Source organism: Phoca vitulina, unplaced genomic scaffold, assembly GCF_004348235.1.
Source record: "Phoca vitulina isolate PV1807 unplaced genomic scaffold, GSC_HSeal_1.0 scaffold41, whole genome shotgun sequence".
Taxonomy (NCBI): domain Eukaryota; kingdom Metazoa; phylum Chordata; class Mammalia; order Carnivora; family Phocidae; genus Phoca; species Phoca vitulina.
The window spans coordinates 1618525-1749708 of NW_022589744.1; the positions used below are offsets into that span (position 1 = coordinate 1618525).

Genomic DNA, 131184 nt, shown 5'->3' on the forward strand with positions numbered 1-131184 from the left:
GGTCTCGGAGGAGCCGCTGAGCTACGTGAGCTGGCAGGACGGGGAGCCCCAGCAGCCAGGGGGCTGCGCCTACGTGGACGTGGACGGGGCCTGGCGCACCACCAGCTGCGACACCAAGCTGCAGGGGGCTGTCTGCGGCGCGAACGGCGGTGAGTGGGGTCGGGGGGTGGGCAGGGTGTAGGCTGTCCCGGGGAGCACTCGGGGCCACTTCCTCAATCCTGCACCCCTCCCCTCCCCACAGGGCCCCCTCCTCCCCGAAGAATAAGCTACCACGGCAGCTGTCCCCAAGGGCTGGCCGACTCGGCGTGGATCCCCTTCCGGGAGCACTGCTACTCCTTCCACATGGAGCTGCTGCTGGGCCACAAGGAGGCGCTGCAGCGCTGCCAGAGAGGTGGGCCAGTGCAGGCCAGAGCCCCCACGGGGTCATTTCAGGCGGTGACCCCTGTCGTGGGCGCTTAGAGGCTCCCGGAACGCAGTCCCCGTGCTGCACCCCACCCACAGGCAGCTGTCACACGGAAGCGCCCCATCAGTTTACAATACACAGAGCCCACGTGTGGCATCACACGTCAGTAACCCCGGACCTACGGGCACCCACACACAGATGTGCACTCCGCACCACCCTCCACTCAGGCTGGGGCCTCTCTCGGGGGGGGGGTCCTCTGCTACCCCAGGGGGACCACTGTCATCCTGATGTGGGCCTCCCTTGTGTCCAGCGGGTGGGGCGGTCCTGTCCATTCTGGACGAGATGGAGAACGTGTTTGTCTGGGAGCACCTGCAGAGCTCTGAGGGCCAGAGTCGGGGTGCCTGGCTGGGCATGAACTTCAACCCCAAAGGTGGGTACCCCGTGTGTGGCATTGGGAGGGAGGGTGAAGCCTCAGGGGCGTGGGGGGAACGCCTTCCACCAGGGCTTGGTGGGGGTGGGGACTCGCGGGAGGTGCAAATCAGTTGGAGAACAGTCCTGCTCTCTCCCCCCGGCACCTGCTCCTCCTCATCTCCTCTCCCCCACGCCCCCTCGATGTCTGCTTTCCCGTAGGAGGCACCCTGGTCTGGCAGGACAACACAGCTGTGAACTACTCCAACTGGGGGTCCCCTGGCCTGGGCCCCAGCATGCTGAGCCACAACAGCTGTTACTGGATCCAGAGCAGCAGCGGGCTTTGGCGCCCCGGCGCCTGCGCCAACGTCACCATGGGTGTCGTCTGCAAGCTCCCGCGAGGTGAGCGCCCGGTGCACGCGCCGCTCGGCCTGCTGCCGCCTCCGCGTGGCCGGTGCTGGGCCTGGGCCAGGGGCTGGCGCCTCATTCTGCCCGTGACCCAGCGGATGGGAGGGCACGAAGAGACGGGCCCCGGGGCCGCCGGGACCCTCCCCTGGGATAAACGGGTCTGTAGGAGGGACTGGCCCTTCCTACAAACTTCCAGACTAGACAGCAAACCCATCATTTTGTAGCGGTTAAGGGCATGGACAGGGTAAGCCACTTACCAACTCTGTGACCTTGGGCAAGTTCCTTAAAGTCGATGGCCTCAGTTTCTTCATATGCAAAATGAGGGTCATAACTGTACCTATGAGATCAAATGGGCTAATCAAGTGGCTGGCACTCCGGAAGTGCGCTCTGCTTGCTTATTATTACTGTCACGTCTTCAGTTATTAACGGGTCCCCCCTCTTCCTTGCAGCCGAGGAGAGCAGCTTCTCGCCATCAGGTGAGTCCCAGGCAGGGCTGAGATGAATCCTCTCCCGCCTTGGCCTTGGCCCAGCATGCCGGGCAGCGGGGGGGGCAGTGCGGGGGGGCAGCAGGGGTGCAGGCGGGGGGCGGCAGGGGGCAGTGGGGGAGTAGCTGGGGGGCAGCAGGGGGCAGCTGGGGGCGGGCGGGGGTGCAGCCAGGGGGCAGCGGGGGTGCAACCGGGGGGCGGGCGGGGGGCGCACCGGGGGGGCAGCCTCCCCACTGAGCGTTGGGCTTGCTGCAGCAGCGCTCCCCGAGAACCCGGCCGCCCTCGTGGTGGTGCTGATGGCGGTGTTGCTGCTCGGGGCCCTGCTGACCGCAGCCTTGATTCTCTACCGGCGGCGACAGAGCGCCGAGCGTGGGACCTTCGAGGGCGCCCGCTACAGCCGCAGCGCCTCCGGCCCCGGCGAGGCCACCGAGAAGAACATTCTGGTGTCTGACATGGAAATGAATGAGCAGCAGGAGTAGAGCCAAGGGCGGTGGGCAGGGTGGGCACAGGAGGAATGGGGAGGCCGGGCCCTGGGTCAGCCGGGCCCCCCACCAGCTGCCAGTCCAGGTGGCCTATGGAGGGGTGCCTTTGGGAGCCACTGTTGGGAGCTGGGGCTGATCAGGGCCTGGCTGGTGGGGTCCCTCCTCCCATGAGGGCTGGGCTGAGACCTGGCTGAGTGCAGGGTGGTGTTTCCCTTTGGGGGGGCGCTAAGGTCTTGTCACCTGGGCCTGTGTCCCCACAGTGACCAGAAGCAGGACGGGAGCCTCTTTCTGCCCCTTTCTCCCCAGGCCCCCCTGCCCAGGCCTGCTGACCCATGCCCCAGGACCCCCTCCTCATTGCAGAGCCCGAGGACCGTCCCCTGAGCCCTCAGCCAGCCTCTGTTGCTTCTGTCCTTCCTGGCAGCCTTGGCTCTGAGCCCCTCTCCCCCTTCCGTCCGCCTGCTTCTCATGCAGCCCTTCCTTCTGAGCCGGGGCCGCAGGGTTTGGGGAGCCTTGTGGCTCATGGTGGGTGTCAGCTGAGGCGGCCAAGCATCTGTCATTCCTGTGCTGGCTGCGGTGGCCCATGGGGCATGGAGGAGGGGCCTGGCTTGGGCCTGAGAACCAGGGCCCCACTGGGGTGTCAGCTGGGCTGGAAACAGGACTGGGAGAGACACCCTGACCCCCAGGGGGTAACCGGGCTAAGGCGTCATCTCCTGCTGGTTGGGGGAGGGCTCTGTCCCTAAAGAGTCCCCTGTGGGGACCAAAGTAAGTTCCCTAACGTTTCTAGCTCCTGCCTCTGGTTGGAAGAGAGAGGGGAGGGGGTTGCCAGAGTCCTGGGGGGCCCAGAAGCAGGAGACCGCCCTCTAGTGGGGCCCAGAGGAACAGTGCCCGAGCTCCTGGAGGGGCCCAGTCCCAGGGCGCTGACTCAGTGCCTTTCCAAGAGGCCGGGACCCCCGCCTAGGCTGGGGCGACGGCCAGTCCCTGTGCCATGGGGCGCGGGACAATGTGAACACGGACTCAAAGACATGGTCCTTTTCTGTAGTTCTTAATTTTTTTTAATGTGCCATTATTGTGAAAAAAAAAAGAAAAGCAAACAAATAAAACACCTTTAAGAGGCTTGAGAGAGAAGGGTTTCGGCTTTGTTCTGTTGTCAGCCTCGTTCCTCACACCGCCTCGGAGATAAGTGTCGTGTGTGGAGCTCAAGTCGTGTGTTCCTTCTGCAGTCCTCCATTTTGCTTCTGTCTCTGGGCCCCGCGGAGATGCTCTGCACTCTGGTCTCTTCTTCTGGGCCCTTGCCTTTCTGGGCCTGCTCACCATGTTCACTGTGACTGGGGATGAGTGTGTGGGTGACAGACAGCTGTGTGCGCTCGGGCAGCTTAGCTCACCTTTCACCATGTGCGAGATGGGGGGACGCACTTCCTGGGGTTGCTTTAAGGCTATTTGAGGATTAAATGAGATCATCTGTGCCAAGCAGTGAGCCCAGAGGCTCCGAGCTCATGCAGTAAGTGCTACTGTTATTTGGGGGCTGTGGCTCCCAGGGGAGCGTTCGAGGTGCCCAGGTCAGCCCTGGGCGGGGGCGGCGGGGGGGGGGCCTCTGAGCTGTGAGCAAGCGTGGATTTGTCCTTGCGGAGTTTGGGCTCGGGGCAGGGCCTCTCGGGACGTCCCTCCCAGCAGTATTCACGCAGGACCTCGGAGCTGGAGACCGAGCAGCCAGCAAAGAGAAGGCTCTGCTAGGAAGTGACGGACCGCTCTGCCAGTCCTGCGAGGTGCTGTGGGGAAGGCTGAAACGGGCCGCGGGGAGGGGCTGTTAGTTTGGGCTGGGCGGTGGGGCAGGGTCTCGGCAGAGGAATGAGACGAACCTGAAGAAGGCGAGGGAGTGATCAATGCAAACATCCAGGCAGGTGGCGGCAGGGGGGTGCGTGGCGGGGGCCCCCACCGTGGTGGTCCCTGGGCTGCCGAGGCCCAGCAAGGCCAGGCTGGCTGGACGGTGGGGAAGGGGAGCGAGGACAAGCCGGATTGCCCTAGTGCCCCAGGCCGTGAAGGCCGTGGTGGAGAGTATGGATGTTATTTCAAGTCTAGTAGGAAGTCCTAATCCAGCTGTCCCCTGAGGACGGTGGTGTGGACCTCGGCAGTGGTCACATTCTGGACACACACGTGTGTTGCACACGTGCTTTACCTCATTCGTGATTTTTTTAAAACAAGTTTCTATTGTTCTGAATAGGTAATACCACCACGTGGTTCAAGGCCTAAACCTAAACGGTACGAAAGGATACACATCGAGAAGTCCAGGGCTTTTGGCCTGGACAGCAGGGTAAATGGGGTGCCCGTTTTTGAGCCAGGGAGCCCCGGGGGGGGGGGGGGCTGGTGAATCCATGACTGAGGCGGAGCCGGAGGCCCTCCTCACGATCTCTGCCCCCTGCAGCCCCAGCAGCGGATTTCCTGACGGGCAGCAACAGGGCCCCGTGGACGGATCTGGTCACTTTGGGAGGGAGCCCCAATCCCATGGAGGGGGGGTTCCTTAATGATTAATCCACTTCACCCTGAAGTGATTTGCTCTCCAAATTGGGAAACGGCTCCCTTTGTGAGTTAAGTGCACTACCATTGTCTGCAGCTCAAAAGACAGCTCCACCAGGCCCAGGGAGCCCCCTGGGGCACAGGCCCTCTGGGAAGCGCGTCGCTGACCCTTGCCCTAGGAGAGGAGCGAAGCTGGGGGTGAAGGCAGGGGCAGGGATCCCTGGGGGTGGGAGGAGCAGCCGAGGAAGCCGAGGACGCAGATGCCCAGTGCTGCCTGGAGGTAGTGATGGTGAGTGTCCAGAGGTTTAAATCATTCCAGAAATACCTGTCCTGGCTCTCCTTCCCATCCCTCAGGTGGCTGTCGTTCCCACCAGAGCCCTGCTCCCCACCCAAAAGCATTTCAGACAGCTTCACAGGCACCTGGGGGCCCCCCATAAACCTTGTTCTGAGCCTTTCTGCTTGGGGGCTGCCCAGAGGAGGGTAAGGGGATGCTCTGGCAGCTGTCGGGGCAGGAGGAAGGCTCTGGGCCAGGGTGGGTGGGGGGGCTTGGGGGGGTTGCCATTTGCCTCTGATTCCAGGATAGTGCTGGTTCTAGTGGGGTACACAGCCTCCTGCCCTTCTGCTCATTTCAGTTCGGTAAACATTAAGCACTCCTCTGCGACCATCCTTGCTGGGGGTAAGATGCCCTGAGACCCAGCCCGGTGGGCTTGGCAGAGGGCACGGTATGCCCGGCACCAAGGCCAACCTTCACTTGCAGGGCTAAGCTGGCTCAGCTCTGGCCCCCAGGATGCTCAGTGACAGCTCACTGGAGCCATGAATGAACGGGAGAACAGTGTCAGGCCTGCTCACCACCTCTCCTTGTCAAGGCAGAGATGGCCTCCTCCCAGGTGTCCTGGCAGAGCCGGCCTGGCCCAGTGGGCAGCACTGTGAGGCGGCAGGGGTGAGGAGCCAGCCAGCCACACCACATGGCTTTCCTGGAATAGGGCCGGCTGAGCCCTGCCAAGCTGCCTTGAGCACCAGCGCTTGAGCGTGTTACAGGCACAAGGTAGAGCATTGTGTCTGGAGGGCAGACCAGGAGAAAGGGGGGCAGGCGGAGGAAAGGGGAAAAGGAGAGGAAATAGGGAGGGGCCTAGAGGGGGGACAAGGAGATGAAAGTGCCCAGACGTTCCGGCCTTTATCTTAGGGGCCAGGGCTGCCAAGAGGCCCCAGGAAAGGGCTGACTTGGATCCTGACTCCCACCAGGGTCGGCACCACTTGAGCTGTAGATTGCAGTCCCTCCTTGTCCAGAAAAGCAGGCAGGCTGCCAGCCCTCGAGGGAGGAGAGGAGCTAAGCGTGAGCAGGCGTCCCCCACCCCTTGAAATGGATTTGTCGCTGGCGCTCAATGCAAAAAAATGACTATCTTCTGATATAGCAGCAGATGGCATGAGTTTGGTTTTAGCTGTTTCCAGGAAATCCTGCTCTGCTAAGGCTTTCTGATCCAGTTGATGTTCTCCCCTTTCTTCCCCGGCACCTCTAAGTTCTGTGGCGTGTCCTGGGACCTGGTCCTTGGTCATTGAACGTCCCTGCTGGTTCATGCAGAGATGCCCTTCTTTTGCCCTTTTGTGTCTCCTCCCCAAGCCCTCCCCGCCAGGGGCTCTGGTGACCACCCATTCCCAACTTCTGGAGTTGGTTAAGGATGTTAACCATGTTAAGGATGGCCGGCCTCTCAGGCAGGCCAGGAGCGTGGCCTTGGCCACCAGACTGACTTCACCTTGTAAACTTGGGCACATCACATAACTTGCCTGAGGTTAGGTTTGTGATGGTTAATTTTATGGGTCCATTTGGATGCCCAGATAAGCTGGAAAAGCATTATTTCTGGGTGCATCCGTGAGGGTGTTTCCAGAAGAGATTAGCATTTGAATGGGTAGACTGAGTAAAGAGTATCTCCCTCCCCAGGGTGGGTGGGCATTCCCCCAATCTGTTGAGGGCCTGAGTACAACAAAAAGGCAGAGGAAGGGTGAATTTTTCTCTCTGCTGGAGTGGGGACATCCATCTTCTCCTGCCCTGGAGAATCAGCTCTCCTGGTTCTTGGGCCTTCAGACTTGGGCTGGGACTCAGAGTGTTGGCTCCCTGCTTCTCAGGCCTGCAGGTTTGAACTGGAACGACATCACAGGCTTACCTGGGACTTTAGCTCACAGATGGCAGGTGGTGGGGCTTCTCAGCCTCCATAACTGCGTGAGCCAATCCTTCATAATAAATCTCTTTCTACATATTTATAAATATATCCTACTGGTTCTGTTTCTCTGGAGAACCCTAATTCAGGTTTCCTCTCATGTAACACGGAGTTAATATGTGCCTCACAAGCTTATTGTGGGTCCCTAGGCCCAGCTTATAGAAAGTGGCATCTGTGGGTTCATATCACCTTGATTGGACTTTTTCTATATATGATCTGTTGCCCCAATAAGACTATGCTCCTCGGGGGTAGGCGTCATGCATTTGTCATGTGTCCTCACAACCTGGCATATGATGATGGTTGATACATGTTTGAGGGTCACGATGAAGCCAAAGACTTTTTTAAAAATACTCATGTTCCATCCACTGGGTCTCAACCTCTAATAGACTCTGGCAGTATTTACTCAGTTAGAAAGGGGCAAGGTAGTCCTTTTCCCCAGGGTCTTTTAATAAATGCGACTTGATTCTTTGGGCACCTCGGGCCATGAGAAGCCCCATCAGTGGGCCCCTGGGTCATCGCAATGTAGAATTAATGGTGTGGGTAGACATCAGTTCTGTGGTGTCTCTCTTTCCACCCCCAGATCTCTGAGGAGGCACTCCTGGTTTCCTGGGTCAACTGTTGAAATCGTTTTCAACAACCCAACATTGGCTGACGGGAACCTGGGTGGGTCTCAGGATAGCTGCCTCAAACACTGTCACATTTTATAGCAGACTTGGCTTGTCAGAACATTTCTAGGGCCACTTCGGATTCCATCAAGCTGTCTATACAACTTAGTTTTAAATATGCATTGTTCCTTCTTAGACATTTCTCAATGTTGGCTCCTGGACAAATCTTTCATCTTCAGTCAACCTTAGAATCCGGTTGAAAAATAAAGGCCCATTTTCGCATAGAATGATTAGGGCTTGGGGCTGCATTTGTGAATGGAAGAATTTAAGATTTTAGGGGGGTTTTTGTTGTTGTTGTTGTTGTTGTTTTTTACATCAGGGAGATATTTTCAACTGGATATGACTCTTGTAGGTTCTGTTAACATTCAAGAGCATCCCTTTGCTTTGCTCTTGGATCTTGGAGCTAGGCTGTCTGGCTATATCCACCAGTTTGCAGGAATGGAGTCACTTTAAATGTGGAGCATGTCAGGGATGGACAAGATTTTGAGGGACTTCAATCAAGTCCAGACTTCCTAAAACCCTGTTGGCAACACTGTTCATCTCAGGCGAAATCCTCTTTGCAGCAAAATCTGCAATGTCCCCTCCTGGTCTTGAAGGTGGGAGGGAGAAGCCCCTCTTTCTCTTCATTATCCCTTTCTGTCCCTCCTCTCTCTCATTCTCTGTCCCTTCCTCCATTTTTAAAGAAAATTTATTGAGGCACATCCTACAGTTACACCATAGAGCTCACCCACTGTGAGGGCACAGTTCAGTGAGCTTCAGTAAATTTATCTGGTCGGAGAAGCTTCCCCACGAACCAGTGGTACAGCAGCGTCATCAGCCAGATCCTCCTGAGCCCATGTGCAGGCAGTCTCTCCTCCTAGTCCCAACCCTGCAACCACTGATCTGTCTCTATAGTTTTGCCTTTTCTAGAAATTGCGTGTAAATCGAATCATACACTATGTTGATCTTTGTGTCTGGCTTCCTTCACTCAGCATCATGTTTTTGCATCTATCAGTACTTCATTCCCTCCATCCTTATTTTTTGACTTATCTTTGTCTCTCTCTCATATGCACACAAACACTCAGTTTTCTCACTAACCTTCCCGGATCTTTTTTTTTTTTTTAAAGTAGGCTCCAGGCCCAGCACGGAGCCCAATGCAGGGCTTGAACTCACGACCCTGAAATCAAGACCTGGGCTGAGATCAAGAGTCAGGACGCTTCACTGACTGAGCCACCCAGGCACCCCTGACCTTTTTTCTTTTTTTTCTTCTAACCTCACATCTTGATCTGGTCTTTGGGCCCTAGGGTGTAAATAGGAGAGTAGTGTGGAGACTAAAAAAAAAGCACAAAAGGAAGCTGGGTGAATAAAGTCATTTTATTGAAGATGCGGCCCGATTCCACTCAGGGTGGAGGGAGGCCTGAACAGGCGCCCCGTGCAAGGGGTCTCCAGGCTGCGGGGCAGCAGGGGCTGCCGGGCGCCTGGGGCTTCTGGCCATGGGGGGGGGGGCAGCAGGGCCACCAGCGGGGACTCAATGAGCCCCGGCTGCCTGGCTTGTGCCGTCGGGGACTGCGCGGGTCCCTGCTGCTGTCCCTAATGCTCAGGCCAGACCCCAAGGAGGGAGGGGCACACGGTGAAAATGGTAACTGTAAACACTGTGGTTTCAGTTTCAGTAAAGAGGAGGCAGGACGGAGGCACGTGGGGACATAGAAAAAGCAGCTGTGGGGAGATGTCTTCGCAGAGCTCCGGGGGCCAGCTGCCTTGCTAGACAACGGGGCTGTTGCTGTCATTTCCATCCCCCAGCTCAGAACCTGGAAAGCAAGGAGGTGTCTCAGGCTGGAGGGCCATGGTGGACGGTGAGCTCTGCCGATGAGGGCGTGCCCTCTCCTGCCCCCACTCCAGCCCTGGGCGTGCGCGCACGCGCACACACACGCACACACGCACGCACGCCACAGTGCCTAGAACAGTGTGAGTAACAGAGGCTGCTCTCTCTGGAATCCTGGAATGCCCCTCCGAGCTTCCAGCCAGGCCAGGACAGAGGGGCCATAAGCCCCTCAACAAAAGCGCCTAGGTCCACATCCTCACCCGACCTGGGGCAGCAAAGGTTTGCAGGCGGAATCCTTGGAGGAGCCCTGCCTCCTCTCAGGGTAATGCCCCCACATGCTCGCCCCTTTCCTTAACCTGGCACGGAAGTCGGGGGTGGGGGGGTTGACCTAGGTCTTTAAGAAATCTTTCAGACATCAAACGACTGGAGGTAGAGGGCCATGTGATGGGAGGAAGAGGAGCAAAGAGGCAGTCGGAAGGCAGTGGGGTCCGAGTGGAGGAGGTGGAGTCTGGGGGGGGCGGTTTTTATTCTTGGGGGAGACTCTTGTTTTCAATATACTTTTCCCACTGGCTTGAGTGAGTGCTCCCGGACTGTCTGGAAACCACTGAAGGGCAAAGAGCAGGAGCAATTGACATGCCCCCATTTGTACCAGGACCCTCTCAGCCTCTACCTCAGCTACAGGGAGGCCCCAGGCCCACGAACTGCCTCTGGGCCCTCGCCTATCCTGTTCTGTCCCCCAAAACTAGTTTCCTTGACCTGTGTGTATGGGGGTGAGGTGGTCCGGCCCAGCCTTTGGCCTGACGACCCTCAAGCCTGCTCCTGTCCACACCCGTGTGGATGGCCACAGGAGGTCTGTTCCCCTCCCAGGCCTTGGACTTGGCTGTGCCAGCTGGGGAGCGGCTGTGACGGGGGGGCTGGGTCACAGAGCCATGGGGCAAGTTGTCAGACTCGGGCACACCCGCGCAGGAGCTCGCCCTAGCTGCTTCCACCTCAGGGCTTCCCGTGGCATGTGTGGGCTCCAGGTGCCGGGGAGGGGGAGCCCCAGTGAGAACGTTGGCAGGGGCACCACGGAGCCACAAAGAGGCTGGCGTCTCCTTGGGCCACCTGGTGGGCCCTGATGTTTTGTCTTTTTCCTCCCTTTTCACCTGAGCTGAGCTAGGGCAGCAGGTCACAGCTGACTCGGCTCTGGCAACAACCCATCTTAACGAAGGGCTGCCAACCAGGTGAGTCATGCCAGGCTGCTGGGGACCAGAGAAGAGTGTGGCCAGGGGGAGGCCGGGAGGCGTGGGCATCTGGCTGCCCCGGCTTTTTCTCGATCACGGCCCTGGCGGGAAGCCAGGCCAGAGCTGCCCCTGACCAACGTGCCAAGACTGTCCCTCTGCGCCGGGCTCTCCTCCACCTCGGCGGCCTCCACCCGTGTCCGGGATGGTGCAGGGCTGGCGGCAGGTAGAGAGGGCCTAGACCTACAATTCCAGGGGAGATCTGGCCGCCCCCACTTTGGGGCGGATCCTACAGCCAGTCCCAGCTTCCTGAGGAGGGATGGTAAGTGACGATCAGCGGGACCATCTGCCTCTGAGCGACGCAGGCACTCACAGGGAGGGTCCTCGCGCCTCCTCCGCGGAGACTCGTTTTGAAGCAGCGCCCCAGGGATGCTCTTCTCCTGCCCTCCAGAGAGGGCAGTCTTCCCTGCGGCCGGGGCTCGGACGCCCCCCGGGGGAAAGGCTGGGTCCCCGGCACGGCAGGGCGACAGCGGCCCGCGCTGGGCACTAGGGGTCGCCCCTGCCCATGCGAACCGCCGGGCGCGCGGGCCGCAGGTTTCCCGGGACCGGGAAGAGCCGCCGGCGCCACCGGGGCGGGGGGCGGGGAGGGGGCGCCGCCGAGACCCTGCCCCGAGCCGCGGGGGCCTCCCAGCTGCTCCCCGAGGTCGGCTCGCGGCCGCGCCCTTTCGGCGCAGGGGCTCCCGCAGGAGGCCGCCACTGGGACCTGCGAGCGAGGCGCAGAGGCGCTGTTCCCCGAGACACAAAGGTCTTTTCTAGATCTCCCCGCTCCCTTCCCGCTCGCTCCCTTCCCGGCTGCCGGAGGGGGAGCAGCAGCCCCAGGTGCGCCCAGGCGACAGGGCCTGGCGGCGGGGTCCCCGAGGGGCCCCGGGACCGTCACCCGGCGGGGATGGACCCCGTGGTCGCGCCCAGGGCGGGCACTCCGGGCTCCTTTTGTGAACCGAGGGAAGCGTCCCCTCCCCGCGTCTCTGAGAACGGTCAGCCCGGGTTCTCAGCACTGCGTGCCCTGAATAATCAATTGGCTTCTCGAGGGTCGTCATCTGGGCCCCACTCTGTGGAGCTTTGAGCCGGTGCAGCTTCTCCGGGCGGGCCTGTTGGGGGTTCCGCCGGGATGACCAGGGGCCCACCCCAGGGTCTGAATTCAAATCTCCGGGAGGGGCCTCGGAATCTGCACTTTCGGTAAATTTCCCAGGTGATTCTGATGGCAAAGCCAGTGTGGGGATCACTCTTCACTTTAAACCTGCCTTAGGGCAGGCAGTTGTAAGATTTCTCCCCTGAAGAACTTCTGGAATTGGAATTGTCACACCCCCCTCAGTCCACTGTGATGTTTATTCTCCCTGCTGAGGGAGAAGCTCCTCCTGAGTCTGGTTGCAAGCCCTCCTGCTTTAATTAAGCACATTTTCTTCAGCTGGGTTTTCTATGGGATAACGAACCTGTTGGAAGACAGCTGTCCTGCCCTCCTTTGGGGGACCTTTCTCAGGAGACCTGTTTTCCTTGCTCAACCTGTGAATGCTGCGGCCCCACCTGACCTGGCCGCGTGGTGAGACGATCCATTGCAGCCACTGACTCCTGAATGAATGGGGTCCCTTCCTGTAGGGGCTAAACAGCACCCTTCCAGGGTTTGGAAGATAACCCAAGAGGCTCCCCAAATACTGGATGCTGGAAAAATCCCAGCAAAGGAAAAGGGGAAATAAACCTGCAGCAAGTCATCCTGTGCCCGCCTGACGATACCATCTTCCCTTTAGTTGGCCCTTGTCCTTGCTTTCAGGATGAATTAAAATCCTTATCTGCTCTGCATCTAGTGGACTTGGGACTCAACTCCCTGACGGCTGCCGCTAGACTTTCCCAAGCTTTGTGGGGTTATTTATGCCTCTGGGTGGTGGTCATTACTTCCTTCCACAGTATGAAGTTCCACACAGTCACAGAAAAACAGTAAATTAGCAAACACCCTCAAAATGGCAGGACTGACCCCCAAACCTACTTTCATTTTCTTCTGGTCTGGATTGTGGGTAATTTCTTGACAACTATGAGAAAGAAGACAAAGAAAAATGAATTGTTTTTCCAAAGCAATTGTGAACAGATGTATAATTCCCCGCTCTTGGGAATGTTCTGGGAATCTCTCACATCACCTTAAAGGGGCAGAGGTGCCAAGGGCAGTGTTGATATTCAGCACCTGCGGGGGCTTAGCCTCGTGCTAAAGGCAGGGCAGAGGGAACCCAGGTCACCTTCGTTGGCGGTTCAGGGCTTCTAAATTTGGCCGTGGGAGCAGACTTACTTCCTTTCGGCAATTGATGTGAACAGCAGAAGCCCATTCTGAGGGTTCGAGAATCACATTTACAAGCCATGGGGGTGAAGGCCGTGCTAATTGGCCACTTGCCTCACCCCTGGCTTTTAAACAATCAGTTGTGTTCTCTGCCTGGCAGGAAGCTGCAGGCCCATCAAGGCTCTGGGCTCTGTCTTTGTTGTGACTTTATGGCATTTTCTGCCACAATAAGAAACACTGTGTACTCCGTGGGAGCCCATTGTGCCAGGCTGCGAGGAGGTGGGCTCCTGTGCAGAGGGCTGGTGCTCCGCCCCCCGAGAGGGAGAAGAGGGGCTTTGTGACAGGCTGGAGGGCAAAACAAGGGGTGCTGGACACTGTTACTGGGGCAACTGCTGGCCAGTGTGGGGGCAGCTGTGGCTCCTGGGTCCCCGTCACCCGCAGGCCGGGGGGGGGAGGGCAGGAGAAGGATGGACTTTCTTCTAAGTCAATTCTACATCAGGACTGTGCCAACCGCGGCCCCCATCCCCTCCAGGCTGCTCAGCTGGCCTCATCCCGCCTCGAGACTCGAGACTCGAGACTCCGTGCCAGGTGACCGCCTCTGTATGTAAGCCAGCTCTCAGTCCTCGAGGAAACGCCATCTGGGTGAGTAGGGAAGTTTTCCCAAATGAGGGCCAAGCCTGGGCCTCCAATATTTTGGGTAGATTTGGTTCTTTGAGGCAAGAGTTTTGGGGTTTGTAGAAACGGTGTGAATGGAAGGGCCCGGAGAAAGTCTCACCCACAGATGGGCCAGTGGAGTTTCAGAGCTCCTTCAGGACCCTGCCTGTCCCCCCAGCCAGCCACTGCCCCCCGCCGTGCCCCTCCCCCGAGTGTTACACAGGTGGAAGTTTCCCGACAGGTGAAATGTTACTCCAGCATACCTGGGGCAGGAGAGCAAGGCAGTTCTCGCTCCGGGAGGTCACGGGCACTGTCATGATCCCTGGGAGGTCTGGGGTCCCACTGCCCTTTGCCTTTTAGCTCATGGACAGAGATTCTTTCTAGCATTTTACCTAGTTTATTGAAGTCGGCCCTTAAGAGGTACAGGGGAGCTGCCATGGGCGGGCAGGGAGAGAAATTCGGGGAACAGGTACATTTCATTGGGGAAACAGCATGGTGTAGAAGGCCCGGCTTTGCCTTCAGGGCGCTCACCACCTCACTAAGGAGACAAATTGTTTTTTTATGGGATCACTGGACACCCCTGGAAGTCCCAGCCAGGGAAGATCTTGTTTTGTCAATACATAGCCTCTGGAAATTCACTGGGTCCACTGGTTCTCTTGACCAAGGGCTACTTTCCAGTTATTTCCTGTCTTTATAAATATGTGAGTCTCATCTTCCAACTTGATCAGAAGTTCCTCAAAGAATGGGACAACATGGCATCATGTCCGGTAGCCACTTTCCCTGATCCCCATCTCAGCACCTGGTACAGGCCAGGGCATGAATGAATGAGTGAATGAATGATCATCACCATGGGCAAACATTCATCACTGGGTGTCCTAATGAGACACAACCAAGGAGCCCAACGTGAATGGGTTCTCCAGTTCTGATAGGTAAAGGAGAGAGAAGGGGTTGGTCCCCCCCCCAACATGGTGCCTCTTTTGTGCTAAATGTTACCCTCAGATTCTGAGTGTCTTCTCCAAGAAGATGCCAAGACTCAAATCCAGAAGACTGTGAATTTGACAAAAGCTATTTGGGTCCCACTTCACTGGCTATTTGTACTGGTCATTGCTTGGTGGTTTTAGTGGGTGAGGTCTATTTCAGGGTTTCTCAAATTAAATGTAAGCTTTAGGAGTGCTGCCCTGTCCTTCCTGCTTCCTCCCACCTTGGTTCCCAGATTGCTCCTGGTGTCACTGACTCCTTCTCTAGGATAGTTTTACCAGAAACTTCTTTAGACTCCATGCGTCAGGGCCTCGGTTCTCACCCATTGGGTTGTGCTGTGTGCTGTTTGCTGCGTGTCCCAGAGGCTAGCATTGCTTACATTAGCTGGCTGACGTCATGGCCATCTGTAACCTATATCAAACTCTGGGTGCTTTGAAGTTCAATGTGCAATAAAAAGTTCATTAAAAAAGATGGGGAATCATGAAAATGAGGTTATGGAAATGTTAACAAAGGATCATTTCCTGCTTCCTGTACATTTTTCCCTTTTTTTTTTTTTTTTTATTTTTTTTTTTTAGGAAATTTTTTTACCATTAAAACGATGGAAGAGTTAAAGGAAGGACAGGCCTGGGTCAAAAAGAGGGTGAGATTCCTGAGGAGATCTCTTGGCCAAGGCCCAGTCCGTTTTCTTCATTAAGAGCTTGGGAGTCTAAAGGGAGAATTTACGCCGGGAAAAAAGAAAAAAAAAAAGGGACAAATCTAGAATTCTCAGGACTAACGGTTGGAACCCAGCAGTTTTCACAGGGATGGCTCCAAATGGATGGCAACAGCCTGGTGTCATTGTGAGGTCTGCAACAGGGTCAAGAATCCTTGGAATCGCTGGATTCCAGCCTCCGGGCAGGGACTGGTGCCCCTTACCCACTTGAAGAAGAAGAGGAGAGAGACATGGAGAGAGATGGGAAGCAGGGGACAGAGAAGAGAAGGTCAAGAGAAAGGGAGGGACATGGGATAGGGTGGCAGAGGGTCACTAAAACTGCCTTGTGGCTTGCCAGTCATGACCTTCTAATGCAAGCAGAGGTCAAGTTTCAAGCCTCGAGGGGTGTTAAACGCTAAAAGCAGATCAGTCCCTGGCATGGCCTTAAGGGAGTGCTCTTTCCTCGCCTGGCCACAGCCAGGCATTTAGCCTAGAGGGAAGGCCCTTGGGAGCTCTGCGTTCTGACTTGACCGTGGCCAAATGGACATTCTGGGGGACTTTGCTAAGGCCAGGCTCCTCTCTCCAAACTACCTGGCCTCCTGGAAGGCTCCTGGTTCTCATATTAAAGGAAGGGCAGCCACAGATGATGATCCCTGGTAAATACACTGTCACTTCTCTAATGGCCAAATGGGACAGCACCTTTATTTCTTGGCATTCACACACCCAGAGATGCTGGAGTAACACACTCTGGGAACCAAAGCTAAAGAAACAGTTCTCCTTGGGGGAAGGTCTCCTGGTTTTCATGGACCCTCCATGCTTGGGCAGTGGGCATTGCCCAGACATAATGCACGCTCAGCCCCGGCAGCCTTGCTGACCTCTCTTTTGGGGGGGCAAATATGCCTAGAGACCCACTTGCTTCTATGACCATTAATGACCACTTAATTACTACTCCTGTTTAATAGTAAGCAATTATGCAATGATCGCTTACTTTTCGGCCCGAAGGCCACTGTGCGTACACTTACACAGAATCCGTGCCACATCTGCGTCCTGGCGATGACCGCACCATAGCCTCCCCACGTGACCACGAAGACCTCAACAGACTGCACATGTAATCGCCAACCCTGCAAGGTTTGGGGAAGTGTGGCCGGATGGGGCGGGTCAGAGCCAGACTCACCCTCTCCCTTGCAACTCGGTTGTAGTTGAGCCTCATGAGTTCTGCAAACCTCTGCTCGTAGAGGTGAAGCAGCAGCACCAGGTACAAGCCTGAATTCATCAGCTCATTCTGTGCCTAAATATGGAAAGGAGACTTTTAAGTTCGTCTATAAAATATTCATGATCTAAATCATGGGGCGGAGGGAGAAAAAAGAATAGAGGAAAGAACCACCCACGAAAAATAAAGAAATCACGGGGTGGAGGGTAGTAACAAGACACCAGGGCAAGGCCTGTCCTTGGGGATCAGAGAACAGAGCAAGAGGGGATTCAGTGTAGAGGCTGGCGGCTGTTCTGGAATTCTTTACTACTGAATGGAGGATGCCCTGGGAGGGCTCCACGCTCCAGGCTCAATCCCATGCTGTGAACATTTATGGGGCAGTTATATGTCAAAGCCTTGAGCTGGGTGTTGTGGGGAATGTGGGGCAAAAGGTCTCCGTGACCTGCTGGGAGCCCATCATCTGACATGGGAGAACCTTGTTCAGAAACAGTTCCAGTACCAGCTGGATGTGCCAGCTACAGTGGAGGTGCACAGGGGGAGAGAGACAGGTTTACTAGGACACGGGGAAGGCCTCTCAGATGGTCCTTAAAGGACGGGAGGGCCTTCGGTTGGCCCTGAGGGTTGGTGAGGTCGGATGGAGGCACTGAACGCCAGAAAAGGCCTGGGGGCGGAGAGAGCAGAGCACGTGCTGGGCAACACTCCCTACTCACGAGTGTGGCTGGAGTATTTGGGGAAGGTGTTTGTTCTGGATTGAAAACATTTTTTTGGTATGAGCTGGGGAGATGGGAAGGTGGGAACCCATCAGGTGGCACTGGGAGTTTGGATGTCATCCTGCGTGTGCAGCTCCTGGCCTCTGAGCAGAGGAGTAAACACAACGGGATGTGTGTCTTAGGAAGGCAAACGTTTCTGTGGGAGAATTGGGAACACAGATGCCACAGGGCAGTTTTATTTTCCTAGATCCCTCGTTTGTCCAGAGAAAAGGCCCCAGGCCTTAGGTCTGTATGTTTCTCTCTCTATAATTGGGCTTAATGATGGTCTCACCTGAGGCTCCCGCCCTGGCTGGTCTATTATTTAACTTCCAGACAATGCGTGTGCGCCCGGCAGAGTCCCAGATGGACTGTGAACCTCAGGGCCTTGGCTCATCTCTTCCTCTTTTGGTCAGTTGGCTTGTTTTGTGCTTCTGTTTTGATTGTCCCCCTCCCACTGTTCACAGGCTGTGTCCACAGCTTTTCCAGTTTTCACGATGTCCCCTCCTTGCAGAAGCCTTCCTGATGAACCTCCTTTGTTCCAATCATTCCTTTACTCCCTGATTACTAATTCTTGCTTTTATACACTGCATCTTGCCCCGGTTAATGTTTTTGCTTTTTCTCGGTAGGTGGGTTGTGTTTTATTTTTCCTCGCTGGTGCTCGGAGCATAGGGAGGTACCCAGGGAGGATCAGACTGTTTCTGGCTGATGACAGCTCCTCGGTCCTCAGCTCCTCGGAGCAGCCTCTGTTGCAAGGCCTCACCCTGGGGACCCTTCCTAGACCTTCAATAAATTAGGGGCCATTAGGAATGACTCCTCCCTCTCTGCTTCTTTGTTTCCCCACCTGGCGTCCTGTCAAATCCCCACGGGTGGGGGGTTGCGGATGGGCCAGCCGGTGCTCAGGAAGCCCCCAGCAGAGGACATAGCCCTCTGCCTCACCCTGGGGAGAGGTCAGAAGTGTGACCATTTCCTGGGATAACTGAAGCTCAGACCTGACACAGGGACCACCTCTGTGCCTTTCCCTTCCTTCCGGGCCCATCTCCTTGTCCCTGTTCCATCCAGGGCAGCTCAGGAAGCTGACCCAGGACACACCTCTTCCAGGACGAAACAGTTGCCAGAAAATGTGCCCAAATTGAGCAAGGATCGATGCGTTCTTCCTTCTGAGTCCGGTCCAAGTCTGGATTTTGCCCACTGGCCCCAAGGTCACGGCTCAAGGCCCCTCCGCTCTCCTATAGACCTGTCTTGAAAGGCTCCCGTCAACTGTCCTTAGCAGTTAGCCTCCTATTTTTAGACTTGGGTCATGTTTTCTGTGCTCTTCTGACCTTGGCCTAGAGCAGGCAGAGAGGAAGTTGCTTGTTTTCACTTTTTTCTCATCGCCTCCTCCCTCCTTCCCCCAGAGTCTGCACCTCCTTTGCAGCCTGTCTTAGAAGCTACCGCCCCTGGGAAGCCTTCCTAACCCACCCCTCAGCTGCTCCCCACACACCAAGCCTTGTCCCTTGTTTGCTTTTCTCGGGGGCTCCGGGGGCGCTGGCGTGGCCTCTCGCGAGCTGCCACTGATTTGCTCTCCAGCACTCTCTTCACCAGGAGGCCTTTATGCTCAGAGACACTCTGATGCATAATGGCAAATCAATCAGCTAGAAAATGGCTTGGAACTATCAGGTTTGTCAAAGCATTCAGGGAAATCATTTACTTTTTATGACTCAATAAGGCCCGGAGGCATGCAGATGGGAAAATATCCACTAATGTTTTCTGCAGATAATTTGAAAAGTCACTTCTAGCAGATTGTGTCTCTTCTCGGGTCTGTGGGAGGGAACCTGTCACGCGGCGCCATAAATCTCACTGGCCGGCCTCCTTGACGTGCGCCCTTTGCAGGGCTTGTGATGCTCCACAGAGGGGCTAGGCTGACCAATCCGAGGCTGCATTTGCTAGTGAACCCAGAGTCGTCTCATGCTCCGAGCCACAAGTGGGAGGGACTTGTTCTCAGAGAGAGTTCCAGGGCATGTGTTTGGCAAGGGCAAAATGAGCTAGGTTTTGGAGCGTTATTCTGTGGAGCTGCGCCTCACCCTCCCTCCCCACCCCATGTCACCCCATGACACCCCATGTGCAGTGTAGACAGGGGAGGGGGCAGGGAGCAGGCTTCAAAGGGAGGGGGCTTGTGAAACCACTGACAAGAGCCCTAGAGCACTCAGGCTGCCTGCCAGATGTTTTTCTTTCTTTTCTCTTGCCACCACGCCCCCACCCCTTCGTTTTGTTTAATATTCATTTTGGCCAAGAGATTTATTACCTATGGAAATTCTCAATATAATCCACTCAAAGAAGCAGACAGCCTGGCTGAATGTTCTATCAAGTCTTCAAACGTGTTCAAGAGATGCTCCCGGGTGTGAGGGTGATTAGGTGGCTGCGTGTGTCCAAGGACATCTGTCCGTGGCTGAGATGGAGGAAAGCCAGGCCTGTGCCTTAGAGTAATGACAGCCAGAGGCCCGCTGAGACCCTCCTCTGCTGACAGAAGCACATCTCCATCACGCAGTGGGCGTGGGCCCCCAGGATGGGCAGCCTGGGGCTGTCAAGTGCGAAGACTTTGGGCAGAGTTTTCACTGTGCATGGCCAAAGTGACTCCATTTATAAAAAGGGAGAAGTCACCGCCATCCTGCCTGTTTCCCCAGTGTGTTGGAGCAAAATGAGCTAATTCAAGGGGACGTGGTATTTTGCAAGACAAAAATATCCTGTAAGAGGCAAGAATGAAAGATAGGACTCAGGACAAGGACCCCATGGGCCTTGTTGGCGCCTGTGTTCCTCGTGCCTAGCCCAGCACCTGCTAGATAGTGTGTGCTCAATAAATATACGTACAGATGAAAGAATGACAAAAAATGTATTATTTTGGACCAGACAGTGGCCCATTCAGTCAGGACTTTTGACGCTAGTGACTCCCAATTTGAATATGCACCAGAATTAGAGAAAGGGCCTTTTAAAACATAACTGCTGGGCACCACCTCTCCCCCTCCCCCAGATTCTGATTCAGTGGGTCTGGGGGTGGGGCAGAGAATGTGTGTTTCTAACAAGTCCCCAAGGGATGCTGATGCTACTAGTCTGGGGACCACGCATGGTTGAGAACTACTGCTCTGAGCCAAGGATCAACAGTTCGTAGCCAATCAGCTGAATCTGGCCAGAGGATGTGCTCTGGTTGGCAGGCAGGAAGGAAAGGATGGATGAACACGACTTCTTCAGCTGGGGAGAGCCCTCTCTGTTTTGCCTCCGTTGCGACCACTCTGTTGTGATGACACTTGGCGGGATTCCGACCGTTTGCGACCTGCCTGGCCTCTGAGGCATTTGAGTGTACAATCTGTGATCTTGACTGTTCTTCCGCCTGCTCCCTCTGGGCCCATTTTGGAGTTTGGAACGTTACTTTGAGCAATTCCAGGAGTTCTTCCTTGCAACCAAAAACTGAGTGCCCCAACCAGAATCAAGGATGAGGCCACTTCCTGGGTAAGGAGCCTGCACCCAGGACGACTCCTTCCTGGGCAGCACTCACAGGGGGGACGGATGCCTGTGGGGCTTAATTTTTTAGGCCTCTTTGAGTCAGGAGGGAGGGAGGGTTGAGTGGCCACCGGCCCCGACAGGCCTACGATTGGGCCACCAGGTCCTGGGGCCTCATGGGGCCACTCTGTGGCACACAGCCTGTCAGAGCTCCTCATCTAGCCTCTAGAAGCCTAGTAACAAGCCTTGATCCTGTGGGGCCTACAGAAACCACCCGGTGTCTGAGAGATGGGGGGATAATCAGACTCCGATGCCCTGTGAGGGCCCACGGGCAGCAAGCACTCTTCCCCTACTCAGGTGCATCGAACCAAATCAGGGAAACTCTCTGGTCTGAGCCCCTCCACATCCCCAAAGCCATTGACAATGCTGCTACTTCTTGCTCCGTGGTTTAGAGCAGTGATCCCCAAAAGCACATGGATAGAGAGCTCACTCCTCTTTTTCCTTCCTGCTCTTAAATGTCTCTTCCTCAGGGAAGACTTCTCTGGTCCTGAGAGTGGGTCCGATCTCTTTGTGGCTGCACATCGTCCCTTGTTGTGATCCTCCCACGCTGGGGGTACCCTCACTATGCTTCTCCCGTCAGAAGGAAGTGACTGTGTTGATCTTGGGCACTGAGGTAACTCCAGCACAGGATCTGATTTACAACAGGCACTTTTATGTGTATTTTGCCACACTTAAAAAAAAAAAAATGATACCTGGCTCCATCCTAGATCAATTCATTCAGAATCTCTGGGGCCTGGCCTGGGCATGAGTATTTTAATAAAAAAAAAAAGACAGGCAGCTAAATGTTAATTTTAATTATAACAGATTTTTACGTGTTTGTGATTTTTTTTTTAATTTTTTTTTTAAGATTTTATTTATTTGAGAGAGAGAGAATGAGAGACAGAGAGCATGAGAGAGAGGAGGGTCAGAGGGAGAAGCAGACTCCTTGCTGAGCAGGGAGCCCGATGTGGGACTCGATCCCGGGAATCCAGGATCATGACCTGAGCCGAAGGCAGTCGCTTAACCAACTGAGCCACCCAGGCGCCCCTCGTGTTTGTGATTTTTATACTTGAGAAAAAGCAAAAACAAACCAACCAACCTAAATGAGAAAAATGCATAAGAGAATAAATTAGTAAGTTAGCAAGTTAGTTGAGGTTAGGTGAGACCCAGGCTGAACTGAAGTCAGTTCTAGACTTCTGGTTTTGTCCCTTTCTTTGAATATGTCTATTTTGGGCACCAGCTACCCAGCTTCTCAACAAAAGAACCTGTTTGCCAGGAGCGTTGGCTAAGATGGCCCAGAGGACCAAGGTTTGGGAGTCGGGAAGGACCTGGCCCTCAGAAGCCCAGGTAGACACATCAACTCCAAGGCCAAGCCAAGGGGCCCCCTCAGCTGGGGACGAGCCGAGGATGGATTACCTCATCCCTATCTTTGTTTTAAACAACAGTTACTTCCGCCATGGTCCATGGAGAGTTTCTGAACTTATCTAAATCTTGCTTCCCTACTGTCTCAAGTTTAACCCAGACTGTTAGCAAACAGACTCTAGTAAATTCACAACGGGCCATCGGAGCAGTCAGGGCCGCTGTGAAAGGGTGAGCCCTCCACTGTTTTCCATTGGCACGTAAATAGTGCATGTTGGTTCTTGGGACTATTGTCCTCTCACCAGGCTGGGCCTGTCAATCTCGTTTCTACCCATGATTATAATGAAGGGCATTTTCAAAAGGCTTTGATGGCCTGTCAGGTTCTTGCTGAAACTAATTTAAACTCTATTCTGCTTCCATGTAGAGTAATTACCGTGCTGGATATTTTCCACTTCCCCTTCAGATCCACTTTCCACCCTGCGCTGTGGCCTAGAGGCTGATCTCAATGGATCGCATTAACTAGGCCCCCTTGTACTCTGGCTTCTCATTGGGTTTGGCCAATGGGAGGTGCTGGTGGGAGACCAGAGGGTGGGAGGAGAGAGCGGCTGGGGTAATGACTCTCCTTGTTCTCTCTCTGCTGGGCGGTGGCGTGATAAGGGCTGCTTTCCTCTCCTGAAGGTTACAGGCTGTTGGAGACTCTCTCCTGTAACTACAGGTCTCCCGATCCTGGTGACTGCCCCCAGCCCTTGTCACTGCAGGCCTAGGACCTGTCACAGCACCCGACCGAGGATGCTTCATCACACCTTGTTGGCTTCTTTTCCTGCCCACGTCTGGCCTTCCTTCAGCTCTCCTCACTGACCCCCTTTGAGAGTGCCACCATCTCTCCTGCCTAGATTCTGGCTGCAAGGTTCCTTTCATGGTTCTTGTTCGAATGTGCAGCTGCAGGAAGCAGTGACGCCAAGGTTATTGGTCCGACCCCAGCGTGGGCTGGGTGGCTTTCTTCAGTGATGGACCCTAGCCCGGTCCTGGTGCACTTAGCTTCCTCCTTTGAGTCCAGAGAGGTTGGGCATCTCTGGGGCCGTCACATGGCGGTTCCCATTCCCTGAGCATCTTTCTCTCCACAGGCACTGGATTAGAGGATGTACTCAAGTTTTTTCCTGCATCCCATCCTGCCGGGGAGGAATGATCTCCTGCTTCCTTCAGACGAGAGAACGGAGGTCCGAAGAGTTTGTGTGGTTTCCCTGAGGTCACACAGCAACTTTGGGGAAGGGACCAAGATTTGGGTTCACACTGTAGTCAAAGCTGGTGTGCTTTGCGGTGGGGTACGCTGCCTCTGGCTAGAGGAGTGCAAACATTTTAGTACCACTGGAAAAATGTACCGTTAGTGAGTCGAGTCTACAAATACCGTTGGTAAGGCCAACAGTGCATGGCGGTAGCAGCTTCACAGAGGGTGAGCCAGGCAGAGGTGCTTGGAACCAGCAGGAGCCTTCACTAGCTGAGGCACTCCCCTGGGCTGGACCGTGTTCGTGATGTCTGCTGACCATTGTGGTAGCATGCCACATAACCTGGCCTTGTCTGGACGTGTCGTCCTCAGGAAGTCCTACAGGCTCCATTTCCTGAAATAGTCTCTGAGGGGACCACATGGAAGCTGCCTGCGCCCCGGCTGGCCCCCTGACTTCAGGTGCCCACACGGCCTGCTTCCTTTCACCAGTGGGACCCCAGAAGCACCTCACTTTCTCATCTCCGTGCCCGGGGGTGGTGACCGAGTGACTCAGGACCCTTGGGCCTCAAAATGGATGGAGTCAAAATACAATTTATTTCTCAGGAAATTCTTTCTTCCTTTCTTTTCCCCTCCCTCTCTTCCTCCTTTCCACCTCCTGATGCCCGATCTCTTCAATGCTGGTGTGGCATTATGTCCAATCTAGCGCACTTCTTGTTTGTGCTGTTCGGGTCTTTCATGCTCATCAATAGCTTATTCTTTTGTCCAGTAGCTTTCGGATTTTCAAAAGGTAACTAAACAATTGCCCAGACTCACACGCAGCATTTTGACTCAGCTGTGCTTTAGGTCTGGACACAGGCTAATGATCTGAAAGCCAAAGTGACTCCCCTTAAGAATGACATTTGATTGATTGGTTGATTGATTGGTTCCACACCCAGCGTGGAGCCCAATGTGGGGCTTGAACTCATGACTCTGAGATCAAGACTTGAGCTGAGATCAAGAGTTAGATGCTTAACTAACGGAGCCACCCAGGCGCCCAACACGCCACACCTTGAGTGGAAGCAGCTACTTTTTCAATAGCTACATGTGGCCTGTGGCTTCCATATTGGGCAGTGCAGTTCTAAATAAAGGATTGTTTTCCCGAGAACTGAACAATTAACTATTATCCTGAGCATGAATCACCTGTCCCCCTAGGGTTAACTAACTTTTTCACAGCATTAGAATTGTAATCCAGGGGCACCTGGGTGGCTCTGTCAGTTAAGCGTCTGCCTTCAGCTCAGGTCGTGATGCCAAGGTCCTGGGATCGAGCCCCACATTGGGCTCTGCTCAGCAGGGAGTCTGCTTGTGCTCTCTCTCTCTCTCAAATAAATAAATAAAATCTTAAAAAAAAAAAAAAGAATTACAATCCAAATGCTCCAGGAGAATTAATTCACAGGTACTAAAAAGCACACACTAGGTGCTTACAACCTGTTTATTAACTTTGAGTAAAGCAGTTTCTTTTATTTTTTATAGATTTTTTTTTATTTGTTAGAGAGAGAATGAGAGAGAGAGCACATAAGAGGGGGTAGGGTCAGAGGGAGAAGCAGACTCCCTGCTGAGCAGGGAGCCCGATGCAGGACTTGATCCCGGGACTCCAGGATCATGACCTGAGCCGAAGGCAGTCGCCCAACAAACTGAGCCACCCAAGCGCCCCAAGCAGTTTCTTATTACCCTAGAGTTACTTGATATATAATTTGGGGACCATTTCCTCCAAGACCCTGATTTTTTTTTTTTTTTTTTTTTTGCCTTGTTGCTATTAAACTTCTATTACTTCAGCAAACTTGGGTGTGGAGCTTGCCAGACTATTCCTATTTCTGTGTCCAGTCAGTTTCTGTGGCTTCCTACTTTTGTCCCTGACCATAGCGGGACCTCACCCAGGGTGGCAAAAACTTTTGAATCCCGCCCCCCATGCACCAGCATGCCCTTCTTGGAGAAGTGAGCTTAGGGGACGCTCCCAGCCTCATCCCTTGCACCGGCCTTCTACAGTCCTCTTATCAGAGAAAGCCTTTCTTCCCGCCGTGGCTTTCTAACCGACTTTGCTGCGGAGGCAGAGTGGTGTGAGCGTCTCTTACCCGGGATTGCTGGTGCTTCTGGTAGAAGTCGGTCACGTTAAAATCATCCAGATCGACCAGAAGGCCTTGCTTACACATCTCACAGGTCTTCACAGCGCCTAGATCCGCTCCTTAAATTAAAGAATTCTTTGTTACAAATAACCCTGGGTCTTTATGTGTTGACACTCTGGATCTCTTTGTGTTGACATTTTGGGAGTGAACTCGTGTGTATTATGAATTCTGAGTTTCAGTGACCCTTTTTTTTTTAAAGTCAGCTATCTTCTGTAGAAAAGGGCCTTGAATTTGAGATCTGGAACATTTCCTTCATAATCGTTTCCATTATTACGCAAGCTTCATATAAGTGAAATTCCCGTGACTTTTAAATAACAGGTCTTGCTTTCTGTTTAAATATAAATGCACTGGTTCATAAAATTGGAATTGCTACATGGAAGCTGAGAGTCTGTAACAGGTGTTTGCCAAAAAGAGTGAATATTGGCTGGTGGTGGTGGTGTTGTTGTTGTTGTTGTTGTTTTTCTGACAGACCTAACATAGGTCCAAGCAAATGAGTAGATGGGGACCAAACTGATGGCAGAAGCTATTCTCAGTCTGTGGTTCCAAAATCTGCCTTTACCCTCACCCAGGTGACGTCCCACCTGAGAAAGTGAGGGGGCCAGGGGCCATGTATGGGGACTAAGCACAAGCAGTACCTGAGACCAAGCTCAGCTTCATCTGGGAAAAGAAACTTGAGAAGCTTTCCTTTGTGGCAGTGGCTTTCTTTCTTTTTTTTTTTGTTTTTGTTTTAAACGTGCATGCTAGATCGGCACTTTTGCTCCGCTTATCCTAGTCCCCAAAGCAAAACTGGAAGATGCAGGACCTGCATCTGTGTTGACCATGCTGTGTTCACATCTGTGTAAATGCTGTGTCAAAGCAAACATCATGCTCTACGTCTTTCCCCCTCGCCTGGGTGGCTGCATTTTTGCTAATGATGTGCCGGTGTTTATTTTATGCATTAGCAAAATAGAGGACTGATTAGTCATCTGCATTGATTTGGTAAAGATAGGGTTTGTGCAGTTTTAGACCCCAGTTCTACGTTGCCTCAAGGGGACATAAATAGTAAATAATAGAGAATTTCAAAAGACAAGGATAAACGGTAATCCCATGTCTGCATTTTGTTTGCTTGATTTTTTTTTCTTTTTTAACACCGTTCTGTAATACTTTAGGCTTCTGAGTGTCCCTTGGGTCTTCCGATTCCTACTGAAATTGGCGTTTACAAGCATTTAGCAGGCTTCTGTTACACATTTCGTGAGTGATTTTTTTCCTGCGCTAAATGTTTAATTGGTCCAAATTTGTAGTAAGATAAGACATCGCATAGCAGTCACTAGCAGCCGAGATCCCCTTGTTTCCTCCCTGTCTGAAGGACAGAGTAGCCAGCTCACTATGGAGAGATGTGTTTAAGCAGCTTGGGTGGTGGGCCTAGGTTTCTCCTGCTTGGGAAGATGCTCAGGAGGGAAAAGGGATCAGGGAGGAGACAGCTAGTCTGATGGTCCCACTGTCCATTCCTCTTTCTCTCGAGGGGGCGTGGCCACACCCTGTGGGGACAGGATGAGGCTCTTAGGTGTCCCCCTGTCCCCACTGCCTGGAAGAAGGATAACCAAGGAGGAGAACGTGGAAAAGGAGAGAAAGAGGATCCTGGCTGTGGGGTAAAAGGTTTTCAGGGACACAGCGGCTATTTGTCATTGAGTTCTTGCATTGCTTTTCCCTGTTCTTTTTATTCAAGTTGTCCTCTTTCCCCAAAATCAAGTTTTAAAGAAATCCCCTGTTCTCTGCCAAGAAAACGCCAGCTGACCTACGCATGTGGCTGTATTTAGGTTATAACCTCCCCGGGGAGTTGAGAAGGGACTTCACACTCAGTTATAAGATCTGCAAAAGACAGAGCTGACAAAGCCAGCACATGGAGATCTCTTTATCTAATATGGTTCTAGAAAATTAGATCAGTGCTCTTTTCCTGCCCCTACTGCAAAATTGCAGCTTTGCTCGGTTTCTTAGGTGACACCCTCCTACCCCACAGATAAAAGGAAGCAGAACCATTTTTCCCAGGTGTCCATTAGCGGGCATGGCTTGCTGTGTGTTTGCTGAGGTTCAACCACGGACCTATTTTAGTTTCTTTCCTCCTGGGAGGGAAACTTAGCATCTCTGCTCAGGCTTGGGCGGGGTAGGATTCAAGAGCAGATTCCAGGATTCTTCTCTTGGACTTGGAAAAACAAATTCATGTCCCTCCCATCATTTAAAGGCAGCATTTAGTCTGGCTGCTGTCCGTGGGGCTGTGAACGAGAGCCCTGGGCTCGGGGGCCACGGCTCTCCCGGTGACTGCTCCCCGAGGAGAGGGAGCTGCCCTCAAGGCTCTGAGTCCCACACTGCAGCACCTCACTAATTATATGGCGAGGCACGCTTGCGGCTCTTCCTTCCCCACCTACCTGATGTTATTTTCACTTTCAGCCACTTTTTCAGGCACTCCTGATGAACAAATCGCAGGCTTCCCACACAGCCGCAAGGCTCCAGGAGGGGGTTGGTTGGGGAACCCCCGGCTATCTGACAGATTCGACACAGGTCTCCCTCCTCCTCCTCTGAGTCCTCCTCCAGGAGACTAAATGGAAAACAAGCCCTGGTGACCAGGGGTCTGCACAGTTTCTACAAACTACAACTACTAACACCACTTCCCAGGACGTTAAAGGGGGAGGGCTGCCTGGGCTCCCCCACGGCTCCTTCCGACCCTACTGAAAATTCTTCCCGGTGACTGATAGTAAGTGCACGGAGCCTTGTATCCAGCTCCTTGGCAGTTCCTGACACATGTGAGCCGACCACAAGAACCAGCCCTGCCACCAGTAATCTAGAGGAAACCATGGAAAAGGCTGGGAGCCCCACTCTTGTGGAAGGTAGTGGTCTGCCGTGTTGGTGAGTGTGGGGGATCTGGGGGCAGGGGGCCTGGGTCTGAGGCTTGCCTCTGAAACTTGTGAGTTTGATGACACTGGACAAGTTATTTCAGCTTCTCAGGTCTCTGTTTCCTCATGCATAAAGCCATGTGATGATAATACCACCAGTACCTAGCTGACAGGGTCGTGAGCAGACTGGATGCCATGATGGCGGGGCAATTGTTCTGCAGACTATAAAGTACATCTAGTGTCTGGTGAAGTATTTGCACACACAGATCACTCAATAGATGTTGGTCGGGATGATGATGAACCAATGAACCTGGACATGAACTCACCAATAGCACAACACTTGGCCAACAAATTCTGCCAACATTCCAGAATGTAAGCTGCTGGAATCTGATGCAAATGGAATTATGAAAATGGAAGCAAATATGTTTGTGTCTAATAAATGATGAGTGAAGACTAGCCGGTTGATGTTCATGTAGGGAGGCTCTAAGAAGCCTAAGACCTATTCTTTAGGATCCTCATGGACTGGGGACTGCCTGGGCAAGGAAAAGAAACTGGCTAGAGACTAAAATCAAAGAAAAGGAAGAAAGGGCATTGTTCTGGAGAGAGATGTATGTGCTCAGTTTCTTCAGAGACCTTCCTCCCCAGGAAAGGGAAGTCAATGAAAAGGAAGAGAATTATAGTGTTCCATGATGGGCACAAACAAAAGAAGAGATATACCATATTTTTCAAAGACTCAATATCTCCAAGATGTCAGTTCTCCCCAGAATAATCTATAGATGCAATGCAGTTTCAGTGAAAATCCCAACAAGCTGATTCTGAAATGTATATAGTTAAGGACTCTTAAGGAACAAAATGGGGAAGGAGGCTTTGCGCCATCGGCTACTGAAACTTATAAAAGCTACAGACATTAAGATGCTGTGGTATTGGATTAGGAAAAAAAGCCAGGCCAGAATAGAGAGCTCTGAAACAGACTCAGACATTTATAGTTATGTTATATGACAGACATGGCTCTTCAGTTTAGCAGGGAAAGATCTTGCGATAGTTGGGAGTTCATCAAGCATACCTCACACTGCATATTAAACCTCACCTCACATTTAAGTCCAAAACCCATTTCACATTAAGTCCTAAGTGTGCAGAGTAAAACTATAGAGATTTTAGAAGAAAATAGGAAGCATCTCATAATGACTCTAGGTTACAAAAGGACTTCTTCATCAAGACAAGAAGATACAAATCACAATCCATAAAGAAGACATATTTGACTTCATTAATATTAAGAATTTATTTTTTAAAAATATTTATTCATTTGACAGAGAGAGACATAGCGAGAGCAGAAACACAAGCAGGGGGAGTGGGAGAGGGAGAAGCAGGCTTCCCGCTGAGCAGGGAGCCCGATGCGGGGCTGGATCCCAGGACCCTGGGATCATGACCCAAGCCGAAGGCAGACGCTCAATGACTGAGCCACCCAGGCGCCCCTAAAATTAAGAATTTATTTTCATTAAAAGATATCAAGAAAGAGGAAAGACAAACTACAAATTGGGAAAAGATATTCCCAACACATAACTGTTAAAGGATTAGATCAGTGGCCAGAATGTATAAGGGACTCCTGAAATAAAAGAGAAATATTCTAAAGGAAAAATGGGCACAAGATATAAACAAGTGTTTTACAGAAGAGGAAACACAAATGGTCATTTGGCATTTAAAAGAGCACATAAAATGCCTAGCCTCATTAACAGTCAATGAAATTAAATGTAAATCAAAGCTACACTATCATTTTATTCCCATCAGAGAGGCAAAATTTTGAAAAGCCAATCAATGTAAGTGCTGGCAAGGATGTACAACCGTATACATTCCTAGTAAGACAGTAGACGGTCCTTATTTAGCATGGTGGAAGGTGCGCTAACCTCTAGCTCAGCAATTCCACCCCTAGATGAATATCCCAGAGAACTCTTCCCATGTGCACCAGGACACATTTGCAAGAACATTTATGCTGCCCTGTCTGCAGAAAACAGTAGAGAACCCCATGCCCATCTACAGAAAAATGGCCAAATTGTAGTATATTCATATAACGGACTACCTTGTAGTTGTGAAAGTGAACAAAGTAAAGCCAAAAATATCAACAAGGTTAGCCTCTCGCTAACGATGCTAGGGGAAAAAGCAAGTCACAGAGGAATAGATATTCCATTTCTACAGAGTTTAGAAATAATGGTAACATTTCTACAGAATTAAAAAATGTGTACAATATATTGTTTAGGTGTATATATATATATATATACATATTCCTATGGGAAAACCAGAAAGCAAAAAACTTCCAACAACAACAAAATTAAAAGCAAAGGAGGGGCGCCTGGATGGTTCAGTTGGAAGAGCAGGCGACTCTTAATCTCGGGGTTGTGAGTTCGAGCCCCATGTTGGGTGTAGAGATTACTTAAAATAAATAAATTAAAACATTTTTAAAAATTGAAAGCAAAACAATGATAAATGCAATGCAAGAATGGTTTCCTGGGGGCAGAAGGGGTTGGGAGGGCGTACATGAGGGAGGAAGATGAGATAGGGTGGGTGAACGGTTCAAGAGCTCCAGTAAAGTTCTATTAGCTGGAAAGTAGGCACAGGGATATTTGGGTTTTGTTTTATTTCAAATTCCCTAATTATTTGTATGCATTCAAGTAACTAACCGAGGGGAAATTTTTAAAGAGTATAAGTGGCATTGAGAAATGGCTTTGAAATATTAAAATGAGGCATATTATAAAATATGAGCCAATGTGTACTAAAAATCACATTTATATGCAAAGATAAAAGACTGGGAAGCATAGTTTTTTTGTAGTGCTTATCTCTGGATTGTAGGATTACAGGTGATTTTTCTTTGAAGTTTATATTTTTCCTATTTCCTAAAATGAACATTTTTAAGATAATAGGAAAAGCATAAGGTTTACTATATACAGAAAAAAGGAAGGTGTCCGATAAAGTACAAAACTCATAGCTGTTTAATGCATTGCCACACCGAGACGTGGATGCACTTTTAAAAGAAATCATTTTTAGCCCAAAGGCATCGCTTTGGGATGGTGGAAAGTCCAGACTCCCAACAAGTGGGTCTGAAGGGGTATTTCTTGGTAGGTGTAGATGGGTGCGTGTGAGGCCTTTTGGCCCTTAACCATGGGTCAGTGTGCTGGTAGCTTGCGTAATACGGAAAAGAAAAGGTCCCGCCAACAGGAAAGTTACTCATTCCTGCAGTTGGATAAAAGACCTAGAGGAGTAGTCGGGGTGCATCCTGTGTCCTGTCTTATCCTCCTGCACTCTCATTCACTGCCATGGAATTTTCCCACTCGCAAATGAATATCAATTGGATAATTAATGGCCTAAATGAGCCGTACCAACATACACAAAGGAGGCTTGCATTCAAAGAATCCATTTCCAGATCAGTAAGCCAACATTAGGGTGTGGTAACACCTGTCATAAAGGAAACGGTCGAATCCTGACATGGTGTCTAATGATGGCTTTAAAAAGTATCAAATTTCATAGTTGTGAAATATCCCCAAATCATCTTACAAGACAGTAAAGATCAAAGAAAAGGGCAATTCACAAAAAAGATCTTATTTCTCTCCCATGCATGAGAAACACACAGGAAATGGAAGCAGTGGTTACCCCAGCACTGCTCTGCAGAGAACCCAGGTAACCATGGTAACTGGTCGGGACTGGCCTTTTGGTTGGAAAGATTCAAATTCTAGAGCTGTTGGTTGGATTTGCACAAAGTTCCATGAGAGAGAGCTGGTGAACTTCCAAGTGAGGAGTGGTTCACTCTCTGGGGAGACAGCAACCTTTTCGTAAAAATCCTGGTTCCTAATTGCTGGTAAGAAGAGCTAGCCCTACGTAGCAGTCCAAACCCCCTCATGTCTAGCAAACTTGCCTTCCTTAAAGTTATGGTATTCAAGGAAAAAAACACTTTGAGAAGACTGAAGAGACTGAACTGGAACACCAAACTTTTCATCATAGATACATATATCTTAAGAGCAACAAAATAGACAATTCCCTCGATATAAGCAATTATTAAAATGCCAAAGAAAGGCCTATCTATGATTTAAAATTCCCATGACACTCTAATGAAGATACTGCTTATTTCTACCTGGGAAACATGGAATAAAAAAAGTATACACATTTAATTATGAAAATTCCTCACCTTTCTTGTAATTTCTTGAGTTTCTCGGGGTCTGCCTTTATCTTAGTGGCTTCCTTTTCATCCAGGAAAGCAGAGACTGCCGGTCTGTTTCCATTATCATTTTGATTTGGGAAATCAGAGACTGCAAAGAAAGTAAAAGGTATGTTTTCTTGCAGGGACCCAGGCACATGCAAATGGCCTTGTAAGTTCATTCTTGATGGAGAGGAGCTGGAAGACTCCACCAAGGACAAGTTGCTTTGAGGATGGAGTAAGAGGTGTTCTGTGTATAATGGAGCCCCCTGCGATGGGCTTATTAAAGTAACATCTTCTGCTCCCCTGACATCAAATTCATGTGCACTGTTTACTGGAAAATAACTATGGTTTTCAGCACTGACATATGGATTCCTATTTCTAATGGGGGACAGTGGTCGACGAACATTAAACCTTGAGTTTCCCTCTGAGCCTACACCGTGAACGAAGGTAGACAACATTGACAAATCTACTGGAATATCCTCTCTCATAGCAGAATGCATTAATGATCCAGGAGTGTTATAAGATGAATTCACTGGTGATCTTGGAGCCGCTGGTCTACTAGAAAGAAAATGGTCAAGAGAACTACTAGAACTGTTTAAATAGGCGTGCCAATCTCTTTCGTAATCGCGGGTACCAGGCCTATCTTCCATCGAAGTACAATCTCTAAATACATTTTCAGCATTGAGGTCACCATCTAGATTAGTGTCAGATTTTGTGTCCCATGAAGGAAAGGTGCCATTCTCATGTTCGCTGTCACCACTGTCATTGTCTTTAGGAGACCCCCTGTCAGATGGCTCGGGGTCTTGAAACACCCTTGGCCCAACAGGAGGTGGCTCTGTCACTGGCACCATTGTATTGCTTATTCCTAATGAGCCATGACTGGACTCATTTCTTCTTACAGAATTAGCTCTGCAATTTTCGGGATTTTCTTCAAAATTTTTATTTTTGACCTGAGAGACTGATGTCCCAAGAAATCGACTTCTCTTATGATTGGGAGGAGAACGAGGCGGGTGCATACCAGCCAATAAAATTTCTTCCTCTACTAGGGTCTCTTCTTCAGTGTCATCACCTTCTCCTCCAGGGTTTAATGACAAAATGGAATAAAAATCTTCGTCTCTGAACCTAAATGGTGCCCTTCTTGGTCCTCCCGTGGTGGTGGTTTGGAGTGGTGGCCCCAAGGACTCACTCAACACTTGAGGGCTGTTTATTCCTTGGAAGGCCTGACATAGGCCTGGATGTGGCTCATTCTGGGAAAGAGCACTTGGGTCTCCTTTTTTGGCTCTCTCAGGGGTATTCTCAGTCATGGTCATTAGCTGTGAGGATGAAACTAAGTTTCTTCTCTCTCGAGTTGGCCTCTTCGGCTTAGTGTCACTTGCACACATTGGGCCCTCTTGTTGAACTACTGGATCTGCATGGAGAAAAGACAAGTTTATCATTCTCCTATAGGTGCTCATGGATGAAAGACTTCTAACACCAAGAGGGAGAGTCCCTCAAGGCAACAAAGAAGCCTAAAGAAGAAAATATGCATGGTTAAAATGGCTGGAGGTACAAAAGGAGGACAGCAGAGTTAGTTTCATTTTACTACTTCTTGGATTCTCCTGTTGTACATTTGTGGAGCTCAGGCTGGTTCTGGGGAGACGGGGTGACCCTGAGGATACAAGTCTTTTCTGCAGAAGCTTTGGGAAGACTGTCCAGTCCAGGTCAGCCAGGGCTGATAATGGGTAAATCTCTCAAATGATGGTTTTCGTTCCAGTATTTATGGAGAAGGAAAACCAGACCTCTACAAAAACCAGCAGTGCCTCCTCATCTGGATTCATTCAGCATACATTTATGACACTCCTGCTTCACACACAGCTTTACAAAATCTTAAGGAAAGTATAATCTACCTTGGCAGATCAGCGGAAAGGCTCTAGAAGCTGGTGTCCAGTTACCCTGATGATTTTGGTTACATTTACTGCTTAGTGCAATAAAAATTATAACTCTCTCATGAGATCATTACCTTCTCTTTGTCACTAGCCCCCCAGTCGATCTGTAACCTCTGGCTATGATAGACTTCTTCCCCCCTACCTCCTGATTCTAAAGTATGAAGAGATGTACAGAGAGGAGGAGGCAAAGTGCCCAGATGGGTAGGAATTTCTAGCGGTGAAATCACATGGTCAAAACTTACCTCATAAAAATAACAAATAAGCACTACTTACTGAGGGCTTATACTGAACAGGCCAGGAACCATACTAACTGTATTACATACACCCAGTTGGGCCTCACAACCCTATGAAACAGGTACCACGATCACACCACACTATAACTGAGGGCACCAAGGCTTAGGGAGGTCCCATCAGTTACCCAAGATCGTATTTCTAGTAAGTGATGGGGCGATCATTCGAACTCAAGCCTGCCTGACGCTACAGGTCGTGTTCTTAATCCCTACCTTGTGTCCCCTTAAGAAACTGGCTGGCCTTCCCATTTCCTCGTGAAAATGAGAATCTGTTTAATCCATTGTGATGTTGTGTGGGCTGCTCAGGGTTTTTTACCCTCGCAATGTGGACCCTGAAAGTACTTCTCTGATTCCATTTCCCTTTCTTGTTCCTTCCTGCCCTGTCCCCCTTGTGCTGTCCTGCAGGATCTAATGAGGTGCTGCTGTCCTTATTGTTCAGTTTCTGAAGACACTCACCCCATAGAGGGCACGGGACTCCAAGGGTTCGGGAAGGCCTATGTGGGTACTAGCTCAGGCAAGGATTTGATTTGCAAATCCTCCGAGCATCTGGCCCAGCCAAGGGCCAAGTCAATACTGACTCACTTTAATTGAGGGCCTCCCGGGGAGCACCAGTTTCTAACGTCCTAATACTCTGTAAGCCTCTTTTATTGTTAACTGCATGGGACACTCAGCGACTACGCAGTGCGCATTTTTACTCATCAGCTCTTCCAGAAATCAGTTAAGCTCTACTCTCAGGCCCCTCGTGGGATTTAGAACCCCCAGTAAGGGATGTATCAGCAATTCCAGGAAGCTCTGAGCATCTGGCGGTGTGCGTATAGGAGTGGAGCTGGTTCGGATCGCGTTCTGAGGGACACATGCTTCTATGTGACCAACTGAATTCTCTTGATAATTTTTTTTTGCGGGGGAGGGGCGGAGGGAAGTGATAACAGGAGATTTGGAAATGCAGGCTCCGGTTGATTACTTTTCATTTTGAATTTGATGCAGGGCCTCGGAGATTAGCTAACCAGCGCTGGAACCGGAATGTTCTGGTCTGTCCCTGAACACATCGCTGCCCCTCTGCCCTGAGCCGATTTAATTTGGGCGTCAAGACACCTACACAAAATCAGCAGCTAGGGCAGCTTCTGAAACATGGGACTGGACGCTCAACAGGAACCACAGGCGTTCAGAAGCCAGTGTCGCTGCGGGGCGGCTCCTGTGGGTCCCAGCGCACCGCAGGGAATGCATCTTCACTCTTCTTTGTCCCCACCACTGCCTTCCTCTTTAAGGGTTCAATCAGCCTTCCCGGCGTGTTTCCCCTAAAGGTGGCAGACTGCACCATTCTATATTTATGCTATTTTAACCCCATTTCTTACATCTATCAGAGAGGGAGCAGATTTCATAGCTCTAGGGCTGGGACTAAATACCCCCTTTGGTATGCCGGGATGTGCTGTTCATAGACCAGGCCCTACAGAGTCTGCCGAATGCCTGTTGGGCCCCGTGTGGACTTCAGCTCAGAAGGGAGGGCCTCCCACATCCGGGAATTCAACTAGGTGTGACCGAATGTTCTAGAGGCAACAAGATGAAGCCAGAAAAAGCATCTATCTACCCTCAGGCTATGTCTTTGGCCTAGACTTCTTCATGTGCTTGACCAACCAATAGTCTTCCTACATTCCAACAGCCATAGACCTTTAACATTTTCCTGTGGTTATACAAGTAGTCGCTATTCATTTGGAGAAAATTTGGAGCTTTCAGAAGAAGATGAAAAAGAAGGAAAAAATCCAAAACTCAGATGGCTGTTGCTTATTTTCTGGAATTCAGAGGTGGGTTGCCAACTCAAGACCCCCAGGCTATTTTCATCCTGCGGTAGTGCTTTGGCTCAGCCTTTGCACTCTGAGGCAACCACCTGCAGGGGGAGGCTGTATGTTCTGGTTTACCTCAATCCCCACAGCCTTGGATATGTGTTTCTCCTGCCATATCTGCCTGTTCCCTGAAGGCATTTGAATTTACAACTCCGAGCTCTCTAGACATACTTTTTCAAAAAAAACCAAAATTGGAATATTTGGGTACATACAACATTATGTCCTGCTTTCTTTCCCTAAACTTTTTATTGTCACCATGATCTCCTGCCATAAATTCAATTATTCTTTAAGAACAGGATATTAAGGGGGCGCCTGGGTAGCTCAGTCGTTAAGCGTCTGCCTTCGGCTCAGGTCATGATCCCGGGGTCCTGGGATCGAGCCCCGCATCGGGCTCCCTGCTCGGCAGGAAGCATGCTTCTCCCTCTCCCACTCCCCCTGCTTGTGTTCCCTCTCTAGCTGTCTCTCTCTCTGTGTCAAATAAATAAATAAAAATAAATAAAATCTTAAAAAAAAAAAGAATAGGATATTAAGTACATTACATAAATGTATCATAATTTAACTCTTCTCCTATTCCTGGGTATGTAAGTTGTTTCATGGTTTTTGCTGTCACAAATTACCCCATGATAAATGTCCTTGCTCATACATCTTTGACTATGTGTCTCGTTAGACCAGATTCGTGGGCATGGAATTGCTACGTCAAAAGAGATGACCCTTCTAAAGACTTTTCACACATGTTGCCAAATTCTAGTTTGTACCAAATTTCCCTACAGGTAGGATATGAAGGCATCTCTCATAGCTGTGTCACCAGCAAGTGCTTGGCATAGAATCTGACACAACCAATGCCCAGGAAATGCTACTCATTTCACTACCAGTATTGAGTATTATTTTAAAAACCTTAGCCAATTTGGGAGGCCAAATAGATCTCGTGCAAATTTACATGTATTACTTAGATTCAACTTGTTTCGTTTTGTTTTTTTTCAAATGTTTATTTGCTACCTGCATTTCTTCTGGGAAATTGTCTGCTATGCTTCTTCCCATTTTTCTATTAGGTATTCGTGTTTTTCTTATTGATTTGTAAGAGCTTTCTATATATTACTTCTTTGTCACATTTGCTTCAAATCTCTCCCTGATACAATTCAAGCATCTGGCTCCTACTCTAATTTATGCAAACCACTTTAGAATGTGAGAGAAAGAATTGGAGACTAGTGAGGAAAAAATTGGGGGAAGACAAGGAGTCCTTATCCTTATATAAGAAAAAAACTGAATATATACCAGAAAATTAGGACAAATTCTCAGTGAATGTCAGGATAACAGAAAATGTCTTCTGGGAACAGGCGGAGGATTATATGAGCCTCATGGGTTCGGGAACGTTCCAGGCATGGGGAACCTCACCTTTCAGATAATATTCAGGGGCTTACTAGGGCCATTGGGGAGGTGGCAGGAGAGAAACTAACAATAGTTTGTACCCACTAGAGCTAGGTGCTCATCAATGTATTATTTCCTTTTGTTATTATAGCAATGCAGAGAGGTAGATTTTATTATCTTGATTTTTAGACAAGGGAACCATAACCCAGAATGTCTACATGACCAGCCCAGGCTCCAAGGCTGGGAGAAAGAAGACCTGGGAGGAATTAGAAGGGAGGTCTGCGCTTCTCAGCAGGAGGCGTTAGATCACTAGAAGCCTGTGACATCTGATCGCTGTAGATTCACATATGCTCTCATAGCCTCTAATCCAAGCCATCCAAGCCACTACCATGTTCTATATTTACAGGTGTCCACCAAAGCATAGATCACATGTTAAAATAAAGCCTACTGCATTCATTGGGTGGTGAGGAAGTGGGATGCTCAGTGGTTTCTCCAAGGGGAAGACTAGGTCCATGGCAAGGTTGGCTGTCAAGTGTCACTTTCTTTGGAGTCCCATGGAGGCTCCCTGGGTCCTATTCCTTCTGCCACCACAGGGGAGGGTAACGTGGTCAGTGGAGCGGCATGGCTTGGGCCTTTGGATGCTCAGGACTGAAAGAGGAGGTATCCACCAAACCAGTGTTTGGAAATAAAGCATATATTTATTTTGATGTTATTTCTTACACACCGAGATCTTGACACCCTGGGTCGGAGGCGAGAAGATCCCTGTGGGACGTGAGCAGTCTGTCACCCACAGACACCCATCCACCCACCCCTCCTGGGCCAGGTGAGATATCCCCAGAGTTGCACACTTCTTCTCCACCCCTCGTTCCCCACCCTGATCCCACCACCTGCCACCCAGATGCCCTCTCCAGAAGCCAGATTGCTGGCCTCCCCTCAAAACCATGCGCAATCACGCTTAATAGAATAAATGGGAGAAAAAAGAAAAAACTCTCCGCCTGCCCTACCTTTTCCTGCTAGCCTCTCTCAGAGAAGGAACTAGATCCAATGATTTGTTTTCAAAACCTTTTAAGCATTTCATTTTAAGGTACACTCTCCTCCACATAAAAGCACAAGTGTCTAAAAACCATACAGAATTCACCGGGTAACAGCGCAAGTCAGTTCTCTCTGAGGACCAAGATGCATGAGCCACGAGTCCTTACCTGGTCCCCTGAGGGCCTGCGCCTTCAGTCTGCTTCTGTCTCCTGGCACTCTTGGGCTCTGCGTTTCTGGGCTGACTGTCAGTCTCCCCAGGTTTGGCCTCCTCTTCCTTGATAAAATCTGTGGTGCCTGGGCTGCTGAAAGGTGCAAAAGCTTTTCAATAATTATTATTTTTTTTATAGGGGAACGGCTTCTGCATAAAGAATACTCAAAGGGCCCAGCAGTGGGGAAGGCAGTTAAGTGACTGGGCCCAGGTGGTCAGAGAAGAGGTGGATCTGGAACCTGGTTCTGGGACCTTGGAGCTGTGTGAGCTTGGGCAGATCACTTCACCTCTTGAAGCCTCAGTTTCCCTACCTGTTAAATGAAAATAATACCTACTTTGCAAGGTTGTTATCACCATGAATGAGCATGTGTGACACCTGCAATGCAGAGTCTATAAGGGGTGTGTCCTTTTGCTAAGAAGTGTCTAGCTTCCAGTTCATAGATGTTGGGATGGACATATTGGTAACACTGTCAAAACCTGCAGTTGGGACATACAAAGGCCCCCTCCCCAACTGCTCTTCCAAGGTTGAATCACAGCCTATTTTGTTCCTGCCTATCCTCAGGTGGTTTCTTAGCAGCTCGCATGGCCTTCCAGAAAGGTTCCAGGCATCTGGGCTATCAAGTATACCTGTTTTCTTGGTTATGTGTTACCCACCACTATGCCAGGATGATAAACTCACAGGAAGACGGTAGCTGGAATGCTAACACGGATTGAGTTCCCAATGAATTTTTTTTTAAATTCCCATTTTGAACTGGGTCGCTAATAGGGTTGAATAATCTCACATTTCTTCCTTGCGTGTATGAAGCGTCAGCGCCTGTGGAGTTTGGGGCAAGAGTTCCGGTATTTTCCACACCCCTCTGCAAGTTCTTGGGTTTAAAAGGCAGTTAAATTGTGAATATCTGAACTAAATCTTCCAAGAGAATTTGCCCAGCTCATCCCCTCTTGGACAGTTCAGATATTTCACAAATAACCATGGCCAGCAGGCAACATGGGTAAAACTGGGAAGGTCCTTGAGTCGTGTGCGAGAGAGCAGCCATTCTTGGCCCGTGAAGACAACTGGATTTATGTTCCAGAGTGTAAGTTGTGATTGCGTGAATAGTTTTCGTCCAGATTCAGGAAATGAATGAAAGTTCTCCATGGCGGCTCATGAAGCCGAGTTTAATACAACGATTAGGTACTACCTGCTTCTCCTGATGGGCCCCAGGAGGGGGAGGCACTAGGTTCTGTGCCCCCCAAGACAGAGGGGACTATGTTCTACTGGGGACGTGCTAGAAAGAGGGGGCTGCCGGTGGTGGAGGCTCATGTGGGGCGAGTTGGTGGAGCCTGGAGAGGTGACCAGGAAGGAGAGAAGGGAGTTCTCCAGAAAATGAGGACATATTCTTCAGAGGATGTAGGGTGGTGATGAGACACAGTTTCCTGACCTCAAGGAGAGTGGGAGGGGCTTTACGGTATAGGACCCAGCATGGAGGAGGTGAGGGAGGCATCTTCTCAGCACCAAGAGTTTCTCCCTAGTCACCTAGGACCTCATCCCTCCCAGCAACCAGCAGTCAGCAACTCCCTCGTGCCCCTCACCTGATGACAGGGCAGGAGGCAACAGAATTCTCACTGAGGAAGCAACAGAGGGGGGACCAGGGAAGGGGCAGGCTTGGGGCTCGGGCCCAAAGGTCCTAGGCACAAGGATTGCACTTTGATTCCTAGCAGGGATCCTATTAGAATATTCACATTTCCTTCACACTCCAGGCAGCAGAACTTCGCATGCCCAAAGCCCCATGCCCCCAGCCCCCTCCACACCCTCACACAGTCCAGGGGTGTTATCCTCCTCCCCAAGGACCTTTCTTCCCTAGCCTGTCCCAGCCAGCAGGTCCTCCTAGGTCTGTTTCCAGTTTTATGGCCCCTGTCTCTGCTCTGACTCTGCTTTGGCCAGAACTTTCAGGATTCCTAGGACCTTTAGCATTTGCATATTCTAACATTGCCTGAGGTGTGCATCTTTTCTCTCCTACTGGACAGTAAGCTCCTTAAGGATGAGGATCCTGTCTTAGCCAGCCTTATGTTGCCTTGTCTCCTGTAGGACAAATAGTCATATTGCTTAGTGTGATTTGCAGGACTTCCGAAGATGCATTCAGCTACCCAGCTACTACAGGGGATTCCAAAAGTAGAATAAACTTTTTCTCATGCTAAACATCCAACATGACTTAATTTAACAGGTTATTTTGTCTTCTTGTTAAAAAAAAATGCTTTCTTCAAAGCACCAGATCTTTTAAATGCTTTCCAAAAATTACCATATCGTCTCTGAGTTTTCAGCAAATTAAAGTCATAAAGCTGAAAACCTAGAGATTGTTTTTACTAGGTCTGGCGGTGAAGCTGGTAGTGTGGGCAGGAGCCTCTGACTTTGGGCAGTTTGAACCTCAGTATCTGCAGCTGTGAAATGGGAATATTCCTACCTTGCCGAATTATTGCCAAGTTTCGCAATAACGTACGTAAACAGCCTCACTCAGTGTCAGGTACTTATTAGTTGCTCTAAATGGTAGCTGCAGCTTCTACCATAAACAGTTTACTACTACTATCACAACTACTAACTGGGAATCTGAAGTCACTCCCATGAGAGAACTGGACTGGACCCGAAACTTGTTATGCAGGTTTCATAGGCTGAAAATAATCTATTCAGCAGCCTTCATTGCTGTGCTGTTCTGGCTGACTCCCTCCCTCAATCCTCTATAAAATCCAAAAGGCAAATAACAACTCCCTATTATAATCCATTCAACAAATACCTGTGTGCCTTTGCTATGTAATAATTTGAGGGTTCACAAAGATGAATAAGACATTTTGGTCATGACCTTAAAGATTGTAATCCAATTGGACTGCACCGTTGACTTGTTCCTTGTGATACCCTTTGGATTCTATGGAAAGCAAGCTCTTAACAAAATATTCTTTTTTCACGACCTGAAATTGCAGTCGCAAATGAGGCGACCTAGGCTGCATAGCTCGTATGGACCCTGATTCCGGTTCCTAATCACCTTACCCGTACCCAGATCGAACCAAACTTCAGACCTCTGGGGCCTTTCCAGGATGGTCCTCCCTGTGGCCTGGGACATACATTAACCTGCAGTAAGACCCAAGTTATATTTGTACATTTACACTCTTCAGGGAGTAGGACAGACCCTTTGCCTTCGAGAAAAAGGGAGAGATTTGTGCTCAGGAGTCTCATTTCCTTAACTCAACACCCTGAAGTCTGTCAGTGAATTTGGGGGAGATTTTGGTTTGCTTTACACCTTCTTCTAGTGTCTGAGCAAAGTGATGCCTCCAGTAGCAAAGAAACCCAATGGCTATTTAGATCAAAGGTGTCTGCCCTAGTTCTCTTGATGATGCTGGGACACTGTAATCGTTGACTGAATAGTTCTTAATTTGACCAGGAAAGGAAAGAGAAAGGTAGTCATCTTATATTTATACAAGGCCCTGCTGACTGAGAACCAAGTCCACTTAATGGTCCATGTTCTTTCCATGTGCCTGATCATCGGTCAGGTCTTGACGTCACTTGCATACACAGACACGGTTCTCGATAGACAAAGTCGAAAAGAAACAGAGAAAATTACAATTCCTAAACCTGCTCTCCCCCCCCCCCCCCATTTCCCCGCCTCTTGACTGGGAGGCGCCAAGATTCTAAGAGATGCCTTCTTTAAAACGTATCGCTTCCTTTAGACGGTGGGAAGAATTACAGCTTAATCGCAAGAGCCGGGGCTTCCTCGGTGTGATAGGCAGCTTGCCGTACAGTCACCAACAACGGGCCGCGTCGATTCGCCGCTTCGGGTGTGCTGCAGACGTGCGTCGTCTCGCATACCCTGAGCAGATCTTAATTAGAGCTTAATTATGTACCATAAATATGTTTTATTTTGGAGCCCAGGAGGTGGGATTTTTGATTTGGGGAAATGTGGTGCCTAATAAGTAGGCAGGAAAGGGAATGTAAACAGTGACTGAGCCCTTTAATTTGTCCCCTCTCAGCGCGGTTCTGAAGGGGTTTCCCGTTCCAGCACCTGTCCCCTCCCGGGACCTGCGCCGTGCGTCGCCTCGCGCCCGGTCACGTGGCCCCCGGGGCCACGCAAGAGCCCCCACGCGGGCGTGAAGCAATCAGGAGTCTCGCGAGATGACGGGATTTTATTGGTTGCTCACTCCTCGGCGCCACGAGGAGGTGGGGAGAAGGGGCGGCGGCTGTCTCGTCTTCCTGCTCCCCTGCACACCTCACCGCCCCTGAGTTGTTGGTGACCTCGCCCTCCGGCTCCCCCCCCTCCACCTGCCTTCTGGAAGCCTCGCGTCCCCCTCTCCCCGACGCCGCTGTGCTGTGTGCCTGGCCAAGGGCGACTTACCACACCAGGTAAATTTTACTGGGCCTCCTGGGGCCCGGCAGGCACAGCACAGGGGTCTCCGCCGGGGTGGGGCAGGAGACGGGGAAGTAGCACAGGGTGGCCGGGGACTCGGGCACGGGCCCCGGGGACCAGGAAGGCGGGCTCATGAAGGAGGGCACGGGCCCCGGGGGGAGGTGGGGGGAGGGGACCTGGGCCGCCGGGGAGGCAGGTGGCACGAGTGGCAGGAGGAGGCAGCAGTAATTGGAATTGGGCTGCCGGACGGGGGAGAAGGCAAAGACGGAGCAGTAAGGGGAATATTCAACACAGAACAGGGGGTGCTCGCTGCTGTCACCTGCACAAAAGAAAAAGAGCAGTCAGGAAGCAGCACTCACGGTGGGAAAGGACATAAAAAAGCCTGTGAATGAATCAGAACTCAAAAAGTGTTCTTCGGGGCTGGTGTGTCCAGGTGTCCTAGGGCAGCAGCAGTCTTGGATCTCAGAGTCACTGAAGAGTTAACTGAGGGACATGGCCTCATCATCACACCCTCTTCCAGCCAATAGTCTCTGGCGTCCCTGCCAGACACAAGAAAGTTCTTTCCCCACCATGTTCCTGCGTGGAAGCGCTGGGTCCCTTCTCCTCTCCCACAGCCAGTCTAATTAGCTGTGCTGGCAGCAACATACGGTGGCTGGCAGGGTCTCACCTAGGTAAGACTCTCCCCCCACCAGTCCTCCAGCTGTCCGCAGGAGGAGGTGGCGGTCATGCCCTAATCTGGCTTTTCTGCTACCGAGAGGAGGCTTGGGAAAAGAGAAAGAAGCCGAGAGATCCTGGTGGGATCGTGGAAAGGGAGAGGGACCAAGGCGGGGAAGAAGCAGGTGGACGAGGGAGGCGTCCAAGTGAAGTTAATGATTTGTTCGCTAACCTCACACTTAATCTGCCAACCTTGCTGGAGGCTGAGTGTGGGCACCTGATGGAGTCACGATCCAGAGAGACCCCCTCGTGCGTGACAAATCTCTCAGCTCTGCCACGAACCAGCTGGGTCACCTTGGATCAACTGCTTACCTTCTTGAAACCTGTTTCCTCATCTGCAAAATGAGACAGGTGTTTTCTCTAGCCTTGATCCTCCAAGGGTGGTCCTTCAACCACCAGCATGGATGTTCCCTGGGAGCTTCTCAAAATGCAGAATCTCGGCCCACCCAAACCTACCGAATCAGAACCTGCAGCTTATCAAAGTCCCCAGGTATCTCTCATCAACTTTAAAGTTCTAGAAGCAAGGCTCTGAGACGGTGTCCAAACCTCTGTGATGACAGTCACCTGTAGTACTTGTTAAAGACGTGGTTTTGCAGGCGGCTTTATTGGAGATTCTGAGAGATTCTGACGCTCTGGGTCAGGAATGGGAACCAGGAATGTGTATTTTAATCAGTTACCTCCCTGCTGATACTTCTCATCAGAGAAATTTGGGAAAGAGTGCAGCAGAAAATCAGTTCCAATTCTAAAATGCCATCATTCGAACCATCCAGTTGAAAACCATTACCTCCAGTATAATTGGGGGGGGGGGGTGTTTCAGTCCTTATTGTATCCTCTGTAGGATTTGACGTGATTATCTGTTCCTTCATTTCCAAATGTCTCCCTAGGCTCCTGGAACAGCTCCTACTTTTCACATCGTTTCTCTGTGGTTGTCTTGTCCTTCTGTCCTTTCTCCACATCTTATCTGCTTGCTCCACACACTCTCTCTGGGAAGACACTTTTCAGCCCCCTTGCACTCCAGGCCCTTGGATTCCTGCTGGCGGCCAGGAGCTCTCTGCTGAGCCACAGACCTGGATCCTTAGGTGCTTCCTGGCGTTTCCTTCTGGCCAGCGTGCCTGCCCCTCAGAGACAACACTCACGGAATGGGACCCACTCTCTTCTTGCTTTCTCAGCCTTGGCAAAGGCATCCTTCACTGGCCTAGTTTTCCGGGCCAGAACTCCAGCTTCTCTTTAGTTCCTCCTTTTTCCTTATCCTCACACCCAGGGGTCACCAAGTTCTGCCAGGTGTACTTCCTTGAACATCCTCAAGCCCAGTCCTTCCCCCGTCCCCTCTGCTGTTACTCCAGGCCCAGTCCTTCTTGTTTCTGGGTGCACTGCACCTACAGTTTGCCTGGTGTCTCAGCCTGTCAGACTGCCCTCACCCTCCACGAGCCCCCTTTCCATGCTACAGTCTGCTTTTTAAAATGCCAGTTGGATTGCATTGCTTCCCACTTAGATCCCCTCCCTGGCTGAGGCTTCAGTGCCTTCTGCTTGACATGCAAGGCCCTTGGGGACCTGGTCCTTGCCTACCTGTAGGGTGTCTGCTTTATACTCTATACTTCCTAAAGCAGAGTTTCTCAAACTCAAGTGTGCATACAAATATCCCAGAGATCTTATTAAAGGCAAGTTCAGGTTCAGTAAATCTGGGCTGGGACCTGAGGTTCTGCATTTCTAACAAGCTCTCAAGTGATGCCTCTGCTCTAGTCTGGGGACGCTGCAAGGCCCAAGGCCCTAGACGACTTGCCATTCTTCGATGTGTGTCTGTCTTTCCCCCTCTTCTTTGTCTCTCCTCCATGCTTCGCATACTTCGTACCTCCTGTGGGGCACATCATTCTTGCCTTTCCCCCTGGTTACATCTCCCGTGCTTTAGGAATTTCACCCCACTTGTCCCTGCCCACAAGCTCGTGGAACTTACCTTTGTAGGGACATGTTGGTGTCCTGCCCTCCCGCTAAGCTGTGAGCCCCTGGAGGGCAGGTCCTGTTTATTATTTCGGTGTCCCCAGTACCCATGCAGCACCTGGCAGGTAAGCATGTAGTGAGCAGAATGCTAAAGTGCAGAATGAATGGGTGATGGATGAGGAAATTAATGCATCCTGGTATCCTCCTCCTTGGGACAGCAGGGCCGATTGGATAGATTTGCTAACATCCCAGAAGTACCGGATAAGTGGATGACCTCATTGATAATCAGATAGTTAACATTTTTTAAGTTTATTATTTACTTATTTATGTAATCTCTACATCCAACTCATGGCCCCAAGATCAAGAGTTGCATGATCTTCTGACTGAGCCAGCCAGGCACCCCTAAAATTTTTTATAATAGTTATAACCTCTCGTATATCTCAAATTAAAATGGCTTTGGTTGAGCGGCTTATAAAAAGATGGCAACCCTGGAGCAGTGGGTGGTGGCGGGAGTAGGCTTCATAAGCAGAGGGAGGATTGGGGACTGAGCTTTACCTAAGGCTTAGGCTCTCCCCAAGATTTTAATCTTCCTGTCTACCTGGTGAGATAGGTAATAAACTCGATTTTACTGATAAGGAAACTGAGTTCAGAGAAGTTGCCAGCTCACATTTATAGGGCTATAAAGTGATAGACCAGGAGGATTCTGAACCAGGACTTCAAATTCTGGACTCTGTGACGTCCCTGAGCCCCACTGGTCTCAGAAGCATTACCATAAACGACTGAGAATTGATTCTCTCTATAGAAGTGGGAGCATTCACTTATGTTGCTTGTTTTCTTACTTGGGCAGATGGCTTGGAAAGTTGTTGGGACACCAGTGGACACGCCTGGAAATTCATTATTCTTGGCCTTTCGAGAAAATCTTCAACAGGATTTATTTGCAAGGTAAGTGATGAAGATTTGGGATTTGCCCCAAATTTCTCTTCCAGGCTACCCTTCAAATAAATATTTCCCAACTCAAAAAAGATCATAGTTATGTTAGATGTTTATCTTTTTAAATCTGAATTCACTGCTGTTTCTTAGCTTTACAAGAATACATCTTCACAATAAGCCATTATAAAGCTGAATAGGTTTTGCTACTCCTAAAAATGTGAATCTGGTAATGACTAACATTGAACTCAGTAATAAGTGAGGATAATTTCAGAACACTTGGCTTTGTTTTAAAGGGCAAGGTTTTGGAAGCAGGCTCCATGACTCCATCCAGATCCATTTTCCTGGCACATAACTAGGAGACGGTGCCCAAGCTCTAGGTGACAGGAGAGGGCACACTCATTTCCCGTGTGCCTGGCACTGAGGCAGAGAGGTCTGCAGGGCTCCAGGCGCCGGAACCCCACAGCACAATGGCCTTTGGATGCCTCTGTGGGTTCTGGAAAGGAGAGGTGGCTCCTTTACAAGTCAGGCTATGGCTGGGCGGAGTCTTGGATGCAGGCAGGAGTCCAGGAGTTGGAGGCCACGGTAGCTCCCTTCGCTTCTCTGTCCCCCAGCATTCCCTGGGCCTGCAGACTGCTCTGCTTCTCACGGATCCAGACAGAATTCTGAAGTAAAAATATGTAACTGCTTCTCTCCCGCCCTGTATCTGTGTTCACCTTGATCATGAAATAGGATTTCTGAATCCATCGCACATCAGACACAGCTGGGTCTTGACTCACTGCCTGAATTTTCCAAGTCTTTTTGGAGATAAAGCAAATCTCTGGCTTGGTGAATGCTTTCTGATTATTCATTTTTTTCCCCTTTTGTGTTTTGCTTTGGAAATTCAGGGTGTAGTAAAAGTGTCTGTACCTGCATTTATATCAGGATTTTAAAAATACAACTCTGATTTTTGGTAAAGGGGAAAAAGATTGTGGGGAGGGGGGACAACATTAAGACAAAGAAAACAAGGGTTTCTAGTTCATTCTCTCGTGAATACAGTTCTCCCATCCTAGAGATCATAATGCTGTAATTTACCAAGTGCTTATGGTATCGGGCACCATTCTAATGGCTGAGGATACGTTTTATCATTGAATCTTTACAGCAGTCCCAGCGGGTAGGATCTGTTTTCACCCCCCACTTTACAGATGAGGAAGCTGAGGCACAGAGAAGTCAGTTGCCCAAAAGCCACACAGCAAATAAGAAATGGGGCCCAGATGCTCATCCAAGCATTTTGACTCTAAAGCACTTGCTCAACACTACATGGAGGGAGACAGCATGGAGAACCACAAGCCAACTCACTTAGCAACAGTTCCGTGGAAGATATGAACTTAATTTAAAATGTGTGGATTCCTTCTAATAGAGTGTGAAGACCAGTGAAAATCTCACACCTTCTCAGTTATAAATCTATTTGTAGAGGGCACCATTGGTTCCTATATTGTAAATAGCCTAAATTCTAGATGGTAGTTCCCATAGATATAAGGAAAACCTCCTTTATATCATGGGTTATCATTACACAGATTTGCATGTAAGGCAGGCCACATTTCCCAGCTATATTATTGTATTCAGGAAAAGTCTAGCAAAGCTCAGTGGGGGAAGGTTAGCCTATCACACAGATGTTGCAAAGGGATTTCACTGGGTTTGATGCTTCAATTCTGCACAGAATCCCAGTTCTGAAATGGGAAGAGTTTTGGTGATTCACTGCCGACTTTGGATTACCCCCAGAAAGCTTTAGGAAACTATTTCTCTGCAGAGGTGAAGAAAAGCAAGAACCTGTGAATTTACCTGGTAGATTGGATCAATGTGTCCAGATAATTCAGGCCCCAAATCTTCTTTTTCTCCAACAGCAGGGTATTCGTTTTTTTTTGTTTTTTTTTTTTCCCCTGAGCTGCTAGCGCCACTCAACTAGACTTTTCCTGAAAAGACTCCGCTTAAATTCTCACCATGTCTCTGGGCTCTCATTTCACTGTGCTAATTAAGGAACTCTGAGGGTGCATCTACACATGTAAAATGAGTGGATCTCAACACACCAACGCTTTGCTTTTGGCCAGCTTCGCGAACACGGTTCGCTGCACAAGTGCTTCGGCTTCTGTGGCAACTGGCATCAATCACCAGGACTGCTAGCCTCGCTGGACAGCCGGGGCCCAGTCCAGCTCCTGCCTGCATGGATCTTGGACATGGTCTAGGGTCCTAGTAGGATGATAAAGCCGGTGCTTTTTAAAACCTTTTACTACAAGTAACATCCCTCATTTGATGAAATAGATATCTTTCTGCCAACTTGGCTCTCTTGCCTAAACCTTGGTGTTTTCCAGGCTAGTAACTCTTCAAACATGATGTTTTATAGAGTGTAAAGTGAATTAATTCTTCCTTTTGTCAGTGTTGTACGTTCCATACGAAGTTTGGTCAGTCAGAAAAGCATCTGTATTAATCACACAGACCAAAATCATCTCATGGCCCTCAACTGTACATCCTAATGATTTTTCTCCACAGATGACGAAGCAGCCCATGCGAATAGCTACCCAGTTTTAGTAAGAAGGCTAGAGATTATATTGAGTGAATGGAATTGCATTATTTGAATTTAAATACAATTTTTTTCTATTAAAAACATCCCCAATTCAATAAATTACAACATGTATTTTGAAATATTTAGGGAATGATCTTATCTGCTCTATTCCATTCTTAAACAGCTGAATTAAAAACATACTTCCTACTAAAAATTTTCAGAATGAGAAATTGTTAACTATTGACGATACTTTCCCCTAAGTAAATAAGGAAAGAGAGTTCGGGCTTTGCTTGGAAGGACGTCATTTCGGAAGTCAATTGGTTTTTTTTTTAACTTCATTAAAGCAACAAAATGTGGGTGGTTAATCTGAGGGAAAGCTGCCATTTTCTAAAAATGCATTAAGACTTCACTGGACGGGTGGTTGCATGACAAGAGCTATTTAGGATTAGAAAGTAGTTGTGATTTGTATTTAAATGAATTGCACACTATTTACAAATTCCTCGGCAGTTAATTTGGATTGTTTCCATTCTACTGCAAGCAGAAGGCAGACCTTTCTGCCTAGTTACCCCAACTTCGAAGTCCCATTCTGGAGGAATCCAGTTTGTCCTCCATATGTTGGCTTTGATGGGGATGAGCCCGAGGGACTCTACGCTTTCACTTGAATTTATCCTCTTTCTGGATACTATTAAATAACTCCTGCCTCAAGCAGAGGACTGGTCTCCGCTTCAAAGGCAGCTAAAGAGTGAATTATTTACCAAATTGCACAAAAGGGAGGATTTATCAAGCCCCTTTTCTCCCCGAGAGGACAACCCCAGAATTGGAGGACTTTATTACTCTTTCTTGGCTATAAATTATGGTGTTCAGATGCTTTTGGAAGCTTCTCTTCATGCTCTCACTTGAGTCATAAAATTTGATACCTGGGGCCAAATGCCTTTATCCCCCTCCCCCCAGAAGGGTGAAGAAGATGAAAAAATGCCAATTCTAGGCAAGTGCCACACAAAGCCAATGATTGGTCAGAAATATGGGCAGTGGGAACAGTTACTCTACATAATTCACACCTCCTTGACCTGCTCTTCTACCCCGAAATGAATTTTACCATTTGCATAAGATCATTGGACCCTCCAAAGCCTGAGTTCACCCTTTGGAGAACACTAGGTGTAACCAATACCACCAGTCTGACTGTTGTCATTACCTATAATACTGGGATTTTAGATTTTGTGAGTTTCAGTAACTCAGCCACTCACCTGAAGAGGGTTTGCTGGGGCCTGCTTTCTCCACCTTCCTTGGAGTCATGGTACTTTTATGTTTCTGTTTGACTGATGTTTGGTCAATTGCTGGAAGTTTGGAATCACATTTAACCGCAGAACTCTTGGTGGATGGTCTTGGTTCGGCTAGAGGATCCTCCTCACCAGAACTCTACGATAAATGAAAGGTGTCTGAGTATCAGTGGCCAAGTAGGTCATCTTAGCTATGCAGAGGAGAGACGAGCTGAATGCATGGGCCCCTTCAGCACTAACACTGGAGCTTCCTGCCACACTTAATATGCCCTTTTACCAGAGAGACTTTGATGGACTGTATCCATTTAGAAGTATCAGTTAGAAATAATAGCAAAGTTAATAAGTCTATTTTGTGGAACACTATAAAAAGAAGGCACTTCTATGAGTCTGTCTTGTAGAACATTATGAAAAGAATGCATTTCTGACCCTTGCGTAAACCCAAACAACTCATGTTAAAGGCTACATATGAAAGCAGGAGAAACAATGCCCTTAAACGTCTTGCTTTTGTTATTTGAACTGCTTTGGGGGTGGGTGAGGAAAAATGGTCTTTATGGTAATCATATACTTAACAATGAAAAGGAAATTTAGATAGTGTGTTGGGACTGAAAAAATGGGACCTCAGTTTAATATTCTGAATTATTGGGTGCAACCTAAGACAGACTAATCTTTTTAAAAGTCCCCTACTTGTCAGTCCTCTGTAAAGAAGTCAGTATAAATCTATGCACAGCCAAATCATGATTCCTGCAGTGTACGGCACAGCCTTGCCAACACAACCGAAATTATCCATACATTCAATAGTTTTATACTTTGCCACAACTACGCCCACCAAAGAAATAATAAAAGCAGTGTAAATGGCTATGGGAAACCTGATCATGAGAGGGGAGTTAAGTCTTGCATTATGATTTTTTAGGTTTTTTTTTTTTAAAGATTTATTTATTGTTGGGGGGAAGGGTGGAGGAGGGAGGAGAGAATCCTCAAGTAGAGTCCCCACTGAGTGCGGAGCCCCAGGCAGGGTTTGATCCCAGGACCCTGAGATCATGACCTGAGCTGAAATCAAGAGCCAGACGCTCAACCAACTGAACCACCCAGGTGCCCCCCTGCCTTAAGGTTTTAGGTCCTGGTGTTATGATTTGTGAAACACTTTGCAACAAACAAAACCCCAAGGTTCTCACCCCTCCCTCCAGGGGGAGAGGGTCACTCAGTTCTTCTACAGGCACATTAGTCCAGTATTGGAACGTCCTCTGAAGATGCAGTCTTTTGCAGACAAGAGTGCTACATTAACGCCCCTCCTCCCCTCCCCAACTGTGGCAGTTTGTATTGATCTCACTCATCGTTCTCGCTGACAGTTGTGGCATTTTCATTTCAAGGCTCCTGACTCAGGAAAATACTCTGAGTAGCTTTGAATTATTGGGCGCAATATAAGACAAACTTAATTCTAAAAAAGTCCCCTACTTGTCAGTCTTCTCCAAAGAAGTCTGTATAAATCTACAGGTGGACAGATCATTATCCTCTAAGATTATAAGTCCTGTTTTGTAATTTAGAGTCTGGATACAGCCTTCAAACAAATAATTATTATTTCTCTCTGTCGTTTCAGAAAACAAATCATATAAAGGGACAGGGAAAAGAAAGGACTTAATGAATCAGTTCTCCATTACCTTTTTGATTCTGGAATTTAATAGAAATCCTTGAAAATGATTGTGACATGTCACAGATGAAGCATTAGGTCATATCTGAGCATGAGACAGGCTGTTTTCAGAGAAGGAAATGTGGGCTTTAATTGTCCAACACAAACACCTGACATTAGTGTGTGGAGAAGCCTGCTCATACAGGGGTCTGTTCTTCAGCCCTTTCTTTCCTTTTTTTTTTTAAAGATTTTATTTATTTATTTCAGAGAGGGAAAGAGAGAGTGCAAGAGCACACAAGCTGGGGAGACAGGCAGAGGGAGAGGGAGAAGCAGACTCCCTGCTGAGGAGGGAGCCTGATGCAGAGCTCAACCCCAGGACCTTGAGATCAGGGCCTGAGCCGAAGGCAGACGCTTCACCGACTGAGCCACCCAGGCGCCCCCTTCAGCCCTTTATTTCTAACCAAAGCAAAGGCAATAAAGATTCTTTGGACTAAGACTACCAGTATCCACAGTGACAGTATCAGGAACAATAATAGTGTCCACCATTACTGTGGGTCCGTCACCCTCAGCCAGGGCTGGATTCTTTGCTTGTCCCAGACAGTGGTGAACTGGGAGGAGTGAGTTGGTAACAAGACTTTTTATTGGGTGGGTGTTAAGCCATATTTATCCTTCCTTCACCCACTCATTATACTTCAAGCCTTTAATAGCACCAAAGGTGAAAGAAAGTTTGGCCCCCTAGGCAGTGCCTATTACATATGGTATTGTGCACCTGCATTCTGAGTACATCCTCTTCTGGTTCCTGGTTCCATAAAACTTACTTCTGGTTGGTAATCATTTCAAAGAGTCTAGAAATTGCAGCTGAAAGAGGGTGTTTTGTCAGCAGGAAACTAAAGTCACAATGGCAGGAACTATAATACTTACTATAATACTTACGAATGTGCTTGCTTCACTGAGTCATTGTAAGCAGATCATTTCAACTTTCTGTGCCTTTATTCATGTCCTCTTATGTTCTCTGCCATTCTCATCTATCCTCTCTTATGAAAACCCATCATATTATCCAGGGAGGAGGATCCTTGGTGGGACAAGTCATAGTAACTCACTCTGGCACTAAAGCATAGTATTTAATAAAACTTCCTGGGAGTAAATCCTGGCCCTTTCACAGACTTATTGTGTGATATAGTTTAGTTCATCTCTCTGCATCTCAGATTCTTTTCATGCATGAACAATAGTGGTCTATCTTTTGGTGGCTCTGTGAGGATTAAATGAGTTAAGATGTGTTAATAGTGCTTAGAACAATGCCAGGCATGCAGTAGGTGCCATGCAAGTGTTGGCTTTTGCAATTAGCTGTCCATTCATGTTCATCCATTAAATTAACTCGCTAACTACTGAATATTAACTACGTATTGTTGAAAGCAAAACCAAAATCCCCAATGAAACATTCTATTGGATTTTCACCTAATCTGAATAAATGTGAACAGAGAAAGTGGATCAGTTCCTACATTGGACTCTTGGTTTCTTTCAAAAGCTATATAATTTATAATTGTCTTGTAAGTAGTCAGTTGAAATTTATTTCATCTTAAGAAAATGTGGTATGGGGGCTCCTGGGTGGCTCAGTCAGTTAAGCGTCTGCCTTCGGCTCAGGTCATGATCCCAGGGTCCTGGGATCGAGCCCTGCATCGGGCTCCCTGCTCCGCGGGAAGCCTGCTTCTCCCTCTCCCACTCCCCCTGCTTGTGTTCCCTCTCTCGCTGTGTCTCTCTCTGTCAAATAAATAAAAATAAAATCTTAAAAAAAAAAAAAGAAAATGTACAATTTCTTTTTCACACAGCAAATCTCTAATGGAAGATATTTAACAACGTTTAGAGATTATCAAACAATAATAATTAAATTATTTTGATTCAAAGTTGATTTTAAAACTGTCTTTTCCTCTTGTCATTTTGAACAGTAATGACAATTTTCATTTCTTCCCCCATATGTTCCTAAGTTGAAATGTCACATGGAGGGTGGAGGCAACAGCACATTGCTATTCCTTTGAGGAAAGAAAAGCAGCTCGATCTTTCAAAATCAAAGTCTAAAGCATTTAAAAAAAACGAACTAGAAAAAACTTTAAAAAATCAAGCTACATGGTATATGTGAGTATTCTAAGTTCTCTATTTGTAATTTGATGAGAAAGTCCTAATAAAGCTAAAGAAGAACTAAAAGAAGTTATTGTCAAAATTAGCCTTTTTTAGAGCATTATTATATTTGTACTTAACGTTTTCCAAAAATCCCCAACTTGCTCTTCTGGCCTAATAGAGATATTACCTTGCCCAGGGCTAGGTGCTCCCAAAAGTTCAGAGGAAGAATCACATGAGGAAGAGAAGGCACTTCCGTCAGAGAATGCAGTGGCCCTGGGCACTGGAATAACGGCTTAGTGACACTGTCATGGTTCTAGTTAGGCCTGGAAGATGGAGACCCAAGGATTGGGAGTGGAATACATTTCCTCAGGGATGTGAGAATGACGAGATTTTTTACCTGAGACCTAACAATGTTGAGTCTGGAATGGCCAGGTGACAGTGAACAGAGATGATTAGAAGAGCAAGGAGACTAAAGTAGTCAGAGACAGACAAGACCAACTTATTTTCCAACTCTTGCCTGATGGCTCTTTTCCAAGACCCAGGAAACTGGTTCTCAACTGGTATGCCACCTCCCACCCTCCCCCAGCGTGTGCTACTGAATTCTGATTGATGGAGACACTAAACCTATTTTGCCACATGTCATGGGATGGAAAGCTGGGCTGAACAGATCTTATGACATGTGTAGACCAGGGTACAACCTGCTGGGAATAAAAGGGAAGAGGCCAAAGGGTAGCGTCAGGCTGGTGCCAGAGAAAGACCGTGTGTTTACGACATTCAAAATGAATGCATTTTCATGAGAGTGTGAAAGACCGTGATCAAGATGGTGACTCTCGACATTCAAACAGTAACAACATGGGAAGGGTGACCAAGGGACTGTGGGTGCAAATGTGTATCTTCAAAATCTCCAAAGTCCACATTGACATTGTGCCTCAAACACAAAAACAGCATTAGAGAATTGAGGGTAGCTTATAGCATTAGGGGTAGGGTGGACTCCTTTGTGTATTCAAGAACCATAAAGTTAGCATGTTCTACACGGAATGCTGGCCATATCTCAAAGCAGACTATACTTATCTAGAAAAAACTAAGAGCAGCAAAGTCCTGCCCATGTTCAGGACAGTTTTGAGCTTACTGGAATTGTAAACTTCAACAACAATAAAGAACAAGGATCAGTAACCTTTTTTGGGTTTTGGGGTTTTTTGTTTTGTTTTTTTTTTTGGGTTTTTGTTTGTTCGTTTGGACTCACGTACCACCTGCCGGAATCAGATTGCTGCTTAACCCCATTTGTCTCTCCCACCTGAAGATGTGGCTACCATATGGGGCTGGGTAAGAGTGGGATCAGCCATAAACCTTTGCTCTCCATTTTGCCACAAGTTGCTTTTTGGAGTCAGATGGGCTGTCACATGTATAAATATCCTGCGCACCGGTCTGTACCATTGACTTCGGTAAAGGGCACCCCGCCCCCCGCCAACCGGCCACTGTCTGTGATTCTCATGCTAGCAAGTTGGAATGACTCAGCCTGAGACACTGATCTGAAAGCAGTAGTGGCCTTGATGATTAAATTAGTGTATGATGACCATTGGGTCTGCTCCCTGAAGGAGGGGCATGTGGGACTGTAGAGTTATCTTTGTGCTTACTCTCCATCTCACTATGGAATGGCCTCTGGGTGAAACTCAGAGCTGCAAGCGACTGAAATAGCAAACATGACAGATTTCCTGACACTTGCTAGGTATTTCTTATAATGCAAATTGATCCCTCGTGTGTTGTGGAAATCGCTGTCGGTTTACACGGGTGGGGACACATTTTCGTGCTTTTGGGGACAAGTATGTATGGTGTTCTCTGGGGTAGAGTTCTGTGTGGTGGGCAGTGGGTAAGGAAGTGGTATGTGGCCAGAAAATGTTGGATTTTAAAAATTTGAATGCTACAGTGTAGTGTTTATTTATTTATTAAAAGACTTACTTATTTGACAGCGCAAGCAGGGGGAGCAGCAGACAGAGGGAGAGGGAGAAGCAGGCCTCCCGCAGAGCAGGGAGCCCGAGGCGGGGCTCGATCCCAGGACCCTGGGATCATGACCTGAGTCGAAGGCAGACGTTTAACGACTGAGCCACCCAGGCGCCCCCAGTGTAGTGTTTAGTAGCACATTGAGACTGATCTCAGTTGGGTATTTCTCACATGTAGTGTGGCTACAATATATTTCTCCTCCATTCTTTACTTGAATTCATATTCCCCTTTTAGCTGAGAGGAGCATCTGAGGAACAAAAGATTTGGCCATCAAATGGAGATCACCTACAAAATTACCTCCTACTCAAAAGAATATGTCTAAAATGTGGGAATTGAGATGTATCATTTGCAACAACTATGTCTTCAACCCCATGCTAGACACCATGAAGGAATCTAAAGACAAAAACCTTGCAGTGGGAGAGAGAAGATTATATACCATACTAGCAAAATTCAAAACAACATTTAATTAAGCAATAAATTGGGTGGCACCAATTCTGAATTCTAAAGGAACTCACAGAAAAAGATGTGAAGTCAGGCAGGGTTCCTGAGGCAGGTAGTGGTTTCAGGAGCCAAGGTATGGATGGAGTAAGAAGTCGGGCATGATTCTCAGACAGCAGGGCCAGGGGCCAGAGCAGACAGTGTGAGAGGAGCGGAGAGAACAAAAGCTGGAGAGCAAGGTGGGGTCAGATGGTGGGGAAGTGGCTCTGAGATTCAAGCAAGGGATTGAGAGTCAATGTGATAGAGACTGTGGGTCTGAGTAGAAAATTCTTAACATGGTATTAAGATTAACACGTATGTTTCTTTCAGAATGGGAAAATAAAGCATTCTGCAGATTTGCCAGTGAAATAATCTTTTTGTAGTTTCAGTGGCTTATTTTTATAAAGTGTAATTCTTCATTACAAAAGAAACACATGTTCATAATGGAAAAATCAAGACAAGCCTAAGAAAGAAAATTCAAAACCTTCAAAACCCCATTAACCTTGAAATAAAAACTGCAAATAGCTTGGTCTGTATTCTTTAAGACTCCCTTTTCATGACTGTGATGGAGACAACTAGCTTTCCACCGAAATCCTTCTGGATATGGCCACCCACCTTGAACTGCAGGTTTCCGTCTCCCCAGCCACTAGATGTGAACTCAGGAGGAAAGTCTCACCAGCCGGTGGGAGTGGGAGTGATGTGTGCATTCTGCCTCAGTGTCTGGCTCTGCACTTCAACTTGCAAGGTAACAACTTTGAAAGTCGTGTGTCGAAGACAACTGAACCATTATCAGCCTGTCTCTGAAAGTCCCGGTGGAGGAGAGCTGCCTGCCTGCCGATCTGGTTCATCCTGAACTGTCACAGGCACAAGAACTGAACTTCCGTCTTGACAGAGTCATCGCGTTTTTGGTCCCTTTGTCACAGCTGACGTTACTCTAACACACATTTATGCATATGTCTGAATATGATTAAATAGAATTGTACCTTATATACTGTTTCACTTAATGATACATTGCATCAACAGATATCTTTTTAACGTTTTTTCAGTCTCATCGTGGGGAATGTCAAATCTACAGAGGAGTTGAAAAAATAGTACAAATAATACCCATTACTCTTTAGCTTGTCAGTTTGCACGCGTATGCTCTCATGCACGTGTGCTCTCTGCTCTCTCTCTATTTTCCTGAAGAATGATCCAATCAAAGTACATGCATTGCATGCAGTTTTTATGTCCCTTTAGTCTTTGGTTTTCTGCCTCTCTTGCCTTTTCATGTTTTTTACTGTTTTGAGGAGTCCCAGCCTCATAGGTCTTATGTTCTGAATTTGATTGTTTCCTCATAATAAAATTCAGGTTAACCATTTTTGGTATGCATATTCTATAGGTGGTGTGGTGTCCTTCTTCATAACATCACACATTAGCACCTCACAATGCTGCTTGATCTCTAGGGAAAGGTGGTGACTATCAGATTTCTTCAATGTAAAGTTACATTTTCCCCCCATTGCAATTAGTAGGTAATCTACAGATGATTCTTTGACACTGACTAGCCTATTCATAAACAACATTTTACCCAATGATTTTAGTGTCTTTTGATGTACTTTTCCTGATTGGTAATTATATAGGGGTAGCAAAACGATTTTTCTAATTCTGTCATTTCTTCTATAATTAATAGCTGGCATTCTTCTCTAAAGGAGAAATCCCCCCTTCTCTTTTATTTAAATATGTAATTTATTATCATTGTGGTCTCAAGAATATATTTTACTCAATTACCTCATCACATCCTTTGATACTCAAATTGTACCAAAAATGGTGAGTGGGAGTTCATTGAAGTTGACTTTTGACTTGAGTCTTTGAGCACTTCTTTGCTTTCTGGTACAATAAAATACCCTAGCTTCACCTTGTATTTTACCTGTCTCAGACCTGGAATGCAAGAAGCTCTGGTTCCTTTCAGTTAAAATGGTACTTAGGAATTAATACCTGTATGCGAGGTGCGTTCATTGCTAGTAGTGTGGCATTGTTCCTAAATCCTTTCAATAGAATTCATTAGAAATATATATTTAAAAAATCATGAGTTCACAGTGATATTTCTAATTAAAATGTAACACTATATGGAGCTTTCCCTTCCTTTAAAAAATTTTATATTTGTATTTTACATTTAATATCTTTTATTCCTTAATATTTTTGTGTTTTAGTCTGTAATAAACATGAAATAATGTCAGAATTACAATACAAATATTACTCTAAGAATAAACCCACTACATAAAGTTCATTCTTTTTTGGTAGTTCTCTTTGTCTTCAGAATATACTCTTCAATTACTGGATGGATCTATCATAATTCTTTCTGTTGGTCATATACTTTGCTTCCAGCTTTTTGCTAAAATAAATAGTGCTATGATGAATATTCTTATAGATTTATACACATCTTTAATTATCTCCTTAAGTTTCCCAAAGTGGGAATTTATATTAGTAGATTAAAAGCATCACAAAGATTTAAAGTTTTTTGTTCCCAAATTGTCCTCTAGAAATATTGGTATCAATTTACATTTCTGGATGTGTATGAGAATGCCAATTTCTACATAACTTTTCCAACTATTCTCTTTTTTTAAAAAGTCTTTGTCATTTTGGAAGAAGATTGTAATTTTGATTTGTAACTCATATGTAATTTTAATTTCATTATTACACAGGCTCATTTATCTCACCCGACTTAGAAAGTATATTCCACCTATTTCTAAAAAGGGTCTGAGATGACTTAAAAGTTGAACTCAAAACCATTTTAAAAAATGGAACAAGAGGGGTTCTGGGTGGTGTAGTCTGATAAGCATCTAACTCTTGGTTTTGGCTCAGGTCATGATCTCAGGGTCTTGAGATCAAGCCCCGAGTTGGGCTCTGCTCTTTGTGCAATCTGCTTAAGACCCTCTCTCCCTCCTCCCACTGCCTGCTCGCGCTCTCTCAAATAAATAAATAAATAAATAAATCTCTTTTAAAAAATGGAACAAGAAAAGGTAAAACTAATTTATGGGGAAAACAGAATAGCAGCCGCCTCTGAGAGGGGACAGGCACAAGAATTGGCTAGAAAGGGGCATAGGGGATCTTCATGGGGTGATGAAAACTTGTTTGGGGTTTGGGTTACATGGTTACATGCATTTGTCAAAACTCATTTACTGTTAAAATTTGTACAATTCACTGCGGGTAATTTCTACCTCTAAAACAAAAACTGGAAAAAAAATGAATAATCAAAACCACAGAAGCCATAAACAAATATTCGGTGTTAATGACGTACATGCTGAAGTGTTTCGGGAGGGGGGAGGGCAGAGGACTGATGTCTGCAGCTGGCTTTGAAATGCACCAAAACACAAGGTGGATCAGTGGATGGATAGATGGATAGATCGATGTTCGATAAAGCAAATATAGCAAAATGTCAACAACTGTAGACTCTGGGTGGTGGGTATATGGATATTCACTACACAATCCTGTCAACTCTTCTGTATGTTTTGAAGCTCTCAGAGTAAAACATTGGGAAGAAATGGAGCAGTAGTATAGATATATAGATATTGCCGGGCTGCCGGGATAAACTAGGTACCTGGTGGGAACACCGCCAGTTTTCTTTTTATGGCCCATAATAAACATTTCATTAGATCTAAAATGTTTCCTTCATGATATCATCTGGTAACAATGAGAGATCAATGATCAATAGAGGAAAGTCAATGTGCAATAAATTTTAAGAGAAATGTCTCTTAAAATTGGTGCTTTAGGATGAACATAAGTTTATAATAACAGGTGATTTTCCATGGAAATGGCAGTATAGCACATACGTTGGGATACGGGAGTGATGAGTAAAACAAAGACTTGGCTCTTGCAGAGCTTACAGTCCAGGTAGGAAGGTAGGTCATTTAATCAAATAATCATTAAAGAAATGTAAAATTACATGTTCTAAATAAAAAAAAAAAAGGAAGCATTTGGACAGCCATAGAATATAGGGCAGAAGGGTCCGAATCTAGTTTGGGGGGACAGGGCAGTTTGGAAGAACCTCCCTGAGGAAGTGACCTGGGCTGACATCTGAGGCATAGTGGGAAGGCAGGGTGCATGTTGTAAGAAGAGGGAACAGCACGTACAAAGACTCCTTAGCAAGAGGTGGCCTGGCACGTAGGAGGATCCAAAGCCAGTGTGGATGGAGGAGCACAGAGGACCAGAACCAGCAGGGCCTTGCTGGCTCCATCATGGATTTTGGTTTCCATTCTGAAATTCACAGAAAGCCACAGAAGGGGTTTAAGTGGGCCAGGGTTCCCCTCATCACTATCATTCCACCTGTGGTAGGGAAAGAGGGATTTAGGGGCAGGAGTAGAAGTAAAGACTGGCTAGGAGGTCTCCGCAGTAACCTAACTAGGCAATAGAAGAGAAGCACACAGATTAAAAAACTATTGGGGAAGTAAAATGGGAAGGACTCGGAGATTGAATTGAATATGAGTGTAAGGAGGAGAGAGAGTGCCAGATTCTGATGATGCCGCACAAAAGGAAGCATGAAGGGCTGGGTTGGGGACTCTAGCATTAGGCCTGTGGAGGCTTCCAAGTAGATGTAATGAGTAAACAGTTGAATATTCAGACCTGGAGATTTCAAGTGAGTTCTGGGTTGGATATGGAGATCTGGGAGTCATTGGCAGTTAACATCTTGACTTTGGCAGTTAAAATCTTGAGGTGACCTAAGGAGAATTTATAGAGCAGGACTTCTTGGGGGCAGGTCATGAACTTGAATGGGAAAATTATATGTTTATTCCACTAGCCTCCAACTGAAATCTAAGCATGGCTTTCATTTCTGAACGCAGGCAACGATGCACGGTAGTATCGGCAGTGCCTGTCACTTTGTCACCAATAGCAATCACAGATATTTTCACATTGCATTAAATTTGTTACAGATGTCTCAAAATCCCCTTCACGCCCATCACTTGTTATTTAACGTGTTAATAAAGAAGCACATATATTACTGAATCACAGATTTCTAAAAATACTTTGATGACTAATTCGACAAACGTGGTTTCCTTTGAAGCCCCATGTATTATTATTTTACGCATTTGGTGAAAATGTTCTGAGAAGAGGATCTAGAGAGTTCACCCTACTGTCCCAGAGGTGTGTGATACAAAACAAGGATAAACCCCCCCAGGTATGGAGTGAGAAGAGAACTGAGCCTCAAGGAATCCCAGGCTGAGAGCCTGGGTGGAGGAGGAGGAGACAGGGAGGAGCCCTGGAGGAGAAGGTGGCTTTGCAGGAGCTCAGGGACGCAGCGTTTCAAGAGGGACCGAGTCAGGCAGGAGGCCAGTCAACACTGCCGAGAGGGCAAGTCAAGCATGGCGAGGACTGAAAGACCTGCCACGTTCAGAGACGTGGAAGTCATTTGACAAAGTGCCATTTCGGTGGAATGACGGGCATGGAAGCCAGATTGGAGTGGGTTGAGGAGTGAGTGGGAGGTGGGGAAATGGAGTCAGTCAGTGTAAATAATTCTTTTGAGAACTTTGTGAAAGAGAAGAAACAAGTGGAGGGGATGTGGGACCAAGGAAGAACTGGTTTTTTTTTTTTGTATTTTTGGGTTTTTTTGGTAGGAGACCTTGGATCACGATTAGATGCTGATGGGAAGGCTCAGGGACAGCTGGAGATGCAGGCAGGGAAGGGAGCCGGAGGACAGCAAGGAGCAGGGATCTTGAGTGGAGGCGGAGAGGCTTGTAACTGGTGGGACTGAGGGGAGGGTGGCGCACAAGGAAGGGAATGGGTGGGCAGGGCAGCAGAGAGCTGAGGAAGCTTCCATCTGAGGACCACTAAGGTGTGGGGTGGAAGAGAGGAGGGACTGAAGACTGGGCAAAGGGAAGAAGGTTCAAAAGAGGGAGAGAGAGTTGAGCAGGGAAACTGGGCAGCACTGAGAAGTTCCAGGAGGTTGGTGGCTGTGATCTTTCAGTGGTCACCATGCCTCACATTTGAGTGATTTTTCTCCAGCAGTTGCCAGGGACCTGGATAGAGACCCAGAGACCACGGATGGCTGGGATTTTGCCAGAGAGATGAGAAAAAAAGACAAAGGGCAAGGGAATTATTAAGAGGATTTTTGTTAAAAAGTAGGCTCCATGCACAGCATGGAGCCCAAAGCAGGGCTTAAACTCACGACCGTGAGATCAAGACCTGAGCTGAGATCAAGAGTTGGATGCTCAACCAACTGAGCCACCCAGGTGCCCCTTATTAAGAGGATTAAGCACAGAATCTAGGCTGCTTAGGAAGGAAAAGGCAGTAAGGGGGCCCACGAGAGAGCTAAGGGCCAGTGGACCGGAGGTTCCCAAGAGCTGGAAGAGATGTCATAGTAAAAAGGGATGAGCAGGAGAGCTGGAAGTCTGGTGTGATCAGTGGATTTTGGAGATGGAGAACTTTTGGTTGATGTCGCAATCCAGGATGTGCTGTTGGTGGGGGGGATGGGGGGGGAGGTGGTGGCAGAGTGGCATGGAGGGGGACACTTAAGATGCATCCGGAACTGAGAAGACAGGGTGTGATCTGATTGTCCAGGTGGGTGCCAAAGTCATCCAGGATTATGGCGGGAGACCAGAAGATGGGTGAACAGAGAGCCAGCCACTGCCAGAGTCCTCACTGAGTAAGAGAGAGTGGTCAGGAGACAATAGGGATGTTGGGGGGCGGGGAGGGATGGTGGAATAAAACAGCGCAAGCCTTAGTGTACCCGTGTTTCCATCAGAGCCTGAGGAGCAGTGGTCTGGGAGCGAGAAGGGCACCCTCCTGTCTCCTGATCCTAAAGAAAGGGTGTGGGAGGGATATGATTGGTGCCCTCCAGGGAGGGGAGCTCTGAAAAGAGGTCTGATGTACATGCCCCGTGCCACAGGAAGACCGGACAGCTCACCCTTGCCCAAGAGTGCCCGTATCTCTTTGACTTCGGCTGTTCCTTCCACCTGCCTCAGCTCCCCACCCCCACTTCCAGCTCCCCGAATCCTGTCGTGCCTTAAAGATCCAGGGAAAATCTGCATCCTCTGAAGCTTCTCCAGGGTTCCTTTTGCCTTTTTCTTACGCTCATCCGATGCTGTCTTGAACTGCACGCGTTTGTGCGACATCTTATTTAGCCAGCACTGTGAACAACCCAAGGGTGGAGGCATGGTTTATTTAGTACCCTGTCCGCATAGCACCTAGCACCGTGTCTTGGATGCAAGCGGTTCATAATTCTTTAGTGAATAAAGCAATATAAAAGCAATACCAAAGAAAATTTTAGGATGAAATGCTGGATGTTATAAATCATGTTTAATGCAGGTATGCACCCGAATAATTTCTTGCAACTGAAAAAAATTTAAATTTTGATAGCTGGAATTTTAATTGGTTTTTAACAAGCTTTTTGTGTTTAAAAAATAATTAGGGCCATTTTTTTTAAAGGAGGGAATTTTAATAAAATGTAGTAAACTGAAACACATAGCATTACATAAAATGGGAAAAAAAGCTACTTTATTATGATCTTCTCCCATGCACTTTCGGAGTTGCTGAGTCCAATTAACACAAGGAACTCTCTGGGTCAGAGGCCACCGATTCTCGGCATTGACAATTTCACTGAGCTGGGATAACAATTGGGGTTTGTGTCACCCGGCCACATGGCAGAATCACCCCAGTGGAAGGATTGACTTGAGGCTGTCTTGCTTATCTGTTAAAAAAGGCAGGACAACATTCTGGAAGCAGCTGCAATTTGAACTGACAGTTGCCCCATTTTACTGCCATGGCCTATTTTTAAATTACCTAGTGGAACTCAGACAAAGCACAGAAATGAAGGAGAAATGAAGCACTAGCTGCTGGCTTTGCCCAACGTACGGTTAGCGTTTGTATGCTCCATCAGTCCTGCTGAAGACCTCCGGCGCCCTGGCTTGCCCACGGAGGGGCGTGCTCGCCAGGTATTCCAATTAATCTATAATCTAATCATAAAAGAAGTCTCCGGTTTAGTCTGGTGAGTTCTCTGGTGGAACATTAAATCGTGTTTTTATAACAAGATGACTTCTGTTATAAAGTACAACTGAGTCCCGGGCCAACTTTGGGCCATTCTGAGTTTCCTCCGTCCACAGAGAGCTTCAACCCAGACTCTCTTATGTCCTTGTGTTCTTGCCGGTCTGTGACAAAAGGAACTTAGCCAGGGCTTTGAAGAAGCCACCTATCCATTCACAGAGGGGTATGCCCTGGGAAAGAAGGCTCTCTTTCGCTAGTCACTCTCTGGTCAACACCAGCGTGGAGGTTTCCAAGTGGTTGATCGTAACTGACTTGTCTTCAAGCCCAAACTGGCCATCGCACCTCGGCAGCCTCACTAAACTACTAGCCTCTTAGGCAACATCAGGGAGCATTCACCACTCCGAGGAACAGCATCTCCTGTTTTCTCTCGTTCATGATGAGGATTCCTATTTTGGCTGTTAACGGCTATATCACTAGGACTTCAGCATATGTGCATTCCTAAAACATTCTTGTAACTGTCAGCCATCACACGTTCATGGAGCTCCTATTAGGTGGTGGGCATTGGAAGTAGGACAATAAACAGCACCCGCTCTGGAGTAGCTTCCAGCCTAAGGGAGGAGGGAGATACGAAGATGTATCCCAAGGTGGACTTGAGCCCAGAGGGTGTTGTAGGAAGGCCAAAAAAGGCCAGGCCAAAAAAGATGGCCCTGCAGAGGGGTGCGCTAATGGACAGATTCACGAGGAAGGAGACAAGACGCTCTGGCTTTGGTGTCTGATTGCCATGAAGTGTGAGAAGGAGCAGCAGGAGGAATCCAAGATAATTTCTGGAATTGTGACTTGGGCAGAAATAAATTCAGGAAGAGGAACCATTTTGAGGGAAACAGATGATACAGTCAGCATCTTGAGTCTGAGGCGCTTGTGGAACACGCCATGGTGAACAGATCAACAGCTAAAATGGAAAACAAACTCAAATGAGAATTCCCACAGATCTGCACTTGTCAAACCGTGGGCTGCACATTCCCTCTCCGTGACGTACATTTGGAGCTCGAGATGTCGTGTGCAGAGCTGTGGGATTACTCAGGTGCACCTCGAGGGTGCAGAATCCGAGCTACAGTCAAGAGGGCGGCTATGACAAACACACCAGGTGCTAACGATGACTCACAGCCTCCCAGGGTGGGGCCTTTTGGCAGGTAGAACCAGTGTGTGCGTGTGTGACCTGCCTCATCCACACACGGGCCTGGAGCCAGAAAGAAGGGAGGCCAGACCCTCAAGGAATCCGAGAATGGACAAGCAGAAGTTAGGGAAAATTAAAAGTGTGAGTCATGGAACGCTTATGCCCTGTGCTAAGCCCTGGCTGCTTTCATGACACCGGTAAGGGTGTTGGTAGGTTGACATTGACAGATTAATGGGAGCCGTTTGAAAGGGGAGAAGCTCAAGGTTTCACAGGCAGGATACGCTGAATAAATAGGTAATGAAAGGAGGCATGCAAATATACCGAGGTCTCAGAAAACACAAAATGCAAATCGAGCCAACCTTTTTGGACAGCTGCACCGTCGTCAGAGAGCTAACATTTGCAAGGAGCTGCAGTATGCAAAACACTGTATTGTGCATTATGCACGGTCACTTTCTGGGAAACAAAACCCGTTCCTGGCCCAGGGGCTCTTGTCTTGTTTTTTGAACTTGACCGCAATCTGGAGCAGCGCTGTCCCATAGAACTTTCTGCAATGGTGGAAATGTCCTACATCTTTGTGGTCCAGTATGGCAGCCATGGGACACATGTGGCTACTGAGCATGTGAAATGTGGCTAGCGAGACCAAGTAACTGGGTTTACAATTTTCTTTTAATTAATTTAAAGGTAAAGGTAAATAGCCACACATGGCTAGTGGCCACTTTATTGGACAGCACAGTTCTAGACTTCTGCTGCCCTCATGTATGGATGGATATTCTGACTTTTTAAGCCACTGCAGGTCACTTGAAGAGGCTTTGTTTTTTATTTCAACCTCCAAAGTTTGTGCGGATCATCATGAACAAAACAATTAAAATGTTTATGTTGGGTAATCACCGTCACACTTAAGCTTACTGTGCTTTCTGGGAGGTTCAGATGATCTCACCGGTCCACATCCCACTGAGCCAGGCCTGGGGACGAGCCGGTCGCTGCTGGTGTCAGGTTTACTGCCGCCTTCCCACGGAACGTTGGGTCCTTGTGACATGGAATCTGTTTAGTTGCCGGTTGCTGATGGTGAAGGACAATAATCCCGTTCCTATCAGCAGGGCAAACGGTACTCTTGGTCTCTGCCTTCTTTGCTGACAAAGAAGTAAATGCAGTGACAACATGTCCTAAGTCCTTGAGGTATGTGCATTTGGAACAGTGTCCCTTTCAGCGAGGCTAGAAGATAAGAAAAGCTCATGACGCCCCTCTTCGTAGAAGGTTGCTGCTCCCCCCACCCCCAAGTCCTGGGCTAATCATTCTCATCATTTTCTCTGGGGTAATCGGGGCTCCTGTTTCTTCTCTGTGAAGGTTTGGGAGGGCGAAATATCCTGTCAGTTACAGCAGGCTCGTCTAGGCCAGAGGCTCTCCTGGGGACACGGTTTCCTGCTCGTATCGAGAGACTGCTTTGCTTTTTAATCTACTAATCATCCAACTCCTAGTTGATTAGATGGAGCTGCTGTGTATTTCCCTATTTCTTCTACTCTGATTAAACAGTTAACATGGTTGTATGTAACTTTGAAAAGGGTCTAAAATTAAGTTGCCTTTTAAAATTAAATTGGCTTTTAGAAATGTGGCTTGGGATTGGGCTGAGGCGAAAGAAGGTATTCTAGAAGCCTCAGAGCCTGCTCTGCTACTGATACTTCCTAGAGCACCATTTGTAAGACCGGTCGGACACCAAGGCAATTTATAATGTAATCTAATGTTAGCATGAACGTAAGAGTCTCTTGTTCTCGCATTGATCCCACGAGATCAGCATTAATAATAAGTATCTCCTTGATGGGAAATTGAAGTGCTTAGAAGTGGTTTGTCTGAATTCACACTGTGATGAGGGACAGAGATGGCTCTTGATGATGAGTGTTCTTTCTACTTTGCCACACCGCTAACTTAAATGCATTTAGGAGGTACCGCTTTAAAGAACCTCTCAGCATGAGCTTGATGGTTATGGCTTTATCTTGGATTTAGGGGTAACATGGCCTCTGTCTAAGGTACAGTTAAAGCCACAGGCAGTAGTGAGGTCCCTGCGCCTCGTGGAGTGGCCGCCGTGTTAACTGTGCATTTGGGGATCTGCCCCCTCCAGGCAGGTGTCTGGAAATGATAGCTTGATACTGGATCTATGATTGGATGGTAAACGTCTCTAAGTCCAGGTTCATCAGAATTGTGATCATCTGAGACTGGGTCAAGGAAGGAACACGTGGCAGAAACTGCAATACAAGCATCAGAATTTGGTGGTGCACTTCACGCAGTGAGTGCGGTGGAAAGCGTCCTGTGCATTAAGCAATCCGCTCACTCACTGCCCGCTCAGTCAGAATGAACTCTCCTTTACAGATCAGAGGCAACGCTTTCCTTGGAGGGTTTTCAGCTGCAGGAGTCTCTCGAAGGGAATTATGTAGGGGGAATGTTCACCTATGGAGGAGGGCTTTGGTTAGGTTACCCCTACACGTTGAACTGTATCTTTCTCCTGCTCTTTTCTCAGTGACCACTTATCTTTTGCACCTATAGTACCTGATGTGGTACTCAACCCACTGAGCTCTGCAAACTGGGACTGGGCTGGCCTGCGTTCTCCTTTGGCAGGTGCCAGCATTCTGACAGCTTCCTCTGGGAGACTGGCTCCAGGACCTCCCTGGCACTGAGGATCCTATAAAAAGAGGTTTGATAAGTTCTGTATTCCCTCAGGATTTGAAAGATAGCGGGGCAGGCCCAGACTATAAGGGTTTAAGAACAACCAGATTTTCAGAGACATTTGGGCGGGGGCCCAAACCTGAGAAGAGAACGCTCCAAACCAACCCATGATCCTGAGGGCTGAAGAGTTCCTGATCTGGTTTATCTCGTAAGGGATCTCTGGCTTCATTCGTATGGAGCAAAAGTTGAAGGACTGAGCAGGGGGGCAGGGATCAACATTACGAGCATACAAGTCAGATGGCTGATGAATGATACATTCAGTGACATCTTCGCCGCCCCACCCCCCAGCCTTCCTGTGCTTTTGTACCCAGAGGCAAATCCTCCAGTATCCCCCAAAGAATATCAGTAATACAGAGAGCAAAGCAGAGGTGAATTTCACTGTGGAAAATTCTGGTTTTGTCACTCTTCTTGATAGAGAAGATGTGACCTTGAAGGCACTTGTATAATCAAGGCCCAAACCCTTGGGATATCATTACCTGGAAAAAAATTGAGATCATGTAAGTCATGTTGTTTTGGGTTCTCTGGCAGACTGAGGTACAGAGACAGAGTGCAAACATGAAAAATCCTTTTCTTGTACTTTGGAAATGGCCAGTTTTATGCATCTGACCACATATTTTTGTCCTTATTTCATCATTACTTTTATATGTACAACCATATCCTTTTTTAGACGCAGTCTGAGTATTTTGCAATGATGATTTAAAGAATGAATAATTTTTATAGCATAAAGAAGAAAACTACGGAAATCTGTCAACAGCCTGTCCCCCAAAGTTTGTGGAGAGGAGCATGAAACTTCAAGTCCTAGAATATCCTGAATGTGCTAGTATTGCCATAGGAAATGGCCATGGTTATGCACTTGAGTCTTTGCGTGAAGATACAAGAACCCAGCTGCCCGTGTGTTTTACCAGTCTAGGAAGATTGCTGCATGTTACTGTTTGACTTACGTTACATTTTTTATCTGCCCTTGAGTTTTGTTCCTGCATGCAAAAAAAAAAAAAAAAAAAAGTGAGAATTTTTTTTAATGCTAAAAATGTGTTGTTGTAGCCAAACTAGATTTAATTTTTTGGATTAATCTCACTCCCTAAGTTTAATCAGCAGCAGGCATTCTATTTCGTCTTTGACTAACAGGGAACAACCCAGGCGCTCGATGGTGCCAATATTGTAAGAGAGTCTCTTTCCCCTTCAGACTCTAGGTGGAATATTTTATCGTGTGATTTCATGTTCCTTAATAGGGAGTATAGATCTCACCCAGGGATACAACTACATCCATAAACATCAATCATTGATGTTTTTAAGGTATCCTTTGAACATTAAATAACCACAGTGTAAGCATCCCAGATTAAAGGAGAAATCCCAACGAGAACTTGATTGATATCAGGTATCCAGGATCTATCCCGGGGATCCGCGCCACTGACAGAGAGAGAGTCCATCCTCTGGAGTATATTGCAGGCATAAAATATTAAATAAGAATTCATAAAAGGCATATTACTCATCTTAAATCAATTCACCATGCTAACAAACGGTGTTGAATGCAGCTTGTGGTATTTAGTGCTTACATAGGATAAGTAAAATTCGTACTCAGATAAGATCTTAAATATGAAATATGATCATATAGTTCAGTGGTTCAGAGCACCCTCCCTGGGTTAGACTGCCTGGAAGGGAACCCTGACTCCACCACACACTGGCATGAAGTCTTGGGTCAAGTTTCTTATCTTTTCTAAGGCTCAATTTCTCATCTGTAAAATGAGGTAAATACATAGAGATTTATGAGAATTAAATAAGCTAATATGTATAAAACGCTTAGCACAGTGCTGGAACATTGTAAGCACTCAGATATTGGTAACTACAACTATTATCATATCACTATCATATTGATCTTACTATCTTTTATTATCATCCAGACAAAAACATGTGAACAATTTCTAGTTATTACAGGATGCAGTTATTACTACATTTTACTCTATTTAAAAACAAGATTAAGCAATGCAGTGGGTTAGACTATACGCCCATACACATACATGATATATCTTCGTATCTGTATTTATCTTATGGCTATGGTTATAGGGACAGATCAGATAGACATTGATGCAGCTGTATAGATAGGTGATGCTGTGCTTTAGAAGGCCCAGTGCCTCAAGTCTTTTTTTTTTCCATTTTTTAAATTTTAAATTCAATCAGCCAACATATAATGATTCATTAGTGGCATTTAACACCCAGTGTTCATCCCATCACGTGCCCTCCCTAATGCCCGTCACCCGGTTACCCCATTCCCCCCCCCCCCCCAGCAACCCTCAGATTGTTTCCCGGAGTCCAGAGTTTCTCATGGTTTGTCTCCCTCTCTGATTTCTTCCCTTTCCGTTTTCTCTCCCTGTCCCTATGGTCCTCTGTGCTATTCCTTATATTCCACACATGAGTGAAACCATATGATAATTGTCTTTCTCTGGTTGACTTATTCATCTTAGCCTCAACTCTTGAAATGAAAGAGCTGTAGCATTTCTGATTTGGATGGTGCCTCAGAGACAATCTCCATCAGGCCCATCAGGAAAGAAGATGGAGGCCCAACCGGGGTGAAGAGGGTTAGTTGTTCAACAAAGAAGCTGCCTGGACAGTACCCAGGATGGGAGCTCTTGCCCTTGCGTCTCCCTGTCCTGACATTTAGGGCTTCCAACACCTCCTTTCTGAGTTGGCTTTTTCCTAAGTGACTCACACACACACACACACACACACACACACACACACACACACACACCAGCAGAAGCAGGAGGAGGATATCTCCCAGAGTTCTAAGTACCTGTTTGGAAGATGACCCACTTGAAAACCGGGATCTCTCCAAATTTGTCTCTGGCCCCCAAAATTGATCTCGTTTCTTCTCATTTGGGTCTCTTCTGTATTCCTGTCGTCTCAGACAAGCCTGCAGAATAAAAAAATGTTTCCTTGGCTTAGGTGTGCGATGAGCTTTGATATATAACTTTTTGCTTAATTTCTATAATGAGGAGCATGAAATATATAACGTCCATCTCCAAGGGCTCATCAACACCTTTACCAAGTGTGAGGACGCTCAGCCAGGCATCGTTCTCTCTTCCCTTTGCCCAAAATGCCAGGTCAAAAATAGTAGCCACTGCTTTAATAAATTAAAATCAACATACCAAGAGGTGTTTTGACAAGTATTTCCCCAACAATTGCCTGCTTAGGGCAAGAAGGACCTGATACACGGTATTAGCTTCCCCTTCTGCCTTGCTCTTCTCCAAGCCCCCTCGTTCTATCACCACTCTACTCTGGCCTCTTGGATCACACCTGGTTCCAGGGGAAGGCTTTTCCTATGTGAGAGCTTTAGCACGTGCGCTTCCTTCCACTCGGAATGCCTTTCATGGGATGTTCACAGGCTGGCAAATCCTGCAGATCTATTCAGATCCAGCTCACGTGGCATCTCTTTCCTTGCCTTGCTCCTCTTCCCCAGGCCAAATTAATTGCTCCTTTATACAGACGCAGCTTGAATTATGCAATTTTTTTAAACTGCTGTACAAGTTAGTTGTTTTGAGCCTGTTTCTCCTGCTGATCAGTAAGAACCCTCAGGGTAAGGACCACCTCTTATCTTTTGAATCCCCCAGCATCTAGCATTTAATGTTCACTGAATTGCATTATTGTTTCAGAGGGAAATATCAGTCCCCAAATGCAAAAAAAAAATAAAAATAACCAACAAAAAAAATTTTCCGTTGTTTAAAAAACAAACAAGAGAAAATCTAGTACCAATATATTTCTTCTCCAGGATCAGGACAGAAAAAAACCCCAAGGATAGCATGTGCTATGGGGGTTTCAACTGATATTTTAAATAGTTTAAAATAATAAAACTTCTTGGAGCATTTCTATAGATTCAGTGCCCGAATTCACCTTTGCGCTGCTAGAGCCAAATTATCCACCGTCATGGTAAAGAAACGCAATGTAAAGACCAACAATACTGTTTCTAAACAGGGCCTGACATCTCCCCTTCCTGGCTGGGTTGAGAACGGAAAGATTCCTTCTTCATTTTTCCCCTTTGTTAGAAAATGCATCTCCTTCCTTGATGTGGAAGGACTTGCCAGAATTTCAGGCCTCTGGGAAAGCCTAATATTATGCTACGTGGTTAAAAATAGAAATGACCTGATATTAACAAAACATTTACCACTTGGAATTGGGAACAGCGAGCTGGTTACACCGTGCTTCACAACCACGTTGCTGGTGAAGCCCTGGCCTCGGGGCTTATGCACAGCGGCCACATGGTACCTGCAGCAAGTGGAAAGTGTCGGAAAGTACGGTTCCACCCTGCCTTATTTGGAAAGGGACAGCAATCCAAAATGGTTGCCCCCCCCTTTTTTCCTGTGTCACTGTTAATCTTATTTTCAAAAACTATGCTACATAGATAGCAAGCCATCTTAATCGTGCGCAGTGTTTTTTTTTTTTTTTTTTTTTTTTAATTATTTGAGGTGGGGGTGGAGGGGCAGAGGGAGAGAGAATCCCAAGCAGACTCCCCACTGAGCGTGGAGTCCGACCTGGGGCTCGATCCCAAGACCCTGAGGTCATGACCTGTGCCGAAATCAAGAGTCGGACGCTCAACCAACTGAGCCACCCAGGTGCCCTGGCAGTGTCTGTTTTAATAAATAATTTGAGCAAAAAAAACCCCCCAAAAGTAGTGGACAGTAACTATGATAAATAAGTTAAACATCGAGTATGAAAATAAACCAAAGTAAACCTGAAGAGAGTTAGCCAGAGAGTTTAATGACGTTCCAGTAAAGACGGGCCTCTCCTTTTTCATTCCTTTTCCAATGACTTCAGATTGGAGCCCGTTTGGGAGGAACCCTGGCTCGGAGTGTTGTTTCCTGGAGCGGCAGATGTCTGTGTTATCCTACCCGACTGGGATTGCAGGCGCAAACAGCAAATGCTGATAGGCTCAAAGAGGAGGACCGTGTTAGCAAATGCATGCAGGACCAAGGCAGATTTTGTGGGATGAACAGAATTCTTGTGGGTTGAGTGTTTTTTGAAAATTCTCTCCAAGAATGCATGCAACTTAAATATTTCTTTACCAAAAGGGGAGGAGGAGTAGAATGGTTTGCAGTGTCGAAAAAAAATTTTTCTCCTCTGGTTCCTTTATGCCTCCTCTCATAGAGGAGTCCGAGAGCAAACCGGTGACAGGGCACATAATTTTTATCTTGTTACAGCCAAGCAGCAATCTTTCTGTGTAAATCAAACATCGGTCCTCTTGAAGTGATAGCTTTGCCCAGTTGAAGGAACACGGGGACAGAGAGGCAAGTCCAGACTTCCAGTCCTAGAAATAGCAAGACAGGAGCCGTAACTGCCCCACGTCCCCTGGGGGCTAGTTTTCTTATTATTTGTAAATGTGAACGATTTTTTTTTTTTTTTTTTTTTTTACCATTTTTGATGCCGATGTTTGCACAGTGGGGGTCCCGGAGCGACAGGGCAGAGTGTGAAATCCACAGGCTGGCAAGGAGGAACTGACGTGTAACTCATGATCACCAGGGGCTCCCCTTCCCCTGGAACTTTAAAAATATTCCCTTTTCAGTTCCACGTGTCTGGAGCTAGATTGCTATAAATAAGTTTCTGTTCATGTGACGGAACTGGCTGAGGGCGGTCTGAAAATGGAAGGCTTCAGGTAACTCATTTCCTCCTTGAGCTGGGTGGGGGGCTTCCTCCTTCACTCCTCCTCTGGCGCTGCCCCCACAACCCCCCCTCCCAGCCCATCCCTCTATCGGCACGCAGTCAGGCTGCCTCCAGAGCACAAGCTCCCAATGTGGGGGCAGAACACAGAATGTGCATATATGCCTGTGGCAGATGACGTGGGTTCTGTGACTCACTGTAACTCAATACGGGTAAACATGACAAGCCCCAGCTCTGCCACTTTCTCGCAACATGACCTTGGGCAGCCTGACTAACTCCATTGATTCTTGCTTCCCTCATCTGAAAGAGGGAGATGCCCGGTGCCGCCAGATTGCCGGGGAGCCTGGGGCCCTGTTGGCAGGACGCTGGGCAGAGTGACTGGCTCCTGGCGAGTGTTCAGTGAAAGGCACTCATCACCACCATCATCACCCTCATCACCCTCATCACCGTCATTATCATCATTAGGCTTTAATTGTTGTTTCTGATCCCATTGCTTGGTTTACTTCTATTTCTAAAGCCAGCCTTTGCCAAATCGCGTGACTCGGATCCTGGTCAGGGAAGAAGAAAGAATCTTTCTGTCCGGGCCTGAGCTTCATCCTTGTTTTTGTGCCCTGGAGGCAGCGGTCTGTTTCCTAGGCCTGCAGTTCCCCCGCCAGACAACTGAGGAGATCCTGCCCTCAGTCAGCCAGGGTACCTCATAAAGCGCTTTTTCTTCAGTGTTGCAGCTTTCTGAATCCACCGGTGTGGGGGGGTAATGGGGGAGTGGGAGGCTCAGTTTCTTACGTTTATTTGATTATCAGTCCCGCCTCCAAGTCCTCATCCGGGCTCCGGAGGCCTTAAGAAGCCACCAGCCATAGGAACACTTTCCCAGCCTCCCGGTTCCAGTATGAAAAACCCCGTGACCACGGGGCATCTCTGCCTCTCGAGCATGGTGGCCTCCGCCAAGGTTATTGTTGCTCCAACCTCCAAGCATTTGGAGAAGTGGGACTTGCCACTGCTTCGGTTGGTACTTCTCTGTTCTTATGATCTAACATGCGTAACCCGGACTTCGGGGGTTTAATTATCATTGGTGGCATTATTCAAGTTCATTAGTTTTAAGATGTTAAGGAATCAGAGGTGTAAGAACAATTTGACATGCTATTCCCCTCAAATGAGTTTCTTTTCCTGTTCTGTCTGTGGAGAGGACAGAAGCACGTACCTCAGAGGTGAGCAGAGCAGAGAACCCTCCCCCAGGCTCCCATGGGAGGGGAAGCTGAATTTTCTCTACTCCCTCAACCCCCTGAGTGGACGGTCCCCAAGCCCCCCGCCATGTGGCACTGTCACCTATCATGTCCTTGAACAAGTTCATAGCGTCATGTTCAGTTGTTCGCTCAGTCCTTGAAAGATCAGGATGAAATAAATGACAGGGAATGAAACCCATCCGAACACATTTGATAGATTATGGAATATCATTCTGAAATGCCAAGTGTAATCTTTGTCTCCAGCTTTCGGTAGAAATTAATGGCTAAATTCTGCCTCAAGTTACATAAACACGTTTGACCAAAAGAAGGAAGGGGGAAAAAAAAAAAATCTATGCAGCATGAACACCCTTGAAGAAACAGAGCCAAATCCTGAGATGGCATGTAATTATGTACTAGCTACCAGATTCTGAAATAGCATGTAATATGCCAGATAGATGTTTATTTCCTCTTGTTTTTTCAAAAGGGTCCCACCCAACCACTGAAAGGAGCAGCATCAAAATAACTCAGGGTGGGTTTAAGCCACCTCTCCTGGTGCCACCACACAGACCTGTAAAGGCACTGCTAATTTGGTGTGCACCAACCCTCAGCATATTTTAGGATGTCACAGGAATATGTACACAGGAGGTTTGTAAGGGCTTCAATTTGAGCCAGTTCATTAAAGGCGAGTGAAGCACAGGCAGGAATCTGTGGCAAATTTATATGATTTAGGAGTCCTATCTAGTTATTAGGTCTTACACTATTTGTACATTCTGAAATGGGGAGTCCCTAGTGTGCAAGCAGGTTGCTGCCCTGGGAGTGAAAGCTGGGATTCCTTGGGCCAAGCTCATTGATGAGCCAGGGATTCAATATCGACCCGATGCAAAGTCTATCTTAGTAAATTATCTAGATACACACAGGTCATATATGGACCAAGTTTTTGAGGGGTTATTAAGGTCATGCAAATGATTCTTAAACCCCTATTTTAAATCCTTTCTGGAACAAGTCAAGGGAGAGACTAAATCATACAAATAGCTCACTACTGTTCCCTTCGAAGTCGTTTCTGTGGGTTGCTATATATTTAATTCAACAATACTCAGAACATATTAAAGACAACCATATTTATTTTTTGCAGACTTTGTGGTGAGTGGTTTTGAAAATGCTCAATGAGGGTGGACTTGACCTTGAGAAATAGTTATAAGTCAGCTGAATCTAAGACTGATAAACAGAGTTGGTGGTCAAGTTAGGTCATGGTGCCTCCCATCAAAGGCAGGGCATTCAGTTCGACATAATAGAGTATGTCTCCATCCCTGCCCGTAAGAAACTGTGGTCCAGATTGAGGGGAAGTCACCCACAAGACAATTTCAATACAATTTCATAAGCAACGTGAAAGAGGTATGAAAGGGCGATTTGGTATTGGAGTGATAGAAATGTTCTAAAGCCGGATGATGATTTGGCTGCAGATTTGGTAAATTTACTGCAAGTCATTAAATTATACACTTAAAACAGGTGAATTTTGTGATATGTGAATTATACCTCAATGAAGTGGGGTTTTAAAAATATTTTATTTATTTATTTGTCAGAGAGAGAGAGAGAGGGAGAGAGAGCACAAACAGGGGGAACAGCAAGCAGAGGGAGAAGCAGACCTCCCGCTGAGCAGGGAGCCCGATGCGGGACTCGATCCCAGGACCCTGGGATCATGACCGGAGCCGAAGGCAGATGCTTAACCGACTGAGTCACCCAGGCGCCCCAATAAAGTGGGTTTTAAAAGAAGGGTGTGGTGGGAGTACAGAGGTTTCATTTAGTTCTAAATTCAAACTGCAGTCTCTACCACCCTTGTCAAGAGAGTAAAGAAGGGGGAAGGGGAGGTCAGAGAAGCGGTGAAGATTTAGGCTGCTCTGGTTGTGGTTCTTGGGTCTTGGACCTGCCTCTACGTGGGGGGAAGCAACTCCAGGGTTTCATGCATTCCAACTGCACTGTCAAGTTCACATTTTAGATAGATTTCAAAAAAGCAATCTGAAGGATGCCAAGGTTGGAGGCATGGAGAACGGTAATAAGGACATTGTAATGATCTTGGAAAGAAACCATGGAGGTGGGAACCAGGGTGGTGGCAATGGGATGAAAGGAAGGCACCAGTTCAAGAGCTTTTAAATAATGGTGGCAGGACTTGGTAACAGGTGGGATGTGGGTGGTGAGGGAGAGAAAGGAGTCGGGCAAGGCTTACATACAGAGGAGGACGGCAGAGGGTGGACATGCTGAGGTGCCTCTGTGACATCCAGATGGAAATGTGCAACAAGCAGGCGTGCATGTGATCGTGACACTTTAGGGAGACTCAGTATCATAGGTCATTAGTCTACGAGTGCTGGTTAAAAACATGGGAGGGAGGAGATGGGTCACAGAGACCTTGTGAGTTGGAAGAAAGCTAGGCTGTTGGAAACCGGGGGAATTAACATTTGTGGGGCAGGGAGAAGAATGTGAGAGAAACAGAAGGAAAATCAGCAGAGTGTGCTGTCAGAAAGCCAAAGGAGTAATGTTTTGAGAAGGAAGGAGTAATAGTGTCAAATGTAGATAAAGCTTCAGAAAACAAAGACTAAAAAGATGTCCCTTGAATTTGGCTACTGACCTTAGAACAACTTCAGGGAGGGGAGGGGGCAGCCAGGCTGCAGTGGGTTAGGAATGAACGGGGTTGGCGGGGGGGAGTAGAGATAGAAATGTAGCAGGTTGGGGACAGTGCCAGGGCTGTGGCTAGAGATGGACCGCGTGTCCTGCAGCTTTGTTCTTTTGTTCTCAGTATAGGAGGGACTTGAGCATGTTTGTAGGCTGAGCCAATTAGAAGGAAGGAAATGTCAAAGATAGAGACGACAAGTCCCTGGATGGAGAGGGGCTGGACACAGCAGGGTGTGGGCCAAGAGCTCCGGCCAGCCACTGGCCGGGAAAGTGTTGTTTCCCCCTGCGAACTTGAGGGCTGGATGGGTGTGTAGCCTGGAATGGAAGGAAAGGAGTGGCGAGGCTTCCCACCTGATGGCCTTGGGTCCTTTGCTTTGTTTCCTGTGTGTATAAAACAGGAAGAGAAGTTCTTTGTTGAAAGTGTGGGGATTGCAGGTCTGAGAAAAGTAGGAAAGTTGAAAACCGACAATGACAGAGGGAGCTGATGGACGAGTAAGCATGTCGATGCTGAGTCAACCTTCACTCCTTTCTCTCCGTCACTCCGCCTCTCCATATATCGGCATGCTGTCAGTTCTTCTTCTGTTTCCTGGGTTGGGCCACTTCTCACCACCTCCACTCCTACCCCCTGGGTCTGAGCCACCATCATTTCTCTCCTAAATTTCTCTCAGAGTTTCCTTACCAAGTTTTTCTGCTGCTTCTCAAGTCCCTTTCCTTCCTTTCCCCATACAGCAGCAAGAGTGATTTTTAAACACTGTAAATCAGATCATGCCACTCCCCCGCTTAAAATCATCCCAATAATTCTCCCTAAGAATAAACTCCAAACACCAAACTTTGTCCTGAGAGATTCGACATGACCTGGCCCATTTACCTCTCTTACCTTGTCACGTGCCACATTCTTCCTTGATCAATGTGTTTCAGCCACTCTGGCCTTCTTTTGTTTCTTCCAGGGCTCCAAGTTAGTTCCTGCCTCAGGGTCTTTGCACTTGCTTTCCTTCTGCTCAGGATGCTCTGGCCAGCTCTTTCCCATCTTTTACCTCTACACTCAAATGTTACTTCCCCAAAGAGGCTTCCCTAACTGTGTAAGGGAGCATCACCCCCCAGCTGTTTACCTCTGTTTGCCTCCTTATATTTATCAGTAATCAAAACTATCTTACATATTTATTTAGTTGTGTGTATTGTTTGTTTCTCAATTCCAGAATAAGAATGCTGGGAGAGAAGGGACTTCGTTTAGGACGTTGTATGCACTTGATAAAGTGTTGTTATTTATAAGGATAGTGTTGAAAGTATCCTTATTAATAAGGACAGTGTTGAAAGTCCAATGAAATTAGAAAAATAAAGCCCCAGTGACTTTAGGCCACACAGTTGTGTGATTTTCTCCAGCAGAGATCATCAAATAATAAGACTGATTTTCTTACGTGCTTGTTCTGGAGACAATTTCAAACAAGCATTTCCAAATGAAGGTCAGGTGGCAGAGGCGTCTTGGTGAAAAGCAGATGGATTCCCAGTGTGACCAGTTCAGGTATTTACGTTCTTATTCATTTTACAGAAATTCCCTCAATTTTACAGTCTCGTGCGTGGGTTGGCAAGTTGTGGGAGGAAGTTGCTGACTCTGTTTCCAGCCCCACAGCTGAGCTGCGCTATACAGGTGAAATCAGGTTACTGAGCTCGGTCTGGTTTCCTTGGTGACCCAGGAGGTTTGGTTATATTTGAAATTGCTAAGAAGGAGAAAAATCTGATAGCAACAGTTCTGTGTTTTCCTTAAGGAAGGAGCACTTTTCAATCCTCGGCTGAAGCAGAGGACATGCCTCTTTGGCAAGGGTTGACCTCTGGCCAGCAGGCTGGGCGACACTTTCTCACTGCTCCCAGAATCTCACGCCCAGTCTGGCAAGTTTGTCCTGTGCTAGCTCTGGGTAATTACATCACGACTCCTTAGGCTCCCTGTCTGTTTTGTTTTTGCATGTAAACACTGTAACTAGGGTGACGAATAGTTAGCTTATTGGAGAATGTGTTAACCACCTTTCTTCTGGTGGGATGACAGTGGAAAGGCATGTTATTTTATAAATGGTAGGTCAACCCCATTAACTCTTTAAGGGTTTTTTTCTGGATAGCTGGCTTATCAAGCTTAAGCCTTCATGTCATTCATCGACTAGGTTTGTGTGCCAAGCTCTGTGCTAAGTACTTTTCAAGTGTTATTTTGTTTTCGTGACAATATTATGAAGTGGGTGCTATTATTATATTTTTTTGATTTTTTTTAGACAGGGTGGGAGGGGCAGAGGGAGAGGGAGAGAGAGAATCCTAGGCAGACTCCAGGCCTAGCACAGAGCCCGACACAGGGCTTGATCTCACAACCCTGAGATCATGACCTGAGCTGAAATCAAGAGTCAGATGCTTAACTGACTGAGCCACCCAGGCGCCCCAAAGTGGGTACTGTTATTAACCCCATTTTAAGGATGAGGAAACACAGAGAGGTCAAGTGGCTTTCCATAGTCACACATCTAGGAAGTGATGGGTTTTGGATTTTAGAAAGTGATTACTGCTTATCATGTACTCAGACTGTATCCTGAATTCTCACATAATTACTGTAAGGAAGGTGGAAGATGATTCTAGTTTTTTGCAGTTACCTGATATTCAGAGTCCACCTTATGCTGCATGTCCCGCAGATATTGAACATTACTCACGAACTTCTGCCTGTCCCTTGCTTCATGCAACATGATTCTTAATCCCCAACCTGCATATAAAAGATAAATAAATGTGCTGTGACATAATCCTTTGTTGCTGTGCCGTATTTGGATTTATCTTAGTATAATTGCTTTTATTCTCTTATTAATCTAATTTCCATTGTTTGAAAGGCACAGATGCTCCTTTCAGCCAGCAAGGACTCTTTGTATTGGTGTGGATGCCCTTACAGCCCTCCTGTTCTGGGCATAAATAATGCAGCCACATTCATCAGCTGGCTTCAGCAATCCCGTCCTGGTTGGTTATTCATAGGGAGTTAGACTGACAGACACCTGATTCAGAAGCAGTTCTATGACTTGACAAAAAAAGGAAACCCAAGAATCTAGCGAAATTAGCAATGACTAAAGTTATGAGCGCCTGGTCACTTAAATTCACTTATTCAACAGTCGCGTCGCTATTCCAACTGAGGCCCTATGCTGGGTGCTGGGATACAGCCGTCGGAAGGATGAACGTGCCCCTGCCTCGGTGGTGTTCACAGTCGGGTGGGCAGAGGACTGACGCTGAACATTGCCGCACCCCAGCCACTTCAAACTCCATGAGGTGTTCTCACGAGCCTGCCCCTCCTCCAGAATTATCTGAGGGGAATGTTCACACCGCCCAGCGAGCTGCTCAAGCCCATAACCTGGCCGGCTTCCTAACATTCCCTCTCCCGCGCCATCCATATCATCACCCAGCCCTGATGATTTTCTCCCCTGAGCAGCCCCTGAATCCATCGTGGTGTGAGTGTGGGCCCTGCTGTGTGAGACTCTCAGGGTTCAAATCCCAACTCTTTTGAGCATTGACTAGGGAACCCTAATTGTGATAAGGGCTATGGAGTGGAAATGTGGGCTTCTTTGAGAGACGGTTATTATGGGAGGGCATGACATGGTCTAGGGGGCAAGGTTTTCCTTAGGAAATGACACTGGGCTTGCTAAGGAGTGAGCCAGGCAAGAAGTGGGACAGAGAGCCTCTCAGACAGAAAGGACAGCAGGTGCCAGAGCTTTGGGGCAGCAGGGGGCTGGTGTGGTTGAGGACCAAGAGGGCCAGTGCAGCTGGAGCAGAGAGAGGGGAGAACAGCAACGCAGGGCTGTCGGGGAGACAGGGGCCAGCTGGTTCACTTGGAGCCTGGAAGGTTATGATTGCAAGAGCCATATAACTGCCACTGGAAGATTCCAACCTGGGGAATAAATGGTTAGATTTGCATTTTATTTTGTTTTTTAAAGATTTTATTTTTAAGTAATCTCAACACCCAACATGGGACTCAAACTCACAACCCCAAGATCAAGAGTCACACATTCTCTACCAACTGATCCAGCCAGGTGCCCCTAGATTTGCATTTTCAAAGGCCCCTCCAGCTCTAGTGTAGAGAATGAAAGGGGGGGGAGTAAAAACGAAAGTAGAAGGACCCCCGGGAACATATGACGATAATCCAGGTAAGACAGCGACCACACTTGGGTAGCAACAGTGGAGAGGAGGCAACGGTGGAGGAGGCAGACATTGGAGCTGCTATTTACTGAGCCTCCTGAAGGTCTGGGCACTCTTGTCAACATTTACACACAGTAACTCACTGGATCTTCAGGATGGTGCTTGAGGCAACCACTCTATTTCCATTTTGCTGATAAGGAAACTGGGGCACCGAGGGAGTAAGTAACTTGCTTAAGGCTGCAGAGCTGGTAAATGGAAGAACTGGGGTTTGAACCCACAGAGTCTCACAGCAGGGCCCACACTCTCACCACGATGGATTTGGGGGGCTACTCGGGGGACAAAATCATCAGGGCTGGGTGATGATATGGATGGCGCGGGAGAGGGAAGGTGGAGGAAGCCAGCCAGGTTATGGGCTCGCAGCAGCTCCCCGGGGAACCGGTGGCTGGTCGGTGGATGATTCTGGAGACATTTCTCTTTGTGAGAAAACCGTGTGGAATTTGAAGTGGGGGACTTGTGGGGGGGGGAGTGGAGGCGTCAGGCCAGCGCCTAGACGCGGGGCTCTGGAGCTGACGAGAGAAGCAAGGATTTGGGCACCACGGGCATTGGGTGACAGCTGAAGAAGGCAGTATGTGTACTGGGAAGAGGAGGAGAAGCCGGGACAGAAAGCTGAGGAACACTCCAACTTGAGAACACCGAGCGGAAGAGAAGCTGCAAAGCAGCCGGAGAGGCAGGAGGCAAACCAGGTGGGCGCGGTTCCATGGCCGCTGCGAAGAGCGCGCTTCAAGGAGCAGGTTATTTATAACCTTGGTGAGTGCACTGAAGACAGATTGCCGAGGATTGCGCAAACGAGAGGTGAGGCAGTAGACACGATGCTTTCAGGAGCCCGGGCTCTGATTGGTGTGGCCTGAGTTTATGACCAAAATATTTAAAGTCACACAGTTAGTACACGGCGCTGTTCATGATGAGTCTGAGAGACCTCCTCGGTTAGGGTCACCTGAAGTCCTACACATCCTGCTTTTGGGGCCAGTGAAGCCCTTTCAGTGATTGCTACACGTTTTTTTTTTTTTTTTAAATTGACGTAGAACATGACATTCGTTTCATGTGTACCACAGAATGAATAGATATCTGTGTATATTGCAAAATGTTGCAATAAGTCTAGTTAACATCCATCACCCACATAGTTAGAATTCTTTTCCTCTCGTGATGAGAACTTTTAAGATCTATTCGCTTAGCAACTTTCAAATATACAGTATTTTTTAAGTCTCTTTATTTTATTTATTAATCTCTACACCCGACGTGGGGCTGAAACTCACGACCCCGAGATCAAGAGTCACATGCTCTTCTGACTGAGCCAGCCTGGCGCCCCTCAAATATGCAGCATTATTAACTATAGTCGCCATGCTGTATGTTACATCCTCAGTACTTAATTATTTTATAACTGGAAATTTGTGCTTTTTGACTCCCTTCGCCAATGTTGCCCCCCTCCCTCCCCAATCCCTGCCTCTGGCAACTGCCAGTTTGTTCTCTGAATGTTTTCTCTATCTGTGAGTTTTGTTTTGTTTTTTAGATCCACATATGAATGAGATCATACAGCATTTCTTTCTCTGTCTGACATATATATATCTCACATTTTATCTATTCGTCCATCAATAGACACAGAGTTTGCCTCCATGTCTTAGTTATTGTAAATAATGCTGCAATGAGTTAGTGTTTTGGATAAACACCCAGAAGTGGAACTGCTGGATCATATGGTAGTTCTATTTTTAATTTTTTGAGGAACCTCCATATTGTTTTCCATAGTGGCTGCACCAATTTACATTCCCACCAACAGTGCACAGGGATTCCCTTTTCTCCACATCCTGATCAATACTTAACTTCTTATCTTTTAGATAGTAGGCATTCTAACAAGGGTGAGGTGATATCTCATTGTCAGTAAGGGTGATTGCATTCCCTCATGATGAGTGAGTTGAGCACCTTTTCACGTACCTGTTGGTCACATGTATGTCTCTTTTGGAAAAATATTCAAATCTTCTACTCATTTTTAAATTGGGTTTTTGGGTTTTCTTGCTATTGAGTTGTTTGCGTTTTTTAAAAATATATTTTGGATATTAACCTTTTATTGGATATATGATTTGCAAATATTTTCATTCAGTAGATTGACTTTTCATTTTGATGATGGTTTCCTCTGCTGTGCAGAAGCTTTTTGGTTTGGTGTAGTTCCACTTGTTGGTTTTTGCTTTTGTTGCCTTTTTTAAAAAAAAAGTTTATTTAAGTAATCTCTATACCCAACATGGGGCTCAAACTCATGACCCTGAGATCAAGAGTCGCCTGCTCTTCCAGCTGAGCCAACCAGGCACCCTGCTCTTGTTGCCTTTGATATCAAATCCAAAAAAGCATTGACAAATCGAGGTCAAGGCACTTACCACCTATGGAGTATTATGGTTTCAGGTCTTATGTTCAAGTCTTTAATCCATTTTGAGTTAATTTTTGTGTATAGTGTAATATCACCCAGTTTCATTCTTTTCCATGTGCCTTCCAGTTTTCCCCGCGCCATTTATTGAAGAGACTGTCCCATTGTAAATTCTTGGCTCCTTTGTCATAAATTAATTGACTATATATGCATGAGTTTTCCAGGGCATTCTACTCTGTTCCATTGATCTATGTGTCTGCTTTTATGCCAATATCATATAATTTTATTACTATAGCTTTGTAATATTGTTTGAAATCAGGAAGCATGATGCCTCCAGCTTTGTTCTTCTTTCTGATACACATTTTTTAGTGACTACCATGTGACAGGTGCTGCTCTAGACACTGGAGAAACAGCAGGATAAGATAGACAACATCCCTACCCTTGGGTGTTTGCATTCTGAAGCTTTCCTTCCTCTCTTCATTTTTTTCATTTGTATAGATATTGGCAAAATCAGGTTGCCCCTGATTCATGGTGACTCAGTGTCTGGGCTGGTCATTGTGAAATCTCACCAGGTTTACCACCTAGCCCTGAGCAGTATCATCTAGTAACTTGTGCTGCTTCCTCTGGAGTTGCTGTCTCTGAAGTATAGAAAGTTGGTCTTTGAGAGTCCAAGTCTAAAGCTACAACCAACAGATAGTTCCACAGACTACATGCAAAACCTAAATTTTGCCTCTGAGGATTTTTAATAGTAATTTATAGAACTACACTTTAAAAGATCATTTTTGGAGCCCCTGGGCGGCTCAGTTGGTTAAGCATCTGACTCTTGATTTTGGCTCAGGTCATGATCTCAGGGTCGTGAGATCGAGCCCCGCTTTGGGCTCTGTGCTGGGCATGGAGCCTGCTTGAGGTTCTCTCTCTCCCCCTCAGCTCCTCCTCCCTTGTCTCTCTATCTCTCTTAAATAAATAAAGATCATTTTTAACTTTTCATATGAATTTGTACCTGCACAGAATGAAGTTATGTTCCCACTCTTTTAGGAAAACAGTGGTGGTAAAACAGGCAGAAAGATGAACCTCTGCTGCTACTGTTGGAAAGAGAAGCCTGTCTGAATATGAATCAGGCAGAGAACATAAGGTTTCATAACAAAAATGTGTTAATGGTCACTAAAGGGGCACATCCCAGAGTCCACTTGAATGATACATTTTGGTTACAAAATTAACATAGAAAAACCAGCTAATATATCCTGGCTTTAATGCTGTGTTATTTTAAAGAGACTTCTAAGTCAAGAGGCATGAAAAAACTGTGTCTGACAAGGTAGGAAATAACACTATTTGAACTACTTGCTAGGTTACCTCTGACTTCACAATCATCTACCAAATAAAGGACTTTCAAATTACCTACAAAAGTCTCTTTACCCTCCCATAAACGATTACTGTACTTTACTATAAAATGCATATTTAGAAGCATCATGGTCCCACATGTTATTTATTTAAACACATCAATACTCTGTGAGAGTAAACAAATACTGTAGGCACCGGGGAAAGAGATTATTAGGCGATCACCACGATTTAGGTAAAAGTTCTCCAGCTTTCTGAAGTACCACTTGAACCTCATACTGTACTGCAGGTTTGAAAACTGACCAGGACGAACAAGAAACAGAAATAACTGTTTGGAAATAAATTCACATGAGATAATGCTTAATTTGCAGATCTCAGTTTAGTGGGCCTACTCAACCAGATGGCCATTTGAAGCCCCCAAATTTTTCCTCCACAAATACAGACAGGTGGGGGAGGGGGTGGTAATAAAATGTGGGCAAGGCTCATGTTTCTAAAATAGCATTCTGTACTCTCTTCCATTTCTCACCTTTGAACTGCTTCTCAATTTAAAATCCACTCATGGTCATGCATGCTTCTCTTTTAAGTCTCTGGTGACAATATATTGGGCCAAATATGTGCTTTAAAAATCAACATAAGAAGCCATTTTAAATCAGGAGAGGGAGAAGGAGAGGAGAAGGGAGTAGGAGGAATGTGGGCAAGGGAGAAGGGAGTCCTGCTTTGCTGAAAGCAAGAGTGAGTGATTCTTCTTGGCCTCAAAATTCTACATATCTGTGAAATTTCAATGAGGAATATTCTAAGAACTTTGTGACATATGTATTCCTCTCTAGTGTAACTTTGCAATGAATTCAAACCAAGTTTCCCTGACTAAGGAGAACAGAATCTGATTGCAGAATAGATTTCTTTCAGTTCTCTGAAATATCATATATACTGTCCTTCTGTTCTATGACCACATTTGTCAAAAGAAGGGAGCCCTTTTTAATAACATCAACCTATTTCACTGTTTTCTTATTAAAAGTTTCTAATATGTTCTCATATCAGAAGTACTAAAGTGAATATTTTATTGGCTCAGCAATAAAGAAAAATGTAAATTTAAGCCCCTCTTTAGGCTTCAGGTTCCTTTGGACCAACATCTAAATGGCTATATTAATACCTGACAATCAGGTTTATAAATCCCCCCCCCCCTTTTTCACAACTGGGTACTTGGAAGAAGGAGCTCAGAATTTATTTCTCCTTTTACACAATTAATTAATTTGTAATGACAAAGATTACCGGATTTCTTTAAGTCTTAGCTTAAAAAAATCTTAAGAGTTTTAAAATCTTATAAAAATGACTCGAATGTAAGCAACAAAGATGAGTGATTTGGGGCCAGTTTTTCTAACACCCCGCTACTGAGAGAATGCTGTGAGCGAAGGCAGAGAGGAGGAATTGACGTGGATGGGGGGAGATAATCGGACTCTCCCAGCCAATCTGGCTTAAGAAATCAAGGGGTGGGGGGTGTAAGGGGCTTGTAAGAAAAGCTCTTTGGCGGCGACTCTTCATTTTATTGTGAAACTGTGACAGAGATGGGCGGTCACACTCAACTGACTTTCAAGCCTAGAAGAGAGAGACTCCATGTGTAACTGGGAAGCTTTGGGGGGTGGGGCTGATGTCACAGGCTTGACAAGCAATTCGACGCTCCCAAGGATCACAGTATCAACAATTTCCCCCTCGGAAGCCCGAGGGGCCGTTCGCTCCGTGTAGACCTACTCTGGACTTGCAGACCCGAGAAGCCTGCGGGGAAGCTGCGCAGCTGCGGGGGGGCTGCCAGTGTGCAAATAAGTGATCACCGGGTCCCCCACACCTGTCCCTTTGAGGCAGGAAAACACCGGGACAGCCGGGGAGAGGGAGCGGCCAGGCCGCCAGGCTTCGGCCCGATTTCCCTCCAGAATGGCAGAAGCGGAAAGGAGAGGGTGTTCCCCTTCTCCTCCCCACACCTCCTTGGAGGACTGGGGGCCGCAGGGGGGGCGCGCGCGGCCGGGGCGGGCCGTTACCTGGCGGGTCAGTCCTTCCCCACCTGCGCGGGCTGAAGGGGCCGAGGGGCGGGACAGGCGGGCTGGTCCAGGGCGGAGGGGCCGCCCATCAATCGCGCGGGGGCCGTCTCTGTGCTCCTCTTCCTCCTCCTGTCTCGTCTCCCCTCCCGCTACCGGCCCCTCTTCCTCCTCCTCCCCGGAGGCAGCTTTCCGCGACGGCGGCCCGACTTTCTAGGGGCAGAGGCGGTGGGGGTGGCTGCCTGGCGTCCTCCCGTTTCCTTGGCAACGCGAGCTGGGGGCCGCGAGCGCCGGCGTGGGGGCGGGGCCGGGGCCCCGAGGTCTTGAGCCCGGACGCGGGCGCCCCGCGGTTGCCGTGGGAACGGGATGCGGTCGGGGAGGCAGAGCGGTGATGGCGGCGGGCAGAGAAGACACGCGGAAGGAGCACGCGGATTGGCTTTGTCTTGATGCCCAAGCCCAGACCCAGATATTGAGGCCATCACCCCTGCTCCGAATCGGTGCTGTGCTTTATAAAGAACGTGATTAGAAAACGAGAGGGGAAAATAGTTTTAACTGAATAAAGGAATATTAAAGGCAATAGATGGGTAGAGGAAAGACAGTGCGGCCCTGGTGTTTGAGCTGTTCGGAGGTTCTCGGAAATACCTGCTCCGAAATAAGAAGGAAGAAATAAACGATTAAGGGAGGCACCCTGTCAGTTGCAGAACTGAGACCAGATCCCAGTTATCTCCTAGTTATTAGTAATCTGGGCTGCCTTTCCCAAGGAAGGACGTTCTTAGAGGTTTGGACTAGTGCCCATAGGTTTGGAAAGGACCAGAACCTGTGCTAGCCTCACCTTCTCTCTGCCAGGTTTATTTCTGTCTGTGGTTTTTGGTAGGCCAAGATGCTCTTCCATTCATTTTGCACATGTAGGCACTCAATAACTTGCCAACTGATGTCAAGTTAGGGCATTTTTGATTGGGTAGAGAATAGAGGGAAAGGAAAATAGGAATTCTTGGACCTCTTTCATCAGTGCCCAGCATCCCTAGGTGTCTGTGGTTTATGGGTGTCCTCTCAGCAATCCCCCAAGTCCAGTTGGCATCCATATCTCCTGCAGCATTGCACCCTTCCTTCTATTCTTATCACCACCACCCTAGTTTGGGGCTCCAGGACCTCATGACTGGATTATTGTAAGGACCTCCTGACCGCGTCTTAAGCCCCTGTCTTCCATACCCTAGCCCCACCATTTCCCTGATTCTGTAAGCAGCTTGGGTCTCATGCTGTGGCCCTGCTAAGAAGTTCTCAAAGATTCCTCACTGTGGCATAAAATCTGAACTCTTGACTACGGCTTTCCCTATACCCTCCCCAGGCTCGCTTTCTTGGTTTTCCTATCAGCACTTCTTCATTCATACTTCAGCCAGACCAGACTGCACATGATACTCTGAACGTCACTCCCTGCCTTCACACCAAATCCTAAGGCACATCCTGAGCCAGGCGGAGCCCAGATAATATGTACGTAGGTGAAACCTTTGTTTTGGGCACTTTTCATCCAACCTCCATTGGTCCTTCAGGAGTCATTAGTACCTTTCTGTCCATGGTAGCTCAGCCCATGTTCTGTTCTTGTTCTCAGCTGGTTATCAAGTAATTCTTATCAAAGCATTAATTGCTAATTGAAGCATTAACTGGTAAGTACTAACCTAAGACCCCTCCCCATGGTTTTTACCTTTCCATCTTTTTAAAATTATTTTTTAAAATTCAAGTATGGTCGACACACCATGTTACATTAGTTTCAGATGTAGAACATAGTGATTCAACAAGTTTATACATCATGCCGTGCTCACCACAAGTGTAGCTGCCATCTGTCACCATACCATGCTCTTACAGGATCATTGACTGCACTCCTGATGCTGTGCCTTTTATTTCCATGCCTTATTCATTCCATAACTGAAAGCCTATTTCTCCCACTCCCCAGGTACCCATTGTGCCCCTCCCCCACCCCTCCCCCTCTGGCAACTGTTCTGTGTATATATGTAGGTCTGATTCTGCTGTTTGTTTGGATTCCACATATGAGCGAAATCATATGGTATTTGTCTTTCTCAGTCTGACTTACTTCACGTAGCATAATACCCTCTAGGTCCATCCATGTTGTCCCAATTTGCCTTTCAATCTTTAAGACACACTGATCGAAACTATAATAGTGAAATGATAGTTGGAGGGTTTGTTCTGTTGAAGTTAGGACCCCCTTCAAATAAAAATAATCATAACGATTAATGATAATCAGGAATTATTAATGACTAACAGAGGAGGAAGTGGAAGCCGAGGTGAGATGGTTGAAGAGAAGTGACATGCCCGAGGACACAGGTAAGAAGCAGACCAGGGCTCAAAAGCAGGGTTCTCACTCCTGATGTTGCCTACTAGTAAGAAAAGCACCATGGCACATGTTAGATCCAGATTTTCTCCTTCCACTTCAACATCTGTATAAAATAATACTATCTACCTCAAAGCATCACTGTGGAGATTAAATAAGAGAGGGCAAAGCATTTAACATCATACTTGGTCTGCAGTAAGCACTCAATAATTTACTTTCTGAGGCACATTTTAAGAGTTTATTTAATGCACATGAGTGAAAACCATAAATATTTTCAGATTTTTATTTTTTATTTTATTTTAATTTTTTTATTTTTTAAGTAATCTCTACTCCCAATGTGGGGCTCGAACTCACAACCCTGAGATCAAGAGTCTCATGCTCCACTGACTGAGCCAGCCAGGCACACCGCTATTCTCAGATTTTCAATAACAAAGTTTGGAGATGTCACTTCATAGCTCAGTTTTAAACTTTTCTACATTTCCAAGTGTTTCTGAAAATTAAGCTCCATGAAAAGAATCCTGGTGCTCTTGAAAGAAGGTGGCAGTACCAGGGGCCGGCCCATAAACAGTTACCCAGTGACTCCAACTTTAGTGTTTACTGAGTAAACTTAAGCTTGGCATGTCAATACAGTAAGATTGGTTCTAGCATTAAGAAGCAAAGTGCTAAGGAAGAGAAATATTAACATGAGGGAAAAAAACTAAACAATTCCCAATTGGGGAAAGAATCTTCCTTTTTGTAAAATTCTTTGCAAAAATGTCCCTGGTAGATGATGAATAAGTGAAGAAAACAGAACTTAGACTCAAGTAAATCATGGGTTCTAATGATGGAGATATTTGATGTTTGCAAATAAGCAACAGGAAGTTCTTTAGCTTAATCTAAGAGTTCTGCAGAGGGCAGCTTCAAGTATAAAATTTCAGAAGTGTTCCATGTATTAAGTTTCAGAAATAACATTTTTGAGGGAAATATTGAATTCAGTGCAAAGAGTAAGCTGTCCAGAGGGGGTAGTTATGCATTCTAAGCCTCCTAAGACTGGGACTACCTGCTAAGCCTGGGATATCCAGGAGCCTCACGGAGACCTGGCTGAGCTACTCACCTGATCTGGAACAACACAAGCTCTTTGTCCACCTAATATTTCTTCTTCCTAACAGAGGAGTCTAACTAGGTCACTTCGTTACTGTCTAATCAGGAGCTCTCCTGCCAAATGGCCTCAGAAGCTGCTGGCCTCCCTTATTATATACACCTCAGTCAGTTTTACCTTGGGCCGCGCCATGACTGATGGGTTTCTGTTCTCATCAGTTAAGGCCAATGTGGAGATGGTGCTTTAATTCAATGCGCAAGGCATGAACCAGCAGTTTGTTTATAGAAAGGATCTCTAGGAGTGGCTTTCCTGAGAAGGGGACTGTGGGCATGGTGATCCTCTAAAGCCTCAGGGGTCTCCTCCAGAACCTCTCTATGTGGGGGATCCATCTGATTAATTTTAGAAACTGGCTAATGGCTTATTGAATATGCCTTGGGCTGTTTTGACATTCTGCATTTATCCCATAGCTATATTTGGCCAGACAAAGCATGCAATGTGATAGTCTCTTAATGTCACTTACGAAAAGTGGCCTGTAGAGTTGTCTTTAAGGTGGCCGGATTGCTGGGTAGGCTGTTTCGAGGTGAGCCCTCTGGACATTTTGAGGGAGGTCATTGAAGACCCAGGGTCCTTGATTTTGTAGGATCAGATATGCCATTTCAGTTCATTTGGAGCCAATCTTTTTAGGAACTGATTCTCAATGATCCACTCAGCAGAGACGAAATGCCCTCCACCTGACCAAGTTATTATTTCATCTCAGAGAATATAACTGGTAACTGACCAGCCCTGGTTATGTGCATAAGGTACTTTCCCCACCAGAGGAAAAGGCATCCCTAGGAGATCAAATTAAAGATCAGAAGCCTTAGTGAATATTGAATTCAATCAAAGGGACTTGAGTGTTCTTAAGGGATTTCTCTAGCAGGCTGAGGAGGCCTTAAGGAATCACATCCCTTCCCTCCAGAGCTGTTTCAGTCTGGATAACTGATTTGGATTATTCACCTCAAAGCATTCAGAGACCTTCCTACATCTTGGTTTCAGTTAACTCACTTGCTGCTTCCCTTCACGGGACCGTTTCTCTTCCACTCATGCCATTAACAGCGTAGTTTGGAGTTGAGAAGAGCAGGGTTGGAATCCCACCAGTAACACTCGCTGTGTGACAGTGAACAACATTCAGCCCCCTCACACTTCAAAATCCTCATAGTTAAAATGGGAATCGTCAGAGCCTCCTTGCCAGCTTGTTGGGAGGATTAATGAAATGAAGTTTCTGGCACCGCGTCTGCCATGTCGTAGCTGCTCAGCGAATGGTAGCTATCCCGACTGTTGACATCATGTAGATTTATTTCTCCTTGCCGGGACACACCAGGGCACATCACCTACAAATTGACAAAACCGCTCCAAAGGCTTGTTATTTCTTTAAGATGTTAATCCTATGTTACTGACATCATGGTGGTTAATTTTATATTGATATTTTTTATCCTGAATTTCAGAGACTGACATTTTATGACCTCATCCCTAATTGTGAGGGTGTATCCGATTTGGGACTTGCAGTCATCCATGAACTATATGAAATTTAGTAATGCCTGTTGGGCTTTCATAGGTCAAATATCTGAGATCTGATTCTCTTGTGGAACAAAGCAGACTCTAGTAGATTGGCAAACTCCCTACAATTAATTAAAAAAAAAAAAGCATGTCCTTTAGGAGATCCCTTAGAATTTTCCTCATTTGGAGTTGTAGCTGGCCTGTTGTGCTGTTTTACAAAGAGAGGGCAAACTCATTAATGTTTTTGGATCCTACAGTGTTGAGATATTTCTCAAAAGTTCAAACAGGCTTTGATTTCTTTATCCGTTTTGGAAGCCTCAGACTTTTCAGAGCCTTTCATTATGGCAATTGATGCATTTTAGACAAGATTGGATGTGATTATGAGAACTCTGAGGATATAAAACATACCACTTTTCTAAATTTCTGAGCAGTTGTTACCAAAGGAAAGAATTTGACTTCTGTCCAGAAGGAGTATCTGATTTGTTTGGACTTTGGATAAACTTGAGCCATACATGTTTGGCCAAGAGTTTAATTTGTGGACTGATCATTGAGCTCTGAGCAAGACCCAGGCTTCAGAAAGCTATGACAGCATCAGGATCTCACGTGATCTTTAAACATGTTTCTGGACCGATACTCAGGCCAAAAAAAAAATTCTTCTCATCACGAGGGCAGAGGAGCATGAACGCTAAGCAACTCCTGGAGTTTTATGAAGTGGATGTTACCCCAGCATATTTTGTTTGGATAAAAGCACAGAGCCAGTGAGGGAGCGAGCAGAACAACACCCCAAAGGCAGCTTGATAGAGGAGCAGGGGCAGTGCTGGTTTGGGGGGCAGGTGGTCTCCTTTCTCATCGCCTATTTCCTGATGGTGGCAGCCAAGGAGCTTTTGCTGTGAGGAATGGCCTCTGCACGCACAGGGATGGAGTGGGGATCCCTCAGAGGACCATACCACCCAGAGGAACATTCATCCCTGAACATAGAACATTTCTAACCTTTGTGCTCTTTGCTCTTCAGGACTCTTTTGTGATGTTCTTTCTGTTTTTCTAATTATACAGAAGGAACATCAGATTAGTTGCTAACTCTAATTTCCTTCTTTAACTCTTTGAGGCTTCTGATTGCATCTGCCCCACCCAAAGACAGCTGCTTGCCTCCCCTTTAACTAGAGGGTGGCCAGGAACAGCTTCAAGGCCAAGGTGGGAATGAGGTGTGGGGCAGCAGGGAGGAGGAGGAGACACTTAGTAAAGAGGGGTTGCTGGGGATTGCTACCAGTCCCCAAATCTGGGCATCCCAAATCAGTGAATCTGGAACATTCCACTTGTGCACTTAATCAACAAATATTTGGTGCGCCTGAGTGACTCAGTCGGTTAAGCGTCTGCCTTCGGCTCAGGTCATGATCTTGGGGTCCTGGGATGGAGCCCCATGTCGGGCTCCCTGCTTGGCAGGGAGTCTGCTTCTCGCTCTCCCTCTACCCCTCCCTCCCGCTCATGCTCCCTCTCTCTCTCTCAAATAAATAAATAAAATCTATAAAAAAATCAACAAATATTTGGTAGGTGTCAAGGACAATTTACAGGTAGACAAATCAATAAATATACAGTGACAAATGATAGTGCCAAGACACTAATAGCGTGTAGTGAGGGAATACCGGGGAGCGTGGGAACCTATTGAGACAAAGTGGTTGAAGATGGCCTCTCCGGGTGAGGCATAGAGGATGAAGAGGAGCCAGCTCTCTGAGGGTGAAGAAGGAGCACAGGAGGAGGAAACAACATTGGGAAAGTCATTTATTTATTGATTTATTGATTTAGAGCACAGGGAGGGGTAGAGGGAGAGGATCTCAAGCAGACTCCCCACTGAGCCCGGAGCCTTATGTGGGACTCACCCTGAGATTGTGAGTAGGGGGTTTAACCGATTATGCCCCCCAGGCACCTCAACACTGGGAAAGTCTTGAGGTGAGAGAGAGCTCAGGGGGTTCAGGGAACTGCAAGGCAGCCGGTATGGCCACAAGGCTGCTGTGAGAGGAGGCTGGGGAGGCTGTAGGAGTTGAGGTTGGGTTTTATTCTAAGTACAATGGAAAGCCATGGAATGGTTTTTGAGTGTGCATGTACGCCTGTGTGTTTGTGTGTGTGTGTGTGTGATATATCATGTGGGGACCTGTGAGGAGATTCCTCACCAGAATTGCTAATGATGACCTCATGATCCCTATCCCAGCCTTTGAGGAAACTTCAAAATGTCCTTCAAGCACATGCTTGTCCATTGGCAGGAGACACGCTGATTAAACATGAATTACCAAAGAAACCTCTCCTAGTTCCGGGACACTGGGATGACCAGATTTGCCATATTGGGTGGCCTCTCCTGACTTTTTACTTCTGGGCTCTCATCACAGTGCATTTCTTCATAATGTCCCTTACTGATGCATTTGTGTCATACACTGAGTCTTGCTGCTTTTACTCCCCTGCCTGTCCTCCTCTCTTGCTCCCCTCCGCCTCTCCTTCTCTTCTCTCGTTTCCTCCATGCTCTTCACCTCCGTTTCCTCTTCCTTCTCTCTCTCTCTCTCTCTGCCTTTCCCATTAACGGTCAGAGTTCCTTGCCAAACCACAGCTCTTGGATTTCTATTTTCCCAAATTTTGTGGCTTGTGATTTTTATCATTGCTTTTCTCCTCTCTTTCCATGCTAGACCCTCCTCTGGTTCCTCTCACCTCTCCTAGAGGGGCTTCTCCCCTCAACAGGCTTAACCCCCAGGTCACGCAGTTTGTCAAATGTCATCAGGAAAAAGCGCCCTTGCTCTAGCCCTGTAAAAAGATGGCAAGGAACGAACCTCAGTGACATCAGTCTACGGCCGTCAATACGGCGGAAGGCATTTCCTGAAAACCAGACAAAACAGAAGGTATCACTGTGCCACCTCCTTTCTGTGGCTCCCTGCGCCCTCTGAGTCAGGATAATGAGAGAACATTCTTAAAACATGACCTAACCACGCTCCGTTCTCAAATTCCTGGATGTGTGTGGAAGACGCTCTACCAGCAAGCCTGAGCACAAACGTGCGGGCGGGCTTGTTAGCACTCTTCAGGGTTGCTACCAGTACAAAGCCACCTTCTGAGCCAGTTAGTTTGTATTAAAAAAAAAACAAACCCAAACAAAAAAATACCCAGCCAGTTAGTGTGTAGAGCAGACACACTCTAAGGCCTCTCTGGCTTCATTTTCATGGTTTTGTGTGGTGTTGACTGGGTCTCTGTCTTAAGGTATTTGGGGCCCCTTGACAACATCACTCTTCAGCAAGAAGAAGTTATAGAAAATTCTTGTCTGACATGGAAAAAAGAAACAGGATACTGTCCATTCCCGGAATAAAGCGGAGGTAGAACGTCACAATGCAAGTGTCATTTGTCTCCCATTTCACCTACACCTGGAGGGTGTGTGTGTGTGTGTGTGTGTGTGTGTGTGTGTTTAACATAGGCGGCTTATCTGAGTGGATTTTAAGAAATTAATTTAACTGAAAAATGATTAAATTACAAAGAGGAAAAAGCATTCAGTTGGCATCATGCGGGGTCAGAGGCCATTGCTAATGCAATATTCCATCAATTGACTCATTGCTATTCTTTCATTGATGTGATTTAGTTTCTCAAATAGCTCTTATCATGGCAGGCTTGCATTGGAGACATACTACAGATGCCTTATAATCATTGCAGTGTGTTTACTTAACATTTTTAAAAAGCAATGAGGCGATTTAAAATGTATTCGTGTATGTGTGTGTATACACATCTGCGGGGAGATTTTATAAATGTTCGGACAAGGGTTCTCAGTGAACACTAGGGCAAGTGTTGAATTTATCCTCTGTAGTGCCCTTCATGCATTTCAAAGAGCTTCATGCAGACGAATGTTAAGCTTTCTTCATAACCATTGAATATACCACTATCTCTTTTAATACACGGAAGAAACCAGAAGACAAAGAGTCTCTCTGTGTTCCTTATCCAAGGCCACACAACTGTTGCTGGAACCTTGGGCTTCCTGAGTGCCAGCCACTTATTTGCAGCATATCATAAGTGCTGGAAAAACTGTGGTGGCTCAGTTTGTTAGAAAGTACAGTAATCTTACACTTGTCTTTCTCTGATTGACTTATTTCGCTTAGCATAATACCCTCTAGTTCCATCCACGTCGTTGCAAATGGCAAGATTTCATTTTTTGGATTTCACTGATATAAGGAATTTGAGAAACAAGACAGAGGATCATAGGGGAAGGGAGGCGAAAAATGTAACAAGACGAAACCAGAGAGGGAGACAAACCATAAGAGACTCTTAATCTCAGGAAACAAACTGAGGGTTGCTGGAGTGGAGGGGAGTGGGAGGGATGGAGTGGCTGGGTGATGGACATCGGGGAGGGTATTTGCTATGGTGAGTGCTGTGAATTGTGTAAGACTGATGAATCACAGACCTGTACCCCTGAAACAAATAATACATTATATGTTAATTAAAAAAAGTATAAAAATAAAAAAAAAATTGGGGGCGCCTGGGTGGCTCAGTTGTTAAGCGTCTGCCTTTGGCTCAGGTCATGATCTCAGGGTCCTGGGATGGAGCCCCGCATCAGGCTCCCTGCTCAGCGGGAAGCCTGCTTCTCTCTCTCCCACTCCCCCTGCTTGTGTTCCCTCTCTCGCTGTGTCTCTTTCTGTCAAATAAATAAGAATATTTTAAAAAATAAATAAAATTGTAAAAACAAAAAACAAAACAAAACGAAATATATACAAATGGCCATTATGCACATGAAAATGGCATGCTTATTAAAAATTTCAATTGGGGGGCGCACCAAAAATAAAGTACAGTAATCTGTTGGGGGGGGTAAGGTTTTGATGTACTCTGCTTTTTATTGATTTTGGTACAAAATAGAGCAAGACAAGTCATAAGAATGGTTTTTCTCCTAGAAACCTACTGAGGTCAGGGGTCGAACAGCCTCACGCGGCCGTGGGAAAGGGCAGAGGAACATTCTGGCAGCCGATGAGTAGGTATGTGTGCACACGGGAGGCCGGAGCTGCATGCCCCGCCCTGCCCTCTGCCTCTTCTCCTTCATCTTTGTTTCAGAACCGTGTGTTCCAGACTTTAGAGCCACAGGCAGAGTTGGAGGCCGAGGAACCCAGTGCCACGGGCAGGATGACAGACGTTCCTGCTGCCCCCAAAGAGGCGGGGAGGTGCAGTCACATATTCACTCGGCAAACGCTGATGAAGCTAAGTGCCAAGTGCCGTGCCAGGTTCTGGGGACTCGCAGAGGAATAAGGCCTGGCCCTCGTGCTTGTGGGCGGAGGAAGGAAAAATAAACAAGATCGTGAGCAAGTTCTACAGTAGAGGTGGGTGTGGGCCGGGGACAGGGAGAGGGGGAGATGAGGGAGTGAAAAGAAACGTTCTCACGGTGCCTCCACTATCGCTGGAGGCCCTCCTCGGTGTGGCCTGCCTGCCGGGGGCCAGGTCCCTTCCGACGGAAGCGTGTCTCACCGCGCCCGCCCCACGCTGGCTGGACCGCGGGCTCCAGGACGGCTGTCGTCAGCGCGCTCAGCCTTCCCTCCTCCCCTCCCCTCCCTCCTCCTCCCTCCCCTCCCCTCCCACACATTGCTTTCCCTCCCTGTCTGGACTGGGGCTCCGGCTTAGGGCGGCCACACACAGTCAATCGATACTCATTGAGTCGAATTGATCTGAAAGGTACCCCGTGAAGCTATACGGGAGGCATGTGGGGGTGCACCTGGGCCTCAGAAGCCTTGTGCAGACAGCTTCAGGCAGCTGAGGAGAAGAGCGTGTGCTTAGCGTGCGGGGTGCTCCTGGCCCCTCTGAATCCCCGTATTCTGGACAGTTGCCTACTCTGCACTTCAAGCTGGCTCTGTTTCCAAACATCCAGGCGTGCGTGTTTCCCCTCCTGGCCTCTATTGTGGCTGCATGATAAGGCAAGGGCGGGGGCTGATACTGCTAATCCGAGACTTTTTGGCTGGAAATCCCTCAAGACTGCAGACACAATCAGGTTGAGGCATTTGAGACACCACTGATGAAAAACGAAGGTGGGGGAGCGGACGCTTAGATGTGTGGTGTCTCCCCATCCCCCCCACCCCCCGCGCCAAATGCACTCATTCACTGGGTTCATTCTTTACCATGTGTCTGTTTCATGCACAGAGCGGGCGGGGGCGCGCGAACGGGGGAAACCTCATGAACAGGCAGACGGGTTGAGGTTACGTTCCTCATGTGAGGCGGGAGGAAAGGGAAATGACCAGTAACCTCCCCGTCATTCTCCCCACAGTGTTCCTCTAGGATTCTCCCAAGGGCCATATTTGGGTGCTCAAAAGTGTCCTGTTGGTGTAAAGAATTGCTGTAAAGAACTGAGTATCCCGGTCCAGCTAAGGTTGGGTAGTTCCAGTCAATTCTATTAAGAATAGTCCCCTTATAGGAGCCTGTGTGGTAAAGACTAGTAATTAAATGTTTTTCCAAACCCCAACTGAATTCATTCTGAGGAGCTTTTTAAAATTTTATTTTTCATTTGAGAGAGAGAGTGCGCATGAATGGGGAGGGGCAGAGGGAGAGGGAGAGAGAGAGAGTCCCAAGTAGACTCTGTGCTGAGCGCGGAGCCCCAAGTGGGGCTCCATCACCACCCTGAGATCATGACCTGAGCCCAAACCAGGAGTCGGAGGCTTAACCCACTGCGCCACCTAGGTGCCCCTGGAGCTTTTTTTTTTTTGAACGCTAGAAACGTCAAAGTTTCCGAAAGTGGACATCTCTTAGTCGGCACTAATAGAAATATAATGGGAGCCACCTAACTAATTGAAAAATTTCTAGTAATCATATTTAGAAAAGCAAAAAGAAACAGGCAAAATTAATTTTAATATTTTATGAAACCCACTCTATTAAAACATTATCATTTCAACATGTGATTCATATAAGAATTATTCATGAAATATTTTATATCTTTTGTACTAACTCTGCAAAGCTGAGTGTCTGTTTTTCACTTCCAGTGCATCTCAAAGGGGACTAGTGACATTTCAGGTGTTCAGGGCAACCTGTGGCTGGTGGTTACCTTATTATACTGGGCAGGTCTTGGTATCTTTCAAATGACAACAGTATGGATACCTTCTCCAGATAAAGATATTTAAGTCCGCGTGCTTTGGACAAGTGATACCTGAATGTGGTTGTAGAGAGTGAATTTAAGGGAGTGGATGTTCGAATTTGGGTTTAATGGCTTAATGAAAACGAAAAGCTATGACCACACCATCTACTTCTCCTTCTCCTTCTTCTTTTGGTATGAAATGAATAGTTTTGACCATAATCTGACATAAATGAGAAATTAATAGGGCAACAGCTATTCTCCTGGCACCTGCTACCAAGCCTTGAGACCACGAAATTGGAGAATGGGAAGGAGCCTTGGCAATCATGTCGGATCACGTCTCTCCTTAGAGATCATACTGAATTGTCTCCCTCTCTGTGCCTCAGAATCATAGAGAGGAACATCTGAAAAATACTGATTCCTGGGCCCCCATCTCAGAGAATCAGATTCTGTTGATCTGGGGTGGGGCCTAGGCATCAGTATTTTTAAAAATCCTCCCAGTGATTCTAACGTAGAGCCTGGGCTCTGAATGCAGAAACATCCCCTTCCTTTTACAGGTGAAGAAACAGGGGCTGAGTTAAGTGACTCACCTAAGTTCCCACAGCTGGTTAGAGGAAGTGTGGGTCCCAGAATCCAGCTATTCTTCTCTACCTCATCTTATATACAGAGAGACCTTTTTTTTTTAAGTAGACTCCACACTTACACTCACAAGCCGGAGATCAAGAGTGCCATGCTCTCCCAATGAGCCAGCCAGGTGCCCCAGAGAGACATTTCAATAATACTTCCATCGTGGGTCTTTTTCCTGTTTGATCTCAGAATTATTCTCATTCTGAATTGAGCTACCCTAGATTAGACTCTTATTTCCCAGAAAATCTCCAGATCAATGGTAACTCTGAAGTGATTCTAATCTGGGATGAAGACCCTTAAAAGCCTCCCTAAAATGGTCCATTTGGGTTCTGCAACTGTATACATGATAGAGAGTTTTATTGGAAGGGCTAGGGAGGAACCCCAGAGGAGTGGACACCTGAACCTGATCAGTCTTGTCTTCATTGACTTTCAGCTGAAGCCAGAGCAGCTGACTGACAACCGCCTTCCACGTAAAGGTATCCACGCAGGAAATGCACGTGAGTACGGTGAGCTGGGGAGATTCTGGAAGGGGAACCGCCCTTGGCTAGCCTTCCTCCTTTGATGCCTTGGCACAACGACACAGGAGCTCTTGCCAGACCTTCCCGTTGTTCCAGAAGACAGAAATGCAGGTTTGTGTTTGTTTTTATGAAATATCCCCACCTGTGATGTTGACAAGGAATTCAATTTTTAGAAAAACACTCTCGGGGTCAAATAAAGCCCACACCTTCATAAGCTCTATTTACCTGTAAGCCTTCAGAGTGAACATTTTAGAGAAGCCTAAGATTTCTTCATACTCAGTATTGAGTTGTCTTGATTTACAAAATGTTGGTCTAATAGCCTCCTGCTTAGGTTTGCCCTAGACCCGGTCAAACTGACGAATGTGAGCATCAGTCCCAGAAGGAAAAATAGTACCTCAGTTCTCTTTTAAATGTTATTCATTTTCTCACTGACCACATTATTTTTGGGGGGGGGGTTGGCACCTGTGATACGTCATAAATGTTCACAATGAAATTGAAAGTAAAGATCATGACAGTTCCTAAGATCTGGTATCATTTATTTTTAAACTCTTTTGGACCACAGAACAAGTCAGGCATTTTATTAGCATTGCCATGGGATAGACTGGTTCTGCTGTACACATCTGTAGAAGGAAAATGTTTTCCTTCACTGGAAAACAAAATGGAAGGTTCCATTGTAGCACTAGGCCAAGCTTTTAGCCAATGAAATGATAACCCAAATAAAAATCAAAATTACTCGTAACCGCATTTTTCATTTCAAGAAAAAAAAAACACCTTGGCTAGTACGCAGCATTTACATGGAGAGCCCTTGATTTCAAATAATCTAAGGTGTTTATAACAGGTGAAGGCTTTTAACAATTTAAGAGTTGATGCTAAATTACCCTTTGATACGAAGTATTCATTCAGCAAAAATAAATGTAAGCTATTCCTGAGGCATATTAGAGATTAATGTAAAATGCGTATGTCCTTTCTATCTTGGTTCTTCTCCCTACACGTAACCTTGAATTTTGTCGCGGTTCTTTTCTTTTTAAACGTAAAAACCTTAGAATATGGGCTTGTAAGAATCTCTTCCAGGTATATTTCCGTGAACAGTGCCACTGTCCTCAGATAACCGGGGTGGGTAACATTTTCTGACAAAAGCTGAAGGGAACAGGATTAAACAAGAATTAGAGCGATTATATTTTCTTTATCTAAAACTTTCACGTCTTTGGAAAGCTGCTTGGTTTCTATTTTGAGCCATGCCGCCCACATATCTTAACGACAGAAATGTTGCATAATTTTGCTTTTCCTCTTTTTATCTCTGTTTGGGTGTATTTATTATTTCATACGTGATGATGCAAAGCTCATTAAAAGGTCCATTTATATTCTCGTTATCTGTGTGAGGATCTAGCTGTTTTTCCCTTACTGTTTATAGTACCTCACTGTAATATTCAGATTTACTGGCAACGGGCCCTTCCTAACACGGCATCCATTCCATTCCCCTCTGTGACTCTGTTGATGGGGGTCTATGTGATTTACTCAAGGCGAATAAAGACTGTGTTAAAGGATGGTCATGGATTTATCCATTCATGGAATTTTAGCACTTTCAGAGGGAGGTTTATCTTATGTTCTTTTTTCTTCCCCCCAATTTAATTAAAACAACAAAAAAGCGTTAGTCCAAATGAGTGACAGTTGGCAGATCTGCATTATTCAACTGGAGGGACTCCAGAGTTTCTGATGCTTGGAGATGGACAAGTAATTACCTCCTGTCTGTGACTGTTTTCTACCAGGCTAAGCCCGATGTTTATTGTAAACTAGCTGCCATTAAAAGCTGTAATAGCAAGCCTTATGTTCCCACACCACAAATTTGACTTGCACTGTTTTTTTATTTACCTTCATGTTTTATTATCTTCCTTGAAATGTTTCATTTTAAAGGAAGATAACAGAAGAATTAAAATGGAACAAATTCCAAATTCACGCTTGAAAAAAAGATACGCTTAGCACACATATTTCCTGCAAGCACCCGGACAGCCTGATGGCCACTTTCTGGAGATTGGCAACTTCTGTGTAGATAACTATTAGATGCAGTTGTTACTGGTACATCACTTGCCAAATGGGCCAGAAAATAGCCTACAAATTAAAGTTTAACTAAACCACATAGGCCCAAGGCAGGGGTTCTCAAACTTTTTTGGTCTCCGGACCCCTTGCTACTGTGTGTGGATTTTTATCTGTCAGTATTTCCTGTAGAAGAAAGGAGAACTGAGACGTTTTAAAAATCGCCATTTACTTAAAAATAATGTTAAAAAACCCATTGCATGTTGACATAAATAGCATCTCAAAAGAAAAACAGCTTTTTGGGGTGCCTGGGTGGCTCAGACATTAAGCGTCTGCCTTCGGCTCAGGTCATGATCCCAGGGTCCTGGGATCGAGCCCCGCATCAGGCTCCCTGCTCAGCGGGAAGCCTGCTTCTCCCTCTCCCACTCCCCAGCTTGTGTTCCCTCTCTCACTGTGTCTCTCTCCGTCAAATAAATAAATAAAATCTTTAAAAAAAAAAAAAAAGCATTTTCTAAAAAAAAAAAAGTTTTGTGAGAAAGGGATTGTTTTAGATTGGATGACTTAATAGAGGACAGGTGCGTTCTCATCTGCTTTCCCCTTCAATCTGTCCTGATCTGTTGCCTTAGTGGAAGTCTGTGAAGCAAAGCTGGCCCCACACATATACGTAGCTGGAAAAGGAAGCATTTTAACAGCTTTTTCAAATAATTATGGATATTATTCTTGGATTGCAAACCTAAATTTGACAAGTGGTAGTTCCTTAAAGGTTAGTTACAATGAGGGATCTGAAAACCTATCAGTGGACCTTTTTTTTTTTCCTTTAACAGACTTTATTTATTAGATTTTATGTATTTTAAAGTAAACTCTATACCCAACGTGGGGCTCGAACCCAAGACTCTGGGATCAAGAGTCACACACCCAACAGACTCTATTTTTTAGGGCAGTTTTTTTTTTTTTTTTTTTTTTTTTAAAGATTTTATTTATTTATTTGACAGAGAGAGACACAGCGAGAGAGGGAACACAAGCAGGGGGAATGGGAGAGGGAGAAGCAGGCCTCCCGCGAAGCAGAGAGCCCGATGTGGGGCTCGATCCCAGGACGCTGGGATCATGACCTGAGCCGAAGGCAGACGCTTAACGACTGAGCCACCCAGGCGCCCCATAGGGCAGTTTTAGGTTAACAAAATTGAGCAGATAGTACAGGTTCCCATATTACCCCCCACACACACACATAGTTTCCTCTATGATTAATGTATTGAATTTGTGTGATCTAACATGTGTTACAGTTGATGAGCCTATATTGATATCTTATTAACCAAAGCACACATTTAAAGTAGGGTTCACTCTTCGTGGTGTATAGTTCTCTGGGTTTTGACAAATGGATGTCATGTATCTGCTGTTACAGTATCATCCAGAATAATTTCACTGCCCTAAAAATCATTGTGCCCCCCCCCCATTCACCCCTGCTCCTCTTCCCCTGAACCTCTGGTAACCAGTGATCTTTTTACTATCTCTATAGTTTTGCCTTTTCCAGACTATCTTACAGTTGGAATCATACAGTATATACCCTTTTCAGACTGGCGTCTTTAAAAATATGCATTTAATGTTCCTTTATGTCCTTTCATGGCTTGATAGCTCATTTCTTTTTATAGCTGAATAATATTCCACTGAGTATATGACAATTTATTCACCTTTTGAGGACATCTTGGTTGCTTTCAGTTTTTGGAAATTATGAATAAAGCTGCTATAAATACTTGCGTGCAGGTTTATGTGTGGACATACGTTTTCACCTCATTTGGGTAAATACCAAGGAGTGTGATCACTGGATCCTCTAGTAAGACTATATTCCGCTTTGTATGAGATTGTCAGACTATCTTCCAAAGCAGCTTTACCATTTTACAGTCCCACCAGTAATGAATAAGAGTCCTACTGTTGGGCGCCTGGGTGGCTCAGTTGGTTAAGCGACTGCCTTCGGCTCAGGTCATGATCCTGGAGTCCCGGGATCGAGTCCCGCATCGGGCTCCCTGCTCAGCAGGGAGTCTGCTTCTCCCTCTGACCCTCCCCCCTCTCATGTGCTCTCTCTCTCTCCTCTCATCCTCTCTCAAATAAATAAAATCTTTAAAAAAAAAAAAAAAAAAAGAGTCCTACTGTTGTACATCTTTACCAGCATTTGGTATTATCAGTCTTTTTTTACTTTAGCCATTTTAATAGAAATATAGTAGTACCTGATTATTGTTTTAATTTGTAATTCCCTAATGACATATGATGTTGAGCATCTTTCCAATGCTGCTTTTTTTTTTTTTATGTTTTATTTAAGTAATCCCTACACCCAACACAGGGCTTGAACTCATGACCCTGAGATCAACAGTCCCATGCTCTTCTTTTTTTTTTTTTTTTTTTTAAAGATTTATTTATTTGACAGACACACAGCGAGAGAGGGAACACAAGCAGGGGGATTGGGAGAGGGAGAAGCAGGCTTCCCGCTGAGCAGGGAGCCCGATGCGGGGCTCGATCCCAGGACCCTGGCTGGGATCATGACCTGAGCTGAAGGCAGACGCTTAACGACTGAGCCACCCAAGCGCCTCATGTCCCATGCTCTTCTGACTGAGCCAGCCAGGCACCCTTCCAATGCTTATTTTCTATCTGTGTATCTTCTTTGGTGAGGTGTCTATTGAGGTCTTTGCCCATTTTTAAATTGTGTTGTTTATTATTGTTGAGTTTAAGTTCTTTGTATATTGTAGATACTAGTCCTTTGTCAGATGTGTGCTCTGTAAATATTTTCTCCCAGTCTGTGGCCTGTCTTTCATTCTCTTAAATCAATGGGCCTTTCATACTAGTAGAGTTTGGTGCCACCGCCCTGATTTATGCGGTGGCACCAGCACTTTTACCCAGTGTTGTTGTGTAACAGCAGTGCAGATTTCAACACAGAGAAAAGGCAAATAACATTTTAGTAGTATTGTAAAGATAGTCTTGTGGACACCCCCAGAAAGGACTCAGAGATCCCCAGAGCCCACAGACCACACTTTGAGAACCACTGCCCTAGAGCAAACAAGTACAACTCCTACAATTTAGTTCAAGCCTCAGAAAGACCAAATGGAATTGGAAATCATGAATTTTCCAAATGTGAAATGTTAACTTAGTTTTCTGCAAAAAGGATTTGGAAGGCACAGAAGAAATATTATGCACTGAAGTTAGTGTTCTTATTCACTGGGCAGAGTAAAAACCAATTTTGTTTAGACATTTTTTTCCAATGATTCTTGGCAAAATATTTTCCAAGAAATATGTGTGTGTGTGTGTCTGTGTGTGTGTAAAAATATCAACTAAAGTTTGTGAGCCAATGTCACCTAATAGCCAAAAAGTGGTAGATGATGCCCAGTAATGGGCTTATAGTATGTTTATATATATATAGACAATATATGGAGCCCCCAACTTTTTCTTTTTTATTCCTCCAACAATGTCCAACCAGCATAGAAATGGGGAAAGAACTCTAGCTTTGCAAACCAGACAGATCTGGATTTGAATCTTGGCTATGTAACCTTTTTAACTTCCCTGAGCCTTGTGTTCTCTATCTGTAAAAGGGAACTAAAATCATGGCCAAGGCTGTGAAGATTATATATATAAGACAATATGTGAAAGGTCTGGAACTTCGTGAATATCACTCACATAACCAACATCATCACCAAAAGTCATCCCCTCCATTTTTTTTTTTTTAAGATTTATTTATTATTGGGGGGGAGGGGCAGAGGAAGAGGAAGAGAGAAACTCAAGCGGACTCAGTGCTGAGCATGGAGCCTGACATGTGACTTGATCTCATGACCCTGAGATCATGACCTGAGCCAAAACCAAAAGTCCGACACCTAACCAATTGTGCCACCCAGGCACCTCATCCCCCTCCATTTTTAATAGTTTCATAGTCTATTCTTATTTTCTGGCCCAGGAAATTATGCTTTCATGTGCATTTATTGGAGAAAATACTAATCAGCCTTAATGCGCCTCTATAGGAATACTAAGTTTAGACAGGGACCAAAACCAGAGAGAGAAATCTCTAGTGTTGTCAGCCCCCAGCACAGGGACTAAAGATATAAATGAACACGAGAAGCAACTAGAACAGAACCTAAGGATAGGACTATAAAAGGTATTGACGTACAACTGATGAAGCGGCCAGGACCTGTTCTAAAGGCAAAGGTCTCATAATGGTCAGAAGTTCAAGATGAGGGGCTCCTGGCGGGGCTCAGTCAGTAGAGCATATGACTCATGATCTGGGGGTTGTGAGTTCAAGCCCCATGTTGGGTGTAGATATTACTTAAAAATCTTTTTAAAAAGTTTAAAATGAGAGCAAATCATGGGGTGTGTCCCAGAGGTAGCGGGAGTGAAAAATCAATGGCAAGCCACCAGGGAAATGTCACAGGGATGTACTTGCCAACACTGAATTCCCATGGACAAGATTAGTTGCATCTTCTCTTCATACAGAAACGCCTTAATGCGGCTTTTGGCAAGCATGACCTATCAAGAAACAGCTGGAAGATTTTTAGGGTAGAGGAGGCCTTTTTGATGTCCTTGAAATTAAAAGTTTGGGTTCTGGAGCCACACTTCCTGTGCTTTAAGTCCTAGGTCCTTTGCTTGCTACTGTGTGCCTGAGGGGAATCCCATGAGGCCGTCTGCCTCTGTCTTCTCATCTGTAAAAGTGCTAGGAGGCCAATGCTCCATGGAAAGCCAGAACAGTACCTTATATGAAGTATGGGTTCAGTAAATGTCAGCCTCTGTTATCATTAGCCTGCCACCTGTGTAGCTCACTCATCTGGCCAATGCTGAGCGCTGCTCTGTGAAATTCTCGTGCTGCTCACCCACAGGCCTGTCACCTTAGACGCCACAGTGTTTTTGTGAAGCGACACATCCCACTTACGCTTTCACTTCTATTTCCAAATTAATGCAGAGCCAGGATTACCAGTTAATTGACAGACAGCATGATTTTTTTTTTTTTTTATGGAGACTCTAGACACCCCCTCCCCACCAATGACCACAGCTTTAGGTCACTGAGTTTTAAAAACTCTTCTGTCTACCCTTAGAATGATTTTTGTTTTGTTCTTTTCAGATAGAATGTGATCTTTGTAGAAAACTTAGGACACTAAGAAATTTTTTTTTTTTTAAAGATTTCTGTTTATTTGAGAGAGAGAGCACGAGCAGGGGAAGAGGGAGAGGGAGAAGCAGACTCCCTGCTGAGCAGGGAGCCTGACCTGGGACTCGATCCCAGGACCCTGGGATCACGATCTGAGCCAAAGGCAGACGCTTAACTGACTGAGCCACCCAGGTGCCCGACACTAAGAAATTTTAAACCACCTGTAAGCTGAGTTAACCCTGGGATTTTGATGAATTTCTTCTAATCCTATTTGCACCCATACCTGGAAAGCTGAGTTCTTTCCACCATAAAATGTAAATACTGACGGAGAAGGCATATCTCGGGTCTTTATCAGTTAATAAGCTCATTTTTAGACAATATCAGTTCTAACTGTTGAGGTTTTAAGTCTGCTGTTGATGTGGTAAGAGTCTTTGGAGCAATTAAGTGCACACTAGGTAAAGAAGTAGGCATGTTAGTCATGATGCATTTATTCATTCAGTAAACGTTTATTAGCTTGGCACTGCTGAGCCCTGGTGATACAGAAATGAAAAACAAGCAAATACCCAAACAGTCGACTCCCTTGTTTATTGCAGCATTGTTTTTAGTGTGAAAAAAAATTATATTAGCAACCTAAATGTTCATTAGTAATTTATGGCACAGCCCTCCATCAGAGTCCTTAAAAAAATAAGTAGCAGGAGGGTAGAGTGGATACACTTTTCCCTATTCCTTCCACTAAGAACAACTAAAAACCCTAGACATTATGTATGAAATGGGTTCTAGGTAGTTTCACTGCAAACATCTTCACAGCTTAACTAATTTGCCACAAGGCAATTGTGCCAGAAGAGAGAAAAATCATGAAAAATAAGAGGGGCGCCCATTAAAAAGGACCTAATGAAACATGAGAAATGAAGAACAAGATTAAAAAGACTTTATTGTGAGATACAGAATATTTGAATACATTTACAGTGTATGCAGATCCATGGCAATACTATGCAAATAACTGATTTAATTTTGTCAGTTGTACCTAAGCACCTGTCTTTGAAGTCTTTTGTTCAAGGTATTCTGTTTTTTCCCTTTTGTTGATTTATCTCCTCGTTTGGCATTGCATGTTTTGTTTTTTTTTTTTAACTGTTTGGTAGTTTTATTTTTTCTCTCTCTTTTTTATTATTATGTTAATCACCATACATTACATCATTAGTTTTTGATGTAGTGTTCCATGAGTCATTGTTTGCGTATAACACCCAGTGCTCCATGCAGAACGTGCCCTCCTTAATACCCATCACCAGGCTAACCCATCCCCCCACCTCCCTCCCCTCTAGAACCCTCAGTTTGTTCTTCAGAGTCCATCATCTCTCATGGTTCATCTCCCCCTCCGATTTCCCCCTCTTCATTCTTCCCCTCCTGCTATCTTTTTTTTTTTAACATATAATGTATTATTTGTTTCAGAGGTACAGATCTGTGATTCAACAGTCTTACACAATTCACAGTGCTCACCATAGCACATACCCTCCCCAATTTCTATCACCCAGCCACCCCATCCCTCCCACGCCCCACCACTCCAGCAACCCTCAGTTTGTTTCCTGAGATTAAAAATTCCTCATATCAGTGAGGTCATGTGATACATGTCTTTCTCTGATTGACTTATTTCACTCAGCATAACAATCTCCAGTTCCATCCACGTCGTTGCAAATGGCAAGATTTCATTCTTTTTGATGGCTGCATATTCCATTGTATATATATACCACATCTTCTTTATCCATTCATCTGTCGATGGACATCTTGGCTCTTCCCACAGTTTGGCTATTGTGGACATTGCTGCTATAAACATCAGGGTGCACGTACCCCTTCGGATCCCTACATTTGTCTCTTTGGGGTAAATACCCAGTAGTGCAAATGCTGGATCATATGGTAGCTCTATTTTCAACTTTTTGAGGAACCTCCACACTGTTTTCCAGAGTGGCTGCACCAGCTTGCATTCCCACCAACAGTGTAGGAGGGTTCCCCTTTCTCCGCATCACTGCCGACATCTGTCGTTTCCTGACTTGTTAATTTTAGCCATTCTGACTGGTGTGAGGTGATATCTTATTGAGGTTTTGATTTGGATTTCCCTGATGCCAAGCGATGTTGAGCACTTTTTCATGTGTCTGTTGGCCATTTGGATGTCTTCTTTGGAAAACTGTCCATGTCTTCTGCCCATTTCGTGATTGGATCATTTGTTCTTTGGGTGTTGAGTTTAAGCAGTTCTTTATAGATTTTGGATACTAGCCCTTTATCTGATATGTCATTTGGAAATATCTTCTCCCATTCTGTCGGTTGTCTTTTGGTTTTGTTGACTGTTTCCTTTGCTGTGCAAAAGCTTTTTATCTTGATAAAGTCCCAATAGTTCATTTTTGCCCTTGCTTCCCTTGCCTTTGGCGATGTTTCCAGGAAGAAGTTGCTGCGACTGAGGTCAAAGAGGTTGCTGCCTGTGTTCTCCTTTAGGTTTTGATGGACTCCTGTCTCACATTGAGGTCTTTCAACCATTTGGAGTCTATTTTTGTGTGTGGTGTAAGGAAATGGTCCAGTTTCATTCTTCTGCATGTGGCTAATTTTCCCAACACTATTTGTTGAAGAGACGGTCTTTTTTCCATTGGACATTCTTTCCTGCTTTGTCGAAGATTAGTTGACCATAGAGTTGAGGGTCCATTTCTGGGCTCTCTATTCTGTTCCACTGATCTATTTGTCTGTTTTTGTGCCAGTACCATACTGTCTTGATGATGACAGCTTTGTAATAGAGCTTGAAGTCTGGAATTGTGATGCCGCCAGCTTTGCTTTTCTTTTTCAACATTCCTCTGGCTATTCGGGGTCTTTTCTGGTTCCGTACAAATTTTAGGATCATTTGTTCCATTTCTTTGAAAAAAGTTAATTGTTTTTTTAAGATTTTATTCATTTATTTGAGAGAGAGACAGCACACATGAGCACAAGCAGGGGGAGGCAGAGGGAGAAGCAGATTCCCCGCTGAGCAGGGAGCCTGATGCAGGGCTCTATCCCAGAACCCTGGGATCATGACCTGAGCCAAAGGCAGATGCTCAAATGACTGAGCCACCTGGGTACCCCGCATGTTTTCTCTTTTAGGAGAAAAGGTTATCCGTTTCCAAATACTAAGATGCACATTTCTAACTGAGCTTTGTATTGCATTATGAAAGCCTTCCACACAGTTGTTTGTTCTTGGCGTATTTTCACATGTCTGTTGATAGCTGTTCCAAAGTTCTATGGGAAACGTGGGTTCAATCCTCTGCACCACTGTATAGACCATTATGAGGGCTAAGATTTATATAATATAAACATGGGAGTACTGCATCAATGGAGAAAGGAAACCAAACTGTCAGCCAGCTGAAATTAAACTACCAAACAAACCAAAGTATCAACTGTTTTTATTTTTTTTATCTTTTACGACAAAATTGCCTTACAGTTAATTAGTTACATGGCAAAAATGCTTGTGGCAAAGACGCTTATCTAGATATGAGAGAACACATAAGAAGACTCTGAAAGGTGGAGAAAAGGCAGGATGGCTAGGGACTTCAGGACCCGAGGAGCAATATGGCAGCAAGTTCCTTGAGTTTTCTTTTTGCCTCTTACATCCCACACTTGGAGCTGAAGAAGCCAGCAACCTAGAAATGCCAATAGGAGTAGACAAGAAAACCCTAACAAAAGCCTGCTGTCTCTAGCCAAAGGATTGGGAAAGGAGCAGTTTAGCAAGACAGAAAACTTCTAGACAATGCTATGGACTGAGCTGTGTGCCCCCCAGATTCATATATTGAAACTCTAACCACCAATGTGATACGATTTGGAGATAAGGCCTTTGGGAGGTAATTTGAGTTAGATGAGGTCATGAAAGTGAGGCTCTCATAATGGGATTAGTGGCTTATAAGAAGAAAAACTGAAAGATTGCTCTCTCTGTCTTGTGAGGACACAGCGAGAGGTGGCCATTGGCAACCCAAGGAGAGAGCCCTCACCAGGCATGGACCCTGTTGCACATTGACCTTGGACTTTCAGTCTCAAGAACTGTGAGAAAAATTTTGGTTAAGTCACCCAGTCTGTGCTGTGTATTTTGTTTCAGCTGCCCAAGCAGACTAAGACAGATTTTGGTATTAAGGGTGCTGTTGTAATAAATACTTAAACCTGTAGAAGTGACTTTGGGTAATGAGTAGAAGCTGGAAGAGTTTTGAGGTACATGCTAGAAATATAGATGTTAAGTAATTCTGGTGAGATCTCAGACCGAAACGAAGAACAGGTATCTGGACACTGAAGGAAAGATGTTCCTTGTTATAACATAGCAAAGAACTTGGCTAAACTGTGTTCTAGTGTTTTGTGGAAGGTAAGACTTGTGAATGATACAATCAGATATTTAGCTGAGGACATTTCGTACAAAAATGTCAAAGGAGAAACTTGGTTTCTGAATACTTACAGTAAAATGTGAGAGGAAAGATGAACTGAAGAAAGAATTATTAAGCAAAGAGGAACCATAACTTGAAGATTTGGAAAGTTCTCAGCCTATCCATGTTGCAAAAAATGAGAAGGGTTGTTCCTAAGAGAACACTAGGAGTGTGGCTGAACAACCATTTGATAAAGAGATCATGAGTGTGATTCGTGGAATGAATCCGCCATTTCAACAGAATGCAAGAAAAGAGATGGGATTATATCAGCAAAGACACTGCCAATTTGAATTAAAGGGGACATTTAAAAATGAGATGAAATGAAGGAAGGCTGTCAGATCTCAGGTCCTACAGGACGGCACCAGAGAGCTATTCAACTGCAAACAGGTGCTTTTCAAAAAAAGGGGGGGTGGTGGAGAAGAAGAAGAACCTGAAGGCAATTTAGAGATCATGGCTACCATCTGGGTTTCAACAGGCCATGTGGCCTGATTGAAGCCTGGGGGATAGGACCCCTGAATTCTTGGGGGGATGATTCCTCCTGATGGAACCAGGAAGGTGGGACTGCTGTCCCAGTGGGCCCAGAAGGCAGAGCATCAAACCAAGGATGATTGATCATTCTCAAGCCTTAAGATTTAGTGGAATTTGCCTTGGTATGTTTGGGATTTGCTTGAGACCCATCTCCCTATCTTTCCTCTTTCTCCCTTTTGGAATGGGAATGTCTATCCTGTGCCTCTCAGCATCTACAAAAAAAATCCAAAACAGCTAACATTCTAGTTAATGGTGAAAGACCGATGCTTCCCCTTAAGATTGGGAACAAGGCAGGGCGCCTGGCTAGCTCCGTTGGTGGAGCATGTGACTCTTGATCTCAGGGTCATGAGTTCGAGCCCCATGTTTTACGTAGAGATTAGTTAAAAAAGTAAATAACATTTAAAAAGGGAACAAGGCAAGGATGTCCACTTTTACCATTCCTAATGAACATAGTGGTGGAATTTCTAGCAGTGCAATGAGGAAAGAAAAGGCATGGAAATTGGGAAGAAAGGATAAAAATCCCTATTTACAGATGACAGATTGTCCACCTAGAAAATCTCAAAGAACTTGCAAAAGGAGAAACCAAAAAACAAAAAGCCATGTGAAACTAATTGAGTTCAACAGGGTGTGTGATATAGTGGATTTTTGCATGTAGATCTTATATATCTATATGCTAGCAATGAACACATGGATACCAAAATTTAAAACACAATACTATTAACAAATGTCTAGGTATAAATCTAACAAAACAAATACAGGACTTGTATGTTGTAAACTACACAACATGATGAAAGATATCAAAGAAGATCTGAATGAGAGATATTCCATGTTCATGGATTGAAGTCTCAGCATAGCAAAAATGTCAGTTTTCCCCAAATGAATATAAAGGCTTAATGTAATTCCTACAGAAACCCCAGAAAGATTTTTTATAGATATAGTCAAGGCTATTCTAAAATGTATATGGAAAATCAAAACAAAAAGCTGGTTTTTATTCACTCAGGATTAGGCCTGAGTGAATAAAGCCAAACCCCAAAGTTTTTATTTTGAAAAATAAATTGGGAGTAATCAGTCTACCTGATTTCAAGACTTACTATAAGGCTGTAGTAATTAAGATTGCGTAGTATTGGCAAAGATACACATTAGACACATATCAAGGGAATAGAAAAAAATCTATAAACGGACCCACACAAATGTGCCCAACTGATTTTTGACGAAGATGTAAAAGCAATTCAATGGAGGAAAGCCTTTTCAAGAAATGGTGCTGGAGTAATTGGACATCCATAGGTGGGGAAAACACAAACCCTTGACCTAAATCTCACACTTTATACAAAAATTAACTGAGCCACAAACTTATATATGAAATGTAAAACTGTAAGATTTTTAGAAAAAATAGAATCTTTGAGATATCTGGCTAGGCAGGGTTCATAAAAGGAAAAATTGATAAATTAAGACTTCATCAGATTTTGCCCTGCCAAAGGCTTAGGATAAAAAATATCTGTGGACACCTTTCTACAGAGAAAATATTTGTAAGCCACATATCTGACAAAGGACTAGTATCTAGAATATATAGATAATTCTCAAAACTCAACAGTAAAATAGGCAAAAATCCAATTAGGGGATGGCCGAAAGACATGAAGAAGACCTTAAAGAGGGCATATAAGCACATGGAAGGATGTTCAATATCATCAGCCATTAGGGAAATCTAAAAACCATGAAATACTATTTCCCTGTCAAAATAGTGTCATTATCAGGGATACAGAGAAACTGAATCACTTACATATTGCTTGCGTGAACAAAATGGTGCACCTTCTCTGGAAAACAGTTTGGCAATTTCTTAAACCTGCAACAACCATACAACTCAGCCATTACGCTCTTGGACATTTATTTCAGAAAAATGAAAATGGATGTTCAGTTCACACAAAACCCTGTACACAAATGTTAATTGCAGTTTTATAGCTGAAAATTGGAAACAACCCAAATGTCTTTCAACACGTGAATGGTTAAATGAAGTGTGGTGCATTCAAAATACTATTGAAGAATATAAAGAAATGTACTATAGATATACACAACAACCCCCATATGACTCTCCAGAGGATTAGGCCTGAGTGAATAAAGCCAAACCCCAAAGATTATATACTATATGATTCCATTTATATGACATTCTTGCAATGATAAAATTATAGAAATGGATTAGTGGTTGCCAGGGGTTAAGGAGGGGAGGGGGGTAAGAGAGAAGCAGATGTAGTAATAAAATGGCTAACATGGGAAATCCTTGTGGTAAGGGAAATGTTCTGCATCTTGACTGTATCGATGTCAATATCCTGGTTGTGACACTGGGCTATATATAGTTTTATAACTTACTACTGGAGGGGCGCCTCGGTGGTGCGGTCAGTTGTCTGGCTCAGTCATGATCTCAGGGTTGTGAGATTGAGCCCGGCATCGAGCTCTGTGCTAAGCACAGTCTGCTTAAGTTTCTCTCTCCCTCTCCCCACTTTGTGTGTGCACTCTCTCTTTCTCTCATAAGTCTTTATTTTTTTTTTTTTTTAAAGATTTTATTTATTTATTTGCGAGAGAATGAGATAGAGAGAGAGCATGAGAGGGGGGAGGGTCAGAGGGAGAAGCAGACTCCCTGCCGAGCAGGGAGCCCGATGCGGGACTCGATCGCGGAACTCCAGGATCATGACCTGAGCCGAAGGCAGTCGCTTAACCAACTGAGCCACCCAGGCGTCCCTCTCATAAGTCTTTAAAAAAAAAAGTTACCATTGGATAAAGGGTATATGAGATTTCTCTGTATTACTTCTTAAAACTGCATGTGAATCTATAATGATCCCAAAATAAAACATTTAATTAAAGAGAGTTAGGTAGGGGCGCCTGGGTGGCTCAGTCAGTTAAGTGTCTGCCTTCGGCTCAGGTCATGATCCTGGGGTTCTGGGATCGAGCCCCATGTCGGGCTCCATGCTCAGCAGGGAGTCTGCTTCTCCCTCTCCCTCTGCCCCTCCCCACTGCTCATGTGCTCACGCTCTCTCTCGCTCTCTCACTCTCAAAAAAAAAAGTCTTAAAAAGGTAATGCTTCTGCTGCTTGGGATATGACAGATGCCTTTTTTTTTTTTAAGATTTTATTTATTTATTTATTTGACAGAGAGAGACACAGCGAAAGAGGGAACACAAGCAGGGGGAGTGGGAGAGGGAGAAGCAGGCTTCCCGCTGAGCAGGGAGCCCGAGGCGGGGCTCGATCCCAGGACCCTGGGATCATGACCTGAGCCGAAGGCAGACGCTTAACGACCGAGCCACCCAGGTGCCCCTGGATATGACAGATGTCTTAAAGAGTCCTCCAGCCCACCTCACAATGACTGTTCAACGTCTCACCATCAGTGGTTCCCCGTTGACTCTATCTAGAATATTCCATTAAGGGTACTACAGTTCTATGAAGTGTCATTATTCCCAGTTCTCTGATGAAGAACCTGAAGTCAGTGAGGTCCATTGACTTGCCCTGGGCCACACAGGTGCAAAGCCCAGTGTTCTCAGACCCTAACAACCATGTTCTAAACCACCCTCAAGATGCAGAAGATGGGTGGCTCAGTCGGTTAAGCATCTGCCTTCAGCTCAGGTCATGATCCCAGGGTCCTGGGGTCAAGCCCCACCTCAGGCTCCCTGCTCAGTGGGAAGCTTGCTTCTCCTCCTCCCACTCCCCCTGCTTGTGTTCCCTCTCTTGCTGTGTCTCTCTTTGTCAAATAAATAAAAAAAAATCTTAAAAAAAAAAAAAAGATACAGAAGATCACAAAGTAGGGTAAGAGGTGGAGAAGCGAAATAAAACACCTGAAGTGTTCAGAGGACTCAAATTAGGTAGTTACAAGCCCAGTTATAGGTCTCCACCCATCCCATCCTGCTTTGATGGTCCTGCCCAAAGGCCACTCCCTCCAGGAGTCTTTTCTCGAATTTCCAACCCAGTGACCTCTTGCCCCTTTCTCCCAGACTTGAGAGCCTCTGGTTCAGTGCAGTCACACGGCTTGTTGGTCAACCTCAAGGAGACGTGTCTATTGAACACAATAGACACGTATCCATGGCAAACCTCCTATGTGGCAATGCCCGAGCACTCTAGAAGCCCAGAGGAGCCAGGTGCCAACCCAGGGGAGAGGGTAGAACAGGACAAAACCTCCTCAGGCAGAGGGTCAAGACTGTGGGTCCCCAGAACTAGTTTGTCATCACACAGAGCTTAAGGGCAGAGGATGGGAGAATGAAGAGGTTGGCAGGGGCCAACTCACATCTTAATCACCTGGAGGGAGGGTTAAAAATAATACCACTTTCCGAGATCCAGAGCTCATCTGCAACAAGGGCACCCTGGTGGTTCTGATGTCCCAGATGGCGGGGGCTGGCACGCAGGCTCTGTTTGAGTTTCCCATGGCTTCTTCATCCAGCGCGGTATGAAATTATGGCTATGCTAACAACAAGAAAGTCATGGTTTAGAGATACATACAGAGGTATTTACAAAGGAGACAGCTTATGAGGAGTGAATTCCATGCTGAGGAGTTTGGTTTGTGGTGGTGGTGGTGAGATTTATTTTGAGACAGAGGGCACGAGCCAGGGAGGGGCAGAGGGAGAGGGAGACAATCTCAAGCAGACTCCCTGCTAAGCCTAGAGCCCAGCACGGGGCTTGATCCCACAACCCTGAGATCATGACCTGAACCAAAACCAAGAGTCAGATGCTTAACCAGCTGAGCCACCCAGGTACCCTGGTTTGTGGTTTGAAGGCAAAAGGGGTGTCTTTTGAAGAATTTTAAGGAGAGGGCGCCTGGGTGGCTCAGTTGGTTAAGCGACTGCCTTCGGCTCAGGTCATGATCCTGGAGTCCCGGGATCAAGTCCCACATTGGGCTCCCTGCTCGGCAGGGAGTCTGCTTCTCCCTCTGACCCTCCCCCCTCTCATGTGCTCTCTCTCTCTCAAATAAATAAATAAAATCTTTAAAAAAAAAAAAAAAAGAATTTTAAGGAGAAATGGTTATAAGATCAGATTTGTCATTTTCAAAGGTTATTGGTATTTGTTCCGGTATCGTGCTTCATAGCAAAAGAAAGCCCCACATCACAGATTGTGTTCTGTAGTCACATCTCTGTAGTTACCTTTAATCAGAAAAGCCTCCTTGCTGCTTTCACTGTCTTTTGTGAACTTGACATTTTTGAAGGGGCTGGTCAGTTATTTTGCAATATGTGTCTTGATTTGGGTTTGTCTGATGTTTCCTCGTGATTATATTCAGGTTATGCGTTTTGACAGAAATACTCCAGAAGTAATGTGTGTCCTCCTTAGTCCATCACATCAGATGATATCAATAGGTCCCATTAATTGTGGTAATTTAGCTCACTTGGTTAAAGTGGTGCCTGTCAAGTGTTTTTGTTGGGAAGTTACCTTTCGCTTTGTAACTTATAAGAACATTCTCTCTTGGGGAGATGGATTTTGAGAGGATTGTAAATATGCTCTTACTCCTCAAACTTTTACCCTCTAGTTTTAGTAAAAATGAATGATTCTTGCTCGGATCTATTATTACCATGATGGTTGCCAAATGACAATTTTCTACTTCCATCATTCCTTCCATATTTATCAGTAGGCTTTATTTCGTAAGGCAAAAATTTCCCTTTTCTTCCATTTATTTATACATACACAGACTCATTCTTATTTTATTTGATGAATTTCTTGACTTTTAATCTTTCTGCATCATGTTTTAGGTGTTTCTCTTGTAATCAGCATATAGCTAGGCCTTTCCTTCCCCCGCCCCTGACTTTCTAACCTTTAAGCAGGTTTTATTCATTTATATGAATTGTGAAAATAGTATCATGGATTTATTTCTCAAAAAAAAAAAAAAAAAAAAAGATGGATACCTACATGTAGTGATGTAGAAAAATGTCTAAGATGTAGTCTAAGGGAAAAAACAAATTACAGGCAAGTATGTCTCATGAGCCCATCTGTTGGAGGAAAGAGTGCATGTACATCTATTTCCATAGTCCTAAAGTCTGGACGGTTACACAGGAAGTAGGTTAACACTGATGACTTCTAAGGAGCTGGGGTGGGGGGGGTCTCCTCATAGTTTGATATTTTATTTGGATTTTAACATCTGTAAACAGTTTTGGGGTTTTTGTCTTTGTTGAATAATGAAAAGGCCCAACATCTGCCTGCTAGCAACTCCCAGCACAGGACAGAGACTGATGATTACTTGCACTGCACATTACCTGAGGCCAGTAGAAGAAGGCCTGGGCAGGGTAGCAACATGAGAAGTCAGGGGAGGCCCTCCGGAGAAGACATCTGAGTGTAGTTTTAAAGGGAGGCATCTTGACTTCATGGAAAGCATGTAGGCACTGGAATCAGGCAGGATTGGATCAAAGTCTCTCTTTACCTACTCATCAGCTGTGTGAGACCTTCAGCAAAGTCTACAAGTCCCATAGGATTGTTGGGAGGATTAGAAATTATATGTGTCCAGCACCAAAATAGGGCCAACATAAACAGTCCACTTATTTTTGAAGAATGAGCGGGTTAAGTTAAGCAAGGGCAGGAAGGTGGCCAAGAGAGGAAGGCCTCGTTCAGAGGAATGGCAGGTGGTTTACTGGGCCCGAGCTCTGAGGGCTGGCCTGGGGGAGTGGGGGGCACACCAAGGACAGCTTATGAAGAGCACAGAATTCCAAGCTAAGAAGTTTGGTTTGCATTCTGAAGGCAAGGGGCATCTGTTGAAGGATTTTAAGTAGAAATGGTTACAAAATCAGATTTGTAATTTGGAAAGGTCATTGGCAACCGATTGAAGGGAGAAGGGCTAAAAGTGGAATTGGGAAGGCCAGTTCAAGTGTTGCAGTAACCCGGAAGGAGGATGAAGAAGGCCTGGACTAAAGTGCTTAGCTATGAAGGAGGCAGAATCATCAAGACCATAACACCCATTGGCCTGAGAGTCAAGAAGAAGGAAGAAGTAGTCCCGTTATCTTTGTCTTAAGCATTGTGAGTGTGGTGTGAGTGCAGGTAGACAGAGGAGTAGATGTGGAGGAAAGAAGAGTCCAGTTTGGCATGTTGAGTTTAAGGTGTCTTTGGGACATCTAAGTGGTGATTTAGTAAGCCCCTGGGAATGTGAGGCCGGAGCTCAGAAGGAAGTCTGTGCACAAGTTAAACTCTATTTCGTTTAGCGCAAGAGAGGATGGATGGCCAGAAAGACAATGATAATTTTGGGTTATGATCAAGCATGATGTGGTATGGACTTGGTGGATTACTTGGTCTTCAGGTTCTAAATAAAAGGCTGATGAAAAGTTTCAGTATCAATAACAAGACTTAAAGGAGTAGGAGAGGTTTAAGGATGACACCAGGAGGTCATTTCTGTGAAAATAACCAAATAATTCTGGATGTCAGCACAAACTTAAACTGTTTTTACTTCCAAGGGGAGCCAGTAATATGACAACTGTTGAAACACGTGCGGCAAGTGGTAAACTTCGCCTGAAGCTGATAACGACAGTATTGGTTCCAATTAGAGATGTAAACACATGGTTTGGAGAATCTCTGAGAAAGGCTATTAAATCAGACAAGAATCCTGAGTGAAATACTTAGCCCATGCTAAAAACTCTGGGTGTGGTTCATTGTTGCATCCATGTGAGACTTTGGTAAAATGATCAGAGCAACATTAAAGAAAAGTTAAGAATCCAGATTTTTGCTTCCACAACTAGCCCTAGAACTGATAAGGAAACCTAAGGTCATTGCTGTGGGCTGATGCCTTCCCACGGAGGTTTTCAACCTGAGTCCCTAGGAGAGGGAATTCAAGTGTCTTCATTTTAGAGAGAGTGTAAGCAGAGGGAGGAACAGAAAGGGGAGGGAGATGGAGGAGGAAAGAATCTTAAGCAGACTCCCGCTGAGTGCAGAGCCTGAGGTGGGGCTCCATCTCACCACCCCGAGATCACCACTCACCACCCCGAGATCACCACCTGAGCCGAGTCAGAGAGTCTGGAGGCTCAACCGACTGAGCCACCCAGGCACCTCTCAGTTGGTTTTTTCTTTCTCTGACTTCCCTCTTCTTTTTCCTTTTACCCATTTCCCATGTTTTGTTGTTTTGTTTTGTTTTTTTTCCTTTCTTGACTACACCTTGGGCTTAACAAGCCACGGAAGGAATCTGCTTACCCCACTGCCTAGCCCTGTTCATTCCACATATGGTTCAAATGACCTCTGACCCTTGGTCTAGAAAAGTGATTTCCAGCACCCCCACCTCCCTATTGAAAATAAATACATAATGGAACCTCCCCATATCTTTTTGTTTTATCAAAGGAAATCTTGCATGGAGACCAGTTTAGCAAACTGATTTAAAATACAAAGAGCAAGGGCACCTGGGTGGCTCAGTCGTTAAGCGTCTGCCTTCAGCTCAGGTCATGATCCCAGGGTCCTGGGATTGAGCCCCGCCTCGGGCTCCCTGCTCAGCAGGAAGCCTGCTTCTCCCTCTCCCACTCCCTCTGCTTGTGTTCTCTCTCTCGCTGTGTCTTTCTCTGTCAAAAATAAAATCTTAAAGGAGGGACACCTGGGTGGCTCAGTCGTTAAGTGTCTGCCTTCTGCTCAGGTCATGATCCCAGGGTCCTGGGATCGAGCCCCGCCTCGGGCTCCCTGCTCAGCGGGAAGCCTGCTTCTCCCTCCCACTCCCCCTGCTTGTGTTCTCTCTCTCGCTATGTCTCTGTCGAATAAATAAAATCTTTAAAAAAATAAAATAAAATACAAAGAGCAGCCATGTATATACCAAAGTGGGGAGCCTGGTTCCCACCCACCAGGCCAGCCATAGTTGGGAATTTGAGGTACATTTTCAAGCAGGGCATTGAGATGGAAATCAAGCGGGACAACTCCACGATAATCCCTACGGAGTCGGGGTGTATTGCCCATGGTGCCAAGGAGTGCCAGATAAATATATTTCTGATCTGCTGGGCTTAAAAGCTTATCCAGATGGGGTGGCCCTTGAGGAGAGAAAGGAGGCACAGACTCTGGCTCTCCTGTTTGGTTGAGTTGTAGAGTACGATGTGAGCAAAATGGATGCTTGAGGCCTGATTCTTCTTCAGTTTGCGCGGCTCCAGGTTGCAGCTGGCCTTCTCTCCAGAGTGAGCGATTTCTGAGAGGAGAGCCACATGCAAATCCCTGCTGGGGAAGAAGAAGACCCTGCAAAACACTGCATATGATTTGTCAATTATGGCGGGAAAAAAGATCCTTTTGAATACATGTGTCTTCTGATGGCTCTTTCCTAAATCACTAGGAAATACTATCAAAGTCCTTAGTCCCGGTTCCATCTTAACCCTTTATTGACTCTCTAGAAATGAGTACACAGTTATGCTTCTTCATCATCATCTTGGGACAAAGGAGGGGCCAACCAGGTGATCTCGAAGGTTTTAAAGTCGTCGTGGCTGATCCTGCCAGACACTTCCAGGACACTGTGAAGCCATGTCACATGACCACTTTCTTGTCCAGCCCTAGGGGAGGCCGGATCACCTGTCCAGCTCCTAGTGGTCAGGCTGTCTTGGGTAACCTGGATATTTCTATTCCCCTGGGCTTTGGTGCCCAGGTTACTGACCTAGTTCTTGTGCTTCTGCATCCAGTTTTGGATGAATTCTCTTATATACTTGACCAAGTTTCTCCAACCATCAGGGTTCAACGCTCTGAAGACAACCTTATGTAATGCTTCTCTCCCTCAAGCTCCACTCTCTCTGTCCAGGGATTTTATCACCTGCCTAGACTTCCTACACTTAGTTTCCTGCTACATCCTCTCCCCTTCCTCTTTTCTGCCACCTTGCTGCTGTCCCCAGGTAGATGCTCTTCTCACGTAGATGTCCTTACTCCGTTGTAGGAGCATGAACCGCGGAGTCACTTGGAGAGGCCAAGCCTTTATTCTAGCCATGAGGGCATCACCCAGTAACTTATTGGTACAACTCTTCTCTTCAAGCCTGTATCCCATTATTTTGAATATCTTCAGTGACTGTACTTTGGGGATTGATGTTTTTTCAAATGGCCAGCCATTATTCAGGGTCATGCACAGTAATGAAGACTGTGATCAAACCCAATGCCATTACTTGTGTCACTAAAGTACTAAGATTGATTTTCCTTGGCAATTTGTAATCTGGGCTCCAAAAGAACTTCCACTAGGACTGTAAGCGTGAGGGCAGGGTCTCCTTTTGTTCTGCTCACCACTTGATGCTTAGCTTGGAAAACTATAGGTGCTTTATAAATACATTGAGTGAAAGAGTAGGAGGACTTCCAAGAATGTCTGGAGTGGAGGCTGCATCATTCGAACAGGAAGATGACCTCTCAAGGTGACGGCCATGAGAGGACCCCACTGGCTTAGCGGAGAAATCCTGATGCGCATGGTTCCTCTCCTTTATTCCTTTATGCTCATGTGGAAATATACTGCTGACAAGTTGCAAGTCCAGAGAGTTAGGAACAATTAAATCAGGAATGTAAACCTTAGGATCATCTCCATGTTGAAGCCATGTGTGCACATGTTGTTCCCAAGTGAACCACGGCAGAGGCTGATGGTCAGTACCATGTGTCGAAGTCTTTCCATTATAAATCATTATTACCAGAAATTTTTAAAAAATGTTTTCAAGTACAGCTCAGTGCTTTAGATAGATTTGTTTTTCTCTTCATGTGGTAGACTCACATCTGGACATTAGTTAGATATATTTCATCTAAAAATAGCATTTATCCAATTTACTGTCACTTGAGAGAAATCTTTTTTTTTCTTTGAGGCAGCCTCCACTTCTTATTCTCTGCAGTCTTTCCTGGGTCACTGCCATTTAATATTAAAGAAAAAAAAAGGTATCAGGTCGTGTGTGTGAGTGTGTGGAAGTACAATGAAATAATTATTTTTATAGACTGCAAAAATATGACAACTGCATTTTCATTCTTTTCCTTCCTTTTTTCTTTAAAGCTGTCACTGATCTTTCTGGTTATGTTGGTAAGCCCTAAAGTCCGCATTGGTATGATCGCCATCAGACTTTCCTTAGTCATTATTTGGGGGTGATGGCACATGAACTTGGGGATTCTTATGTTTTCTTTCAGACTGTCTTCTTTTTACTCTCCTTGATTGTGTCCTCTCCTCACTCTGTGGTTTGGAGTTTTGAAAGAAAGGAGGAGAGAAATGAGAGTGGAGTCAAGAGTAAGAGATGAAGCAGTGGGGTTAAGGCTCGTGGAGCCCTCTGGAGCAGTCCGCACACATTTAAGCCAGAAACCGGAATTAAATCTGACTAAAGAAAAATCAGTATGCTGCTGCTTCATCCACAGGCACTGACATTAATAAGTCAGAGTTGGTTCTGGAAGGGACTGGTTGTAAGTAAGGGGGCACTTGCTAGTCAACCCCAATTTTATATTTGTCAAAGTCCTGGGTGGTTCTGGAAAGATTTATCTTTGGCTACAAGACTCAGACCTTTCTTGCTTTGTGATACTTGTCCTGTCTCCCTAAAGAGAACTCTGGCTTTTGCCCTTTTTCTCTGAAGGCACGTCCCTCTCCCCAACCCTCCACTTGCCAACTGGGATCATCATATTTAATATTATATTATACTATATATCATATCATATCATATCTTATCTTATCTTGTATTATATTATATTATTAGAGAGTGAGTGGGTAGAGAGGCAGAGGGAGAGAATCTCAAGCAGACTCCATGCTGAGCGGGGAGCCTGACACAGGGCTCGATCCCACAACCCTGAGATCATGACCGGAACTGAAATCATGAGTCAGACGCTTAACGGACTGAACCACTCAGGTGCCCCAACTGGGATCATTATTGTTATCATTGTGTTGGGGATGGGTTTTTTTTCTTTTTAGTCTTCCCACCTTCCAATCAGAGTTACTGGGTCTGACCTGTTATTGTTAAAATGTGTCCTCCCTTGTGTGTTAAAGTGGCTTCACGGGCCCTGAGTACAGCCTGTGCTTGGCATTCCTATCCATGCTGTGGGGAAGGATTTACCTGACGTCATCCACATCCTCTGTCCTTCTCATTTGTGACCTCCCATAGAGGTGTGTGAAATGTAAAATGGCGAGAGGTATTAGGGCTACAGCTTGACCTATTGAATTGAGCAACATTGGCTGAGCTGTATGGTCATTCAGTCCAGGCCCTTGGTCTCTTCAGTACCATGTTTAAGTAAGTGTGCTAAGAGCCGACATGTCTATCCAGATGAGTTGAAACACATCTGCTCAGAGTATTCTCTTCTGATCCATCAACAGGGGGCCTTCCAGTTCCTAAACATATTCTGTCTGTACGAACATTTGCAACATCAACCCTGAGAGTGGACCTGTTGAACCATTTTCATTTTGTGAAGTATTTTTATAGATTTTTCTTTGGATATGTCTTGGCATAAATGAAAGAACAGACTTAACATTTTAAGAGGAATTCTCATTTGACTGCAGTTATCTGCAACCTTCATTTCTCAACTATAAAAATTTAACAGATATGTGAATATCATAGGTAGAATGAAATTAATTTTTACCACCCACAATAGTTCATTAGTGAAATAGTGTATTTAATGGATCTGTGCTTGGTGTGCCTAAAATTATCTCACCATAACAAAAGGTCTTGAAAGACTAAGAAAAAGTATGATGACAGTTAAGTTGCCTATCTGAACAGCATTACTGTATGAAAGGAAAACAGTCTTAAAAATAGCTCATTGTAGAGTTGAAAGAGATGGAGAAATTCATAATGGAAGCACAAAGGTGTTGCAAATGGAATGAAAATCTTTTTTAAAAAAAACCAACAGGGCACTTGTTCTTTGCTTGCAGAGTCCCCGATTTTCACAATCTTTCATGCTTCCATTTCACTTTTGTGGGGGTATGACTTGCTTCGGGTAGATGCCTAAGCAAGCTCTATTTCTCTGCTCGAAAAGGCAACCCTTCATTCTTCCCAAATGTACAGGAGAGCTATGTATTCTTGACGTTTGAAACCTACTAATTAAGAATTTGATGCTATCTATGAAAAAAGGCCAACAGGGAGACAGGAGGGAATATTTCACAGACTTTGCCCGGTCCTTTCACAGCGCCCCCTCTATAAATAACGTCAGTGGCTGAGGGGATTTTAGCAGCCTCTAGTGGAGACCCTCTTTTCCAAAGACCATGAAGCTGGGAGAGGGTCGGTGATTTGCTCCAGGGCAGTCAGGGAGTGGCCAAAGAGGAGAATGCAGCCTGGTGCCTTCCCTCTCTGTAGCTCCTGGACACCCATGCTCACTTGTCTACACAATAAAGGCTCTCAGGACTTCAGCACAAATACGTTTTTATAGTTATTTGTCTTTATTAGTGCATTGAATTGGAAGAAATAAAATTCCTTCAAAACGTCCTCTAATGCAGACTTCGCAGAGAGAACATTTCAATGCTGCATCCTTTGCACTCCATCCTGAGCCCAGGTGAGTGTGGTTTGAAGATGCTTTCCTATAGACACTGCTGTGAGCAGGTGGATAAGCGGCAGCCTTTGGTTTCTTAGGTCAGAGAATGGTGACCCTGCTCAGAATGAGGAGGTCTGGAATCCTCTTGGTCCCAGGAGGTCTTTTGTCTAAGTCTTCCTTCCCTCTGCTCCTCTTGACTCTCGAAGGCAAAAGCGAGGAATGAACCCCAAATTTCTATCTCATGATCTGTTAACATTGTGCTAAAATGGCTGTTTTACTTTTCTGATTTTCCAGCTGCTTGTGTTTTTATTGTCTGGACTTAAGAAATTTTTAAAATGATAAATAGTCATCCCGTGAAAGGTCAAGAGAAAGGTGGGTGTGAAATCTGGATTCAGTGCGCATCCTGCTACGTCATTCCAATCGTTCAGTGCTTATCTCTGTGCTTGGCATTTGGTGTGTGGAGGGAGGGATAAAAAAACAACAACAAAAAACAAACAGACCAGAGGGTCCCCATACTCAATTCTTAGGCTGAAGGAAACAAAACGAACAACAAACAACTAGAAATTAGAGGTGGGTTATTGATAATACAGTAACCATACAGCTGTGTCTGGGGAACTTTGTAATATGGGTACCATGTTGTCTCTTTTTTTCCTCATGAAGCAGCTCACCCAGATGTAGAGAAGGACTAACAGGGTTGGAACCAGGGTGAGGCAAGCGAATCACCTACCCTGGGTGTACAATTTAAGGGGGCTCCAAAAACTCAGTAATCAAGATTAATAATTTACAAATCCAAATTAAGGAATCCATGATGAACAAGGTATCAACATTTTAAATAAAGAGAAGACCAGTATTAATGATTTTTCTTCTGTCGCCTCAGGCTCTAATATGGCTCAGCATGGCATTTTAAGTTAATATCCAGAGATAAAGCAGAATGAGTGTGTGTGTGTGTGTGTGTGTGTGTGTACGTGTGCGTGTCTGAGAGAGACAGACAGGCTCTCTCAAAGGACGGGCTGATGGAGACGTGTGAGTGAGTGAGAGACAGACAGATGAATCATAAAGCTGGAGGAAATCTTAATCCCAAAAGGTTAGTCCAGTCAATTTTACAGGTGAGGAAACAGAGAAATGATTTACCTCAAACCAATCACATATATCTTGAAAAATACCAAAGCCCAGGTCTCTTGACCCCAGTCCTGTCGATACTTGCCCAGGAGTGGCTTTCAAGGCAGGGGCGGGAAACTCCCCTCCCCCAAAAGGAGGCAAGCTCAATGCACTGGTTGAATCAGGGCATTTTAATGGGCCACAGACATAGCGCTAGAGCTTTTACTTTTTTTTAAATTAATTTATTTGAGAGAGAAAGAGTAAGAGAGAGCACAAGATGGGGGAGGGTCAGAGGGAGAAGCAGACTCCCCGCCGAGCAGGGAGCCCCACGCGGAACTCGATCCCGGGACTCCGGGATCATGACCCGAGCCGAAGGCAGTTGCTTAACCAACTGAGCCACCCAGGCGCCCACTAGAGCTTTTAAAATAGAGGTTCAGAGCACATGTATAGGCTGTTTGGACTCTCTACCTATAAGGGTTCCTGAAAAATAAAGCATGGCCTGGAGACCCAGCCACACCTCTTTTTATACTGGGGCAAGTATTTCCTTACTTTGTACCCCTCTCTTGTTCTTTGGCTCTGGTCCCCGGTGACTCTCCGGTCTTGGCTTTTCCTCACATCACAGTGGTTTGAGCTGAGATTTGGATTTTGTGCTTTGGTTCTGATTCAGCTGGAGGAAGCCTTTTTCTCTGGAGTTTGACAAGAGGGTTTGGGCCAAAATACCAGCTACAGTGAGTGTCCCTTTGCCCTCTGGGAGTCTAGATTCCCTTGTGACCTTGAGGGAAGGAGTACAGGTGACAGAGGAAGGAAGGTCTGGGTGTTGCAGGTCCCTGGTCCAACTCTTAACAGTCCTATGTTTCTCAATCTACAAATAACTATCAACATCCGACGTTGACAAGACAAGAGTGTAGTCCAGGTATGCGGTGATGGTGAAAATCTCCGTTCCTCCTTGCTCCGTCCCCATCCGAATCTAGGGGGACAAAGCCTATCTTGTGTTCCGAACACAGCAAGAATTCTGAATAAGGCAAAGGACAGCTCTAGCCTGCAGTTCCAGATCCAGCTCTTTGTCCCCCACGGGTTTTGGCGACGCTGTAGGTCCCATGGATGCTGGAGAGCTGGTCTGAGAGGATCCGTTCTCGTTAAGTTGATCGACTTGTATCAGGTTGCTCGGGACTCTGCTGGTTTTAGCCCTGAACCCAGGAAACTGGGACAACTGGCCAGGAGCCAGTAGTCGGTAGGCCACACAGTGATCTGTAGTTATCATGGAGGTGGAGCATTTGACTTTTTCTTAAGAATAGGAGGAAAGCCCCAGTGTGTGGAGTAAAGGGGCAGATGAACTCGCTTTTCAAGTTTGGGGAGAGGAGCTCTGGTAAAACCTGTCCTTCAGCCTCTGATAAGAATCAGATGCTTTTGGCCAGGGTCTGTGCTGAAGGCTGCCCTTCCAAAGCAGTAAGAGTCTACTGTCTCCTACTACCCCCACGGTGCTTAGGCCGCAGGCCAGGGGTGTCTGGTGAGGATCCTTGGGTAATAGGCAAGCACTGATGCTAGCAGCAAGCAGACTAGAAAGTCCTAGGTGTCTGATTCCTTCCACCGTTAGAATCAGGGCAGAGGGAATGAAGGCGGGAACTCCTGTACCCACGCTCCAGGGACAGGGTTTCCAGGATCATCCTTTGTGGTTGGCTTTATAAGACACCGTGTCGTGTCCTCGGTACTCAGGCTCTCTCCAAGACGGGCTGATGGAGATGTGTGCGTGAGTCAACACACGCATGGTATGGAGCAGTCGCTCACTTGGATTTTGAGAGGCAGTGGTGGACAGGAAGGCGAGAGAGAGAGCATGGGGTTTGGCAAACCCTTCAGAGTGCTCTCTTCTGCTCTGGTGGGCACACACACACACTCCAGTGTGAGCAAAGCATGAAGAACTCTTAGGAGAGAAATCAGAAATGTGAAGTCCTGAATGAAGCCGGAAACGAGAGCCCTGAAAGTGAGTAGCAAAAGGGATCCAGTTACCCCGCAGCTCGGACAAATGTTCCCAGTGCTCGGGGTCTCCCTGAGAGAGCTGCCCTGCGCCAGTGGATTCAGGTTATCCTACAGGCCCCTCTGAGCCTCCAGTCATAACTCCATCATACTGGAATGACCAAATGCTGTAGAGGTTCCACAGAGACCGTGTGCAATGGAAAATCTGCCAAGACTGGTTATGGAATGAATAGGATGAAGAGGGGTAGGCTTTAGACAGAGACTTGGGGGGGAAGTATGAGGGATCGAGGGGTGGTCAAAGGCTCCAGTCACAGAGCTGGGGGGTGGTGTGTGTTAAAGAAGAGCCTGCATGGAAGTTGATAATGATCTTTATTGTCTTATCGTTACTGGTATATACCTCTAATCATGTCTAATTCTCCTTCCACATAGCCTGTCCACTTTCAAATTATAAGATCCCTAAAGACAGGGCTATGCCTTGCTCATCTCTGTACCCATATCAATGTTTCCCACAGTGCCTTTAACATCATAGATAGCCAGAAAGCATTTCTGATAAAAATGGAAGCGGAATTTAAGCACAGATTTATTGAAGTTTCGGGACATATATTTTGGGACAGAGAATGGCCACCATCTATGTGGAAATAAACCTAGTGAAGCAAACTGAAGTCCATGTCAGTTGCAGCAAACCTCAAACGACAAGTATGGATCATTTCTAGCATACATGAAAACCGAGTTATTCAAGCTTTAAAACTAAAGTATAAAAAAGTACATGGGGGCACCTGGCTGGTTCAGTTGGAAGAGCACGTGACGCTTGATCTCAGGGTCATGAGTTCAAGCCCCACTGTTGGGTGTAGAGATTACTTAAAAACTTAAAAAAAAAAAAAAAAAAAGTACATGGACTTCATCAAAATCGGGACAGCCCGTCTTCAGCACCAGTGGGCGGCTGACTGCTGGCGGAAGCCTGTGTTGAAAACGTTCCCTCACCTCTCGGTTTATGCAATCTTTTTCTCTTCGGTTCCTGTACTTCTTTCCCTACCTTCGTTTCCTTGTTGCCTTCCTACCTTCAAGAGACGAACTGCCGGGCAGGCCTGCTCCCTTGTAAGGGGCACCTGCCTG

General features: G+C 46.4%; 2 protein-coding genes across 2 annotated transcripts in view; one reads left to right on the forward strand and one right to left on the reverse strand.

Moving 5' to 3' along the window:
- The window catches only part of MRC2 (mannose receptor C type 2), a 34069-nt gene extending 30501 nt beyond the window's left edge, over window positions 1-3568 (forward strand). Inside the window, exons 25-30 of the mRNA XM_032429572.1 lie at window positions 1-149; window positions 242-391; window positions 714-833; window positions 1034-1213; window positions 1669-1695; window positions 1960-3568. The exon at window positions 1-149 is cut by the window's left edge and continues 20 nt beyond it. Coding sequence (XP_032285463.1) covers window positions 1-149; window positions 242-391; window positions 714-833; window positions 1034-1213; window positions 1669-1695; window positions 1960-2183 — 850 coding nt within the window. The 3' untranslated portion in view covers window positions 2184-3568. The remainder of the gene's footprint in view (window positions 150-241; window positions 392-713; window positions 834-1033; window positions 1214-1668; window positions 1696-1959) is intronic.
- A 5747-nt stretch (window positions 3569-9315) lies between these two features.
- On the reverse strand, window positions 9316-81212 carry MARCHF10 (membrane associated ring-CH-type finger 10). The gene is made up of 10 exons (XM_032429967.1): window positions 81123-81212; window positions 71760-71879; window positions 50886-51057; window positions 39116-39250; window positions 32487-33906; window positions 27851-28020; window positions 25398-25507; window positions 16414-16527; window positions 12635-12677; window positions 9316-9362 (listed from the first exon to the last, which is right to left on the reverse strand). The coding sequence occupies exons 1-10, from the start codon at window positions 81210-81212 to the stop codon at window positions 9316-9318; spliced, it is 2421 nt and encodes an 806-aa protein (XP_032285858.1).
- Window positions 81213-131184: the final 49972 nt, after the last annotated feature.

What these genes read in the sequence shown, in the direction of transcription:
- MARCHF10 (XM_032429967.1), bottom strand. Translation starts at nt 81,212, where the DNA reads ATGTTGCATGAAGCAAGGGACAGGCAGAAGTTCGTGAGTAATGTTCAA. An exon ending in AGGTGGACTCTGAATATCAG is followed by an intron (nt 71,880 to 81,122) that starts GTAACTGCAAAA and finishes TTTATTCTGCAG; the next exon opens with GCTTGTCTGAGACGACAGGA. An exon ending in CAGACCAGAAGAAAATGAAA is followed by an intron (nt 9,363 to 12,634) that starts GTAGGTTTGGGG and finishes CTTGCTTTCCAG; the next exon opens with GTTCTGAGCTGGGGGATGGA.